Genomic DNA, 121,896 nt, shown 5'->3' on the forward strand with positions numbered 1-121,896 from the left:
TTGCCTTATATCTACTTTACTACTGTTACCACCAACCTAACAGGTTATGTATGTGTAGCCTTGTTTGATTTTGTATTGTCTGGTCTTGCAGCTTTGACAGGTTGTAAAACTACATAATTCTGCTGGAGATCCCATTAAGCATGTGATATTTGGAAACATACACAAGCTGTAAGTCTTACCTTTTTGTACTTTTCATTTTGTTTCTTTATGGATTTTTTAAAGAGATAAGGGCTGCTTAGGAGATAACAGTTAAGCAGAAGTGGGCCCATAATTCATATATCCTTGCCTAAGAAGAAACTGATATGGGACACTTGGGACCTGACCAAAGCCCATTGAAGTCAGTGGAAAAACTATTATTGACTTTGGATGAGGTCCACGATTGGAGTCCAGACAATCAGAAGAGACCATAACCTCAGCAATCCATTTTCTGCCTTAGATTTAGTATGGGCTCAGTGTTCTATTGAAGGACGAGCTTTGCACAGAGCATGAATTTGGAAAGCAAGGGCACTTGGCTTATCGGAAGCCAGATATAGCAACAAAACAGGATGAATGGACTAAGGCCTGGCACTTTTACAAGTCAGTCAGTACCAGACTGAAGAGAAGGATTCTCTCTCCATGAAGTTGGTAGCATCCTTCACCTAGTGAAAGGACAATTTCACTAGTTCACAAAGAAAAGGTAGGTCTGCATGCTGTTAGTCTGCATTCTTAGCTAGGAGTAGCTAAGAATGCAGAGTTCAGAGACCCTCTTGTGATGTTGACAATGGACGATTTACTGAGCTGTTGGCATAGTATCACTCACATTATACTTGTCAATGTAGAACAAGTAGAGTCATAATCTAAGGCAAGATCTATCATCATTGTGCCTGGCACAGAGCCTGTTTTAAATGTTTATGATGAGCAAATGGGGAAAGCAGAGCCCTCATTCCGACTCCTCTTTCTGAAAAGCTGTCAGTAAATAAGTAGTTTGCGAAATATATGAACAATGACAAGCACTAATGCTGGGAAAGCTGAAGTGCTTTTAGTAGACAGGATGCTGGGACGCTTATATGGAGTCGTGTCACTTTTGCTTTTTTCCAGTTGAGAACTAATGAGCTGAAACTTTTCAGCTATTCTAATAAACTTTCCTTTTCCCAGATTGACAGACCACACAAAGATCTACGTTATGCATCACTCATTTGCTTTCCACTGATCACAGTTCTTATTCTAAAGAGTAGAGGCCAGCTCCTCAGCTAGCATAAGACCATATTATGCTCAGCTGATTTATACCAGCGGAGGATGTGGCCCCAGGTGAAAAATTGCCATGACAGCTGTGAATTTACTTTGCATTTCAGCGCAAACTCTAAGTTGCTTTGAAAAATAAAGTGTTGCCAATCCTGAGCTATATCAACTATTTGAGTTTGGGCACTCTAGCTTGAAAAAACAGTTCTTTTCACAGCTGTAACACTTTGCATCTGAGAACCTCAAACTGCCTAACAAACAATGATTTAACCCTCAGACTTCACTGTGAAAGAAATATCATTCTTTCTCCATCTTTAAAATGGGGAAAGAGGTCAAATGAGTTCTCCCAAATTTACAACAGAAGTTTATAGCAGAGCTGGGAATAGAACTGGGCTCTTCTAACTCTGAGTCCTGGCTGCAACCACAAAACAATACTTCTTATTGAAAGACCAGTTTAACACATTCAATGAATTAATCAAGCCAGATTGTGACTAGAATTTACAGAGTTGCATGGAGGCTGTGGCAAGAAGAATCTTTCTCCACATCTTACTTGAGCACATACAAGACAGACATAATTATAGTCTCTGGTATCAAGAAAGTATGGATTCCTCAGAGTGCAGTGTACTCCAAAGAGGACAGGGAAGAGGTGCCTGTCAGGTCAGAAATACTGTGCAAATGGCCAGTCACTATATTTATCTAACTTCCTTCCCATCCAAAAGCAGAAAAAGGAAGACGCATGAATAAAAGTTAAAGAACAAAGCAAGCATTTCTGCGATGGAATTCACCATTTTGCTACAGCCAGGTGCCTGGCATTTTGATCTTGTTCTCTCTGCCGTGCTAGGACTTGCAGCTGTGTCTTGCTCTGCAGATTCTCACAGGGTGAATTAATTGGATTACAGGGTTTGCTGCCTGCACTATTCCATGGAACTAGATGGCAGGAGGTCAGGGAGTGAAAACTGGAATCCAGGAAACAAGAGAGACAGACAGACTGGCAAACTAGGCCCTCTGGAGAACAGAGCAGCAGCTGAGGACAAGAAAGATTCTTGCCCTAGCATCCATGTTCATAAGTGATAGGATTTGTAAAGGCGCAACTCATTTGGAGTCCATCACCTGAAAGTGGAGGTGTCAGTAGGGCTAAAAATTGCTTTCTTTAAAAATTAAATCAATCACATTTTGAAGGACAGGCTATGATACAGCCTAATTTTTTTCAATAGCCTGTTGAGCAATTTTGAGCCTCTCTCTTGTAAGAGCTCACTGGATGATTTATCTATTGTCAAGTTCAAAACATAATTAAAAAGTCCATCTACTTAATTTAGAGGTAGATTGGGCAGTAGTCAAATGAGCCGTACCTTTAAAATAAAAGTTGCAGGGATTTTTGTTCAGTGAATAGATAGGGCCAGATTGTGTCTGGCCACTGCACATGCAGACACAACTATCCCGCTACACCTGTCTGTCCCCATGGACACACAGAAGTAGAGGCTAATTGTACCAGAACAATTGCTGTCTGTTGTCCTAGGTTGATGCATTTTTGCCCCTAATGAACTAAACTAAAGTAATGGTGGTGATTACTGTAGTTCGAATAAGCAGACAGTCCTAGGTAAGGGCTTCTCTACTTTCCTCAAGGTGCATCTTGCTTTTTAGGGTTCTAACACTATGAAAATATTCCTCTGAAAACATAACTTTCAAAGGTAGTTGGCCACCTACCTGCCCTTTGCAAATCTCCCCAAATAGTCCTGGAGCCTACCCTACTGCCTCATTCCTCAAGTTGGTCTAGCACACTGGTGGGGTAGCATAGGAGAGGTTGCACTGCAGCTGCTGCCGCCCGCTATACCATTTCTGTTGCTATCACGAAGACAACATTCTCCAGGTTGTGAATCTTCACCAGTGTTAAATTCACTTTAAGAAGCACCCTGGCATTATATAAATAAGCAATACATGAATTTGCCTTACATTTTCCTGTGTTAAATAAATGTCCTTCCTACCCCATTTCAGACACTTCTTCCTCTTCTCCTGGCTTGTTTGGGAAGGATATCAAAGGAACTGAAAGCAAAAGAGCATGTTAAAAAAAAACAGGGTTTGAACTAAATTTTCTAAATGATATTATTCTGCTCCTAGGCAATGCACATTATTCCCAGAGCTGGTCCAGGAGCTCAGCCTGCAGAACAGAAAGCCTGGCTGAACCTGAGCAGAAGGAAGATTAAACACAACACACTCACAGAGGAATGCAAATGTGCTGAACATGGAGAAAAATACAGCTACCTTGGACAGCTGCCCTGGAACACGAGAGGAGACAAAAAGAAAATCCATTTGGTCTCAGGATCATGAGACGAAATAAAAAGTTATGATGGACAATCTTCCAGTCAGATGAGGAGTGTCTGTCCCTCACTGTCTAGTCTTATTTAGCCAATAGCTATGAGTAATTATCTAGCCCCGGTCATCTATATTCCCAAACGGAGAGAAATGTTGAGGGCTGATTCAAGCATAGTGTCTAGCTATTGTGCCTAGATCATTAATTGCCTAAAAGTTTCTTTTTACATACCAAATTGAACTGCAATACCTATATAAAAATTCATACCTCTGTCATGGATTGTTTGCCATCTTCAGCTTATTATAGAACTAGGCATGGTGGGGTTCTGGGATCTTGTTAGCTATTGGTATTATTGGCTGCAATTCAGGCCACCAACTCCTCCTACCTAGCCAAGAAAGTGCCTTAATCTTTCTTGTTTTAAGGACATGACTATGTCTTTAATCCATTGACCATTTAGGGAGCTCCAGATCAGAATAGGCTATTCACCAGCAGCTACAGCTTTTTGAATTTCTTTTTCTTGCAAAAAAAGAGTTGACAAAAAGAAAAATAGTTTTCAGAGTTTTTCCAAAGAAAAGTTATAGGTTTTTGATGACAAAAAATTTAAAACAAATATTTCAGCCAAAATTTCAATCCTGACGTGCCACCACAGTGCTGCATGGGCATTGCAGTTTTGATGCCACATGCCCCCATGCTTCCCTATGGGCTGGGCTCCCTGGTCAAACTGTATCTCCCTTGATGCACTACAATCTCCATTCTTGGTGAGGAGAGGCCTTGTATCATGGTAGTTGCACGACCATAGTGTTCCATGGGATAAACAAGCCCACAGAGGGAAATGGGAGTATGAGGCTCCCAAACGACAACTCCCATGAGGCACTATGTTTGAGTTTTGACTGAAATATTCCAGATGTCAGCTGAAAACTAAAGGTTTGGTTTCTGTTTTTCCTTCCCTCCTGTCCCCAGGCATTTCTCCACAACAACAAAATCAAAGATTCCCGTAGAAAGCACTCACTTTCCACCAAAAACAATAATTTAATCAAATATCCAATTTTTCTGTCAAAAAGTGTTTGATAGAAAGTTTTCAATGAGCCCTACCAGCAGTCACTCTCCCAGAGGCACTGAGCTGGAGTCAGGAGCAAGCCACTGAGGCGGCTGGAGATTATAAGTCTGAGCAGCTTTGTTACAGAATGCCTCCAACCTGCACTGGCACAGCGCTGCTGGTCAGGTGGAAAGGTTTGGCTCGACTCCTTCCCAGTCTCCTTAGAGGATCAACAGCCATTCTTGGGATTAGAACAGTGGTCGGCAACCTTTCAGGAATGGTGTGCTGAGTCTTCATTTATTCACTTTAATTTAAGGTTTCGCGTGCCAGTAATATATTTTAACATTTTTAGAAGGTCTCTTTCTATAAGTCTATAATATATAACTAAAATATTGTTGTATGTAAAGTAAATAAGGTTTTTAAAATGTTTGAGAAACTTAATTTAAAATTAAATGAAAATGCAGAGCCCTCCAGACTGGTGGCCAGAACCTGGGTAGTGTGAGTGCCACTGAAAATCAGCTCATGTGCCACCTTCGGCACATAGGTTGCCTACCCCTGGATTAGAATCTCTCAGCTCTTGTGCACCAGAAGCTGAAGAGGTAGGACTAGGTCCAACCCCTTCAGGTACACAAAGGTGGAAGGAAATGGTTTTTATATCTTCCTCCTCCTTGCACACCCACAAAATCCAGTGTCTAATATATGATGCTTCCCATAATGCCTCATACCATAGCTAGCAGTGTGCATCATGTAAATGCACTGATAACTTGTATCTTAACCACTTAAGTCACTATAGACGTTCAGGAAAAGAGTGTCTGAATGTCCTACTTGACAGATGATTCAATAGGTCTTCATCCTCCGCCTTCACTAATTTCTACTGTATAGTACTAAGATTCCAGTAGAATTTCATGCAGTGCACTACCATATGGCCCTTGAGTGAGCGCTGGATCTAGTTTTCCCAGGAAATGTTAATCTCGGCTATGAAATTTTATATTGGAAGGACATCAAAAGTTCTTGAAAATTCTATTTATATTTTGGGTCTTTATTGATGCTGGGTAGCAGATCAGGTCCAGACTCAGTGGGTAGCACCTCACTCCACTGGAATCAATGGTATTATCTCAGAAGTAAGTTACTACTCAACTTGAATAAGGGTTGCAACATTGGGACTTTAACTATTATTGATACACCAAATGAGTGACTAGTTTAAAGTCCCACAGAGAATCCTCAGCAGAGCTGGGATTAAAACCCAGGAGCCCTGATACCTGGTGCCCAGTCATGTGCAGTAACCACACTTGCCCTGATAGAAAAATAAACTATTAAAATGTAGCAAAATTCTTTTTATAACCTTAATGTTATGAAGTTGAGGAGACTAGAGTAATGCTTTATGTTAAGGTTCCATTTATAAATAGCTTATAAATAATTAGTAGATGATATAAACATGTTACAGTGATTATTAGTTTATTTTAGAGATGACTTTAAGCACATCAGTAGAAGGTGTTTTATATTTGTTACAAGAAGAGAAAGACACTCCTGTCTTCATGGACATGGGGGCAATGCATCCTCAAGATCAAATTGTTAAAATTAAGAAACTGCTGAGATAGTTTGGCAAAGATCCATCATTTATAGGAAAACCATGAGGGTTTCTTGATGCTAGAATACTCTAAAATAATATTTTCATGGAATAAATTGTTTAAACTGAGGTCAAATAGATTATCTAATGAATCCTTCTGGCCTGAAAATCTATGAACCAAAAAAAAAGAGAGAGAGAGAGAGAGAGAGAGAGAGAGAGTGTCCATCTGAACTGATGTTAAATAAATAACACATTAGAACGCTACAGGAAACAATATAAATGAATGGAATTGTACAGTGGATTAGAAAGAGTATTCTCAATTAGGGTTTTGAACAGTGATGCTGTCATCTCATATTGTTCTAACAGGCTAAGATGTTAACATTTCAATGCATTTCTAACAGTATACAGCAGCACCAATTAAAAATGAACTGGCAGATAATACTCAGGATATTGGAAGTAACATTCTGTCTGAACATAGTGGTTCAATTGACCCTTTACATAGATTCCTGTGAAAAAGCAGAAGCCATCAGACAAAACAAAGACTAAAAATAAAAGATATAACTTAAATTAAATACACAAAAAATGGTAATTTTCTGTTGAACTCAGGCAGTCCATTCAGCACATAAGGCCCTCCCTTTAAAGTGACACAGTCACTCACTTTCTACTCCACAACTGATAATTTCAGTGTTCTTGTAGCCACGTTGGTCCCAAGATATCAGAAACACAAGGTGGATCAGGTACTATAATATATTGGACCAACTTCTGTTGGTGGAAGAGACAAATTTTTGAGCTTCACAGAACTCTTCCTCAGGTCTGGGAAAGGCAAGCAGATAACAAATTGTGCCATCTGAACTGGAAACTCCATAATATGAAGAAAAAGGAAGCCAGACTTAACAGCGACAGCTATTCTAGACCCACATGCTCAGGGTCTAACTGATTGTCATATTTGGGGTTGGGAAGGAATTTTCCCCCACATCAGACTGGCAGGGACCCTGGGGGTGTCACTTTCCTCTGTAGCATGGAGCATAAATCACTTGCTAGTTTGAACTAGAGTAAATGGTGGAAACTCTGGGGGATAAATGCTGACTTTTTAAAGAGCTAGAATGGCAGTGTGTGTAAACTAGACTAGCCACTTCACTATTATGGTTCTAGTCCAGGGGTAGCAACCTATGGCTTGTGTGCCGAAGGTGACACATGAGCTGATTTTCAGTGGCACTCACACTACCCGGGTCCTGGCCACCGGTCCAGGGGGCTCTGCATTTTATTTAATTTTAAATGAAGCTTCTTAAACATTTTAAAAACCTTATTTACTTTACATGCAACAATAGTTTAGTTATATATTATAGAATATATAAAAACGTTAAAATGTATTACTGGCACGCAAAACCTTAGAGTGAATAAATGAAGACTTGGCACACCACTTCTGAAAGGCTGCTGACCCCTGTTCTAGTCCAACATGGTCTCTAACGAGCAGAGACCAAAGTGGAATTATTAGTTATGGAAATACAAGAGCTGACTGAGCACTAGCTAGGAAACCAGGACTAAAGTACTTTTCTTGTTAACAGAAAGCATGCATTGAGCTTTTAGATAGACATTTTAAGGAGACTTTGTTGCTACAAGTACTGCTTTGGTGTTTCAAATACATGATTGCTTGCCAAGTACAGTGTGTCCTTTGTTAGGCATGAATTGGGTCCTTTTATATTTTTTGCTTTGTATTTTTTCTTTGGTTGTTCAGATAATGAACAAAGTTACAGTTCTTATAATAATCTCAAACAGAAACATTGATGAATCATTCCCCAAAAGAAAGAGAACAAGTATTATATACAAAGCTTTTGCAAACTTGCCGTCATTCCAATAATTTAGTAGCTGCCTCATCTACGCACAAACAGAGAGAGAGAAATTACAACAACACAGCAATCCATCTTAAAGTTATGAAGACTGAAGGTCATAGAGTAAAATTTTCAGAACAGACAAAAGGTATGTCTACACAGCAAGCAGAAATTTGCAGCAGCAAGTCTCATAGCCTGGGTCTACAGGAATTAGCTGTGCAGATGTTCAGGCTCTGGCTGAAGCCCACCCTACGACCCAGGTTTTAGACCCTGAGCTCAGAGCTCAGGGTATGGCTACACTTGCAGCTGTACAGCACTGGGGGTTACAGCTGTCTTCATACAGCTGTGTAGGGAAGGCGCTGCAGTGTGGCCACACTGACAGCTACCAGCGCTGCAGTGTGGCCACATTTGCAGCGCTGTTGGGAGTGGTGCATTGTGGGCAGCTATCCCACAGAGCTCCTCGTCTCATTTTGGCACCGTGGGTTGTGGGAAGGGATGGAAGGGTGCGGGTCATTCCGCTTCCTTTCCCAATGCCCCTGTGATGAACTAGGAATGTTCTTAATGTTTTCTCTGAATACTGTCTTGGTGCCTCAGTGTCCCCATGGCAGTTCTTAAGTATCTGGCAGAGCAAAGGGCCAGTGCACCTAAATGCCTGACACTTTGTCTCCTAGCAACTGATGGCCTGGGCCCCTCCTCTGCAAAGGTGCCAGCTGAAGGTGTTGGAGACAAAGAGATCAGGTGACCTCCTGGCCTGGGAAAGGAACAGAGCAGAGGAGCTGGGGCTGGAGGGGTTGTTAGTCTGGAGCTGGCTGGGGTCGAGGAGTGAAGTGCAGACATGGGGGGGTCTGGTTCACTGCCCCCCAGAATGGACCCGGCCGAGGGGTCCGGTTCGCTGTATCTACAAGCTCTGTTTTAGACCCTGTTCCTGTCATCGAATAAACCTCTGTTTTACTGGATGGCTGAGAGTCACGTCTGACTGCGAAGTGGGGGTGCAGGACCCTGTGGCTTCCCCAGGACCCCACTGAGGCGGGCTCGCTGTGGGAAGCGCATGGAGGGGCAGAGGATGCTGAATGCTCCAAGGAGAGACCCAGGAGGTGAAGACGTGTGAGCTTCTTGCCCTGAACAAATCTGCTCCAAGGGAGAGGAGGCTCCCCAAAGTCCTGACTGGCTTTGTGGGGAGCAGTTCCAGAGCATCGCCCGATGACTCCGTGACAGCCCCGTGATGCATCGCTTCACATCCCAGCAGTCACTGTTTTTCCGTCCACGTTTGGCGCCATTGTGACTCTCCCAACAGTTTCTGTGCAGCGCGATTTCTGTGGGAAATGAAGCCCGAACTGCTGAAGACTTTGCTGATGAGTCTCGCCAGCACATCATGTTTTGCAGTTGAGCTATTCCTTCAGCTCCAAAGTGACAGTGAGGAGTCCGACGATGATATCGAATAGCCTGACACATATGACACTAATTTGCTTGTGGCATTCACGGAAATGCTCAGCACCATGGAACGCCGCTTTTGGGCTCGGGAAACAAGCACTGAGTGGTGGGATCACATCGTCATGGAAGTCTGGGATGACAAGCAGTGGCTGCAGAACTTTCGGATGAGAAAAGCCACTTTCATGGGACTGTGTGCTGAGTTCACCCCCAACCTGCTTCGCAAGAACACGAGATTGAGAGCTGCCCTGCCAGTAGAGAAGCGGGTGGCTATTGCAATCTGCAAGCTGGCAACTCCAGACAGCTACCGATCGGTCGCGAACCAGTTTGGAGTGGGAAAGTCGACCGTTGGAATCGTGTTGATGCAAGTTTGCAGGGCCATTAATCGCATCCTGCTAAGAAGAACGGTGACTCTGGGGAACGTGCAGGACATTGTGGATGGCTTTGCACAAATGGGTTTCCCTAACTGTGGAGGGGCGATAGATGGGACGCATATTCCTATTCTAGCACCACCCCACCTAGCATCCGAGTACATTAATAGGAAGGGGTATTTCTCTATGGTTCTCCAGGTGCTTGTGGATCACCGTGGGCGTTTCATTGACATTAACACAGGCTAGCCTGGAGAGGTGCATGATGCACGGATCTTTCGGAACAGTGGCCTGTTCAGAAAGATGCAGGCCAGGACTTTTTTCCCAGACCGGAAGATCACAGTAGGGGATGTCAAAATGCCCATTGTGATCCTTGGAGACCCCACTTACCCGTTAATGCCTTGGCTCATGAAACCATAAACAGGGAAGCTTGACAGGAGCAAGGACCAGTTCAACTACAGGCTGAGCCGGTGCCGAATGACTGTGGAGTGTGCTTTTGGCCTTTTAAAAGGGTGCTGGTGATCTCTGTATGGGAAGCTAGACTTGGGGGAAAGCAGCATCCCTGCTGTTATATCCGCGTGCTGTACTCTCCATAATATTTGTGAAGGGAAGGGTGAAACATTCAGTCAGGCATGGACCTCCGAGGTTCAAAGCCTGGAGGCTGAATTTGCACAGCCAGAGAGCAGGGCTACTAGAAAGGCCCAGCACAGGGCTACAAGGATTAGAGATGCCTTGAGGGAGGAATCTGAGGCTGAAAACCAACAGTAATGTTTGGTGCCTTGCGCAGGAGTGAAGTGCAGTGGTTACAATGTTAGTAGGAATCTGTTTTTCCTAAAATGATTTGCAGTGCCTGTTTCTTTCCTGGGCTACGGTATCTTTCACTTTCTGCAATAATAAAGACTATTTTCAAAGCCAATAATTCATTAATTGAAAAGAAAATAACTTTCTTGACAGACACACAACAGTTTGGGAACCTAAAAGAGCAGGGGGGTGGGGTGGTGAACTGTACAGTCACAGGTTTGGATATGTCCTGTCTGGAGTGCTGTGCAATGACTGCTGCACTTCAGGATGCCTATACTGCATGGTGATGGGGGTTGAGTGCAGAGGGTAAGGGTCTTAGTTCTTAGGGCTGGTTGGTGAATGTACAGGTGATGGGGGCAGCTGCTGGTGGTAAGAACCTGGATGCTGGGGAAGGGGGTTTTGAGCTGACATTGGGGCACAAGGGAAAGAGCTTTGGGACGTGGGGGGGGGCCGGCACAATAGTGATCTGCCTGCATGGCTACGAGTGACTGGATAGAGTCCACTTGGCTAGCCAGGATGCTTATCAGCTGCTTTGTGCTTTTCTTCTTAGCCGCTGCATTTCTCTGGCGGATCCTGCTTTCCCTCTCCCTCCAGTCCTGCAGTTTTTTACTCCAGTCCTGCAGTTTTTTACTCTCTCTGGCAGAGTGATCCATAACTGCTTTCAGCATGTCTTCTTTGCTTTTTCGCGGCTTCTTCCTGAGGTTTTGTAGCCTCTGAGCAGTCAATGATACGGGCAGTCGAGTAGTCAGGGACACTTTTTGAAAGGCAGCATTGTTTATAATCTCACCCAGACAGTTATTCCCACACAGTGAAGGAGTTTACAGTCTTCACTTTAGCATACTTTTCCCATACCAAACAAAGCACACATAACCCACAGGAGCCACAAAATGGTGAGTAAGGGAGACTGATTGCTTCAAGGATGTGCAGCGGTTTCTGCGCGTTGGTGAAAGCAAACTGCTGCAGGGGGCATTTACACTGAACAGTCTCCCAACATTTTCCACAGAAGTTAATCCTGGAAGATATCTCACTGCTCCGGGTCACCTGGGAAGAGCGGGAGGGTCTTCTACAGCAATACAGATTCCGCCCTGGCCCCTGTGCAGCTTGCCTGTGTGCCGCAATGGTCCCCCCACCCCTCGCGGCACAGTGGCGCGGACGCGTTAGCCTGACTGGGACAAGGACCACAGCGGCTCTCCCTATAAATTTGCGCAAGCGCATTGCCCATGCTCTGGCTGAAACTTTTGAAGAGATTACCAAAGCCGATTACCGCAAAGTAATAGACCACATCAATGGGCTATTCCACATCTAGGCGTGCATGCATGCAGCCCTAACCCTGCCTCCTCTCCAAAACATTTCCATCCTGAAAATAAAAGCCGCTTACCGGTAACTCGCTCCTCTGCTTGTCCTTCACCAAGTACCGGCTGCTGCGACTGGCTACCTTCCTCCTGGCTTGAGAAGAGCTCCTGGCTGCATGCCTCCTGGGACTCCGGGGTGTCTCCCCTCACCCCAGTACCCTCAGTCTCGGTTTCTTCCCCCCTCCTCTTCCTCCTCCTCTCCCCCACCTTCCCCCCCCCCCGCTCTGAAGTGTCCATCAGGGTCATCGGATTGGCAGTGGGGTCACCCCCAAGTATCGCGTCCAGCTCCTTGTAAAAACAGCAGTTCAGGGGGGGTAGCGTCAGAGTGGCAATTTCCCTCGCAGTCTTTGCAATAGGCACTCCGCAGCTCCTTCACTTTAACCCTGCACTGCACTGCATCTTGGTCATGGCCCCTTTCCAGCATGGCCCTTGATATCTGCCCATAGGTATCGTAATTCCTAAAGCTGGAGCGCAGCTGTGACTGCACAGCTTCCTCCCCGCAAACACTGATGAGGTCCAGCAACTCACCATTGCTCCATGCTGGGGCTCGTTTCGCGGGTGGAGGCATGGTCACCTGGAAAGATTCACTGATTGCACTCCACACCTGGCTGAGCAAACAGGAAGGGGATTTTTAAAATTCCCGAAGCATTTAAAGGGTGGGTCACCTGAGGCCAGGGCAGTAGAGTGAGAACTGATGAGCAGAGTGGCTGAACAGGCATTCTGGGATACCTCCGAATACCTCTGGAGGCCAATTACAGCGCTTTTGGTGGCCGCACTGGCGGAGCAGCGCTGCATCACCAGCGCTGCAATCGTTATATCCCAGGCAGAGCAGGAGTATGGCCAGCGCTGCAGCCAGGGAGATGCAGTGCTGTATGTGCCTTGCAAGTGTGAACAGTGAGTAAGTTGCACTGCTGTAAACCCACCAGCGCTGCAACTCTCCAGTGTAGCCAAGCCCTCAGAGTCTGTAGATCCAGGCTCTGAGGGCTTGTCTACATCAGAAAGTTGCAGCGCTGGTGAGGGAGTTACAGCGCTGCAACTTTGAAGGTGTACACATCTGCAGGGCATCACCAGCGCTGCAACTCCCTGTTTGCAGCGCTGGCCGTACTCCCGTTTTGTCTCGGGTGTAGAGGATCCAGCGCTGGTGATCCAGCGCTGGTAATCCAATGTAGACACTTACCAGCGCTTTTCTTGACCTCCGTGGAAGGAGGAAGCCTCTGGTAATCAAGCTGGTCTCCTTTCCCGGTTTGCTCTCTCGTTTCCCGAACCGCCGAGCAAGCGGTTCTCCTTCCCTGCGGTTTGCAGGGTGGCTCCGGGAACGCGAGAGCAAACCGCGGCGAAGCTGGTCTCCTTCCCCGGCTTGCTCTCTTGTTCCCGGAACCCCGAGCAAGCAGGTCTCCTTCCCTGCGGTTTGCAGGGTGGCTCCGGGAACGCGAGAGCAAACCGCGGCGAAGCTGGTCTCCTTTCCCAGTTTGCTCTCTCGTTCCCGGAACCCCGAGCAAGCAGGTCTCCTTCCCTGCGGTTTTCAGGGTGGCTCCGGGAACGCGAGAGCAAACCGCGGCGAAGCTGGTCTCCTTCCCCGGCTTGCTCTCTCGTTCCCGGAACCCCCCTTGAAGCCGCCCAACAGCGCTGCAGTGTGGCCACATCTAACACCACTTGCAGCACTGGTTGCTGTAAGTGTGGCCACTCTGCAGCGCTGGCCCTATACAGCTGTACTAATACAGCTGTAACAACCAGCGCTGCAAAATTTTAGATGTAGACATGGCCTGAGACTTGTTGATGCGGATTTCTGCCTACTGTTCAGACATACCATAAGTGATTTAGAAGCCTACAGCCCATTTTCAAGTCTCCCAAGAGTCTACATTTCACTGACTTTCAATGAGACCTAGGAACCTAAGTAACTTAGGCACTTTTGAAAATGTTACGCGTAGACTCTAGATCCTGCAGCTTATAACAGTTAGTGTTCCATTTCCATTGCTGCTTCAGGGCAGCCACATTCCTATCTAAGAACTCAGCAGCCGGGCACATGTGTTTGTGCCAAGACTTAAGCAGTGCTCTGTGTTCCTTCACTACTCAGCTGGAGAAGAGCATGTTCCAGTGGTAGCAGATGACAGTGAAAGACAGGGGACCAGAAAACAGCAAAGAGGAAGGTCTGAGCTGAAAGCAACCCCATTTATTTAAAAGGATCTGTCAGCAACTCTTGTATCATCCCTCTGCCCCTCCAATCTTCTGCCGTGGGTCTTCAGTGCCTATTTCAATACAGGTCTCCAGACAAAGTCCTGCAGTTATGTGTCTGTCCCATGTCAGATGCTGGAAATATGCCTGGACGTCAACATATTTTACAGGCAGCAACTTGAGCCTTTATAATGACGTCTTGGACTAAGTCATTCCTAACCCAGGCTGAGCCCTGGTACGCAAAGGTACTGTATGTACAGCCCTGCCTAGCCTGCACAATGCAAGTTTGAAAAAAATGTATTTTTTTAAAACTACCTTTTCAATGATTTGAAACCATCAGGCTGTGCAGCAGCTAACCTACAACATGGAATCACACGAACTTGTCGCTCTGCTCCCTCCTTCACATCTATTGCTCATCACATACATCTTGTTTTAAATCTGAGTGTAAGCTCTTCAGAGCCAGGACCCTATCTACTCATCTCTTTGTACAGCACCCAGCACAATGGAGGCCCTGATCTTGACCACAGCCTTTGGGCACTACCACAATACAAATAGGCTCATCCTTAGTGTCTTGTTTAAAGATAGGAATCACATTTGTCACCCTTCAGTATAGTACCTTCAACCTGAGTTTCCATTCAAAACAGGCCTGGGGAATAATGTCAGCCCAGACAGAGCAACCCTTTGGGAAAGGCCTTTCTCCCAGGCACAGCCTTTTAAAAAGCACATGTGCTAACCTGTAGCACGTTATTTTGATGGGACATGCTGCAGTGATGGACTGCTGATTTTTTAAACAAGGGGATCCCGCTAAAGGTTCTCCCTCCAGCAAGTTACGTGCATTACCAGGGTGCACATACTTGCAAAGAGGAGGGGAAGGACACAGCGGTTCAATTCACAAAACCTCCACAACCATTCGGGGAGGAGGAAACAGCAGCTGGAAAACAAGCAGACATCAAGCTGCACTTTTAATAAAAAGTATTTAGGGCCAAATTTGCAAAGGAAGATGCAAATAGGTGCCTAGTGGGATTTACAATCATGCCAAAGCATGTTCAGTGCCTAACATACCTAGGTAATTTTGAAAATCCCACTAAGCACCTACATCTTTAGGTACCTAAATACCTTTGAACCCACAGCAAAATCAATACACTGCAATAGGGATTTCAGTACCCTGTGCCAGGGCAAAGCAGTTCTTTCAAGCAGCCTTTGTGGGCCTCTGTGCTTGAAAAATATACTGGGCAATGGGATAGGACAGTGCAGTATTCAGCTTGCATTACTTGAAATGGGCAGCAGGGGAGCTCTGGACCTGATCCACCACTGCCTTGCACAAATGATACCATTCTGATTCAAGCGCATTTTGCACCCACTGTGCAGTGATTTCGATGATTATACTAGGCGCAGGCCCTTAGTAGGAAAGTGCAGCAGTATCCTCCCTCACAAGCATTTTTTTAAGTACCTGATATCTGATGCAATCTGATACATGCCAGTGGCAAAAACAATTGCTTGAAAATACTTTAATGAGCCCTAAGCTAGGCCATCTCTGGCAAGGAGGATTTAACAGTATCCGCCGATGAGCTGTAAGGGACTCTCTCAGGCACCTTCTTGCCAGAGCTGACGAGTGCCATATGAAGGAAAAATTCAGCTTTCATATATTTTAAAACATTTTCCTTGTACTTATCCTTGCAAAAAAAGTCAGCCTTGAAAATCTAAGCCAATCACTAAGGACCAAGAGGCTAGATGCACTCCAACTCTGCCTCAGGAAGCTGGGGGAGGAGCTTAAAGATAAAAGCATGGGTCTTCTTTATATAAAATGGGTCAGTTAAGTGCAAGGTGTGCCTCAAAGAATCATCTCCCAGCCATCCCCCAAATCCTTAGGCCTGACTTCAGCACAGCAGTGTAATAATGATGGTCAGGAATCTATAACGTAGTAGCAGGAAATTGCTTGACAGGTCTGCCCAAAAGTTCTGAGGTTACCACTGCTTGTTAAAAGTTTCAGGCCAATCTGAGCCTGGCACTCTCCCAAGGTTGCTGACTCAGACAGATGCTGCACTGTGAGTGTTCTCGCTATTACTACAACCGATCAAGAAATCATTTTGATGAAAAATGATGTTTAGTTGGGAAAAAAATATATTCAACATGGAAAACAGACCCCCCAAAAAAATCAGTAAAAAAGTTAGGTTTCCAGTAAAAATTTTCAAAAAATGTTTTTGGTCAAAATTTGGGGGGTTTGAAACAATTTTTAACAAAACCTGACTTTTTTTAAAATGCCAAAAACATTTTCTGAAATTTTGGTTTTAGTCAGGAAAGTGAAGAGTTTTCACAAGAAGAGTTGACCAAAAAAAAAACCCACAAAAACAGTCTCACGCACACACAACAACTCAAACCAAACCAAATCCAGAAACATCATTTTTTCAAAGTTTCCCATGAAAAATAAATAATCAGTATTTTCTGTCCAGCTCTAGCTTCACCCCATTTATACCTACTGCTGTGAGGAGCACTCACATCTTGCATCAGCCACCAGCTCTCCTAGGGGGATCCACCACATAAATCTCCCAACTACACACAGCCTCCCACCAACTGCTCCAGCAGCTCATGAGGAGACTAAGCTACACTGAGTGAAAGTCCTGCACCTTCTGGAGCTCACTGCCAACCCTGCCAGTCCCTGTCCAGCCCCAGTCGGCAGTCTGAAAAGTTGGTACTGAGAGGAATCCCAAAAATCTATGCTAATCCCACTGCCAGGAGATACCCAGTCACCACACCAACCCTTCCATTCAGCTTGAGGAAACCCACTCCCCTATTCTAGCTAGAGGAGACCGCCAGAAGTTAGGGGATCCCTTTCCCACATTAGGAACCTCAATTAACCTATTTCCCACCCTACTTACCACCACATAGCCAGAGACAACAGGGGAATCAGCCTGCTACCACTGCGGCTGCGGCTGTGAGACAAGGTAAGGGACCCAGTGAGGTATATTGCAGAGAAGGGATGTGTGGTGGCTTGCGAGGTATGTTGTGGCCGAGTGTGGAGGCACTGATTGATTTAGTGTGGAGGGGATGATCATGGAATTGATAAACTCCCTTTACCTCCCCAGCTCACAGAATCTTCCTCCGAGAATATCACATGGATCGAATACCAGCTGAGGCAGAAAAGTTGAGAAATCCACTTGATAACATTTTTTCAGCGCATTAAGGGCAGTATCAGAAAGGGGACAAGCCACATCAGAGGCAGATGTGTCAGCCCAGTCCTCCCTTCCTTCAATTTAGGGGCAAAAGAATAAGAGGCCCACATAAGACCCCAACCCTACACCCTGGTGTCCCTGTAGCACAGCACTGGCTCACGCTGCTTCAGTAAACTCTCTTCTGGTACCACCATCTTAAGAATCCAAGCAGCATAGCTTTAGAAAGTCTAATAAGCCAAGTATATACTTTATAGGTACTACAATAAACCTATCCCCACCAAAAAACAGGGAAATGGCCCAAAGGACATCAAACTTGCCTCAGGTAGTCAGTTCTGCAAAGGAGATGGGTACACACAGGCCCATCAGTCACTGTTTCCAAATGGTTCTAGGAACCACTGCACTAAGATGCACATTGCAAGAGCAGGAATCAGCAGCAAAGACAATCCTTGAAGAAAACAGGAGCCATGCTAGAATAATAACAAGACTCCCAACTGTCAGTTATACAGCTTCTCCTAGCAGAGTGAGAGGGGTTTCTTTAGCAAACTCTTCAGATGCACTGAAGTTGAAGTGCTTCTCCTGCCACAGAGCTAAATCTGTCCACTTGTACCATTGCTCATCTGCCTCACTAAGGCATGCACTTTACCTTCAGCTGCAGAGACAAATATCACTAGTGGCTTTGGGGGTTATTCCTTTTCCCCCCTAAGCGGGCTAGTATGTTTTTGAACAACAGACAAGCCAGACACTATGAAAGGCCAGATTCTGTTACAACTTAGAGGGAACAACTTTTACCTCTCACTCCTCAACCCACTCCACACCCCATAGCTGAGTTTGGCTTCTGGTAACACGAGGCAAACTGGCAGCTCCGAAAGGAGTGCCCCAAGGGTGTACTATGAAATAACTCCACATTCAACCACTTGTGGCCGAACAGGAGCAAGTATCAGTACATCAGCAAGCAGGACACTGGGTAAAGGGATCATTCCAAACAACAAAGGAATAAAGGTGATGGCTAGTTCCCCCCCGGTGGCATAGTGCCCGCATTATGTACCTGCTCACACTGTATAGTGTGATCTCAAAGTTAGTCTGGCCAGCTGAAAGTAACAAAGAAGGATGTTTCAAAGTAAATTAACTGTGCCTTTCCTGGAGGTCTCATGCTAAATATAGCCTCTGCCCAGATTGAGACTCCCTCATTTCTTGCTTTTCTAATGGTTGTACTGAGGAAGGCCACTGCCTGCTAATTTAGAAACTACTGCATTATTTACATGAGTCATTACACTACTGCAGACCTCTCCCTCCCATCAGACTGAAATATTTGTCATCCATGTTTTCACTAAGTGAATTTAGTTTTTCTGACATCCCTGGAGCATAGAGTCGCAGGCAGCAGGGCTGGCGCTTCCACTAGGTGACCCTAGGCAGTCGCCTAGGGCAGCAGGATTTGGGGGGTGGCATTCTGCCACCCTCCATGGAAATTCAGCTGCAGGGGGTCCTTCCGCTCTGGGTCTTCGTCGGAAATTTGGTGGCGGGTCCTTCACTCGCTCTGGGACCCACCGCCGAAGTGCCCGGAAGACACAAGTGGAAGGACCCCTGCCGTCGAATGCTCAGAGAAGAAGCGCTGCCGCCCAGGGCGCAAAAACCCTGGTGCCACTCCTGGCAGGCAGTAACAGGGTTTCACCTATATGCTTCTGCTTTGAACTGGATGGCTCACCTCAATGGTGGACAGATTAACTCAGGCCTGGCCTATATCAGAGAAGTTACACACTGATAAGATTAAAATGATTTTAAATCTGGTCCAGCCGCACTAGCACAACCTCACAATGTAAACACACTTAAATCAGCTTCAGAGCAGTTTAAATTATTCTTGTAATCTAAACCAAATTAAGTGCCTCTTGAAATAATTTGTGAGTCTGCATTAGGGATTTGCACCTGTGTAACTAAACATATTTAAAATCATTTTAGTCACAATAGTGCATCCTTCCAAAAATAGACTAGCCTTCAGTTTCCGATACCTCTGGTGGTAGGTTTTGTGTTCTTCCCAAAGCCAGATTCTCCACTGCCCTGCACCTATACCTTGGCAAAGTGGGTATGAAATGCTATCACCTGAGAAAAACAATGTCTTATACACAGGTGTAAACAACTTCCAAAAAAATGTAATGCTAAGAATTAAAACCTAGAACATCAGTCCAAGACCAAAAGCTCTGTTCAAATACATCACTTTTGATAGCTATAGGACTGAATGGATTTGTACTGGTGACCTAGAGGTGAAAAACTCCATAGATCATCAGCAATTTCCAAACCACTCAGTCACACCTGTCAGGGTTATTTTTAAGTGATTTCCTCGAGACACTTGTTTAAACAACATATTGTGTGATGCTTAGAGGTTTTTCACCTTCACAGTCCATTTGCTCCTGCTGCTTGAACCTATATTTAAATAATAAAGGTGAGTTTATGACATCAAAATCATTTCCTGGGCAACAGTGTGACAGTACGAGCAAAGTCTGTGGCTTGACTGCAGGACTAAGCAGAAAGATTAAATAATTAATAATACAGTAGTGCCCAAGATGCTAGCATGGACACTGAGGTTAAAAAAAAAGGCCTTATTCTATTTATACACATTTGTAATACCTAAAGAAACCCTCCACAAAATGACTTGTTACATCTAAAAGTTCCTCTCATCCCACAAAAGCAGCAAAGAATCCTGTGGCACCTTATAGACTAACAGACGTTTTGGAGCATGAGCTTTCGTGGGTGAATACCCACTTCCTCAGATGCATGCTCATGCTCCAAAACGTCTGTTAGTCTATAAGGTGCCATAGGATTCTTTGCTGCTTTTACAGATCCAGACTAACACGGCTACCCTCTGATACTCTCATCCCACACTTATTTTCTGAGTGTGAAAGTCTCTCTCAAAGAAGCTATCCTTTTTCTGACTACCAAAATCTATAAAACATAGGCCAGATCATCAACTGGTGTAAAATGGCATAGTTCTGTAACGGAGCTATATTGATGTATACCAGGTAATGATTTAGCTCATAGTATGTAATGTTTTAGTGTTTTTGTCTCAGTACTTACATACATAATTATCTCTATGCATGTGATCTACCATATTAGAGGCAGATTTCACAATGGAAACAGAAAATAAACTGAAAATTCATTCCCTTCCACAAAATTCAATGATAAAAAGACATTATTTTTTTTCCTTGTGGCAATGCAAAAAAACAGACACACTTTGCAAAATACTTCTAAATGTTTCCATGAGGCCACTGAGGGTCAGATTCTACAAATACTTACACACCCAAGTAACCGTGGCCAGGAGTATTCTCCATTTGGAGTCAATGAGTCTACTCATCTAGTAAAGCTACTCATGTGAGCAAGTGTTTACCGGTTCTGGCCAAAATGCAGATGTTCCAATCAGCCATAAAGAGCTTTTTGCCCAATTCTTCCCATACTTGGCTTTAGCAAACCTTTTGCCTCAATCTCAAAAGAATTAGCAATTTCAAAATAAATCATAAGTCAACACATAAACTAATGTCATTACTGAACAATGATTACAAAAACTCAGAGATTAGAAAGGGGCACAACGCAATTACTTAGGGTTCAGTTCAGTGGTGTGATCTCTATCTGTTATCAGCTCCTTCCTGTCAGTCACTGCTAATGAGATGCTCATCTGTTGTTGATGACTAACTCATGAGAGTCTGTTACTGGAAATGTAGAGTCTTACTGATGTGTAGGGTAATATAGTTTGGCTTCTAGCCTAATTATTCCAAATCTGAAGCTGTCATAAACCTAGTCCCAGATTTGGACCTTAGCGTCCAAAATATGGGGGTTAGCATGAAAACCTCCAAGCTTAATTACCAGCTTGGACCTGGTAAAGCTGCCACCACCCAAAAAATTAGAGTGTTTTGGGGCACTCTGGTCCCCCCAAAAACCTTCCCTGGGGACCCCAAGACCCAAATTCCTTGAGTCTCACAACAAAGGGGAATAAACCATTTCCCTTCCCTTCTCCCTTCCAGGTATTCCCTCCCTGGGTTCCTGGAGAGATAAACAGAAGCAAACTCCGTGAATCTAAACAGAGGGATTCCACCCTCCCCGTTTCCAGCCTTGGAAAACAGAAGTACCGAGAGCTAATTTCTTTTCCCCCCTCACCCAGAGGGAATGCAAAGTCAGGCTAGTAAATCTAACACACACAGATTTCCCCCTGACTTCTTCCTCCCACCAATTCCCTGGTGAGCACAGACTCAATTCCCTGGAGTTCTCCACTAAAGAAAAACTCCAACAGGTCTTAAAAAGAAAGCTTTATGTAAAAAGAAAGAAAAATACATAAAAATGGTCTCTCTGTATTAAGGTGACAAATACAGGGTCAATTGCTTAAAAGAAATATGAATAAACAGCCTTATTTAAAAAGAATACAATTCAAAACACTCCAACAACTACACACATGTAAAATACAAAAAAACATATAAATCACTATCTGATCTTTTGTACTTACAACTGGAAAACAGAAGATTAGAAAGCAGGAAATAGAGAAATCCTTCCCATAGCCGAGAGGGAGATAGGCACAAGACAAAGAACTCAGACACAAACTTCCCTCCACCCAGACCTGAAAAAGTCTGGTTTCCTGATTGGTCCTCTGGTCAGGTGCTTCAGGTTACCTCTTTCCAGGTGTAAGAGACATTAACCCTTAGCTATCTGTTTATGACAGAAGCAATACCAACTGCAAAATTAAAGCTTATTAAACTTTTCTGCTCTTTTATTTTATTTCCCTCCTTCCTTTCATCATTTCTTGCCTGGGTGATTTTATTTATTAGAATCTGATCTGATGATTCTGGAAATATCTCAGCTGTTCTAAGTTTTAATATTTCACCTCTAATTGGATCCAGAGATATTTAAAGCAGTGGAGTTGTTATAACCTACCTTGTGGGGTGGCAAACAATTTTCCTGGAGAGTTGAAAAATTGCACCAGTCACTCCCCTTGCTGACTAGTGAGAAGTTCTGATATAGCTCCCGGACATCATTTTTAGTTATTTCTTACTCCCTTATTCATTATACTCCAGTACTCTAGATAGCAGCTAATGGGCCAATTCAGGAAAGCATCCCTGTTCAGAAAAACACTTAAGGATGTGGAGAATGCTACATTCAGCTAGGCAGAATGTCGTTACTCCAGTTGGAATTTAACCAATAAAATAGGGTTGACCCTACTCTTGCTAAAAGCATCATAGGATCTTGAATGACCACAAGGAGTTAGAACCTCCATTCTGTGTTTCATTGAAAATGAAAAGTACAGCAAAACAGCTCTTTCTCACATCATAGAGTGGAATTGGTATAGTACTCTCTCAGAAGGAAGATGGCCACTTTCTCAATCACTAGCACCTATGTCCTTGGTGATCTCCTGCTCAAGTAATGAGCCCAGCCCAAGACAACTTAGCCTGCAAGAGCCTGAGGTGTGGTGGCCCTATGTAAACAAATGTCAATTCTACACATACATAAGGCAATTAGCCACAAGAGGAAGGATGTTGCAATGATTAAGACACTACTCTGGGATGTGGCAGATCAGGCTTTGATTCCTTGCTTCATTTCAGGCTTAGTTTCTCTGTACCTCAGTTTCCTATCTGTAAAATGGGGATAATAATGTGAAGTATGGCAGTATCCTGGATAAACCTTACTGAATGTAGTTTACTATCTTTGGTGCCCATTGTATTAAATGACTAGTTTATGTATCCTGGTGGATCAGGGATTGTATGTAGTTCCATGAGGAACAGGAACTGAGATCAGTGGGATTTGTTTAGGCAAATTCACTCAGGTTGTAACACCTCTAGAGAACCTCCACCACCTGCAGAGGCTCACATATAATACTGGTTCAAACTGCATTCTCTAAACACCAGACAAAGAAAGGACTTCTGGGTAAATAGCCTGAGTGAAAACTGACTTGGAGTTTTCTTTCTGATCAAACAGACAGGATCTTCTGTTCAAGGGAGGCCTCATCTTTCCTGGGAAGGGTTGGAGGGACTTAGCCCTGTCTGTGTGCCCATTCTGAGTGACAGCTATTATGAACTTGTGATCAGAGAAAAAACCCTGGGTGGGTTTGAAGGACCATTCACAAGCCAGAGCATTTGTTGGAGTTGGGGTGATCTCTGGTAAGCTTATTAGTATGCACATAGGTTCTTTCATTGTTTTTAAGTATGGTTTCTCTGTAATGCTTTTACCTTAGAACAGTGGTCTCCAAACTTTTTTGATCGCGCACCCCATCAGTAAAAAATTTTGAGCGCGCACCCCCTGTTCCCGGCCAAACCGTCGAAATGAGGGAAAAAAAAGCTGCTTGGCCTCCCAGCCAAACTGCTAAAGAGAAAAAAAAAGTGGTGCTACTCCAGCCGCGCTCCTGCCGCGCACCCCAAAGGATCCTTTTGCGCACCCCACTTTGGACACCACTGCCTTAGAATCATAGAAGATTAGGGTTGGAAGAGACCTCAGGAGGGCAACTAGTCCAACTCCCTGCTCAAAGCAGGACCAACACCAACTAAATCATCCCAGCCAGGGCTTTGTAAGCCAGGCCTTAAAAACCTCTAAGGATGGAGATTCCATCACCTTTTTAGGTAACCCATTCCAGTGCTTCACCACCCTCCTAGTGAAATAGTTTTTCCTAATATCCAGACTCGACCTCCCCCACTGCAACTTGAGACCATTGCTTCTTATTCTGTCATCTGTCACCAATGAGAACAGCCAAGCTCCATTCTCTTTGGAACCTCTCTTCAAGTAGCTGAAGGCTGCTATCAAATCCCCCCGACTCTTCTCTTCTGCAGACTAATAAGCCCAGTTCCCTCAGACTCTCCTCCTAAGTCATGTGTCCCAGCCCCCTAATCATTTTCGTTGCCCTCCGTTGGACTGTCTCCAATTTGTCCACACCCTTTCTGTAGTGATGGGACCAAAACTGGACACAATACTCCAGATGTGGCCTCACCAGTGCTGAATAGATGGGAATAATCACTTCCCTCCATCTGTTGGCAATGATCCTACTAATGCAGCCCAATCTGCCATTAGCCTTCTTGGCAACAAGGGCACACTGCTGACTCATATCCAGCTTCTAACCCACTGTAATACCCAGGTCCTTTTCTGCAGAACTTCTGCTTAGCCAGTCGTTCCCCAGCCTGTAGCGGTACATGGGATTCTTTCATCCTAAGTGCAGAACTCTATACTTGACCTTGTTGAACCTCATCAGATTTCTTTTGGCCCAACCCTCCAATTTGTCTAGGTCACTCTGGACCCTGTCCATATCCTCCAGTGTTTCTCCCTCTCCCACCAGTTTAGTGTCATCTGCGAACTTGCTTAGGGTGCAATCCATCCCATCATCTAGATCATTAATAAAGATATTGAACAAAACCGGCCCCAGGACTGACCCCTGGGGTACTTCGCTTGATACTGGCTGCCAACTAGACATAGAGCCATTGATCACTACCTGTTGAGCCTGACAATCTAGCCAGCTTTCTATTTACCTTATAGTCCATTCATCCAATCCATACTTTTTTAACTTGCTGGCAAGAATACTGTGGGAGACCATATCAAAAGCTTTGCTAAAGTCAAGATAGATCACATTCACTGCTTTCCCCATATCCACAGAGTCAGTTATCTCATCATAGAAGGCAATCAGGTTGGTCAGGTGTGACTTTCCCTGGGTGAATCCATGTTGACTCTTCCTGATCACCTTCCTCTCCTCCAAGTGCTTCAAAATGGTTTCCTTGAGGACCTGCTCCATGATTTTTCCAGGGACCAGGGGTGAAATTAACTTAAAGGACTTACCAGTACTCTCGAGTCCTCGGGAGGGGGAGGAGCCTCAACCGGAAGAGGCAGGCACTTTAAATCACCATCAGAGGGGCCCCGGCCTCTAGCAGAGCTTTAAAGGGCCCGGGGCTCTGCTGCAGTAGTGGCAGCTGGGAGCCCCAGGCCCTTTAAATCACCTCCAGAGCCCTGCCACCACTACTCCAGGGCTCCAGCAGTGGGGTCGGGTGGCAATTTAACGGGCCATGGAGAGTAGTGGCAGTGTGACCCCTGGGCCTTTTAAATCACCACTCGAGCCACGCTGCCAGAGCCCAGGGGTAGCAGCAGCAGCCAGAGGCTGGGGTGGTGATTTAAAGAACCCGGGGCACCTGCTGCCACTACCATCCTGGGCCCTTTAAATTGTCCCTGGAGCCCTACTGCCAGAGCCCCAGTGACTATTTTAAGGGCCGAGGTGGTAGCGACTGCTGCAGCCCTGGACCCTTTAAATAGCTGAGCCCCGCCGCTGCTACTCCAGGACTCCAGCAGGCTCCGGGGATGAATTAAAGGGTCTGGGGCGGTAGCTGCGGCAGACGCCCTAGCCCTTTAAATTGCCACCCGAGGCTCACCGCCGCTTCCCCAGGGGTCCAGCAGAAAGGCTCTAGCAGCAATTTAAAGGGCCTGGGGCTCCAGCCCACTGTTGGGAGCCCCAGGCCCTTTAAATTGCTGCCAGAGGAAGCTGATCCACCCTGGTACGGCACATTGACTCTTGCCCATATGCCATACTGGGGTGTACCAGCTTACTTTCACCTCTACCAGGGACTGAGGTGAGGCTGACTGGTCTGTAGTTCCCTGGGTTCTCCTTCCCTTATTTAAAGAAGGGCACTATATTTGCCTTTTGCTAATCATCTGGGACCTCCCCTGATCACCACAAGTTTTCAAAGATAATGGCCAATGGCTTTGCAATCACATCAGCCAGTTCCCTCAGATGTATTAGATCTGGACCCATGGACCTTAAGAATAAATATTCTGGCTTAGAAATGCTTTGTGGTAACTTAACTGTGGCACTCAGACTATGTACTGTCTCTGAGAAGAGAAGCAAACCAAGCTTGCTTAGACAGAATGGTCTTGTTCTAAAGATATCACAGCATAGGCAGTGAACTGTGCATATCTCAGCTTCAGGGGTGGCTCCAGGCCCCAGCAAGCCAAGCGCGTGCTTGGGGCGGCAAGCTGCGGGGGGCGCTCTGCCGGTCGCCGGGAGGGCAACAGGCAGGCAGCCTTCAGCGGTTTGCCTGCGGAGGGTCCGCTGGTCCCACAGCTTCGGTGGACCTCCCGCAGGCATGTCTGCAGAGGGTCTGCTGGTCCCGTGGCTTCGGTGGAGCCGCGGGACCAGCGGACCCTCCACAGGCACGCCTGTGGGAGGTCCACCGGAGCTGCGGGACCGGCGACCGGCAGAGTGCCCCCCCACGGCATGCCGCCGTGCTTGGGGCAGCAAAATGTCTAGAGCTGCCCCTGCTCAGCCTGGAAATATGCTGGTGAGAAGGGAGAAAGATGCGGGTCTTTGCTCAAGAGAGGTGACAGCTGAGGAGGCGGGAGCCTAGCGTGAGTGCCCTTGCTGGACCAGAGCGGGGGAATATAGTTGCTGTTGCCCTGAATTGTGACAAATAACACTTCCCACATTACAGGAGTGTTGTGGGGAGAAATACATTAAAGATTGTGAGGTGCTCAGATGGTACAGTGATGGGGCTATAGGAATATCCAAGATAAATGTGCAATCTATAATTTGTCTACAAAACAAACTTAAAAACAGACAAAATTTCTTTTGATTTTTTTTTTAATTTTACAAGTTATGGCTCATGCCACCTCTTCTTCAGTGCTTTTGCTGCCATGTTTTCTCTTTGGAAGAAACTTCTGCAACAGGAGTAGCAGTTATGGAAAAGGAACAGCACTGATAGATGCCTTATATTATATTTCTTCCCTAAACCCATATTTAATTTTAGCATGGGCCACTAACTGTCTACAGTTTGATATGCAAATGTCACTTAGCAGTTCCGCATTATTACAGTATCGAACTTCAATTGTACAGATCAGCGCTCTGGTGGAAACCCAGAGAGACTATTCCATTTCCTGGAAGTCCTAGTACGTACCCAAGTTTTCTTCCCTGCCTCTGTTGGAGCCACCAAGGAGCATAATAAGCACTTGTCCAATTTGTTCTCTTCTTCCTTCTCTTCTGGGTCCTATTCCTAGCTCTGCCACTGACTCAGTCTATGGGCTTGGTCAAATTACTTAACACTGTGCCTCAGTTTTCACAGCGGTAACAGACTACTACTACTCCCCTACTTTTGGAAAGAGATGAGCTCTACAACTGAGAAGCACTACATAAATTTTAAGAATTATGTTAACACTCTTCCAAGGTAGATAGGCCATGGCACAAAATTACCTTCAGATCTGACCCAGGGTGATCACTCTATAGTGGATAGAGTTAGACACAGATCCAGCCGTGTGTTGATTGAGCACCAAATGCTGAACAAAACACAACTGGCCTATGGAAGCATGTTATTACAAGTAGGAGGAAGATTGCACACCACAGTGTCTGTATGCCTACATCCATAAAGGCACCAGTGCTTCTTAGTAGAATCATTGGTTTCCCAAATCTTAGCCTGTGCAATAACAAATCAATATGGAGACGGAAAGCAGCACCAGCCACAGGGGAGCACCACAAAACCAAGACAGGTCAAAGAGAACTGTGGGATTTTAGAGATTCTTTCAATCACTCCAGGTTCTCTTAAAGTTCTGAACTAACATTGTGAGAATTCATCATCTAACAGAGCTTTACCCTTCATAACCATTGAATAGTTATCAAAATCAGTCTAAGGATAAATATGCCTTTGTTACAGAGCTCTCTAGGGATTTGTGGGAGAGCAGGAAGGAATAATGATAATAAGGAAGCGCAACACTATCTCGAGCACTGAATTTCAATGAAGGATTTGCTCAGAAGGACAAAAATCCAAGAGAGGCTCCCCATGTGAAACAGAGTTTAGACAAACTTGCCATTAGAGCAGTAATTAAACATCTGGATGCATACTTACTCCTGGAGCATGTGCTCCTGCGAGCACAGACTGCAATTGGCTTGCTGAAAGAGCACCTGTGTCTAAAGGGTATGGTATTATTAATATTAATTTATTAATAAGTATCCCTTTATGAACTCTCTAGATCTGAAACATTAGACTTCCAGGTGCACACTAAAGACAATCAGATTTACACGGGCAACAACTTTGTATTGCTGGCTGATGTCCCCTGCAATTTAGGAAACTGGGTCTTTTACTATGTTCATTTTGTTTATTTTCATACTCCTTTGAAGTCAAAACCTAAAGTACCTTCACAATTAAGATCTCCTGCAGCTCTTAGAAAGATAGTTTCCCAGAATCTCACTTAAATGCACACACAAGAGCGTTCTGCTTAAGCGTTAACTTCTCTTTTTAAAGCACACTAGAAGTGGGAAATTGTACAGGGAGCCACTTCGCTACCTGGTGGCTGAATCTGTCTCCATGATTCAATAATGCCTACGTGATTAAGGCAAGTGGTTTCATGAGGAATTTATCCCATCCTCAGCTGCATCAGAGTCAATGCAGGGAAAGTTACCCCACTAATTGGGCCAATGTGAGGGATCTATCCCTTCTGGGAATTTAACCAAGGACCCTCATGTCCAAAAGCAGCAGCTCTTCCACTTGAAATGATCGAAGAATATCCATTAGCTGTTATTTGTAATAATACCGATATCCTCTTTCCAAGTCTCCAACTCCATAGTGATGTATATATATAGAGAGAGAGATACACCACGGTTGTTTGCTAGCTACAGACATCTTTCACTGGGAATAGAACACCTGACCTTTGGCTGCAGAAACAAGAAACTGCCCAGCAAGATAAGGAACAGCTCCATTAAATCATTTCCTTCTGCCAGATGAGCAGCAACCAGAAGGGATGGTTTGGGAGATTTAAACATTAGATTTGAAGTAACTGCACTGGCTAAAGCCAGAGGTTTGTGTCCCAGCTGGCCTCACTCCTGAGCCAAATAGAGTTCGTTGCATTGACCTGCATGGGGGTCTTGCAGATGTAACCCTTCTGCCCCTCTGAGTTGGCAGCAACAAGGGCAGGGTTCAGTATCTAGTGGTTCCATTTCAATAACGCAATGCAAAACCTATTCAAGCCCCCACCCAGTGACCTGGGACAATTACATACCACCTTCCCCCCCCCGGGCGCCTCTAGGAGGCAATACTTTCCATCTCACAAACACGGAGTCTGAGTGTAGCAAAATCCTTTTAATAAAGGAGGGAAACAATGCGGCATTACTTTGCTGAAACACCACAAATAGGATTCATAACGCAAACCATGAGCAAAAGACCCACCTCCAAGTAAGTTTGGCAAAGTCCTTTTCCCCTCAGCATCTTAAGTCCAAATTACCTCAAAGACCAACAACCCAAACGTGTCTGTCCCTGGTCAGTGCCACCCTAGAGTTCAAAAGTTTATCTGCAGAGTATTAACTCCGCCACCAGCCTGGGTGGAATGGGGGGGCACACGAGGTGTCAAGGGGCACCTTACGTGGGCCAGGGCTGACTGCCCTGCCTCTCCATGGAGTTCTGCTGCAGCCTTCACCACGAATGTCTCTGCTCCACCAGCTGCTCTGCTCCGCTCCTCCAGCCATCCCATGAACTACTCCAGCTGTCCCTGCAAACTGCTCTGCTCTGCCAGCCACTTAGCAATATATCTTCAAGCTCCCCCACTAGTTAACACAGCACTGAGTGATTTCAGCTCAGTAAGTTAGGCTCTTTTAGTGATTTCAGCTTGTAGTAGGGGAGCCCCAGTGCTGGTGCACCATTGGCCCAAACTGAATTCAGCTCAGCAGCCTCTAGCTAGATTCCTAGTGGAATCAAAATTAGCTCTGCTGTTCAACAGTGGTGAGGGAGGGAGAAGGAGGTGCAATTGGCGTGCCAGGCCCTCAAAAGGGGCCCATACCATCAGATACACATACCTGTCTCCAACCTCTCTCAATTCACTGGGTTTTAGAACCCATGTCCCTTGTCTAGCGAGTGATACTTAGTTGATGGTGAGACCCTCTGTCATAAAATATCAGAGGGGTAGCCGTGTTAGTCTGGATCTGTAAAAGCAGCAAAGAATCCTGTGACACCTTATAGACTAACAGACATTTTAGAGCATGAGCTTTTGTGGGTGAATACCTAATGGCAATATACAAAAACCTGTAGGAGAACACTTCAACCTCCCTGGCCACACTATAGCAGACCTTAAGGTGGCCCTCCTGCAGCAAAAAAACTTCAGGACCAGACTTCAAAGAGAAACTGCTAAGCTTCAGTTCATCTGCAAATTTGACACCATCAGCTCAGGATTAAACAAAGACTGTGAATGGCTTGCCAGCTACAGAACCAGTTTCTCCTCCCTTGGTTTCCACACCTCAACTGCTAGAACAGGGCCTCATCCTCCCTGATTGAACTAACCTCATTATCTCTAGCTTGCTTGCATATATATACCTGCCCCTGGAAATTTCCACTACATGCATCTGATGAAGAAGTGGGTATTCACCCATGAAAGCTCATGCTCCAAAACGTCTGTTAGTCTATAAGGTGCCACAGGATTCTCTGTCATAAAACAGTCTCATAGTCTTTCATTCACATAATCAGGGTAACAACACTTTATTCCTCCTACTCCAATAACCGAGAAATTGGGGATCCCACAGCTGTCAAAGTGACCATTTGGGGCTGCCCTGGGCTCATCCTAGGCAGAGTGGGTGTGCCTATGCAAACAAGATCAGCCCCCTAAGTTCTTTTCCACACTCGCCATAATTCACCACCAGATGTCAGGGCAGAGCTCATCCTGACTCTGCTTACACAGATAAAGCCAAGATTGTGTCTGCTCTCTGCGTACATTAAAATTCTTGCCACATTTTTCATTAGAGCTTTTGCCGTGGTGTCTTAGGAAAAATATCTCCTCTCCCCTTAGTGGTGCTCAGTCTACTAGTTGGTTGCTCTCCTCAACCCCATAAGTGGACATATTGCAGTACAGTAACAAGTATTTGAGTAAAATTTTCTAAAGCACCCAAGTGACTTAGGTGCCTAAGTCCCATTTCAAAAGTGACAACCTGTGGAAGGGTTCAGCAGGGCTCATCCCCCTCCAGGATGGCTGGGAACCAGGCCACCTTACTACTTAAGTCCAGTGAATTGGGTATTTAGCCTGGCTGGGCTAAATACATTCAGGAGCTCAGGCAGGGGCTGAGCAAACAAGTAAGTTTAGGAGGCCCAGGTCCTAGTCCGAAGGACCAGTAAGAGGGGGAGACAGCCACCCGCACATTGGGTGGCAGGGGGGATGCAGGCCCACCCACTCCACTGCGTCCCAGCCCAGGGCCCCAGCAGCAGCAGACAGCCCGCAACACACTGACATCGGCTCTGGGTGTGGTGCAGCAGGACTAGGGTTGGCTGCCCCCGGGCTACTTCCCACCTCCCCCTTTAGAGGTACCTGCGCCTGGACGGTGTCTTCCAAGGAATCCAGCAGCATGGGCTCCTTGGGGTACTCCGCGAGCGGTAAGCTTGGCAGCTCCTCTGGGTAGCTTGCCACTGGCAGGCTTAACAGCTTCTCCGGGGCCTGGTCAGCATCAGGCCTCGGCTGGTCTGGCCAGCCCTCAGGTGAGTCGCAGACTGCAGAAGTCTCCCCACTGGGAGCTAGGCCACAAGTGTCTGGCTTCTCCGGCAGCCAAGGCTCCAGTGAGCTCTGGGGTTGGGCTTTTGTACTTCCTGTCCTGCGCCCTGACCTCTGGGGGGGGCGGGTGCAAGCTCCACTGGCTCCTCCCACTTTGGCATCTGGAGGGGCTCGTCCCCCTCCGGGGCAGCTGGGAACCAGGCCACCTTACTACTCAGCCATTGACTTTTACCATGTACCCAAGTCACATAGGAGCTTTTGGAATTGTTACTTCTAGCTCTGCTCTCCTTCCTATCTATATAAATCTGCTCATGAATTATTAGGTTGAAGTCAGTGGAGTTTCTGGTGTAAATGAGAGGAAAATTGGGCCCATAGGTCCAAATTCTGAAGCCCTTACTCACCCAAGTGTAAGAGCATTGGTTCCACGATTTTCAGAGCATTTGAGATTAAAGATGCTATGTAAAACTATTTTATGTTTCACACGTCAGCAGGTGTGACATTTCATCTGGTAGAGAATAATCAGAGTTATACACAGAATAGCACATTACAACTGGTTCTTATTGAGTCAGCCACAAAGAGGTCAATTCTTATCTAGCAAGTCAGACAGACAGAAGAAAAACAGATAACAGCCAAAGGATTTTTAAATGTTATATTTGACTCTTTTATTTTTAAAAAAATAGAACAAGAAATAAAAGAAACCGGATGAGAAGTTTAACTTCAGGTGCTTTTCCAAACAGGACCAAATAACCTCAGAGCTCAGCATTTAAAACCTACATAACCCTCAGGCGGTCTATAATTTCAAGATGAACCAAATTATCATTTTTTGTTCCATTCAAGGCAAGACAGGTGCAAGCCTGAATCCAAATAGGTAGATAATAAAGATTGCTATAGTCAAGTGTTTTCTGAACCAGAGCAATAGGTTGATTTCCTGGTAGCACTGAGGTGTCCTACCAACCTTTTTCAAGACAGTTTATAAATACAAATTAAAGTCTTAATCCTGCAGTCCTTACTGAGTAGTCCTGATTTCTGTGAGCACTGTCTTCCCAAACTGTGTCCCAAAATGCTGTTCTGATATTTGTATTTCATCGTTGTAGAGAGAAATTATTACATATAGGCCAGAGAGTAAAGATACGTTTTCAGCAGAGACCTGAAATGAAATAGGAATCCTCCATATAGAAAGCACAACAAGGAGAAGACAGTGCTCAGATTGTATGAATGGCCAGAAATGAAGCTGGTGTTAGATGAGCAGAAAGTTTGGTATTTATGTTTGCCAAGTCTGTTTTATGTTCTACAGAATGTAACACAACTATAGTAAAGAAGCTCAAAAATATTTATTTTCTTCTAGCAGAGCACTTTGTTACAATTGTTTTTAGAATCATAGAATGTCAGGAAGTCAAAGAGTCCAACCCCCTGCTCCAAAGGGGACCAATGCCCAGACAGATTTTTGACCCAGATCCCTAAATGGCCCCTCTCAGGGATTGAACTCACAATGGTGGGTTTAGCAGGCCAATGTGCAAACCACAGAGCTATCCCTCAGCCCCTGCCTTGTGCCAATGTTGCCACAGAGAGCAGAAACTAGTCCCTTCCCTCCTTCTCCATCTTTGCTGCTTCTTAAGGTTTTTCCTGCATGCCTTCCTTTCCTCACACCACTTAACAGTGGCACATGGGAGTACATGCCCCAAATATGTACAGCGCTTTCTTGCAATTCTAGTGGAAACGAGCTGCTGGTTGTTAATTTCTCAGACCTCAGAGTATGCCCGAGTTGAAAATTCTGTTATGTTCTCTTTTTGACTTCCATATACGCTACAATAAGGAAAGCAGTATTATCCCTAAAGTTCCTGCCTTCTCTTCATTGCAGAGCTTATGCCTGCCCTCCCACCTATGGGGTTTTCTGTTACAGTTTTAAAGGAACCATGCATATGTCTTCACAGAAGATGCATTTGGAGAGCTGTTCAATGTTTTGAACTCCTAACAGAACTGCCCACCCACTTCCTGTCTCTGGGAAACTGCCTGCTCAGCCCTCTTAAAGAGACTTGTCTAAATACTGTAAAAGCAGTAAAGAGTCCTGTGGCACCTTATAGACTAACAGACGTTTTGGAGCATGAGCTTTCGTGGTTGAATATCCACTTCATCAGTTGCATGTAGTGGAAATTTCCAGGGGCAGGTATATATATGCAAGCAAGAAGCAGGCTAGAGATAACGAGGTTAGTTCAATCAGGGAGGATGAGGCCCTCTTCTAGTAGCTGAGGTGTGAAAACCAAGGGAGGAGAAACTGGTTTTGTAGTTGGCAAGCCATTCACAGTCTTTGTTTAATCCTGAGCTGATGGTGTCAAATTTGCAGATGAACTGAAGCTCAGCAGTTTCTCTTTGAAGTCTGATCCTGAAGTTTTTTTGCTGCAGGATGGCCACCTTAAGATCTGCTATTGTGTGGCCAGGGAGGTTGAAGTGTTCTCCTACAGGTTTTTGTATATTGCCATTCCTAATATTTGATTTGTGTCCATTTATCCTTTTCCATAGAGACTGTCCAGTTTGGCCGATATACATAGCAGAGGGGCATTGCTGGCATATGATGGTGCATATTACATTGGTGGACGTGCAGATGAATGAACCAGTGATGATGTGGCTGATCTGGTTAGGTCCTATGATGGTGTCACTGGTGTAGATATGTGGGCAGAGTTGGCATTGAGATTTGTTGCATGGATTGGTTCCTGAGTTAGAGTTACTATGGTGCAGAGTGCAGTTACTGGTGAGAATATGCTTCAGGTTGCAGGTTGTCTGTGGGCGAGGACTGGCCTGCCACCCAAGGCCTGTGAAAGTGTGGGATCATTGTCCAGGATGGGTTGTAGATCCCTGATGATGCGTTGGAGGGGTTTTAGCTGGGGACTGTCTGTGATGGCTTGTGGAGTCCTGTTGGTTTCTTTCTTGGGTTTGTCTAGCAATAGGAGGCTTTTGGGTACACGTCTGGCTCTGTTGATCTGTTTCCTTATTTCCTCATGCGGGTATTGTAGTTTTGAGAATGCTTGGTGGAGATTTTGTAGGTGTTGGTCTCTGTCTGAGGGGTTAGAGCAGTTGCGGTTGTACCTCAGTCCTTGGCTGTAGACAATGGATTGTGTGGTGTGCCCGGGATGGAAGCTAGAGGCATGAAGGTAGGCATAGCATTTGATAGGTTTTCGGTATAGGGTGGTGTTAATGTGACCATCGCTTATTTGCATCATAGAGTCTAGGAAGTGGACCTCCAGTGTAGATTGGTCCAGGCTCTGGTTGATGGTGGGGTGGAAGCTGTTGAAATCATGTTGGAATTTTTCCAGTCTCCTTCCCATGGGTCCAGATGATGAAGATGTCATCAATGTAGCGTAGGTAGAGAAGGGGTGTGAGTGGACGAGAGCTGAGGAAGCATTGTTCCAGGTCAGCCATAAAGTCAGTCAAATACCACTGCAAATGGTGCAAGTATGAACAACCTTTAAATGTACACCATAGACGGCTGCTGCCATGAAACATGGGGATTAGCAACACATATTCTTTGTGAGGAAGAAGGCCAATAATCTATTTAAATTGGTGCAATTATCCAGTCAGGTCAGGACAACAAAACATTTCTTATCTAGGAGAATAGTGGTGGGTACTCCAAGCTACATATTTTAAGGGGACATCTAGACATTGAAATACTATTTTAGGGGTGATTATACCCTTCTTGCCATAATTATATTCATAATTTAGATCCGGTACATCTCAATCAGTGCCTAGACATTGACCTAATGCATTCAGCATTAGCGAGGCATGACTGTGTTCTAACTGAGGCAGCAGGACAGCATAAATCCACGGCTTAGAAAATCAGTTGTAGATGCTTGGGACTGTTAGACAGCAAATTACCCAACAGATAATTGAAGAAGCCAAGTGAGGAATGTGGTACACAATTATTTCATTAGTCAAAATAAAACTAGCAGAAATCCTAGTTTTAATGTGAAAGGAGAGGTGATCAGCATTCAAGCACTGATTGCTATAGTGGCTAAAAAGAATAAAGAGTGGTTTAAAGACTAATTCTATACAGGGGCGGCTCCAGGCCCCAGCACGCCAAGCACGTGCTTAGGGCGGCAAGCCACTGGGGGCGTTCTGCCGGTCTCCCTCAGACATGCCAAAGGCAGCCTGCCTCCCGTGGGCAAAATACCTAGAGCCACCCCTGATTCTATAGGATGGTGTGTATGTGCAGGGGTTGGAGTTTTTTGGGGAATTTTGGGGCAGGAGGTTAAAGTGTAATGGGCTAGTTCAGTGCTTCTCAACCTTTTCTTTACTGAGACTCCCTTATTCAGTAATGCGGAAAGGGCAGGGTGGTCACAATCCCAACACCCCTTTATGACCCTGGATTGAGAACTCATGAGATATTTAGGTTGCATTGTATCACTGCCCTTTACAGAAGAGAGTCAGAACTGTTCAGCTGTGTGTCATAGACCTTTTAGTGGTATGAGTTAATGAAGTGGTAGAGGCCACTGCTTTCAGAGCAGGCGGCAGTGAGGTCTGTCCCCTCTGCTACAGTAAAGTTCTGATTATGCTACACATCGTAGCCAATGATAACTATGACATTCCTAGGGAACCACAGATTTGTTACAACAGGAAATAATATAATGTTCATAAAGGCTTTTTTCTATGCTATAGTACAGTTGTTCTGGAAGCTACAGTAGGTATGATCCAGAAGTAGAAATGATCCCAGTTACTTACCATGCTTTCCTCTCTGCCTGATTTGACTGGAATATTGTGCTTCTCACCCCACAGCTCTTTATAAGCCCTGAATTGTAGCACTTTTTTCGTGCTCAAACAAAGCAGTGCTATAGCTCCAGCAATAGGAAAGTCCAGTTTGAAGCAAAAACACAGAGGCCGGGATCCTCAAAGGCCCCATCACCCATTGATTTCTGGCCCAAAGAGACACACCCCCGCACACACACACGTTTATGTAGCAAGTAGCAAGATAAAATGAGCAAAAACATCCAATATTGTAACATATATTTAGTTATTTTGAACACTTAACTTTTATTTTGCAATACATTTGTTGCAGGCGTTGTTGTGCAGCCAAACAACTTCCTATTCACTTTTGACTTTCTGTAAATCCATCAAATGACAAAGCAGCTCTTCTATGTAACTCGTATATAGGTGCAATTGAGACTTTGCATTCCTGCCTCTGAAGGAAAGCAGTATCCATCACCTGGGAACGTTTGCAAGTAGTCTGATGTCAAATTATCCACCTTGGTTTCTCAGATGTTTGGCACCTCAAACTACGTCCACAATTCTCAGAAGCTTATGCAGCCAACACTGGAAGCTTGAGTGACTACAAATATACACTTATGGAGTGTTTTACAAGTTTTCTTCTTTGCCCTGTTGCAGAGGATGTGAGTCTGTTATCAAGTGATACATCTAGATCTTCTCGATGAAAATATGTTTTAAAAGGGATGAGGGGAAATATCCAGATGTGAGTATATGAAAAAATGGTGTTGTTCAGGGCATAGCTACTCAGCTGGGATTCTCATGAGCCACACCAGGGCTTTCATGGACCCATTTTAGACATTTTCAGGCACAACTAACTCAGCATGCCCCAGCTAATAATCTGAATTTACAAGCACTCATTGGCTGAGGCAAATGCTGTATGCTGTTGGCCCTAGTACACAGGGATTAAAAGACCACCAAACACACAGCATAGATTAGAGAGACAGAGCATACTAGAATCTAGTCTTTGTTTGTGGGTTTGCACTTGGCAGAAGGAGGCTGGCAGGAAGAGAAGTGAAGAGAGGCAGGCATGGGGATTGAAGGCTGCTGCCCAACTATACGTGTTTCCAGACATGATTCCTTTCTATATGCAGAGGCAGGTGAGGGAGAGGAGGGAGACCAGGCTGGCACAGCAATGGAGAAGGCAGTAGCAGCAACACTACCTGCTTAATCAGTGTTTGAGCACTGCAGAATCTTCTTCAACCTCATGGAGACATGTCATCTGGCGGTACCCCTGAAGCCCTCGTGAGACGTGACCTGGCCAGACGGACCCAGAGGAGTCAGTTTGGAGGTGGTTTTTAGCCTTCATTGGAGAGGCGGGGTTTCCTACCACTCAAAACAGGAAAACAACAACATGTTCTACTGAAACTGCCGGGTCACGCAAAATACAATTACCTGATTTGGCACTGGGCTGGGACAGCAGGTTTAATGTACCCTTAAGTCTATCAAAATCACTAGAAAAGTTCAAGTGTTCACTTTGTCATCCCCACCAGAAGCCAGCACCTCTGGCATCTCTGTGAACAGTGCTGGCATGAAGTACTGGATAGGTTCTTACTCGGAGGAAAGTGTGCCACCTATTGATTCACAGTAGGGAACAGAAACGAGGACCATAGTTAAACCCAGATATATTTTAACAGCAGAATCCCTATACACTCAAATTATTTATTGTATACAAACCTGACTTACAAGACCCTCAGCTGCTCACCTCTGATCTGGACCCACTATCCTTAGTGTCTGAAGGCTCCTGCTGGCAAATTGCTAACTGTGCTGTTTGCCTTTGTAAACAAGACAGATAATATTCTAGCAAGTTAAAAGCAAAACAAGACAAAAAATGCTAAAGCCTTTTCAATACAAAAAGGGTGGTACTGTTTTATATGAATCATTTATATGGTTTGGGCTCTATTATAGGTCCCAAGTGTGCTCCTGCACTGCCTGAGAAGGAATTTAAAAAATATGTACTTGATCTGGTCACATTGAAACCAATGGGAATTTTACTCTTGATTTCTATGGGAGCAGAATCAGAGCCGAAATCTACAACTAGTCCAAGCACTAGCTGTTGTTCACGATATGTTGTTGAATCTCAAAAGACAAGATACATTAGTGACATAGATATATACAACTCCATTGACATCCATGTTGATTGGAATGGAACTGTGCTCAATTGCACCAGTGGGAGAACTCTACTCTGATCTAACAAGAGGAGAACACAAACTCCCCTTTGCAGAGTCTATCTGGAGTGAGTAGAAGAAAAGAAAATCTCTCTAGTAGAAGAGGACAGAGAAGATATATTTGACATTTCTCCCACAATGAAAATCCAGAACCGAGCCATTACTTTTATTTTTATTTTTTAATCCTTAACTCTGTTAGTGTTTTTAAAGCAATGATGTAACCATCCAAGGGTCAAGTATGAACACTACCATGATAGTGCTATATACCAACCATGTTCTAAACCTGAGGTCAGCAATAGTTTTATGTAAAACTGCTCTCTTCCCATGGAAACACTTTTATATAGAGAAATTTTGTGTAACTGCTTTATCTGGATTAGTTTCAAAGCAAAGGGACTTTTGTGCATTCTGAATAAAAACAACTGTTTGTGGCAGACTCCATTTCAAAATTAATGTTGTTCCAGTAAAAACAAAAACTTTAAACAAACCAAAGAAGGTACATACTGTGATGGTCAAGATTTGCTATCATTTTTGTGCTGAGATCACCACCTGGTGGTCATTACTTGAAAATGATGTTTTCGCAGTGTATTAGAAGACCAAGGGATGAAACTATTTTAAGGAGAGGACAAATCAGAAACAGGTTCTGTGAGAATTGAGTTGACATTAAGAGTTTATTGGATTGGCTGAATTTAGAGCAATTATCATTAAGACAGAAGTGAATGAAAGCCATTGTTGTGTGACAACAATTCAGTGCCTATATGAAAGGAGTTGGTAGTCTCTATACTTGACTGCAAAAAGAACGGGAGTACTTGTGGCACCTTAGAGACTAACAATGCTGAAATAAATTTGTTAGTCTCTAAGGTGCCACAAGTACTCTTGTTCTTTTACCGGATACAGACTAACACGGCTGCTACTCTGACACCTATACTTTTGACTGGTTTTTGTTTTGATTTACTAAATGCTCAGTAAAATGTTACTGCAGTGGCTGCTTGAAGAAGCATTACCCCTGAAAAGAAGTAACAAACATTCCTGACAAACATCTCCTTAACAATTGTTCTCAGATAAGAAAATTATTCGTGTTCCAGATTCTTTAGGTTTTCCAGAGTAACACTGTCATTCAATGGCCTATCAAATTTCAGTACTTTCCATCTTAAAACTAACACAGCAGACATTGTTTAATCTCATACGATAGTATTGGGTTCCTTCATAAGTAATCAAATTTCAGGAATTCATATTGGTTTGGCTTGGCTTATCTTCTAGGCAGCCTTCCCTATCGCTCACCACTAAGTCCCAGGCCTTGTCTACACTAGCAGTTTTCTGCACAGTGAAGCAGCTTTCTGTGATGTAACACCCAAAGTGTACACACTGCCAAGCCACTTAGTGCACAGAAACTGAGCAGTTGCAGCGCTGTAAAAACACCACCCCGATGAGAGGTGTACAGCTTTCTGCGCCAGTGCTACAGCACCACGGTGCCAGTGTAGACACTCGAACTGATTACTACAGGACTGCGATTGGCCTCCGGGAGGTGTCCCACAATGCCTGTTCTCACCTCTCTGGTCATCGGTCTGAATTCTACTGCCCTTCCCTCAGGTGACCAACCGTGAGTCCCGCCCCTTAAATTCCTTGGGAATTTTGAAAATCCCCTTCCTGTTTGTTTGGTGACATGCCAGTGGTCTCAGCGCATCTTTCCAAGTGGCCAAGCCCGCTTCACGCACCAGAGGCAATCCCTCGCTTGGGGAAATGCCAAGCTGCTGGACCTCATCAGCATTTGGGGAGAGGACGCTGTCCAGGCCCAGCTGCACTCCAGCCGTAGGAATTAGGATACCTATGGACAGATTTCACAATTCATGACAGAAAGGGGCCATGAACAGGACACACTGCTGACATAACCTTATTCCCAGATTCTGGACCTTAGCGTCCAAAATTTGGGGGTTAGCATGAAAACCTCCAAGCTTAGTTACCAGCTTGGACCTGGTACTGCTGCCACCACCCAAAAAATTAGAGTGTTTTGGGGCACTCTGGTCCCCCTGAAAAACCTTCCCTGGGGACCACAAGACCCAAATCCCTTGAGTCTCACAACAAAGGGAGATAATCCTGATTCCCTTCCCCCCTCCAGGTGCTCCTGGAGAGATACACAGACACAAGCTCTGTGAAACTACGCAGAGTGAGTCCCCCTCTCCGTTCCCAATCCTGGAACAAAAGCACTTTCCTCTTCACCCAGAGGAAATGCCAAATCAGGCTAGCAATCCAACACACAGCTCTCCCCTGATTTCTTCCTCCCACCAATTCCCTGGTGAGTACAGACTTAATTTCCCTGAAGTAAAGAAAAACTCCAACAGGTCTTAAAAGAAAGCTTTATATAAAAAGAAAGAAAAAATACAAATGTTCTCTCTGTATTAAGATGATACAACACAGGGTCAATTGCTTAAAAGAATATTGAATAAACAGCCTTATTCAAAAAGAATACAAATCAAAGCACTTCAGCACTTACATTCATGCAAATACCAAAGAAAAGAAGCCATAGAACTTACTATCTGATCTCTTTGTCCTTACACTTAGAAACAGAAGACTAGAAAATAGAACTACTTCTCCAAAGCTCAGAGACAGCAGGCAAGCAGACAAAAGACTCAGAGACACAATTCCCTCCACCCCAAGTTGAAAAAATCCAGTTTCCTGATTGGTTCTCTGGTCAGGTGTTTCAGGTGAAAGAGACATTAACCCTTAGCTATCTGTTTATGACACGCCCCCCAAATTGCAGACAGTGGGGAAGCTCACTGGCGGCAATTTCCTTCTAGAACTTGAAAATAAACAGATTAATACAACACATGCACCTTTACATATACTACTAAGTATATAACTAACAGACTTTTACATTTTAAGAACACTTTTTAACTACTGGATTCTGGGAAACTCTCACGGGAGAGTGCATCAGCAACTTTGTTAGAAGCTCCTGTGATGTGTTGAATTTCAAAATCAAAATCTTGGAGAGCTAAACTCCAACGAAGAAGTTTTTTGTTGTTCCCCTTGGCAGTATGAAGCCACTTTAGTGCAGCATGGTCAGTTTGTAGTTGGAACCGCCGTCCCCAAACATATGGGCGTAGCTTTTCCAGGGCGTACACAATGGCATAGCATTCCTTTTCACTGACTGACCAGTGACTTTCCCTCTCAGACAGTTTCTTGCTGAGAAACACGACAGGATGGAAGTTGTGATCTGTTGCTTCCTGCATGAGTACTGCTCCTATACCACGCTCAGATGCATCCGTGGTTACTAGGAATGGCTTGTCAAAGTCCGGGGCCCTGAGCACAGGGTCCGACATGAGCGTTGCCTTAAGCTGGGTAAAGGCTTTTTGACACTCATCAGTCCACTTAACGGCATTTGGCTGGGTCTTTTTGGTTAGGTCGGTCAATGGGGCAGCGATTTGGCTGTAGTGTGGTACAAATCGCCTGTAGTATCCGGCCAAGCCTAAGAAGGATTGGACCTGTTTCTTTGACCTTGGGACAGGCCACTTTTGGATAGCATCCACTTTGGCCTGTAGGGGGTTTATGGTTCCTCGACCCACCTGGTGCCCCAGGTAAGTCACTCTGTTTTGGCCTATTTGACACTTTTTGGCCTTAACAGTTAGTCCTGCCTGCCTGATGCGCTCAAAGACCTTTTCCAGGTGGAGTAGGTGTTCGGGCCAGGAGTCTGAAAAAATGGCCACATCATCGAGGTAGGCAACTGCAAATTCTCCCAGTCCAGCTAGTAGACCGTCTACCAGCCTCTGGAAGGTGGCGGGTGCATTTCGAAGGCCGAAAGGAAGGACATTGAATTCATACACCCCCGTATGGGTGACGAATGCTGACCTCTCCTTGGCAGGTTCATCTAGCGGTACTTGCCAGTACCCCTTGGTTAAGTCTATTGTAGAGATGAACTGGGCACGTCCCAACTTCTCCAATAGCTCATCGGTACGTGGCATTGGATAGTTGTCCGGACGAGTTACAGCATTTAGCTTACGGTAGTCCACGCAGAAGCGTATTTCCCCATCTGGTTTGGGTACCAGAACCACTGGAGATGCCCATGCACTGGTAGATGAGCGGATTATACCCATCTGTAGCATGTTCTGGATCTCCCGTTCTATAGCAGCTTGGGCATGAGGAGACACCCGGTAGGGTGGGGTTCTGATTGGGTGAGCATTACCTGTATCAATGGAGTGGTATGCTCGTTCAGTCCGTCCTGGGGTGGCTGAGAACAATGGGGCGAAGCTAGTGCACAGCTCCTTGATTTGTTGCCGCTGCAGACGTTCCAGGGTGGTTGAGAGGTTCACCTCTTCCACGCCACCGTCTTTTTTTCCGTCGTAGTAGACACCGTCAGGCCACTCAGCATCATCTCCCTGGACTGTAAACTGACAAACCTGTAAGTCTCTGGAATAGAAAGGCTTGAGAGAATTAACATGGTACACTTTAGGCTTTAGTGAGGAATTGGGAAATGCTATGAGGTAGTTTACAGCTCCCAGGCGCTCTTGGACCGTGAATGGCCCTTCCCATGATGCTTCCATCTTATGGGCCTGTTGCGCCTTCAAGACCATAACCTGGTCTCCTACCTTGAAGGAACGTTCTCTGGCATGTCTGTCATACCAGGCCTTTTGCTCTTCTTGAGCATCCTTTAGGTTCTCTCTAGCAAGGGCTAAAGAGTGTCGGAGGGTGCTTTGTAGGTTGCTTACAAAGTCCAGAATGTTAGTTCCTGGAGAAGGCGTAAACCCCTCCCATTGCTGCTTCACCAACTGTAATGGCCCCTTAACCTCGTGACCATACACAAGTTCAAATGGTGAAAACCCTAAACTGGGATGTGGTACAGCCCTGTAGGCAAACAGCAACTGCTGCAACACTAGGTCCCAATTATTGGAGAATTCGTTGATGAATTTTCTTATCATGGCCCCCAAAGTTCCATTGAACCTTTCCACCAGGCCATTGGTTTGATGGTGGTACGGGGTGGCAACCAAGTGGTTCACCCCATGAGTTTCCCACAGTTCCTTCATGGTCTCTGCCAGGAAATTAGATCCTGAATCTGTAAGGATGTCGGAGGGCCAACCTACCCTGGCAAAAATGTCTGTTAGGGCCAGGCACACAGTGTTAGCCCTGGTGTTGCCTAGAGCTACTGCTTCTGGCCATCGGGTAGCAAAGTCCACTAAAGTCAGTACGTACTGCTTTCCTCTGGGCGTCTTTTTTGGGAAAGGGCCCAGAATATCCACAGCTACTCGCTGAAATGGGACCTCAATTATGGGGAGTGGCTGGAGAGGGGCCTTGACCTGGTCTTGAGGCTTTCCCACTCTTTGGCATACCTCACAAGACCGGACATACTTGGCAACGTCCTTGCCCATCCCCTCCCAGTGGAAGGACTTCCCCAACCGGTCCTTGGTTCGGTTCACCCCAGCATGGCCACTGGGATGATCATGGGCTAAGCTTAAGAGCTTCTCCCGGTACTTAGTTGGAACCACCAACTGTTTTTGCGGCTGCCATTCTTCCCGGTGTCCACCAGAAAGAATTTCCTTGTATAAAAGTCCTTGGTCTATAACAAACCGGGATCGATTAGAAGAGCTGAGAGGCGGTGGGGTGCTCCGTGCCGCCGCCCACGCTTTCTGAAGGCTGTCATCTGCTTCCTGCTCAGCCTGGAACTGTTCCCTTGAGGCTGGGGTCACCAGTTCTTCCTCAGACTGTGGACTTGGGCTTGGTCCCTCTGGAAGCGATGTAGGTGATGGGGTTGTTTCCGTTGCTGGTGAACCGCTCTCCGCTGGTGCACCTGAGGGTATTTCAGGCTCTGGCTGAGCCTTTTGGGTATGGCTGTTTTTTGCTTCTGCCAGTTCTGGCTCGCTGATGCCCTCTGGCGTTGAGTTTGAAGATGTGGTTGCACTTGCTGGTGCTGGTTGCTGTTCCAGTTCCGGGCCTGGGACTGGAGGTGCTGTGGCTGTTTCAGTGGTAGGCATGGAATCCGGGTCCACTACCTCTGTTTGGGTCTCTGGTAACACAGACGGGGCCTCTGTGGACGGCTCAGGAACAGGAATGGGTCTGGAAGCTTGCCTGGTTTGGCTACGGGTAACCATTCCCACTCTCTTGGCCCGCCTCACCTGGTTGGCCAAGTCTTCCCCCAGTAGCATGGGGATAGGATAATTGTCATAGACTGCAAAAGTCCACATTCCTGACCAGCCTTTGTACTGGACAGGCAGTTGAGCTGTAGGCAAGTCTACAGCTTGTGACATGAAGGGGTAAATTGTAACTTTGGCCTTTGGGTTGATGAATTTGGGGTCAACGAAGGATTGGTGGATAGCTGACACTTGTGCCCCCGTGTCTCTCCACGCAGTAACCTTCTTTCCGCCCACTCTCAAATTTTCCCTTCGCTCCAAGGGTATTTGAGAGGCATCCGGGCCTGGGGATCTTTGGTGTGATGGTGGTGTAATGAATTGCACTCGCATGGTGTTCTTGGGACAGTTGGCCTTGATATGTCCCGGTTCATTACACTTAAAGCATCTTCCATCTGATGGGTCACTGGGCCGAGGTGAGTTACTGGAGACTGGTGAGGTTGAAGAGTAGGGTATCTGTGGCTTTACTTGGGTGGTATGGAGGGTCTTTGGCTGTCCTCGGTTGTAGGGTTTATGGTCTGTGTGCCCCCTGGGGTAATCGTTCCCCTTGACAGTAGCTTTTTTGCTTTCTGCCAGTTCCATCCATTTGGCTCCAATCTCCCCCGCCTCAGCGATAGTTTTGGGATTTCTATCTTGTATGTACCGTGTGATGTCTTCAGGAACACCATCCAAGAACTGCTCCATTTGTATGAGGAGGTTCACTTCTTCCAAGGTTTGAATGTTGTTTCCTGTTAACCAGGCCTCATAGTTTTTTGCAATGTAGTAGGCGTGTTTGGGAAATGACACCTCTGGTTTCCACTTTTGGGTTCTGAAGCGCCGACGGGCATGATCTGGGGTTATCCCCATCCTGTATCTGGCCTTGGTTTGAAAAAGTTTATAGTCATTCATTTGCTGCTTAGGCATTTCAGCTGCCACCTCTGCTAAAGGTCCACTGAGGTGTGGCCTTAATTCTACCATGTACTGGTCTTCGGGGATGCTGTACCCAAGACAGGCTCTTTCAAAATTTTCCAAGAAGGCCTCGGTGTCATCACCTGCCTTGTAGGTGGGAAATTTCCTGTGCTGTGGAGCAATAATTGGCGCCGGGTTGTTAGGGTTGGCTGGCACATGCAGCCCAGCTTTTGCCATCTCCAGTTCATGTTTTCTCTGTTTTTCCTTCTCTTCATTCTCTTTTTGTTGTTTTTCCATTTCTTTTTGTTGTTTTTCCATTTCTTTTTGGTGCTTTTCCATTTCTTTTTGGTGCTTTTCCATTTCTCGGCGGTGGGCCACCTCTTCTTCTTCTAGTTTTCTTTTGTGTGCTGCCTCTTGGGCTGCCTGTTCTCTTTGGAAGGCTGCCAGTTTGAGGCTTTCTTCCTTTTCTTTTATCTCCATCTCTTTTTGTTTTATTTCTAGTTCCTGTTTGTGTTTTTCCATCTCTCGCCTGTGTTCAGCTTCTTTGATTTGGTCTTCGGCCTCCATTTTTGTCCTGGTAGACATGGTTCCTGTTTTCTTGTGTTGGGGTGCCCTCCGGTGTTTCTCTTTTGAACTGCAGGCTCTGTTGCCTCCTGAAGTCTGCCTAGCAACAGTGCTTTTTTCCCTTTCTCTCTCTAGCTAATGTTCAATGAAGGGAAACCAGAAAAACCACTTTATTTGCATGCATATAAGTGCTGGTACTTGCCTGCTAATGGGAGGGCTATTGCATGACAAAAGACCCTTAACAGTCTTCTCGCTTAATATGCAAACCACAAACTGCTAGAATTCATGACAGAAAGGGGCCATGAACAGGACACACTGCAGTGCAGGGTCAAAGTGAAGGAGCTGCAGAACGCCTACCACAAGGCCTGAGTGGCAAACCACTGCTCCAGTGCTGTACCCACGAGCTGCTAGTTCTACTAAGAGCTGGACATGATACTCGGTGGCAACCCCACTTCCACTGTGAAGGCCACTGTGGATATTTTGGTGGCTCGTGTGCCAGTCAAGAGTGGACCGAGCCAGGAGGAGGAAATCTTGGATGAGGATGTGGAGGGGAAGGATGACCCAAAGGCAGAGGACAACTCGGAGGTCAGAGATGCCTGCAGCCAGGAGCTCTTCTCTACCCTGGAGGAGGTTAGCCAGTCACAACTGTTGGAGCTTGGTGAAGCGCAAACAGGAGAGGAGGCCCCTGGTAAGTGGCTTTGATTTTGGGAATTGCTGAAGTGAGTTGTTGGGGGCAGGAGGGTTGCAGAAAGCAGGCTTGTGTCTGTATAATGCGTGTACCACCATATGCCTAGTCTGAGCAGTGGAACAGGGTGTTGATTGACTCTGTCACTTCATGGGAATCTGCTTTAGGGATGTCCAGGAAACTCTCAAGGACATACTGGGCAATCTGCTGCTGCAGGTTCTTGCCTCATTCAGGGCAACTTTCCCGCGTCACTCTGCCATCACTGGGTGGGGATCATTGCTGCACACAGACGAGCTGCATAAGGGCCTGGACAGAAGCCACAGTCTTGAAGAAAACCCTCCCTTGATTCCCTGCTCACCCTCAGCAGTGAGATATCTTCCATAATGAACACAGCCTGTGGAAAATGTGGGGACAGTAATGATTATAAGCCCACCCCACGAGCCTTGTGCCCAGTGTACAGTAGGGCAGTTACTCACCATTTTGGGGGGTCTTGTGGCTCATGTGTGCTTGCCTGGGGTCAGCCAGTTAGTGACAGGTGTGTGAATAATGACTGTGTTTTAAATCACTGAATCAGTGGTCTGTGGGTTGCAAACAACACTGCTTCTGTAAAATGTTGCATTTTGACTTCACAGATATGACCTTGAGATCCCAGCCTCCCTCTTTGTTACCCCTGGCTGAACAGCTGCACAGAATTAGAAAGCAGCCACAAAGAACTAAAGAGGACTTCCTGCGTGATGTTATGATGCACTCTGCAGCCAAAAGACAAGAATTGAAGGAGTGGCAGGACAGTGAGAAGAGGGACAGAAAGGAGAATGTGGCGTGCGAGAATGAAGCCAAGGAGCGACTCTTAAACATTATGGAGTGCCAAGCGGACACACTCCAGGCGCTACTAGCACTGCAAACCAAGCAACTTCACACCCACCCTCCCCTGCAGCCACAAAACTCTTTCCCATGCGCCCCCCCCAGACACCGCCAACACACTCTTATCAACCTCCTGGATCCAGTCTGTACCTGCTGCATTCCACTCCTGCCCCGTCATGGTCCAGCCCTGTGGACTCCCAGTAGTCACTGCACTCAATATCCATCCCTCTGCAGTTTAGCCCGGCTGAAGTACAGTACCCGCTGCACTGTACTCCAAAGGACAAAGTTGCATATGATACCCGGACAGACACAAAACTTTAACCGTCCTGGGACCAGACCTCTCCTGGGACCCTACCTTTCCCCAATTCCCCACAGCGCTGATGTGTTTTTTCGTTTGTCTCTCTCCTCCGGTGGTTGTTTTGTAATAAAAGAATTGTTTTGATTTGAAAGCAATATTTATTCCATTAATTGAAAGCAAACAGAGCCTTGCAAAGCAACAGGCAATTTTCTTAAACCTTCATAGTGCATCATCTGCACCAATCACAATCACCTCCTAGTATTACGAGCACTGCACTCCTGAGCATAGCAACAAATATTAGTGGCTTTCAGATTCAGATTGCTGTCTCAAGACATCCCTGATCTTTATGGCTGCGCCCCTCTAATAGCCCTGGTCTCTAGCTGTTCATATTCAGACTCCAGGCGCTGAGCCTCAGCGGTCCAGCCCTGAGTGAAGCTTTCACTCTTCTCTTCACAAATATGGAGCGTACAGCACGCAGCTATAAGCATAGGAATATTGTCATTGGCCAGGTCCAGCTTCCCATATAGGCAGGACCATCCCTAGCTATTTTGGTGCCCTACGTAGCCTCCACGGGGGTAGATGCTGGCCATTTCCTGTGGGGAGTGCAGTGACCCAGCCCCAGCCTGCTCTGCTACCCTGGCTCCCAGGCTTGGGGGGACGGGGGAACCATCCCCCAGCACTCGCCGGCAGTGCAGCTGGGAGTCAGGAGAGCGGAGCAGGCTAGGGCCAGGTCGCTCTACTTACCAGTGAGGGCAGGCCTAACCGCTTCTGGAGTCCTCAGGGGAAGGGCTGGTGTGGGGGCAGAGCAGGGGCGGGAAGAGGCAGGTGGGGCAAAGCAGGGATGGGGCTTTGGGGAAGGGGTGAAGTGGGGGTGGGGCAGGGGTGGAGCAGGGGTGGGAAGAGGTGGGGCTGGGCAGGGCAGGGGCAGGGTTTTGGGGGAAGGGGTGGAATGGGGATGGAGCAGAGCAGGGGCAGGAATAGGCGGGGCTGGGCAGGGCAGGGGCCATGGGGAAGAGGTGGGGCAGCACGCAGCTGCATTGGGCACCAGATTGGTGTCCCAAATTTCCTGGTGCCCTATGCAGCTGCGTACTTTGTGTATGGGTAAGGATGACCCTGCATATAGGCAGTGCCAGCAAGCCTTTAAATGGCCAAAAGCACACTCATCAGTCATTCTACACTTGCTCAGCCTGTTGTTGAACTGCTCCTTGCTGCTGTCAAGGTTCTCCACGTATGGCTTCCTAAGCCACAGCATTAAAGGGTAGGCAGGGCTCCCAGGATCGCAATGGGCATTTCAACTTCCTCTACAGTGACCTTCTGGTCTGGGAAGAAAGTCCTGGCTTGCAGCATCCTGAACAGGCCAGTGTTCCGAAAGATGCTTGCGTCATGCACCTGTCCAGGCCAGCCTGTGTTAATGTGAAACGGCCATGGTGGTCCATGAGCTCCTGGAGAACCATTGAGAAATACCCCTTGTGATTAATGTACTCGGTGGCTAGGTGGTCTGGAATATGTATGCCATCTATTGTCCTCTGCAGTTAGGGAAGCCCATTTGTGCAAAGCCAGCCACAATGTCACACACGTTGCCCAGAGTTACAGTCTTTTGGAGCAGGATGTGATTAATGGTCCTGCACGCTTCCGTCAACATGCGTTCAGAGGTCAATTTTCCCACTCCAAACTGCCTAGCAACCGATCGGTAGCAGTCTGGAATAGCCAGCTTCCACAGTGCAATCACCACGTGCTTCTCCAGTGACAGGGCAGTTCTCATTCTCATGTCCTTGCGCTGCAGGGCTGGGACAAGTTCATTACACAATCCCATGAATGTGGCTTTCCTCATCCAAAAGTTCTGCAGCCACTGCTCATCATCCTAGATGTGTATGACGATGTGATCCCACCACTCAGTGTTTGTTTCCTGAACCAAAAGCAGCATTCCACTGTGGTCAGTACCTCCGTGAATGCCACAAGCAATCTTGTGTCGTAGCTACTACACATGGCAAGATCAGTGTCGAACTCCTCTTGCCTTTGTAGTTTAAGGAATAACTCCACTGCCACTCATGATGTGTTAGTGAGAGCGAGCAGCATATTGGTCAACAATGAGGGATCCATTCCTGCAGACCGAAGAGGCAGAGCATGCAACCGTTGAAAGATGGCACCAAATGCAGACAGAAGCACAGGGATTGCTGGGATGTGAAACAATGCATTGGGATAGAATCATAGAATATCAGAGTTGGAAGGGACCTCAGAAGGTCATCTAGTCCAACCCCCTGCTCAAAGCAGGACCAACACCAACTAAATCATCCCAGCCAGGGCTTTGTCAAGCCTGACCTTAAAAACCTCTAAGGAAACAGATTCCACCATCTCCCTAGGTAACCCATTCCAGTGCTTCATCACCCTCTTAATGAAATAGTTTTTCCTAATATCCAGCCTAAACCTCCCGCACTGCAACTTGAGACCATTACTCCTTGTTCTGACATCTGGTACCACTGAGAACTGTCTAGATCCATCCTCTTTGGAACCCCCTTTCAGGTAGTTGAAAGAAGCTATCAGATCTCCCCTCATTCTTCTCTTCTGCAGACTAAACAATCCCAGTTCACTCAGCTTCTCCTCATAAGTCATAGGACCCAGGATGCTCCGCAACCCCCTCTGCCTTCCCACAACTCTTAGCGGCAGAAGAGGAAGAGATGCTGTGTGGGATAGCTGCCCAGAGTGCACTGCTCCAAATACCACTGCAAATGCTGCAAGTATGAACACGCTATTGCACAGGCAGCTGATAGTGTGAACACACAACAGCAGTTTCCCTTCAGTGCTCTCTGGGTGGCACTGTAACTGCCAGTGATGTGACTCTGCCAGTGTAGACATACCCCGAGTCACAGCTATATTGCAGTACTGCCTACAGGACCTCCGTCGGGCTAGATATTGTATAAACCCATTAGAGCCAATGGTCCCCTGCCCCAAAGAGCTCACATCTAAAATCCCAATCCTGCAACCAGATCTTCATCCACAGACCCCTCTCAAATCCCACTGAAGACCCTCATGTGGATCTAATTGCAGAATCGGGCCTAACAGACAAAAACAAAGGGGAGAGGAGAAAGAAGGGTTAAAACATTCCAAGCCAGTCACCAGGGTGATGACTGATAGATGCACATTTTATTTACCACATTTTTAAAGATATTTAAAATACAGTTTTTTACTCCAAACTTTCTCTTTTAACTTTACATATTTATCCTTATCCCCATTCAGTGTTTTATTTAACCCTGGCCGTACTGAGGGTTAAGGTTTTAAAACACTGTATATTTAACTCTTTTTCCTCCTTCTTGCAGTGACAATCAATCCTTACCTACTTTAAAGTATTTTTAATTTATTTTAACCTTGGGAACCCACAGTTCGGCTGCAACATTACTTCCCTTTTTCACTCATTTCCCCCAGAGGCCAGCCCTTCCCATTCTCCACCTGACCAGTGTTAGTGATAACAAGCCCCCTTCCCTTTGCAATAGGGATCATTCCATTGATGGCATCAGCATTCTTCATCTACCTGCTTCTCCCAGCATAGCGGGGAGGAAGAACTCCCTGGAGCTCCCGTTGCACCTAGCTCGGAAATTGAGGGAAGGTGTTCCAGTCTCTGCTCCCTGCTGGCTTTTAGGGAGTGTAGCAGTGACAGAAGCTTGGACTACTCATAGTCACTACCCTGCCTTTGAGCTTCTCTTACTCCTCTCAAGGGGAAGGAGCATTTAAAATTCATTGTGGGAGGAGGAAGTTACCATAATTCATTACAGATATTACAGTAGTGGTTAGAGATACTAACTGAGGTTGGGCCCCAGCAGTACTAGCACTGTACATACCCACTGTCCCTACCCAAACGATTATCATCTCAATGGACCAGCCAGACAAAGGGGTGGGAAGGAAAACAAAAGCACAGAGAATTGACTTAACTAAGGTCACACAGCAGGTCTGTGGCAGAGTCAGGAATAGAACAGAGGTCTCTTGCCTCTTACCATGCTGCCTTAGCCACTAGACCATGTTACTCCACTGAGGCTTCAGACTTCTTGCTCACTGTGACCAGGGACTCACACCTTCCTCTTCATTTGCAATTATTTATGTGCTGCATTCAGGCTTCAGCTAGTGTTTCACAGTCCTCGGTCTCCCTTGAGTACAAAAAATAAAGAACTTGCTCCTGTAGGGTCTATCTGTGTGTTCTTGAGCTATCAGCTGCAGAAATACATTAAATAATTCAAAGTGAGCTAGGGGAGACATCCTTGTGGGAAATAATTTATCTAAGTATATGATTGTTTAACAGAAATCTTAACAAGGAGAAATGTGCATGTCAATTGAAAAAAAAAAAAAAAAAGAACATCTCTCTTTAACAGAAAACTCCCACTAGCTCTACCTGGTTAACTGATGAGCAAAGATAAAGAAAACTGTGACATGTTAAATATAAAACACAACTTTGGGATATTTTCATAGGAATGGAATGAATCTGAAGGGGAATCCCAATCAGTGTATGAACAGCTGCTCCACTGAGTGGTGTGATCACGGTTGGAGAGGAAGACCTGGGGGAAAAATTCAAACAGAAGTCCCATGGGGAGCCAAAAATCTCCCAGGAAGCTGGTCCACTCCATCCTTTAAACCCTTTTCCATCTTGGAAGCCAGCAAGCTCACTCCTCCGCAGGCTCAGGACCTCATTTAGCTAGTAAGTTACCTGCAATGGAGCAAATCCCTGCCAGAAACATAACCACTAAAGAGAAAAAAGCCCACACAGAGATAATTTGGGAGCAAATTACCTACATTTAATTTCCTCAGAGATCCAAGAAAGAATCGCAGACCACTGGGAACAGCATATGCAGATTGACAATACAATACAACCCTAGGTGGGCAGTACAGGGTCATATGACGCTTTGGTATGTAATGCTGGATTCACAGATTGGTAGAAACATAACATCAGAGGTCAAATATCCTCTTTAATTCTCCCTCTCGCTTCCTCATCTCCATTCTCATTTTCTTCCCTTAGGGCTTGTATCCTCTGTAGATGGATTAAAGATGGCAGGATGTGCATTCATAGACGTGATACATTATGTTGATGTGTGGTAAACACATGTATCACATGCCAGTGCAGTTTATCTCACGCCTCTCCAGTTTATCAAATGGCTATCACCTTTACATAAATACATTGCAATCTTTTAGCCAACAGGAACATAATGTTAAAGTTCCAGAGGGAGGATCTTTTTCATTTATAACATCAGCACTTGCTGAAAGAGCCTTAAATTGAAGAAATGATGCTTACTGGTGATATGAGCTGACCATTTGAATTATATGAATCTTCGGTAGAACAGACATCAAGTTTCAGCCACAGTTATCAAGTGGGACTGAATCTGGGCATTTTCGCCTCAAAAGCCTCCACTATTTGAGCTAAAGGATAATGCCTTCACCTGTGAATTAAATTGCAGGCTACATAGTTGATGGGACCAGCCACTAGAGGGATATTCACATACCCTGTGTATATTATATTCACATTCATGTCAGTATCTCAAAGCAATCTCATGTTTTCGTTTCCTAAAAAATTTCTAAAGCCCAATTTTACACAATGCAATTAAAAAGGTAAACACATTCCATTTCAATGGTTACATCACTATTATTCCAGCATATGTTTTTCCCAGCTGTCAACCACCATAGATCCTGTCTTACAAATTTTACCATGGTAGATGCTAAATGAGGGAGACCCTAAAGCTATCTATCTCATTTTAAATTCTTCTGGGAAGTTGATTGGTTTGTTTAAAAAACCTGTGTGAGTCATTTATATGATTATAGGAAATTAGTGATCTCTAAAGTGATCTCTGTTTTAAAAACAAGATATTACTTGTCTTTTTGTTGACATAAATTATATTAATGTCACAATATGTAAAGCAGTAATTTTCTTTTATGCTACCATGGCTTTCCTAATAGCAGTCCTTCCTAAACATATTCTTTCATTATGTCATATTTACAAGATGCACTTGGCAATGTGAAACTTGTCAGATTGAATGTACAACCACCTCTATTTTTTAATGGCATGTTTACAGGTTCTATCATGAAAAAACAGTTTACCTGCAGCAGCAGAATGAATATGATATGCTGCTCACTTTCAGTATGAATTTTCAAATCATAAACCTGCCTTACATTTTTTGGTATTTATGTCTCTGGAGAACAAAACTAGGAGTCTTCAGTTTGTAAGCTGTCATTTACTATGTTTGTACAACTCCAAGCAATCGGAGTCCAATCTGGTTGGCGTCTAGGTGCTATCACAATATTAACACTGAATAAATAATAATGTTTATTTTTTTAAAAGACCTGACAACCAATTTCCCTGATTTTTTCCCACACTGTTACACTAGGAGTCAGGAACCAGGGTTCAACTCCCAACTTTATCACAGACTTGCTTTGGACTTTGGGCAAATCACTTAATCTCTCTATGCCTCATTTTCCCAGTCTGCAACGTTGGAATTATCATACTTATTCATCTAAGAAAAACGCTTTGAGATTCTCAGATAACATTGCCATAAAAGTGCTAATACCAGAGAGTATTGTTCCCCAATGCAGATGCCTCAAGCTGCTTTTTAGAATGCCCCATGCTGCTCTGCAGTGTGATGTAAGATAGGAGCAGCACAAAGAAAAGATCCATTCAGGTCAGTAAGCTTCAACCTTGAAATTACATCTACCTTAACTCTGGTGATGTAATAGGAAATGTCAATCCTGTCAGGTGGCTGATTCCATAATGCCCTAGAAAACTCCCATAAGCCCACATGTGCTTGCTTACCCATCTGAGGTAGCAACCTGGACACCTGATTGCAGTGAAGCTGTAGCTATGTCAGTCTCAGGATATTAGAGAGACAAGGTGGATGAGGTAATCCATGGTCCAATAAAAGATATTACCTCACACACCTGATTGTCATTTGTAATACTGTAGAGTACAGAGTTCAGCTGACCATGGATCTCCACATCTCCCCCAGATGGCCACCAGTGCCTGTATATTGTTTAGAGCTGTGGCAAAGCACAGCACTACATATGTTGAGTGCTATCTACTGGCACTTTATCTATTAACTCATGATTTACATCTATAGAGAGCTCTCAGCCTCAAGCCAGCTGATAGTACACTTGTATGATGGATTTCTTCTGCAATACATAAAAGAGAGCATATATTTTTTTCTTATAATGTAGGCCCAAATGACCAGTACAGAATCCCAGGGCTTTCACTTTCAGACAATGCACCCTCTCACTGTCCCCTCTCACTGTCCCCTTCCCTTGGTACTAGCTCTCTCTAACTATCCTTGCTACATGCAAGTGTAAAAATATAATTAGCCAGGCCAAAAGAGAATGTGAAGACCAACTAGCAAAAGACACAAAAACAAACAGCAAAAAATAAAAAATTAAAACATCACAAGCAGGAAACCTGCCAGACAACCAGTGTGGCCACTAGATGATCAAGGTGCTAAAGGAGCATTCAAGGCAGACAAGGCCATTGCTACTCCTGGGGGAATTCTGCACCAAAAATTAAAAATCCTGCACACAATATTTTAAAATTCTGAATATTTTATTAGTCAAAATAACAATATAATCATGCCAGTGTCAATTATTTTGGTAATGTATTGTCAACAACTATGTCTGTAATAATACAGATAACAAAAATGATTCAGGTAACATGTTTTTTGACAAATAGATTCCTTACTAGGCATATTAATATAGAACTTTGAATAATAATTCATTTAAACTACAATACAGAAATGTATTTCCCCCACCCCTTAGAAGCAGTGCAAAGGCTTGAGGGAGTCAGGGGTAACGGAGGAGCTGAGGGAGAGGGAAGCAATTGCTAAGAAGAAGCGTGGGAGTGAACCTGAGGATTATTGGTGAAAGTATGAAACAGATTATTTGGGGGGGAAGGGATTGTCAGGGAGTTGAGGAGCCTCACTCATGCAGACCCTGGCTGATCCCTAGCCTCTTTCATTCAGTCAGGCACATCTGTCCCAGTCCCCATGTGTACCTACATCTCCATTCTCCATTCAGCCAAGCACATCTGTACATATTGCCATGTGGCCTTGCACCCCCACTCTCCCCTATCCCTCATGTGTCCCTGCACCCTCACTCAGTCGGGCATAGCTGCCCCATCTCCATGTAACTGCACACTCCTCCCTCCATCTTTATGAATCCCTTCACCCCTATTCTTCCCATGTGGTCCTGCACCCCTACTCCCATTCAGCCCCTGGCTCAATACTGTCACCCGACTAGCCCCTGTGCCCATCCCAATCTGTTCCGCCCACTAGCCTTTCTGAACCCCAGCCTGTGTGACCCTGCCCAGCATCCCTGTGTGCCTCAATCTGTTCTCCCGCACCCCCCATAGCCTGTGCCTCCTCACCTGGCCCTGCAGGCAAGGGGCTGTGAGGAAGGCAACCTCTCCCTGTCTGCTCCAGCCCATGAGCCCACTGTCCTCTCTTCTGACACAACCTGGTGGGCAAAAGGTGTAATTAGAGCTTCCCTTTGCCTCCACATCAGAATCAATTATTCTGAAGGGGGTGGAATCTGTGGGGGACATTAATGCTGTGCTTGTGCAGTGGTGCTGAATTCCCACAGGAGTGCATTGTGGAGAAGCTAAATGAATTATCTGCATCAGTCTTCACTGCAGAGGAAGTGAGGGAGATTCCCACATCTGAGCCATTCTTTTTACATGACAAATCTGAGGAACTGTCCCAGACTGAGGTTTTGGAACAAATTGATAAATTAAGCAGTAATAAGTCTCCAGCACCAGATGGCATTCACCCAAGAATTCTGAAGGAACTCCAGTATGAAATTGCAGAGCTAACTGTGGCATGTAACCTATCGCTTAAAGAAGCCTCTGTACCAGATGACTGCAAGATAGCTAATGTAACATAGATTTTTTTAAAACGCTCCAAAGATCCTAGCAATTACAGGCCCTTAACTCTAATGTCAGTACCAGGCAAATTGGTTGAAAATATAGTAAAGAACAGAATTATCAGACATATAGATGAACACGATACATTGGAGAAGAGTCAGCATGACTTTTGTAAAGGGAAATCATGCATTACCAATCTATTAGAATTTTTTGAGGGTGTCAACAAGCATGTGGACAAGGGTGATCCAGTTGATATAATGTATTTGGACTTTCAGACAATATTTGTCAAGGTCCAACACCAAAGGCTCTTAAACAAAGTAAGCAGTCATGGGAGAAGAGGGAAGGTCCTCTCATCAATAGGTATATGGTTAAAACATAGGAAACAAAGGGTAGGAATAAATGGTCTGTTTTCACCTTGGAAAACAGTAAATAGCAGGGTCCCCACAAGGATCTGAACTGGAACCAGTGCTGTTTAATATATTCATAAATGATGTGGAAAAGGAGATAAATACTAAGGTGACCCAGTTTGTAGCTGATACTAACGTATTCAAGATAGTTAAGACCAGAGCAGACTGTGAAGAGTTACAAAGGGATTGCATAAAACTGGGTGACTGGGCAACAAAATGGCAATTGAAATTCAATAGTGATAAATGCAAAGTAATGCATACTGGAAAACATAATCCCAACTATACATACAAAATGATGGAGTCTAAGTTAGCTGTTCCCACTCAAGAAAGAGATCTTGGAGACATCATGGATAGTTTTCTGAAAACATTCGCTCAGTGTGCAGCGGCAGTCAAAAAAGCAAACAGATTGTTATGAACCATTAAGAAGAGGATAGATAATAAGACAGAAAATATCATAATGCTGCTATATAAATCCATAGTGTGCCCACACCTTGAATACTGCACGCAGTTCTGGTCACCCCATCTCTATACTAGAACAGGAAAAGGTACAGAGCAGGGCAACCAAAATTAGTAGGGGCATGGAACAGTTTTCATATGAGAGATTAAAAGACTAGGACTGTTGAGATGACTAAGAGGAGATATGATAGAATCAGGGGGTCACTCATTCAAATTGATAGGCAGCAGGTTTAAAACAAACATAAGGAAGTACTTGAGTGATCCATCCTATGATCCAGTCCCAGCTTCTGGCAGTCAGAGTTTTAGGGACATCCAGAACACGGGGTTGCATCCTATGTTCTAAAGGTGTGTGTCTGCATAGCCACACAGGACACCAAGAGCTGTGCACATAATGCTCATTAAGTGCACAGCTCTTGGTGTCGTGTGCGGCATCCACATAGCACTCAGGGGTGTGGCCACAGGTGGGCCTGGAAGATGGCAGTGGGGGGAGGTGGGGGCTGTGGGGTCAGGTGGGGGTGGTGATGGGGAAGCTTGGAGCTGTGGTGAGGTGAGATGCCTCTTCCTCCCAACCCTGGAGCTGCTATGGCAGGGAGAGATGCTCTCCCCAAGTCCAGGTGCTGCTGCAGGGAGCGATGGCTGGGGAGGAGTAATCTAGCTTCACTGCAGCCCCAGGGTAGCCTGCACCCCAAAACCCTTCATTCCCAGCCCCACCTCAGAGCCCACACCCCCAGCCAAGCCCTCCCCAACCTCACACCTCAACCCTCTGCCCCAGCCCTGAGAACCTTCCCGCACCCTGAACCCCTCATCCCCAGCCCCACCCCAGAGCCCTCACCTCCTACACTGTAACTGTCTGCCCCAAACCTGAGACCTCTCCCACACTCCAAACCCCTGGGCCACACCCCCACCACACATCACTTTCATATTGGTTCACATAACAAAATCCATTCTGCACATTAATAGGAAAAATTAGAGGGAACATTGGTTGCATCTCTGACCATCTTGGTTTATAGCCATTGATGGGCCTATCCTCCAGGAACTTCTTTAATCCTTTTTGAACCGTTATACTTTTGGCCTTCATAATATCCCATGGCAGTAAATGCCACAGTTTGACTGTGCATTGTGTTAAGTGCTTCCTTTTGTTTGTTTTAAAACTTTGCCACCTCGCTGTTTACCCCTTTTTCCAGACATTTACCAACATGTTGAACAGCACTGGTCTCAGTACAGATCCTTGGCATTCAAACTCCTTAGCTGGCCTAGAAGATGTCATCCTAATTGTTTAAAGAATGTCATTGCATAAAAGCAGGATCAGCTATATAATGGTGTGACTGTTAAAAAAAAAAGAAATCAGATTCATTCTCTTGCCTTCAGTGGTTTTGTGTATATAGCTTTGTTCAAATTTTCTCATTTCCTGCATCCCTTCCAAAGCTCAGCACATTTTTCTTTTACAACCTTCCCACCCCTTTTCCATAAACTTGTGTTTTTTGTCTTTCTTGAGGGGTTGTTGTTATATTTTAGTGCTCTTAAGTGTGGCCTGAGAGAGTTATGAAGACATTTACAATTAAATTTCAATGAAATCCTTACTTGGTTGAATCATTATTCAGACTTATTTACATGATGGAGAGGTTTCAGTTTTATTTATTTTTTAGGACTCCCTCTCAACCCCCAGTTCTGTTATTCAGGAGTGATGACGCAGATGGGAGGATATTGGGGATGCTATGGTACATACTCAAAACCACTTTTTCCTAGACATACGTAGAAATAACTGGGAAACAATCACTGGAATGTTACACATACTGAAAACATTTTTTATTTTACTCAAAGATTCCTTCGCCTCATTTACATCATTGATTTATTTCAAGAAAATTAAGACATCTTAGAAAAAGAAAAGAGTTTCTTTGCATTTTCAACCTTTGTGCTTGCCTGTCTTGATGTTCTCCTATTCTTTTGCTTAGCTGTTACTTCACAAGGGCCACCATTTTAAAAATAGGTGCAAGGTGTAACCCAACAGGGTTACTGCATATCTGTTGAGTTTCTACATGTGCAACATGCATGCGTTTTTGTAGGTATACCATTGCTTCTGTGTTTGAAAGTTGGCCCACAATGTTTCCTACACTCATCAGTATGTAGACATTAGCATATCCTATTAGGTTCTGCTTCCAGTATCAGCCAATATCAGATGATACAGAAGACAAACAATAACAACGCACCTGGCCAGTTCAGTGCCATACATAAAGTGGGTGCAAGGGTGGGTTTTATCTGAGTCCAGCAGGTGATAAGCTTATGCTCTGAAGTTAATTAGTTGTCAACATCTCAAGCCCTGTATCCACAAATGTTTATGGTCACAAAATTATACCTTCCTTTTAACAATCCAGTAACAGAATTTACTTGATAATGGGCTGCTGTAATGAATTCCACAGACTGCTGATCCACTCTGTAATTACAAGTCTCTCTAGAAAAACTGTCTTCGTTACTGAAACCTTTGAGATTAAATATTTTTTGTAAAGTTCTGTGCTGCAATTTTTCCAGAGACACGCCTTCTGAAGGGACACCGACAATCGTATTCTAAGAGGCATCATTGCCTCACAGAGCAATAATAATACGACCATCTTTCATTTAAGGCATGAAACTCTTCCAGCAATCAAACCTAGCATCCAATAGACCCTATTCACTACAGCTATCAACAAAGGATTTAGGAAATAGTTTGTAATGGATCCTAAATGTTTCTCCCAAGCAATATAGTACGGTTGTATTTTTCCATTGGGCAGATATTCCCATTACTTTACTGCAGAAGCACTTATTTCTAAATTAAGCTGCACTGATCTAATTTAGTATTTAGAGATAAAGTTAATGCTCCAGATCTTAGTTCTTTACTTACATCACTAATCAGCCCTGATGGCAGCACACAATGTTTTTTTCCTGTTCTGAACCATTTCCCTTTTAATGATTAAAATTAACTTTCTGCACTATCCAAGCAGTTTCTGAAGTGCCAACGCAGGTTTTATTTGCATGTAAATAAAATCTCTGCTTATAATGCAAGGCTGGTACAGTGAATGAGTAGACTGGATGTTACAAGAAATCACCTCTTCCCTTCCCAACAAATAGCATCTGGTTGTGACAATTTTAAAAGCATATTTCAGTAAAATATTGCCAGATCGTGACTTTATTAGGAACACAGGAAACATAACTATATCCAGCTGTTAAGATCAAAGCATTAAATCACAGTCTTAATTAGCCCTCTGTACATACCACTAAAATGCAATGCGGCATTGTTATAAATTAGAGTGATGACTATAAAAAGGCCGGTATTTGATAACAGATACCACACAGTTATTTCTAGTTGAATAGTAGGGAAGCTGTGGTATCGTAGGTAGCATGTTACGGTAAATGTGGACACATACTGATTTTAAATGGCAACCACTTTATCACAGGCATCCACCAGCTATAGAGAAAGCCTTTGACTTCTGTAACTTCTTAATATGCCATCAATATATTATATACATTTCTATTTATGCTATTTCAGGTACAAGAGTATTGATGCTGAAGACCTATAGGAAAATAGTACTTTTCAATGTCAGAACTGAAATATACATGAACTGCTGAAAAAATGAGTCCTTTTGAAGAAGTAGCTTCTGTAATAATTGTCAATTTTACTTATAATTGCTTGTTTTCTCAAGCAAAGTAAATCCACTTTTAAATAAATAAATTAGCATTTTAAAAAATGAATATATTTGACATTTCAATGCATTGCTATGTACATGTAGTTTTAATGGAAATAGCTTCAATTGTCATGCGTGCTTGCTGGAACAAAATGTTCAATGGACATGATTAGTTGTGACACTGAAATAAGAATCTTACTGGAACTAATTTATGCCCCATCCTGAAAATATGTACATATCTGCTTTGCTTCACTACTGTGAGTAGACTCCATTGAAATCAATGAAGTGATTGTAGTTTGAAGTTAGGCATGTGTGTGTTTGTATGACTGAGGCCTTAGAATGGGTTTTTTCCAGTGAAAATGAAGATACACATTACATCCAGACTGTGCCAGCATCAGACTTTTTAAACACGTTTCCAAAACTGATAAAATGTAAATTGTTAGAAAACCATACACTTACAGCCTGTACTCCTAATATAGTAAATTAGAAAATATGATATACAGTGTTCACATGCAGAAGTTTATATCCCAATGTCAGTTGGAATAATGGTACAATTCCATCCTACCTGTAAATTGGTCTTATTATAGGACCAACAGTACCAATACAGATGCCAAATCATTGTGATGGCCCATACTCCTCTGAGACGCTCATGACACAATCTTGTAGAATTCTACTCCTGGACTTGCATAGGACAGAACCTTGACACCAAAAGAAATTTCAGGAGAAATCTAGGAGGCAAAAGAAAGGAAATCTAGGAAGGAGAGAAGGAAGTAAATTGGTGGATTCATGCCTTTGAGAAGATCAATTTACAGACAGAATAAACTTGTCACAATCCCAGGCAGACTGCATCTACCAGTCTGAATTCTGGACACTGGGAAAAGGCAAGCTGTAGACAATCTTTCCTTCCCAGTAGAACCATCAGTCAGACCAGAGTTTGGAGGGTGATGCTCCATAAATCCTTACATTACCTTGCAACCAAATGTTACCTCAGCAGAGGGGTGGAAAAGCTACCTCATAATGTCTGATGAAGGAGTATACCAAGGACCAGCTGGTGGCTTTCAAGATTTCTGATTATGACTCTGTTCTGAGCCACCCATAAAGTAGCTATATATCAAATAGCACTCACATGAGGAAAGATAACACAATGGTGAGGGCATTAGCCTACGAATTAGGAGAGTTAGGTTCAAGTCCCTGTTGTGCTGCAGACTTCCTGTGGGGCCCTGTACAAAACAATTAGGACTAGATTTTTAAAGTTATTTAGGTGCTTAACTCCACTGATTTCAAGTTAGTCAGTTGTTTAGGCACTGTCCTGCTAGGTTCCTATCTGCATCTTCAGTCTCTCTGGGCCTCAGTTCCCCATCTGTAAATACAGATAACTATACTTCCCTAGCTCGAAGGTTGTTGTGAGGATAAATACATTGAAGATTGTGAGGTAATGAGATATTACAGTAATGGAGACATGTAAATATAGATAGATGAGAGGATTAGGACCCAAGTAAGGCAATAGTATGTTTTTGTTAAGGTGGAAAGGGGATTGCCCTTTGTGCACAAAGAGAGGAGGCGGTTTGAGGGAAACTTCATTAAGTAAGAATTTAATCAGCGAGGAGAATTGTACTAATGAAGAGAGTTGCGAGTTTATGGGTCATGGTAACTGCCACCAAAAGTAAAGTTTGGATTTAGCCTTCAACATCATAGTTTATGAAGTGAGAAAAATGCAGTATTAACCACAGGAAAGAAACATACTTTTGCTTGTCGTCCTCTTGAATTTGATAAAATATCTAGCAAACCCCATTACTTGATTTTTTTTTCTTTTTAGGGAGATGCCATTGATTTCCACAGCATCTGGAATACAGAATCCTATTTTACCCTTTTCTTTTCTTTTTAAAAGGGTCTTTCCTGGATTTTTCCTTTTTAATGTTCAGAATCATAAGGACACTGGTAATTAATTTTAATATTTATTCTAATGGAATAGTGTGGCAGTATGAGCAGAGGAAGACAAGGAGGAAAGAAATTTCACTCTCCTCAGGAGGATGAAGAGGAAAAGTGAGAACAAGATCTCAATGCGGGCTTTAGTCTTCTCTTGCTTTTGGCTATTTTCCTATGTGGTTTGGGGTTTGTTTGTTTTTTGTTTGGTTGGTTTGGGGATTTTTTGCTTTGCTTTGTTGAGGCAACAAAACTGGCTCATGATGGTCCAAATCTAAGGGGAAGGTGACTCAGTCTCAGGGAACCATAGGAGGGAGAAGGGGTGATCAGAGAAGATTGCTGAAGGGGGAGGAAGAGTAAAAAAAAAAAAAAAAAAAAAAGACAGTTGCAAGTGGGGAAAAGCTCCCTCCAATGAACATATCCATGTAGAAGAAAATTTGGGCTCTATGCACCATAAAGACTGGGTCTGGGTTGGAAGGTCTTGGAAAAGGAAGGGAAGAGGAGAGAGGGAAGAGGAAGAGAAGAGATAGTATTAGATGGGAGGAGGGTTGCGAGCCCTCACGACTGAGGTGCTTTCACAGATTCCCTGCCTTTGCTAGCTTTCTTTGGCTGAATCCTCCTCCATCTTGTTAAATGTCAGCATGAGCACGGGATCTTTGGTGGTACTGGGCAAGCAAAACATTTTGGCCTCCTGCAGATTCATTGCTTCAGGTTCTTGGATTAGACCGCTCCAGGACTCTGAATCCACAGAACTGGCGAGTGTACAGCTGCAGAGACTGGGCCCTGGAAATAGAGGAAGAAAAGAAAAGAACAGAATAGCTAAAAGGGAAGGGAAAGAACGAGGTGAAAGCCCCAAGGAGGAGCACTGAAATGCTTCCTAAACATCCCAATTGAGGCAGATGATTGGAATCCGTCGCTGAGTGTCTCCTTTTGTCCTGTGCAAGACCAATGGTAAAATTCTTCAGTGCTTCCTTCATAGTTTAGTGTATTAGCATTCCCTTCCATAACTGCATAGTCCAGGGCCAGGACTGTGTGCAATGACATTAGGCAGTATAGGCTGCGTTTAGTCAGTCTAGGACTTAGAGAGCCAGAGAGAATGACAAGAACCTGTCTTTTTAGCAGCAGAAATAAGAATCCCTTTTATATTAATCACTAGTGCATCCTGTCTCTTCTGTACCATAAAGCTGTTACACACACTCACAATTTCTTAAAGGTGATTGGACAACCCTGTAGTCTGAAATCCAGACTGTCAGATTCACTGCACCTAAAAATGTCACTTCAAGCTTATTCTTGTATGAAAATATCAAGTAAATTAAGAGAACTGCAATATCTGATATTGCAAGTTAGAAGCTGTGTTTTACAATAGTTTCCTGTCAAAGAATTAACAAGTTTACAGAGGGAAAATTATTACTTACACACAATTATCACACAAGGCCTCCAGAATACTGGAGCTCTTTAGGGCCCTGACTCAGGAAGGCACTTACACACATGCTTAAACCCATCCATGTTCAGGAAAGCACTTGAGCCCATGCTTTACTTCTTTCCTGAAAAGGGATGCTTTCCTTCATCAAGGCCAAGACACAAATGTACAGAATATCAATTAAATATAATTACTGGCATAGTTTAATTTAAAGGTCTGAGAGTTCTGACTAGTAGTTGAATTCCACAGCAACCTTTAATTCAGTAAGTATTAAACATAAGCCAGTTCAACCTGATCATAAATATTGAAGGTGCATTTCTTCTGTACGGCCACTTATAAGATCTCAATTCTGATATTTTATTCTTGCTGCAGAACGCTTTGTTAGAACAGACACATGGTACAACACCTTTCATTTTCCTGGCAGTCCCATCAGTTTAAACTTTAAACTTAAAAAAATATTCTAGTCCTTATGGTTACTAAAATATCCTTCTGATTATGAAACAATACAACATTGTTTTATTGTATCTACAGACAAAAATACTGAAACAATAGCTCTTGAGTTTGCCCCCTTGATATCAATGAGCTATTAAATCAAAGCTAGTATTAATAAACATTTTAAATGTCAATATTGTTAACTACCACATGTGAGCTGTTGGACAATTTTACCAGAAACAGACAACAAATGTGCTTGTTAATTTTGGTTGGATAACAAATTTAACTCGGGATACAAAAGATATATTAGGTCAGACTCATTCTCTGGACCAGATTTTTCCTGAAAGATTTTTTTTTTTAACACTTTATCCTGTCCAGTTTTAAATAATTAAAGAACTGAAGATTTTTCCATTTCTCTTGGCAGACTTTCCTATAGAATAATAAGAACTATTTTCCTGATTTTAGTTTTTATTTAATTTCATCCCATTATTCATACTTGTAGATTAGCCACATAAAACACCAGGGAAGGGGGGCATAAGCCACCAGGAGAAGGTGGCAAGCGGAAGGAGCCCAGCAACAGACACCAGAAGAATCAAAAGATGATTAAGCAGAGGAGGGAGGCGGAAGAGGGAAATTATTAAGTTGAGAGAAGGAAAACAATCAGAGAAGGGGCTAAGGAGAGCTTTAAAAAGTCCCACAACATTTTTCCCTCCTGCAGCACATAAGAATACTGGAATCCAGAACCACCAGTGTGGATCCGAGAGGAGAAATCTGATCTTCAAAAAACAGAGTAACTATTCTCCACACTCTGCCTCATAAAAGAGAGACAGAGTTCCCACAGAAATTGCTCACCCTCCCAGACTTTTCTTTCCCAGAGAAGGAAAAAAGAGACTCTTCAGCAGCACATAACAAAATGTTACAACAGTCTTGCACAGCTGCCATGAAAAATTACCAGCCATGACATCCTTCCTCTCTCTCAAGAATCAATATAGAAACATAGGAATTGCATACCGTAACAGACCAATGGTCCACTCTACTGCTCTGTCTCTGAAAATGACTAAGGATGGACATTTCCTAATACCTAACACCACAAAATAGCTAATTAGGTAACTAATTTTGGGAGTAAGACTGCAAGGATTTTTATTCCCTCATACATACTTAGGTGTTCACATGATAAGTCAAATCTCGGAGGTCTGAGTTGACCTCGAAATATAGAATCCCACTGCTGAAAGAAGAGGGGTTCAAAGTTTTCTCTACCTGGATCAACTTACCACTATTTATATTGAATACACGTAGCTTGCCTCATATTTAATGTAACCTATAGCTGAAGGATATATTCCTTTATATTTTGTTTACTTATCAGTTCTGTCACTAACAGTAACTGGTATAAAGGCTCGGTCTAGAAGTTAAGTGCAGGGTGTCTACATACATATTTCCAAAACAAGATGCCATAAACACAAAACTTCTGGCAGCTACCATAAAAATAAGTACAGAAAATACTCTGTAATCATTACTGACGTTAACTGCAAAAGCAAAAACTTTTAATCTATAAAAGAGAAACAGTTTGTAATATAAAGACTCAGTTCAGTGTTTAAAAAAAAAAAAAAGGACACATGTAGACCTATCCAGTGCCCACTGAAGTCAGTGGAAAGATTCAGTCACTTCGGTGGATGCTGGACCAGGCCTTGGAATTCCAAAACTTTCCCAGATTCTCAAAATCTAAAAAAGGTCAAGCAACAACAACAAGCAGCTATGGGCCCAATTCGCTTAGGAAAGGAAAAAACAAAGAGGACTAGATTAACAAGAAGCGGTTTCATGTGTCGTCATCTACAACTCCCTTCCTGCGCTGGCTCCGAAAGTGGCGCTCGATATTCATTGTCACTTCCCTCTGTAGGTTTCTGCTGTTGGTTTTTCCAGCTGTTCTGATCCAGGGGTGCTGAAGAACTTGTTGAGCTGTGTAGCGCTTTTGAGGATCTATCACCAACAGCCTGGTTATCAGATCTTTCGCAGCTATTTCATGCCAAAAAAAAATAGGAGAAGGGGAAAAAAAGTACAGTGTGATGATGCTGATGGCCTGATGTCCAGCGATAACCAAATAAAACATCATCTCCATTTTCTTACTACTTTTGCCATAACAATATGTATGACTATCACTGAGGTAGTGCAGTGACTGGAATCAGAATTTAATGCCATGAGGTTGTTATGCTTATAAAAAGGACACGAGATTTTTTTTTAATAGGGAAAAGGCAACACACTGCATTTATTGAGAATACAGCAGTTAGCATATGCTTTTAGTCAGTCTCACACACACACTCACACCATGCGCACAGTCTCGCCAGTTGATGTTTATAGTTATTAGTTTAGAGTTTGGATTAATTTAGTGGCCACCCAAATTGGTTGCAGAGGGGAGCCGGGCTCTGTTGGTTGTGATTTGATGCTTTTGGAGTTGTTGGCAAGACGAACCCAAAGTCCCATGGCAAAGCACTTTGTTATTATAGTTGAGGGGGGGCTTGTTGAAATTTATAGATTCTGCTGTGTTAGTTTATGACCGGTTACTTTTTAGTGGGTGCTGTTTTTTGATGGCTCGAAACACCTTTGGGAGGGTTATTTTGTTTGGTTTTGATTTAATTAATTAATTTGTTTTAAGGATGCTAGCCTTTATCTTAGGGTTGTTAATTTGCCCCTTTTTAACTACGGATGAGCGTTGATGGGTTGCTGTTTTTTGGCGTTTTTGTGGGGGTTTTAGGGTTGGGGGTTTCTTTGTTGGTTTTTCTTCTTTTTGGCCATTTGGCTTTAATAATGGTCTTTACATTTTTTTATGCATACATTTTTTATTTACACAGTTTTTTGTAGAGACCTTTAAAAGGTAACAAATAGCAGTGTCTTATGTTGAACAAGAAAGGCATTGTAAATTAGATCTTACTAAATATTGTAATTATTTTTTCCACATTGGGGCCTGGGCTTCCGAAATTCCTCTAATTTAATTAACAGACACAGACAAGATTTTGTCTGTTACTTGCAAGGCATAAATAAAAAGAAAATGGCTAATACTAGTAATTTATTTATTTTATTACCTTAATTCTTCTATAAACCATACACTGTATATAGCCAAAACATAATCAATTATATAGCACAGTACCAATGGTACAACATAATCTCCCTTTTGACCCCTTGAGAACAATTTTTGAGTGGGTCATATTTTATATACCATATATACTCGTTCATTAGCCTGTTCATTTATAAGCCGACCCCTCAAGATGGTTAGGTAAAAATAGCAAAAACTATATGACCCTTTCATAAGCCAACCCTATATTCAGGGGTTGGCAAACTTTGGCTCCCGGACATCAGGATAAGCCACTGGCGGGTCGGGACCTTTTGTTTACTTGGAGCATCTGCAGGCATGGAGCCCCTCTGCTCCCTATGGCCGCAGTTCGCCATTCCCAGCCAATGGGAGCTGCAGGAAGTGGGGCTTCCCACAGCTCCCATTGGCTGGGAACAGCGAACCGCAGTCACAGGGAGCTGAGGGGCTCCATGCCTGCAGATGCCCCAAGTAAACAAAACAATAATGTATTAGATATTCAATTAAATAATTCCATAGAGTTTAAAATCATCAAATTTTGGTGTAGACCTGCTTATAAGCCGACCTCCGCTCTTTGATGTGTCACTTTTTTACCAAAAAAAAATTCAAGCTTATGAATGAGTACATATGGTAATTGTTTTATAGCAACATATTGGGAGGGAATTTGAGTATGTGGTTGTAATTTGACAAACATTATTTTTAATTAGGCAAATACAGGATAGTACCAATACAATTAACAATGGATGAAGCATGATTGATAATATACCTTTGGAAGTGGGAGACCAGTTTGTAAAAAACGTTATACCAATGATATGCAGTAAGGTTGTTTTTTTTAGAATCAGCGATTTTAATTATATTTTTATTTGTATGTGTTTTTTGGAGAATTTGCTTTTTTATATTTTTTTTTAGTTTATTGTAAAAACTGAGTGACTTTTGCTTTTAGAAGCAAATGATTAGCTAATTTTTGCCAATTCAAACTGAGGGAAATGGAGAAGTTAACTAAGGGGGTGATTATGGTACTTTGGGCTTTTTTTAGGTTAGGAAGGTAATAAGTGTGATTATTAATGTATAAAATGTTTGCATTGCATTTACACTCATTTATTGGTGACTAGCTAATGCTGTTTTTTTTTAATATTGTTTTTTAGGATACAATACATACATATTCTATATTATATACAACATGGATTATATTTTATAGTTTATTTTAGATGCATGTGCCTAGAGATATATTTTTACTGCATGGTTTTATGATGGCAGGCAGGGCGAGGCATACCCATTTGCACGGGTTTTATTTTGTACACTGACTCATAATGCGAGGTAACCAGACAGATTTTATAGTCAATTTTGGTAGTGGTCTGGTTTTGATTTAATTAATTATTTTAATGTTTTAAGGATGCTAGTCTTTACCTCAGGGTCGTTAATCTGCCCCTTCTCAACCATGGATGCCAGTTGATGGTTCTCTGGTGTCTTTGAATTTTTTCAGTTTTTTTAATTCTCCCCCCTTGGCCATCTGGCTTCAACAATGGCCTTCACACCTTATCTTTCCCTGATGCATACATTCCTCATTCACACAAACCGTTCTTTGCAGAGGCCTTCAAAAAATAACAAATAGCAGTGTTTTATGTTGAATGAGAAAGGCATTGTAAATTAGACCTTACTAAATTTTGTAACTATTTTTTTCCACATTTGGGGGCCGGGCCTCCAAAATGCCTCTAATTTAATTAATATAAACACAGACAAAATTCTATTACTTGCAAAAGATAAATTTAAAAACATGGCTAACACTAGTATTCACTATTCTATTTATTTTATTACCTTAATTCTTACTATAAAACATACTCTATATATAGCCAAAACATAATCAATTGTATAGCACAGTACCCTAGTACAACAAGGTGACATATTCCTAATGTGTCTTTTGGCATCACCATTATCACCCATAAGAAGGCAGAAGAGCAGAGATAAAGGGTAAATTTACAAGATAAAGGATTTCATCCGCAAGGCACCAGAGGAGGACAAGCAATTAAGGGAGCTTTTGGCTGCTGTGTTTGGTTACTTAGTGCTAGGCCTGTGGAAGAACAGAGTTCTATGTGCATGCTTAAGACTTAAGTGCTGCTGAACAAGGGTTTTCAAAAGAGGTACCACAGACAGATAAAGTATTAAACTGATGAGGAATCCCATTGCCTTCAATGGGGTCACGGTGTCACCCTTGGACATTATCCTTGTGTGTCTTTTTGCACAGACGTTCACACTCTAACATCACCAAATGTACTGCTTCGATGCCTTAATTGTAGACAAATTTATAGCCAGACTGCAGAAAAAAACTCTTGCTCTTCAGAAAGGGAATTATATCCAATTTAAATGTATCAGATCTGATGTTTATACACAAAGCTGTTGACATGAACTGAGGACTAAAGTCATGTTTTAAAAAATATTGCGACAGTTTGTAAGATCCTGAGGTAGGTTATATGTAATGAATCTTACCACTCGAAATACTATCCCAGTATGGTGAAAGGAATTCATAGTGACCCAGCTGTATGATTTGAAACAGTTCTTCCTGATCTCGCTCCTGACTTCGGAAAGGAGGGAAGCCACACAGCAGAATATAGAGTATCACACCGGTAGCCCACATGTCTACTTCCAGTCCATAGCCTAGGGAAAAGAAAGGAAAATATCATTTTTCATATCACAGGTTAAATGCCTCTTACCAAAAATACCTTTTAGAGATGAAACTCAGACTTGCAATGAACTGCCCGGCTTCATATTACATTCTTTAAGAAACACCATAGATCCACAGCTTTGCCTGCTGCTAAGAAACTCAGTTTTCTGACCAAGAGTGGTGAATGGAAGAAGTGGTGACCAAGGCCAAGGCACCTCTTGACAAACTGTGTACTACACTATAATATCATTTTATAATAATAGTGCTTCCATAGCATCTTTCCTCTTCAAACATTGTCAGCATCACACCACCAGTGTCTATTATAGCTTAATTGAAAAATGCAGCAAACATTTAAAAAATATCCTTGTAAACCAGTTATTTTTAGGTTCACATTCCCTTCCACAAGCAGTAAACAGATCCCGAGTTTCCTTTGTAATTCTGTATGATTACAGATGGATGAGTCTGCTCTACAAACAAGAACCACAAGCAGCACACTCATGCCCTGAGCCAAATTGAACCCCAAATCTTTTCCAGGTTTGAATATATTTGGAAAAGAAACTCCTCAATTCTTCCTTCTCTCTCTTGATCTTCCAGTATGTTGGGTTGTTGCTTAGTGTGACCATTCAGGTTCACTGCCTCCTCTTGCACTGATAAGACTTTAAGGTTGTAGGGGCTTGGACCATGAGGTAGAAGAAAACATGAATCATCAGTGAGTAACACCAAAATGATTCTTCTTTCTTTACACAATTTTAATAAGAATAATCTATTCTAGTTTGATTCTTGTCAGCTGAGAAGAATATACATTTTAGTATTTATATATTAATAATAGGAACGTTAGTTAGGTTTCTTTAGTGACAAGCAATGCACAGAAATATTTTATGAATAGAAAAGGCAGAGTAATTGATTTTTTAAAAACTGATATTATATTCACCCTTCTCCGCAAGTATTTCAGGGGAAACATATGTTGGTGTTCCACACACAGTAAATATGGGTTTCGTAACCTTCTTTGCAAGGCCAAAATCTGCTAGTTTCAATGTAGTAGATTTATCTGCATTATGCTGAACCTGTACCAAAACAAAAACAAAAACAACACAAAACAGATTTTTAATCCAAAGGCGTTTGAGAAGCAAATGAACAGATGAAATTCAGGATGGGGATAAACAGAGAAGATAAAATCTTTAGACCAAGGGTAACAAATTCAAGTTAGACAAAATGAAGTAAAATCAACATACCAATAAGCAAAAACAGTCTGTACATTCAGAAAGTCAAAATGACATGAACATTTTCAGAAGGAAAAGCTATAAATGAAAAAGAAAAAACTTACTCTCCTGTAATCCTATAAACTGTGTTACTCAGCAATTTCCAAGGAAAAAACAGGCAGTGTGGCAGGTATGAATGAAGAAGAAATTGTTCTTGTTTCAGACCAAGATTTCAATGTTAATTTACCCACCATCACTGCCTCTGGAAACTAAATGCTTCACAAAGAAAAAAGCTGTGGGGTTCTTTCACACTACTAGTAACATTTCTGGTCACATCAATTTCAGATAAGATATCAACTTTGTAGTAGCACTGCAGACTGATTCCCCTCAACTTGATTCATTTATATGGCACTATTAAGGGTTTTCAAACCCTGGAAATTTGCACATTATTCTGCCCAAATCTGTACTCTACATTCTTTATGGAAATGGATATTGGTGGGGTTGAACATAGGAATAATATAGAAAGGATAGGAGGGGGGACCCTGACTCTGGAGCATTCTTCTCATCACTATACATCATTGGCAGATTACATTTCTGATATCCCTCTGGAAAATATTCAAAAATCTACCTTCCATCCTAGTTTTGTTAGTACAGATATTTAATATTAATTTTTTTAAACCATAATTAATGAAACATGATATTTGAGAAACCAAAGTACTAGAAAGTCCAGCAATGCAGAAATGCTATTGAGTATATTAATATTCTTAATATTAGTACAGTACTTAGTATTCATACTAAATTTTTAAAAGAAAACTATCATGTCTTTGCTTTGAAAGAGAAAGTGTTAACCTCTATCAAAATAGAAAACAAAGAAATGTGGCTAACTTTTCTGCAAGAAATCCAGCAAAATCCAGAGAAATCTGGACTTCTCAGGTTTTGAAGGGATAAGTTAGAATGTGAGATGCCAAGCACACCCCACATTCCGTAATCATAGCTTGAGATGGCCAAAATTTCAAGATGGTCCTTGTAACAAAACAACTGAGGGCACAGATGGGAGAGTTCTGCTATCCCATATGCACTACCCAGTCAAAGTACATTTGTATTCATTGCAAAAATTACAAACATATTAATGCTCCCAAATCCATTAAGCAACATTTTTTAAAAGACATTTTCAATTCAAAAAAGAAAATAAGGTATGTATTAATAATATAGTTAATAAAAAAAATCCATGCCACTTTTTAGTAACGCACACTCAAACCTGCTGGGTTTTTTTACGAATTAGTCAAATTCCCCGATGATATTTTGTATTCTAATTTCTCAGCAGCACAGCTGACAAAATGCAAAAAACATTATTATTTATACAAAGGTAACCAACCACAGTTTTCCAGAGCATTGTCTATACATACAGCAGTGGTGGGCAACCTGAGGCCTGCATCCACTGGTGAGCCGCCAGACCATTTGTTTATATTTGCGTGGCTGCCCGCAGCTCCCAGTGGCCGCAGTTCGCCATTCCCAGCCAATGGGAGCTGCAGGAAGTGGCGCGAGCCTGGCTGTCACTTCCCGCAGCTCCCGTTGGCCGGGAACAGAAAACCGCAGCCACTGGGAACTGCAGGCAGTTGCACAGATGTAAACAAACAGTCTGGCAGCGGATTACCCTGACAGGCCGCAGGCGGCCCAAGAGCCGCAGGTTGCCCACCACTGACAGAGGGAAACTCAGTCCAGGTTATCTAGTAGAGCTCACACTCTAAGAATACAAGCACCAGATCAAGGAGCATACAAGAATACAATCGAAATACATAAAGTCTTTATGTACACAGCGTATGTATGTGCTTCCTGTATGTAGATGTCTATGTACACCTACAAACATATACACAGAACGTTTTTCAAGTATTTAATAAATGCATATCAAATATACCCAACTCAAATCCTGCAAATTATCTTCTTAAGAGATAAATAAAAGTGAAATTCTCACATCCTCATTTACAAACTTGGGGACATTGGCCCCAGTCCTGCAATGAGTTCCATGCAGGCAGACTGCTGGTCCTGTGCAAAACCCCATTCAACTGAATGTGATATTGTATTTTCTCTTTTATCAACCGATCTTCAACTCTACTCTCTCATTCCAACACAAGGTGGCGATGGTGCATCACCTGTTATTTCAGAACACCACCGATTTGTTTTCCTTTCACATAGCAGCAAAATAGGTAGGAATACTAAACATCTTTGATATATTTTATGGCTGTGTAAAAAACACACCTTTCAAAGAAAAGTGCTGTAAATTGTTGGGATACTTGGAGGCCCTAACCACATAGTGATCTGCTAGCTCATTATGCCTGGAAACAATTTAAAAGCCAGTCCAGGTGGGGTGGCTATCATTGCTCCACACAGTTCTTTTATCCCTGTCCTTATCATCAGGAGCGGTGCCAGGATTTTTGGCACCCTAGGCGGGGGTCCTTCCGCACCCCCGGTCGTTGGCGGCAATTCTGCGGCGGAGGGGTCCTTCCGTGGCTCCCAGTCTTCAGGGCACTTTGCCGGCGGGTCCCAGAGCGATTGAAGGATCCGCCGCAGAATTGCCACCGAAGACCCGGAGTGCAGAAGGACCCCTCTCCACCGAATTGCCGCCGAGGGTAGCAAATGCTGCCCCCTCAAATCCAAGCGCCCTAGGCGGCCACCTAGGTTGCCTAAATGGAAGCGCTGGCCATGCTTATCATCTCTCTCTCTCTCTGCTATAGAGCCTTTCATCAGGCAGCAGAAAAGGAAGTAGACTTTCCCTACCCAAATGTTTATACATTCTGACAGAATAAATTACTTGTCCATCTCTTTTTCCTTCTGAGATCAAAGTATATAGTCTGAATGATGTGATCGAGATCCACAGCTCCACAGCCTACTGAGCTGAAAACAGACTGCCTCTCCCAAGCCTACAATATATGTTCCATGGGACAGAGTACAATCTTGCCAACAAAACATGGCGATTACTGCTGTCACCATCATAGTTAGGGGTTTCTAATGCATCCATCACTGTGCATCCATATGATTTCTATTACCAAGCCACTATTTGACTTGGAAGGAAGGGCCATTGCAGCAGTGGATTCTCTTTTCCCCTCTCCATTAGCCTGACCACAGCTACTCCTGCTCCTTTTCTCTGGCCATGTCTACACTATGAAGCTGAGCCATGTTTAACAAGAGGTGTTAAATCCTCCTACACCTCTTCAACTGGCATTAAATAGGTGTCTTGTTTTTGCGGGACAGAGTCAACCACACATCTGTGGTAGCAAAGCTTGCTTGCTCGACAGCAGTGATTTCCCTACATCCCCCCTGAATTTCCCCAACACCCCCCCTAGTTTTGTGAGCTAGTTACATACCAATTTAGTGATTGTTCGGAAATCTGAATTTAAACTGAAACAATACACACTTTAAAAGCTTATACAGTGTATGATACCCATATTTTATCTGAAAAAGTATAATAGATTTGAGAAGTCTGAACATAGACTAGCTTCCTTGCTTCCTTATACAGCTTTTTTTTTTATGATGTCAGTGCATTCATTTCGGTGATGTTGGTCAACCTAATAATTTCAAATGATGATCTGTAAGCAAAGTCTAAATGAGCTCTCCCTGACAGCTAGTGATGAGCTGGGGTGTGGGGAAAGGCTTCAGGGCCAGATTATATTTACATTCACACTTAATCTTCCTAGGTGTCCAGCAAACAGAGCTGCATTGTCCAAGTGATAGATTTTGGCTGGAGTTGGGTTACAAACCACTTGAATGTGGGGGAAATGGTGGATGAAATGTTGTTCTTATTGTATGAGTAAAGGGCAGTAGAACTGTACTTAGTCTGTGATGATTTGAAGGCATCGAGAGAGGGTGGAGACCTGTCCCTCTCCACTGTTTAAAGACAGAGGAGAGCTGATTAGGCTCCATAGATAGTCTTTTGTTCTGTTAAGTGACCACTGCAGCTGAAATCACTGACAATCAGATCTAAGTGCTTAGTCCTGTTGTGGGGACAGTGTTCCTGTGGGTACAATGTTTTTGTGTAAGAAACAGCCCAGACTGCACTAGCAGGGAGCGAGGTTCCCACACTGACAGCTCATCTGAAATCACTGAGAGCTGGTGGAACCTCAAGAGACCAATTCGCAGAGGTCAGAGTGGCAGGTGGCAGCAGAAGGTGACTGTGCAGGGCCATTGGCAACAGAGCGGTGGACTGAACGGTGGCACAACGAACAGACGTGGCCAGAGCGAACAGTGAGCAGCTGGAGGAACAAGCAAAGTGCCTTCTTGTCCTCCACCTGGAAGGTGTACTCATGTGAAAGCACCTCTGAACTCTGAGTCTCCACTGACCAAAGACAACACCGGTGAGCGGGGTGCAGTGGAGGGAAAAGTGAGGGGCACGTTAAATAAACATTTGTTTGTTGGACTATATTTTAGTCACTTTGCTCCAGAATGCTAGATTTGTGACTGGGAATAGAAACTTATATACATATGTTTCCTAGTAGGCCAAGATTTTTAAAATGCATTATTTGCCAAGGTTGTTATCTCACATTGTTGCTATCTTGAGATGTCATTATGTTGGCATTTCTGTACTAAACATTTTTATTATTATAATTAATTTTTACATAAGAATGGTCATACTGGGTCAGACCAATGGCCCATATAGCCCAGTATCCTGTCTTCTGACAGTGGTCAAGACCAGGTGCTTCAGAGGGAATGAACAGAACAAGTAATCATCAAGTGACCATCCCCTGTTACCCATTCCCAGTTTCTGGCAAACAGGCTAGGGACACTCAGAGCATGCTGTTGCATCCCTCCCATCCTGGCTAATAGCCACTGATGGACCTATTCTCCAGGAATTTATCTAGTTTTTTTTTAATCCTGTTATACTTTTGGTCTTCACACCATCCCCTGGCAAAGAGTTCCCTGGGTTGACTTTATATTGTGTGACGAAGTACTCTTTTTGTTTTTTTAAAATCTGCTGCCTATTAATTTAATTGGGTGACTGCTAGTTCTTGTGTTATGTGAAGGATTAAATAACATTTCCTTATTCACTTTCTTCACACCAGTCAAGATTTTATAGACCTCTATCATATCCCCCTTAGTCACCTCTTTTCTAAGCTGAAAATTTTAGTTGCCCATCTCTGTACCTTTTCCAATTTCAATCTCTCTCTTTTGGGATGGGGTGACCAGATCTGCACACATTATTCAAGGTGTACACATACCATGGATTTATACAGAGGCAATATGATACTTTCTTGTTATCTATCCCTTTCTTAATGATTCCCAACATTCTGTTTGCTTTTTTGATTGCTGCTGCACATTGAGTGAATGTTTTCAGAGAACTATCCACAATGACTCCAAGATCTCTTTCCTGAGCGGTAACAGCTAATTCAGATGCCATCATTTTGTATGTATAGTTGAGATTGTTTTCCAATGTGCATTACTTTGCATTTATCAACATTGAATTTAGTTTGCCATTTTGTTGCCCAGTCACCCAGTTTTGTGAGATCCCTTTGTAGCTCTTCACAGTCTGCCTGAGACTTAACTATCTTGAATAGTTTTGTATCATCTGCAAATTTTGCCACCTCACTGTTTACCCATTTTTCCAGATGAATATGTTGAACAGTACTGGTCCCAGTACTGACCCCTCAAGGATACCACTATTTATCTCTCTCCATTCTGAAAACTGATAATTTATTCCTATCCTTTGCTTCCCATCTTTTAACCAGTTACTGATCCATGAGAAGACTTCCCCCTTATCCCATGATGGTTTACTTTTCAAAAGTCACTTTAAATTAATTTTGTTTTAATTTATATTTTTTTAGAAATCTAGACCTGTTATGTGTTTTGGTGTAACTTGCATTATTGGTCTGTTAAATTTGCATCATCCTAACAAAACATTTACTTTATTGATATCTCTTTTATATATCTCATTGGTCCTGACACCCCCCCCCCGTAAATTCGAACACCCTCCCTAATTTCAGTTCCTGGGGAAACCACTGCTTGACAGCAAAGTTTAGCTCAGCGGGAGACGGAACAGCTGCATTCACCTGTTGTTGGGCATATTTTCTTTCTGTAGTGCATCCACAGCCCTTATGCCTCCCAGTTCTGCTGCACTGAGTGTGGAAGGAGGTGACAGACAGAGAAGTAAAAAACAAAAACAATGAGAGCAAATGACTGCTTCAGAAGTTGCCCCTGATAGGTGGAGGGCAACACTACACGGAGGAAAAAAAATTAGTTTTCCTCTCATCGTAGAATCATAGAAGATTAGAGCTGGAAGAGCTCTCAGAAGGTCATCTAGTCCAAGCCCCTGCTCCAAACAGGACCAACCCCAACTAAATCATCCCAGCCAGGACTTTGCCAAGACAGGCCTTAAAAACTCTAAGGAAGGAGATTTCACCACCTCCCTCGGTAACCCATTCCAGTGCTTCACCACTGTCCTAGTGAAATACTTTTTCCTAATATCCAACCTAGACCTCTCCCACTGCAACTTGAGATCATTGCTCCTTGTTCTGTCATCTGCCACCACCGAGAACAGCCTAGCTGCATCCTCTTTGGAACCCCACTTCAAATCGCTTAAGGCTGCTATCAAATCCCTCCTGACTCTTCTCTTCTGCAGACTAAATAAGCCCAGTTCCCTCAGCCTCTCCTCCTAAGTCATGTGCCCCAGCCCCCTAATCATTTTCATTGCCCTCCGCTGGATTCTCTCCAATTTGTGGACATCCTTTCTGTAGTGAGGGGCCCAAAACTAGACACAATATGCCAGATGTGGCCTCACCAATGTCAAATAGAGGGGAATGATCATTTCCCTCCATCTGCTGGCAATGCTCCTACTAATGGAGCCCAACATGCCATTAGCCTTCTTGGCAATAAGAGCACACCGTTGACTCATATTCAGCTTCTCATCCACTGTAATCCCCAGGTCCTTTTCTGCAGAATTGCCTCTTAGCCAGTCGGTCCCCAGCCTGTAGCAGTGCCTGGGATCCTTCCATCCTAAGTGCAGGACTCTGCACTTTTCCTTTTTGAACCTCATTAGATTTCTTTTGGCCCAATCCTCCAATTTGATTATGTCACTCTGGACTATATCCCTACCCTCCAGTATATCTACTTCTCCCCTAAGCTTAGTGTCATCCGCAAACTTGCTGAGGGTGTGATCCATCCCATCATCCAGATCATTAACAAAGATGCCGAACAAAACCAGCCCTAGGACCAACCCCTGGGGCACTCCGCTTGATATCGGCTGCCTTCTAGACATCGCGCCATTGATCACTACCCGTTGAGCCCGACAATCTAGCCAGCTTTCTATCCATCTTATAGTCCATTCATCCAATCCATACTACTTTAACTTGCTTGCAAGAATACTGTGGAAGACCATACCAAAAGCTTTGCTACAGTATATCATGGTATATCACGCCCACCACTTTCCCCATATCCACAGAACAGGGTATCATAGAAGCAATCAGGTTGGTCAGGCATGACTTGCTCTTGGTGAATCCATGTTGACCCTTCCTGATCACCTTCCTCTCCTCCAAGTGCTTCAGAATGGATTAGTTGAAGACCTGCTCCATGATTTTTCCGGGGACTGAGGGGAAGCTGATCGATCTGTGTTCCCTAGAGTCTCCTTCTTCCCTTTTTTTTAAAGATGGGCACATGTTTTCAAAGATAATGGCCAATGGCTCTGCAATCAGCCATGTCTCTCAGCACCCACAGATACACTGTATCTGGCCCCATGGACAGGGCCGGCTTTAGGCCGATTTGCCCGATTCCCCCGAATCGGGCCCGGCCCCTGAAGGGGGCCCCGCGCTGGCCGGCTGTCTCCCGGAAGCAAAGTTCTGCATCTCCCGGAAGCAGCAGCTGTTGCTGCTAGGCAATGAGAGATGCTGGCCAGTAGAAGGCTGAGGCAGAGACAGCCGCTGGGTATTGCAGGTCAGGAGGGGGGAGGGAGGAGAAAGCATATGTGCTTGCAGCCTTCCTCCCATCCCCTCCCTTCACCCCAGCAGTCACCTGGAACCTGGAGGAGACGCCAAGGGAGCTTCTGGTCTGGTGGGAGACACAGGAATCTCTGCAGTGGACCTCACTCACCTGAACAGCTGCTGGGGCTTCCAACAGTGAATGTTTGACCCTGCCATTCCCCCTAGGTTTGTAATATTGGGTTGGTGTTGTGGTTTTCAGGGTGTTGCTGTTTGAGGGTGAGTTTGTGCCTGCCTGTGTCTGTTTCAGAACTAAAGTTGGGATCATGTCATGTAACCCAGGAAAAAAGCCCCCAGCCGGTACTTAGTGCTGTGAACTCCAGGTGAGAGAGATGGAGGTTTGGAGGAGGAAATCAAATACATCAAGAGGAGAGAATGTGAAAGGTCTGCAACATGGCACGGCAGGCTGAGACTTTTATCTCCCCCTCATCTCCCTGCAGAAGGGGAAACTGAGGCACAGCGTGATCTGATTCCCTTTCCAAATTATTTTGCAAAGGAAGGGGACTGGGACTCCTATCCAAACCAGTTCCCTTCCCATCAACTCTGTTTTCCCTGCTGCAAGACCACTGTAGGAGCTGAATATTTCCATTAAACTATGGCTCCTTCATTTGCCCTGCAACAATAAAACAGACCAGCTGGGGGGGGAGAATAGCCCCCCCAAAGCTGTGTGGATATTGTTTTTTTTTGGGGGGGGGGGCTGATAATATTCTAGATCAATCAAATGCCCAGCTCAGCTTTCTAGCCATCCAGCAGGTCTAGGGCAGGGAAGGAAGGTGCTCTTGGCGCAGAGTGGTCGCAAAACGGGTGAATTTAGCGGGGGGTTGAAGGGTCCGCTTGAAATCCCACCTGATGCAGCCACACAGATTCACTGGCAGTGCTGGGAGAGGCCAGGAGTGGAAGCAGGTGGCCTGGGGGTGAGGGGACATTGCCCTCAGTCCTGGGCTCTGGGATGGACTAGGCTGGGTGGTGGGTTCAGTCTAGTCTTCCAGCCTGTTGCTCTCACTGGAGTTTGTGGTTTTCATCTGGCTCCACCGAAAAGATCAAACAAGCCGAGTAGAAAAGGAGAGTGAGAGAGGCAGGAAGGAGTTTGTAAGGGGTTTAAGTGACCCATCAGCAAAAGAGTAAAACCAGAGTTTGACTGGGTTTCCCCCCAGCCACCACTCCTGCAAACACTGGTGAAGGGGCAGCTCCATCTCCCACTGAGGCTATGGTGAGGGGCATCAGGGGAGGAAGGAAGCCACATGGCAGTCCCTTCCCCCCAGCACCACCCTCCAGCCCCCAAACTCTGTCCCAAAGCCTGCACCCACCCCTCCGCACACCCTCCCAGAGCCTGCACCCCTCCATCCTTCCTGAACCCCACCCCGTGCCCCTGCATGGAGCCTGCACCCAGCACCCAAATTCCATCCCACTCAGCTCTGGGCAAAGCTCCTTGGTCTGGCTCCCAGCCCCTCTCCAAGGGTTGCAGCTGTCTGGAGGTGCCTGCCTTCCACACCTTCCTCATTCACACCTCATTCATTCAATAGGGCAATTGATTACAAAGAGGAGGAAAGATCTTATTCTACTTCTAGCAAAAGGACATTTTTCTTTTACCTTATATACTACCTTAGGGGCTCGCTATAACATATTACCAAGGTTCAATACAAAGTCATGTAAAAGTTATACAAAAATGCGTAATGCAGAGATTTATCTACAACTGCATTGACTGCTGTGTGCAGTAATATAGTGACCCCTGGGTCTCTGAATGAGGCTATATACTCGGGGAAGGGGGGGGCAGTGCAGCCGCGAGTCGGGGACAAGCGGGTGGGCAAGCAGCAGGTGGGCAAAGAAGCAAGCAGTGAGCCGGCAGAGGTTCTAGGGGCAGGCACGGGGGTTTCTGGCAGGGGAGGGAGAAAGTGAAAGAGATGAGTGGTGGGTGGGGTACTGACTAGGGCCTGGTCCACACTACGCAGTTAAATCGATTTTAACAGCGTTAAATCAATTTAACGCTGTACCTGTCCACACTACAATGCACTTTAAATCGATTTAAAGGGCTCTTAAAATCGATTTCTGTACTCCTCCCCAATGAGAGGAGTAACACTAAAATCGATATTAGCATATCGATTTAGGGTTAGTGTGGCCGCAAATCGAAGTTATTGGCCTCCGAGCGGTATCCCACAGTGCACCAGTGGCCGCTCTGGACAGGTAGCTGAACTCTAATGCACTGCCCAGGTATACAGGAAAAGCCCCACGAACTTTTGAATTGCATTTCCTGTTTGGCCAGCGTGGAGCTCTCATCAGCACAGGTGACCATGCAGAGCTCCTCAGCACAGGTAACAATGCAGTCTCCTGAGAATAGAAAAAGAGCACCAACATGGACCGCACGAGAGGTACTGGATCTGATTGCTATATGGGGAGAGGATTCAGTGCTAACAGAACTGCGTTCCAAAAGACAAAATGAAAAAACTTTTGAAAAAATTTCCAATACCATGAGGGAGAGAGGCCACACCAGGGACTCAGTGCAGTGCAGAGTGAAAGTGAAGGAGCTCAGACAAGCCTAGCAGAAAACCAAAGCAGCAAATGGCAGATCCGGATCAGGGCCAAAAACATGCCGCTTCTACGCTGAGCTGCATGCAATTTTAGGGGGCTACGCCACCACTACCCCCCCCCTTGTCCGTGGATTCCGAGATGGGGGTTATAATCTCAGTCATGGATGAGGATTCAGCGGAGGGGGAAGATGACGAGGAGGAAGAGGAGGATGAGCTTGCAGAGAGCACACAGCACTCCATTCTCCCCAACAGCCAGGAGCTTTTTGTGACCCAGACGGAATTACCGTCCCTGCCCTCCCAAGCCACTAGCCCAGACAGTGAAGCCACGGAAGCGACCTCTGGTGAGTGTACCTTTGTAAATACAAAACATAGTTTAAAAGCAAGCATTTTTTAATGATTGATTTGCCATGAGTGTTTGGCATGCATTAGCAGGCATTAAAGTTACTGGAACAGTTTGTTAACATGTCTGGGGATGGAGTGGAAATCCTCCAGTGACATCTCCATGAAGCACTCCTGGAGGTACTCCAAAAGCCTTTGCAGAAGGTTTCTGGGCAAGGCAGCCTTGTTCCGTCCACTATGGTAGGACACTTTACCACGCCATGCATGTAGCAAGTAATCTGGTATCATTGCATGACAAAGCCTAGCTGCGTATGGTCCCGGTGATTGCAGGCATTCAAGAAACATCCATTCTTTATCTCGCTCTGTTATCCTCAGCAGAGTGATATCGTTCATGGTAACCTGGTTGAAATTAAGGAATTTTATTAAGGGGACAGAGCTGGCCATTCCTACTGGGCTGCTTGCCTGTTGCTTAAAAGAAATCCTTTTAATGGCGCTGAGCTTTTTAGCGTTTGGCCAGCAGGAATCTTCCCAGCTACCAGCCACGCGGTGGGGGGGTGGGGGGAGTGGGAGGAGAAAGTGGGAGTGATTAGCAGTGATCTGCCATTATACCAGCCATGCGGTGGGGGGAGGGGTAAAGCAATTCCAGTGTTAGGGTTAGGGTTTGGCGTCTGCTGCTCCTTGTAAAAGAAGCAGCACAGGGAGACGCTGTATGCCTGAAGCTGAATTGTGATGCCCGGACCTGCGTCTGTGTTGATCTGTTACACCACAGCCGCAGGCACTCAATACTAAAAGAATCCAAATGCGACCATGTGCTATGTAAAGTGAATAGTGTTGTTCACTGTGAAAGAGTATAACCATTGTTCTGTGAAATGTATCTTTTATAATCCTTCTATCACTATTTTCCCCCACTCATGCAGCTGCAAATTTTTCAAGCCTCCCTACTCCATCCCGAAGGCTAGCTCAGATAAGGCGGAGGAAGAAGAGGACACGAGATGAAATGTTCACAGAAATCATGGCAGTAACCCACAATGAAAGAGCTCATCTGGGGGAGTGGAAGGACGTGGTAGCAAAGTACAGGAAAGATGCCAGTGAACGTGAGGATAGGCGAGACGCTCGAGATGAGAGGTGGCGGCAGGAAGATCAGCGGTGGCGGGATGCAACACTGGAGCTGCTGCGTGATCAAACTGACATCCTCCAAAGTCTGGTGGAAGAGCTGCGGGGTCACAGAGTGCCGCTCCAGCCCATGTTTAACCACCCTCAGTACTCACCATGTTCCATATCTTCCACACCCAGACGTGTAAGAACATGTGGGGGAAGGCTTTCTGCACCCACCCACTCCACCCCCGTGGACAGTCCAACCAAAAGGCTGCCATTACATTGAAATGTCCTTAATGGCCTTTTTCTTCCCTCCTATCCTCCTCCCAAACCACACCCGGGATACCTTGTTAATTCTCTGCCTCTTTTTATAATTACATGCTTCTTAAACGATAGTAACTTTATTTCCAGAAGCAAGCTGTAATCAAAGGGGGAGGGTGGGTTGCTTACAAGAGGAGTCAATAAAGCGGGGGAGGTTCATGAAGGGGAAACAAACACAACAGTCACACCGTACCCTGGCCCGTGATGAAACTCATTTTCAAGGCTTCTCTGATGCGCACCGCTTCCTGGTGAGCTCTTCTAATCGCCCTGGTGTCTGGCTGCGCGTAATCAGCGGCCAGGTGATTTGCCTCAGCCTCCCACCCCGCCATAAAGGTCTCCCCCTTACTTTCACAGAGATTGTGGAGCACATAGCAAGCAGCAATAACAAAGGGGACATTGGTTTGGCTGAGGTCTGAGCGAGTGAGTAACGTTCGCCAGCGGGCTTTTAAACGGCCAAATGCACATTCTACCACCATTCTGCACTTGCTAAGCCTGTAGTTGAACAGCTCCTGACCACTGTCCAGGCTGCCTGTGTATGGCTTCATGAGCCATGGCATCAAGGGGTAGGCTGGATCCCCCAGAATAACGACAGGCATTTCAACATCCCCATCTGTTATTTTCTGGTCTGGGAAATAAGTCCCTTGCTGCAGTCGTTTAAAGAGAGCAGTGCTTCTGAAGACGCGAGCCTCATGAACCCTTCCTGGCCATCCCACGTGGATGTTGGTGAAACGTCCCTTGTGATCCACCATTGCTTGCAGCACCATTGAAAAGTAACCCTTGCGGTTTATGTACTGGGTGCCCTGGTGCTCCGGTGCCAAGATAGGGATATGAGTTCCATCTATCGCCCCCTCCCCCACAGTTAGGGAATCCCATTGCAGCAAAGCCATCCACTATGACCTGCACGTTTCCCAGAGTCACAGCCTTTCGTAGCAGCAGCTTAATGATTGCTTTGGCTACTTGCAACACAGCAGCCCCCACAGTAGATTTTCCCACTCCAAATTGATTCCCGACTGATCGGTAGCTGTCTGGGGTTGCAAGCTTCCAGAGGTCTATTGCCACTCGCTTCTCCACTGTGAGGGCTGCTCTGATCCTGATATTATGGTGTTTCAGGGCAGGGGAAAGCAAGTCACAAAGTTCAAAGGAAGTGCTCTTACGCATGCGAAAGTTCCGCAGCCACTGCAAATCGTCCCACACCTGCAAAACTATGCAATCCCACCAGTCTGTGCTTGTTTCCATCGGCGTTCAATGGGTAGAACCTCCCCCATTACCAGCAGGAGCTCCAAAGCGCGGAGGCCCGCGGTTAGGTAATGTCATAAACAGATAAGTAAGAGTTAATAGAACAAAACTGCTTCATATCTCTTTTGCGTGGAAAGGGTTAACAAGAACAGTGAGCCTGGCTGTCACCTGACCAGAGGACCAATCAGGGGACAGGATACTTTCAAATCTTGAGGGAGGGAAGTTTTTGTGCTGTGCTGTTAGTTCTGGTTGTTGTTCACTCTGGGGGCTCAGAGGGAGCAGATTCGCAACCAGGTTTCTCTCCAATCTCTCCAATACAGGCTCTTATAAGTGCAGACTAGTGAGTACTGGGTAGATAAAGCGAGTTAGGCTTATGTTTGTTTTCTTTATTTGCAAATGTGTATTTGGTTGGAAGAAGTTCAAATGTGCATTTGGCTGAAAGGAGTTTAATTGTGTATTTGGCTGAAAGGAGTTCAAATTTGTATTTTTGCTGAAAGGATTTTAATTTGTACTTGTATACTTAGGCTGGGAGGGTGTTCCCAGTGTCTACAGCTGAAAGACCCTGTACCTATTCCTTTTTTTTAAAATTTACAAAGATAATTTTTACTGTTTTTTTCTTTCTTTAATTAAAAACTTTTCTTGTTTAAGAACCTGATTGTTCTTTTATTCTGGTGAGACCCCAGGGGACTGGGTCTGGATTCACCAGGGAATTGGTGGGAGAAAGGAGGGAAGAGGGAGAGAGAGGCTGATTTCTCTCTGTGCCAGGATTACTTTCTCTCAGGAAGAGTCTGGGAGGGGGAAAGAGAAGGAGGGAGGAAGGTGAATTGTCCTCTCTGTTTTGTGATTCAAGGAGTTTGAATCACACAGTGATCTTCCAGGGTAACCCAGGGAGGGGAAGCCTGGGAGAGGCAACGGTGGGGGAAAGGGTTTACTTTCCTTGTGTTGAGATCCAGGGGGTCTGGGTCTTGGGGGTCCCCGGGCAAGGTTTTGGGGGGACCAGAGTGTACCAGGCACTGGAATTCCTGGTTGGTAGCAGCGCTACAGGTTCTAAGCTGGGATTGAGCTTAGAGGAATTCATGCTGGTACCCCATCTTTTGGAGGCTAAGGTTCAGAGTGGGGAATTGTACCATGACAGGGAGAAATCAGTGTCCATGTCCTCATCACTCTCGTCGCTGCGCTGCCGTAGCTGCCTCTTCCTCTCCTGCATTTGCAGTTCATGGTTCACCATAGACAGCACGAGAATGCGTGAGGTGTTTACAACGTCCACGATCACACTACTGAGCTGAGCAGGGTCCATGCTTGCTGTGCTATGGCGATTGCTCAGTTCACCCAGGAAAAAAGGCGCGAAATGGTTGTCTGCTGCTTTCAGGAAGGGAGGGGTGAGGCTGTACCCAGAACCACCGGCGACAATGATTTCTGCCCCATCAGGCACTGGGGTAGTAACCCAGAATTCCAAGGGTCAGGGAAGACTGCGGGAACTATGGGATAGCTACGGGATAGCTACCCACAGTGCAACGCTCCGGAAATCGATGGTAGCCTAGGACCATGGACGCACACCGCCGAATTAATATGCCTAGTGTGGACGCATAAAATCAACTTTATAATATCTGTTTTATAAAACCAGTTTAAGTTAATTTGAAATTATGCTGTAGTGTAGACATACCCTAGAAGGAAAGCAGCAAGTCAGCGGGGGACTAGGGGGTGAAGAGGGGTGTGATGGTGGGGCCAAGTAGGGAGGGGGTGGGTCCTATTTTACTGCCGTGATCTGGTCACCCTATGTGTGCCAGGTTTCAGAGCAGCAGCCGTGTTAGTCTGTATCTGCAAAAAGAACAGGAGTAATTGTGGCACCTTAGAGACTAACAAATTTATTTCAACAAAAGCTTTCATGGGCTACAGCCCACTTCTTTGGATGAATAGAATGGAATACTTCTTTTTGCCTGTGTGTGCCGTTTCTCCCCCCGCCCCCCCCCCCAAACCTTCCTCTTTGGCCCACAGCTGTTTCGACAGGGTGGTGCTGAGGAAGGAGGGTTTGTTTCTGCGAGGCGGGCGGCGCTGGGGGGATAGAGGGGGCATAAAATAAACATTATTGAAAAAAATCAGTTGTACAACTATTGAAACAAATTATTTTCCTAATATGAAAGTGAAAATCTATAATTAATATTCTTTTAGAACGTGGTGACTTCTATCAATATGGGCAAGAAATCAAGAGATATTGGTAGAAAGTACCCAAGTGGGAGTAAGAAAAGAGCCATATACAATATGAAATAATTTATGTAATATATAATTTTGTTATTATGTATACAGTCATGGAAAGTAAATACATGGAAGAAATGAAAGGTGTTTTTTTTTTTAGTCATCCCTGCCGGGGCCCCATCGAAACTGTTCGAATTGGGCCCCGCACTTGCTAAAGCCGGCCCTGCCCATGGACTTTTAAGAACTATTTAGAAAAGCTGGATATGCACCTGTCCTTTCACCACTGAGGGCTGCTCACTCCTCCCCATACTGTGCTGCCCAATGCAGCAGTCTGGAAGCTGACCTTGTCTGTGAAGACTGGGGCAAAAAAAGCATTGAGTACTTCAGCTTTTTCCACATCATCTGTCACTAGGTTGCCTCCCCCATTCAGTAAGGGTCCCACACTTTCCCTGACCTCCTTCTTCTTGCTAATATATCTGCAGAAACCCTTCTTTTTAACCTTCACATCCCCTGCTAGCTGCAACTCCAATTGTGCTTTGGCCTTCCTGATTAAACCCCTGCATGCTCAAACAATATCTTTATACTCCTCCCTAGTCATCTGTCCAAGTTTCCACTTCTTGTAAGCTTCTTTTTTGTGTTTAAGCTCACCAAAGATTCCCCTGTTAAGCCAAGCTGGTCACCTGCCATATTTGCTATTCTTTCTGTACATCAGGATGGTTTGTTCCTGCACCTTCAATAAGGCTTCTTTAAATTTAGCAAGGTCTCCTGGACTTAGGGTGACCAGATCACCCAGGTCAAATATCAGGATGCGGGGGGGCGAGGCGGGGGCACAGGGGAAAAAAGTGGTGGCAGAGCAAAAAACAATTAAAAAAAACACAATCCCCCACCCCCAATTCCTCCACAAGTGCTGAAGGGAGGCGCAGGAGACTCAGGGGAGCGCGGGGCCAGTATGAGTGTGAGTCCGGCCTGGCCCCAAGCAGGCAGGACTCGGACGCGGTACCTGGAGGGAGAGTAGGGGGTGGCCTGCGGGGCCAGGCGGCGGCTGTTCTCCCCACCTGGGCAGTGGGACTTAGGAGCAGCCGCTGCTGCAGCTCCCGCTGCCGTAGCTCCCACTGCCATGTGCAACTTCCACAATTCGATGATCCCTACCTGGGCCTTTTCCTTCAACAGAGAGGATGGACGAGAACATGACTTGCACCTCAAACTCCTTTATCCTTCTTCTCAGAGCCGCATACTCTGCAGTGATCTGCTCAAGGTCATTCTTGGCAGTATCATTCATGCCCATATGGAGAAGTAGGAAGGATAGCAGTCTGAGGGCATGATCAGTCTTGGCAGACACACCATCACATCCTGAATTCTAAGTCTGGGCAAGCAGCACACTTCTCAAGTTTCCTGGTCTGGACAGCAGATGGATGACTCCATCCTTCCTCTTGGGAGTGGTGGTCATGGAACCCCTATCCCTAGGACAATGCATCCCATGCCTTCCGGTTGATGGGGTCTCCTTCTGATCCCTTCCCTCAGATGACTTTTCCAAACCATTCTCCACCATAGTACCTGTGCAGAGAGTCTGAAGACATTTTCTTACCTCTATCTGCATTGTGGGCACATGCGTTCTCCTCTTTCTTCTTCTGGAGGTCATATGCTGCCAATTTTCTTCCCCATTCTGCACTGCCCTCTCTGATTCTTCAGCATGCTGTGCCTGCAGTAGTAAACGCTGACTTCTATCCAGAAAGTCTTCATTTTCTCTGATGCAATGCCGGGTTGATACTTGGGTCTCTAGTCCTTTAACCTTCTCTTCCAATATTGAGACCAGCTTGCACTCCATACAGATGAAGTCACTTCTATCCTCTGGGAGAAAGACAAATGTGACACATCTAGTAAGGTCACAACTGCTGATCACTCGCTATCCATATTGTTCCAAGAGCCTCTTCAGATGTTCTATTTACTGCTCACAGAAGCCTGAAAGGCAAAAACTCTGTGGGAACTCCCCACAGCCAAACTCCTCTATTTGCTTCTCCTCAGTTCACAGCTCACTCACTTCATAGCTGGCTGCTTTTTTATAAAGCTGATGGCTCAAAGCAGTTGCCCCTGCTCAAAGCCTTCCCTCCAATCAACGACACAAGGCCCACCTGGAAAAAATTCACACTTTTCAAACAACCACACCGCCCATTCCTCTGGTCCTGGAAGTTGTCAGGGAATCCAGTATGAGGACAGGATCTGATAGTCAAGGAGAAAACGGAAACACTGTAGGGTTCCAACACCCATAAACTCTTTGTTTAAACTGATGACACCCCCCTCCACAGGGCCCATTCCATACTCCCATTACCTGCCAAATGCATACGACAACGGGATGAGACTATTAGCTTGTGTTTGACATTTGTCATTGCTAGTCTTCAATTGACAGCACTTTAAGATTACTGGGAGCAGCTCCTCCTAGTCCTATGCCATTTTTTCAGTCTGTCCGAAGACTCAGAGAAACAGTACTACAATGGGTCACATTAAAAAGGTCAGAAAGCTAAAAGCTATTTCTTGAATGTATTGTGTTTATAAAGGTGCTTACTGGACAGCACATAAGTGCCTTACAAAAACCACCACCAACAACCATTATAATTAGAAATAAAGATCAATTAGCTCAAATACAATATCAATCAAGCCCTAAGATTCTATAGGACAAATGCAAGACCCCAGTCACAAGCAAGCCACCAAAGAAACGAACACAGTTCCTGGTTCACATGAAGAATGGGGAAAGAAAGGGGTTTGACAACTAAAGAAAAAGGAAAACAAAAACAAAATGACAGCTGACATTCTGCAGAACCTGATAGGTTGATAAAGTTTAAACTCCCTGGCTAAGCTCAGCAATATTATAGTTCCAGATGTTTATGCGTGAAAGGACAGATCAGCTCCTATGCTCATTCAGACTTTGCCAACAAGGGGCCTAATCAGTGCCAGTTGTGCTTGCAGTTTTTGAGATGTTGAGCATATATTCATTTCCCACAGACTGACAAGCAGCCATCACTGTAACCGTAAAAGAATTTTATACATTTAAAAAATAGCGTTGACCTCAATTTCAGCTCCTTCCATAATACCTCTATGTGTAATATTTCTTTTAACACTAAGTTTTAAAATATTGTGGGCATTGTGGATTTGTTCGTTCACTCGTTTAAAAGGAATTTTTCCTTGCAAGGCTTTCATAAATATGAGAATTTCAAACAGTGTTTCACAGCAGTATCTACAAATACACAAAACAATACTGGAGGTTCCTAAACTCATTTGTATTAATAGCCCATTCAACCTCTTAAATATGATATGATTGATATATATAATTACAACCAGTTGAAATGTTTTTCTATAAACGGTATCTATTATAGGAAGTCAGCCAAACAACAGTAGGAGGCCTATAAACACACAAATTTATAAACAGCTATTTCTCATTAGCTTTAAATATCCATGCTCTAATATGAGCAAATATCTGCTGAACATTAGGTACGTTTCTCTTCATAAAATCTTCTGTATCCCATTGTACCTTATCTGTATGCAGCAGGGTGGCCAATATGAACATATTAATCCTGTAAATGTTCACAAGGAGACAGATTCTCCATTACTTTGCACCTTGTGTAGTCATTTATACCAGTACAAAGTGGGTGTAAAGTGCCAGAAAATCTTTGCACTGGGATAAATATCTACACACATGCAGGGAAATGGAGAATCAAGCCCCAAGTATTTTTACCAGCATTGATTTAATTTTGGTAGTCTGGAAGAAGAGGCCTGGTTCATAATGGAAAACTAGCTTCAGAAAGAGTGCACTTGAATTCTGAGCTTTTCATGCCAAAATAATAGGGTGTGCAGGCCCTGCTCAAGGCATAGCATAGAAATACACTTCTCCCCATACTCAACTGCTTCGATACAAACCATGTCCTCCCTCTTTTCTCATACAGATCAGATCCCAAGGAATCCTTCTGAGACTGACCAGCACTCACCAGGAGCCAGTCCTCACATTGTCAGCAAGGCAGACACATCCATCTGGGTTCCAAAGCAAGCTCTCCATATCTATCCCTGTTCATTCTGTATCTGCCCACAGGGTACTTTGTCCTTTGTCACACTGGACTTACTCCAGATATTCATGAGAAGCATATGTTCCTTTAGGGATTTGGCTTGCAAAGAGTCCAGTTTTTTTCCTATGTCCCATTGCTAGCAGATGGAATTAGAATTGTTCAAGACATGCAAATACAGCCATTCGCAGTTCTCCATCTGGTCAGAATTTTGGAATACTGGTGAAGAGTAAAAAATGCATGACCAGCAAGACAGAATAACTCACTTTTACCACCTTGTACGGGCATAATCCAAAGCCCCAATCATGGCAACACTTATGCACATGATCACATGTAACAACGAGTCGTCCCATCGACTTCAGTGGGACTGCTCATATGCTTAAAGTTAAGAAAGTGTGTGAATGTTTTTGGCATTGGGAGCCAAGTTAGAATTTTGCTCTTTGGGAGAAGATTAATACGTCAGCTGACTTCAGTACCATACTTCACTGGATCTGACATGCATCTGACGAACTGGGTATTCACCCACGAAAGCTCATGCTCCAAAACGTCTGTTAGTCTATAAGGTGCCACAGGATTCTTTGCTGCTTTTACAGATCCAGACTAACACGGCTACCCCTCTGATACTTCACTGGGACATGTATGTTTTCATTTCAGGAGATTTATCAATCAGTGAGTAAATTCCAGGTGCATGAAGTAAACAATTGCATCATGCTCTTATCATCAGTAATAGACATAATCCTTACAATGTTAGAAATCACCATACAATCTCCAGTAGAGGACTGGAGCGCTGGACTGAGTGCTACAGCTGCAATGGAAAAAGTGAACTTCAAATTAACAGGTTGAATGGGCATTATTTAATAATTTTTGGTTCACATGTGATATGTTTTATGATTCAGAGTATACGTTAGACAAAACATTTGCACTTCTGAGCCTAAAAATAGGTCCCTAAATCAGAGGCCTGATTTTCAGAAGAACTGCAAACACTCAGCATCTCTGAAAGTCAGGGCACTTACTTAAGTGCACAATTGCAGGCACTTATACTATATGGTAGGCCTCTCTGTATTTATGCTAAGGAAACTAAGACTGATTTCTCTTCACCTTCGTACATTTATTTATTTTAAAATAACAGTACAGTGTGTATCTTTTCCCTACTACTGGATATTTTCTGTACTGTATTTATGTAAAAGCAAAAAACAAACAAAAAAGTACATATCCACAACTCTCCACCCACCCCCAAAAAAACCCAATAATTTCTGGACAGATGCAACATAACTAAACTTCAGTACTTACCAGAAGATTTTCTGGTTTCAGATCTCGGTGGACAATGTTCTTGCCATGAATATAAACAAGAGCCTCACACAGATCAGTTATCATGAGAGCAGCATCGTGCTCAGTGAACTTTACGCTCTCTATGATTGCATCAAATAGGTCCCCTCCTGGGACATACTCCAGGATTAGGTAGATCTCAGCCTCAGTTTCATACACCTCAATCAAACTCACTATGTTGGGATGAGAAAGGCTCTTAATGATCAAAATTTCATTTTCCATCATGTCCTCCTTCCCCTTCAGCTTGGACTTATCAACAATTTTCATGGCATAGTTCTGACTGGTGTTGCAGCGCCGGCACTCCTTCACAATAGCAAAGTTTCCATCCCCAATGGTTCTGCCTATCTCATAATAGCTCTCCACATCAGCTCTAGTACAGATATTTTGCCTCAGCCTCGTGCTTTCAAATTCTTGCGGCTTGTTTTCATCTTTGTTGGCTTTATGTTCTCCCATCTTTTTCATCCTTGTCGATTCATTCTCTCCACACGCTACATTCTCTTCCCCTACAGCACTTTCTTCTTTTCCCTTCCGCACCTCTTTGCCCTCTCCCTTTGCTTTTATGGGTTTCCCTGTATCTCCTTGACAGTCCTTCATTAACCAACAACTTTGATTAATTCTGGAACTGCTTCTATTCTCTTTCTTTGCTTCAGGAGCCACCTGCAGAGCTTCCACAGTAGTTTTCTTTATCTTTACTAACTCTTTGTCATGATTCTCATGCCTTTCCGGATTCCTTTCCTTCTCAAGACTCCTTTTTTGGTTTTCTAGCTCTTCATTAACATTCCTTTGTAAAGGTTTCCAGCTCCTTCTACAGCCAGTATACTTCCATTCAACTTCCTCACCTTCTATAGAGTTTTCTGAAGACTTCCTGCAATTCCTCATTTTTACATTCCTTTCTAAATTATATCTCTGACACATTCCCACATTCAGGTCTCTGCTCTCAAATGAGACATCAGCCTGCCTTTCCCTTTGTAGTTTTTGCCTGAGCTGTCTCTCCCTTTGACATTTCTCACATCTCATTATCTCATCTGAACTCTTTTCTGTTTCATTCTCAAGACTTTTCTCTTGACTAAAGTACCTTTCTGCTTCTCTGGTTTTTCTAGGTGGCTTCGTATCTTGCTCTCTGCCCCAACTATCTCTGCCCCATTTTTTTTTGGCCTTCACCTTTTCTTCTTGCCTGGTCTTAGGTTGAATTTTTCCTTCATGCCTGGCTCCGAGCTGGGAAGATATGGCATCATTGCAGTTCTTGGCCATCTCCATCTCATCAAAGTCACTATACACAGCTTTGTCACACAGCCTGCTCTTAAGTTTTTGGGACTGTTCCAAGTTTTGTTGAATTATACCGACAGCATATGGGCTACCTGGAAAAAGTTCTTGCATTACCACTTCAAGGTTCTTCAATGTCAACTGCTCCCTTCCCATAGCAATGAATGCATCACCGTCTCTGAAGAAATCAGAAACACTTCTTATTTCTCTGCCTTTCAAGTTGTAAAGTTTTCTCACACGATCATTTTTCCAACGTGGAAATCCCAGAGCTTCTGATATATCAGCCATCAGCTGTTCAAAAGTCTGTACAGATCGCCTGTTCAGAAGCAATGTGATCTTCCTGAGTGTGTGTCCACTTGGTTTCACCACAGTAACAATCCTCGGCTTTACAGGGCTATTCTCTGAATGAATAGTGTGAAAACCATTCCTGGGGTTTAAAAATGGGGAACTATAACTGTTTGCACCCAAGAAAGGTTTTCCAAAATGTCCACGACTGACGGATGGACAAGTCCCTTGTAGCCTCCTTTGTGTTATCCTTGAGCTTATGCTGTTTAAAGTGTGGTCAAACAAGCCTCGGTGTCCTGCAACAAATAAAGAGACTCCAGATTATTCATTTTCCATCAGAGGAAATTTCCAATTAACAATTTTCTACACATCAATATACATAACTTCTGGAAGTAAAGCTAAATTCATTAAATATTGTTGAAGTGCTTTGAAATCCTTTGACAGAAGGCAGTATATTTTTATTTGCATGGTAAGGGTTTCACCACACACACACACACACACACACACTCTCTCTCTCTCTCTCGCTCTCTCTCTCTCACACACACACACACATAATTCTAACAAGAATGGCAAACTGGAATTTTCCTATGTAATATATTGAAACAAACTGGAATTTTCATTCTACTCTTCTATAAACAGAGTTTTGCACTAATTGCTTGTAAAACTACAATAATATAAAATTATTATTTTGTGGTTCTAAATAATATCAAATGCTAACAAAAATAGTTACATTTTATCATTTAAATGCAACATACCATTTAATATTTATACTCCATCATGATATATCTCTGAGAAATATATAGTCAAAATTCATAAAAATATATCTTTAAGAATTCAGAATAATCACAACCTATCATCTTCTGAAATATTTGCCTGTGTTTTATATTTGTCTGTTTCAACTGGAATGTAAACTTTTCAGTGCAAATATCTTATTTTATGTGGTTGTAAAGTGCTACATACACTCATGCAGATATCACAGTAATGCAGAACCTATAAATACCTACATAGATTTGATGTAGGGGACTCCATAAAAAATAAAATCAACAGTGATTTTTTTTTAGACAAGCAACCATAACTCACTATTTCCTTGGTTTCTAATATTTGGTTACTGAATATTTACTGGTTTCAGAGTAGCGGCCGTGTTAGTCTGAATCTGCAAAAAGAACAGGAGTACTTGTGGCACCTTAGTGCCATTCTAGGCATCCGAAGAAGTGAGCTGTAGCCCACAAAAGCTTATGCTGAAATAAATTTGTTAGTCTCTAAGGTGCCACAAGTACTCCTGTTCTTCTCGTGAATATTTACTGAAATCACTGTGACCATACTTGAAAGTTTTCCACGTAGGATTTCAGCATAGAATGAGAATACCCTTGCCTGGAAGAGGCCTTCAGAACCATACCAGATGCCAACCAACAGAGGAAACATTCCACTCATGTTAAAAAAATTGTTATCTTTTTATATCATTTCCTGAAGACACGAATGAATAAACACTATGTTTATATGTGGTGATGGCTGACCCATGTTAAAATATGATTTATTCTTATGTGTGTAGATGGCAAAATAATATAACCATTTTAGAGAACCATGTTTTAGTTTCCATATCTAAGAGGATTTAAATATGGTTCCCTTACATTATTATAATGCAGATCTTTCTATTCATAAAGACACAAACAAAACTTTTTAAATATGGTTATATCATGTTACCAACTCTGTTTAAATAGGTCTAGTTTAAAAGTGTACTTGTATCCTGTGATGGGGTATACAAACCCCACACTGGGCCCTAAGGGGTTAAAAAGCAATACGGGGCCTAGGTAGCCCTGCCCCTCTGGGCCCACCAAGCAAGCTCCGACTGGAGGAGTAGATTAAAAGGAGCTCAGAAGCCAAGACAAAAGGATGGTGGACAGGCTGCAGGAGAGAGGAATCCTTCTTCAGGAAGCCAGACAGAAGGTTGAGCCTGAGAAGGGACCACAGAGCGGGTAAGGCCCCGGTAATGCCTTCTCCAGCCACCACCTCCTTTGAGAACCTCCTGCAGGGCCCTGTTCCTTTGGACAGTTTTTCATTAAGCGATTAATAGTCTGGACTATAGGGACCAAGTCCTTAATTGAAGGGATACATAGGTAGGAAGTAGCCCAGGGCAGCAGACTTAGAATCTCTGCAAGGAGGACCCAGCTAGTGTGGTTTCCCACAAGGTCCTGGCTTGGATCCCCATACCAAGCCCAGTAAGGGCTGAGACCTAGATGCAGATAGAGAACAGAAGATTCCCAGCTTAGGGTCAGAAACAGGCACCTCTATCACCCTGACAGAGAGGGGCCAGAAGTTGGGTGCACCACCCAGCCCTCTGAGCACCCTATCACATGGCCAAACATTCAATATATTTGTAGCCAAAAGGATAAGACGTGAAATGAGAGCTATAACAATTACTGGACAGTGAAGATGGAAAGTCCAGTACCCAATTTTTCAGCCATCCAGATGGTTCCATCCCTTTTGACAAAATGTTTCAAATATCCTTCTCAGTCTTTCTTTCAAATCTCCATCTTCTTCTGCAGCATTCAGGGCTTCAGTCTTCTAAGTGCTGAGCATTCTCACCCCAGCCAGCAAGGTACTTCAAGCTTTGTCTAACTGCACAGGAACAGTCCCAGTGACTTCAACGGGTCAAGGCCAGAGTGCTTAGCACCTTGCAGGGGTGGCCAAACTGTGGCTGGTGAGCCACATGCAGCTCTTTTACCATTAAAGTGTGGCTCGTGGCGCGCCCCCTGCCCCTGGCCCCCAATTCTCCACCTACCAGACTGTGGCTGGGGAGCTCAAAACCTCTGCCTTGCAGTGGAGTGGACGATAGGTGCTTCTGCCCAGCAGGGTGCGTGGGGCCTCAAGGCTTCAGTCCTGCAGGGCACCCTGGCCAGGGCTCGGGACTTCAGCAGGAGCATGGCTGAAGCCCCAAACCCCAGCTCCCGGCAGATGTGCCCTGGCCCTTGAACTTCTAAAGATTGTTGTATATGGCTCAGAGGCCCAGTAAGTTTGGCCACCCCTGCTATAGTGATTTGCTTTTTATCTTTGGGAACATTATCTTCAATATGTTAAACTATGTATCTTTGTTTGTTCGTTTCATTAACTCAGAGTAAGTGAAGGAGACCATGACTCCTTTCCTAGACCTTGGGTAAAAGGGAAAGCCATTCTTAAATGGAAAGTATTTCAGCATCCTCCATTTTCCCTAAAACAGCCCATCCGAGAGGCACTGTGAAAAAAGGAGAGAAAAAGAAAAAAGTTCCTCAGCTGTAATTGTGGCTCAGCAATGATGGCTGTGTATCCTTCAGCAAGTCACTTAGCTTCCTGGCTCATCATCTTCTCCATCTGTAAAATGAGAGGATATTTCTCCTCGACAGGAGTGTTGTGAAGAAGTATTAGACACTGGCTGTGCTGGAGAGTTGCGCAGTGCTGGTGGTGGCTTTACAGAGCTGCAATTTACTCAGCGTCCACACTTGCAAGGCACATACAGCGCTGTATCTCCCTGGATACAGCGCTGGCTGTACTCCTCCTCTGCCTGGCAAATAACAACTGCAGCACTGTTATTGGTCTCCAGAGGTATTCGGAGGTATCCGAGAATGCCTGCTCAGCCACTCTGCTCATCAGTTCAAACTCTACTGCCCTGGCCTCAGGTGACCAGCCCTTTAAATGACCCGGAAATTTTAAAAATCCCCTTCCTGTTTGCTCAGCCAGGTGTGGAGTGCAATAAGTGAATCTTTCCAGGTGACCATGCCTCCACGCGCCAAATGAGCCCCAGCATGGAGCAATGGCAAGTTGCTGGACCTCATCAGTGTTTGGGGGGAGGAAGCTGTGCAGTCCCAGCTGCGCTCCAGCCATAGGAATTACGATACCTATGGGCAGATATCAAGGGCCATGCTGGAAAGGGGCCAGGACCAGGATGCAATGCAGTGCAGGATTAAAGTGAAGGAGCTGCAGAGTGCCTACTGCAAAGCCCGTGAGGGAAACTGCTGCTCTGGTGCTGCCCCCACGATGTGCCATTTTTACAAAGAACTGGATGCGATACTTGGGGGTGACCCCACCGCCAATCCGAGGACCACGATGGACACTTCAGAGCTGGGGGGGGGAGGTGAAGGCGGAGAGGGAGGGAGGAGGAAACCGAGAGTGAGGGTACTGGGGTGGGGAGAGACACCCCAGAGTCCCAGGAGGCATGCAGCCAGGAGCTCTTGTCAAGCCAGGAGGAAGGCAGCCAGTCGCAGCAGCCGGTACTTGGTGAAGGACAAGCAGAGGAGCGGGTTCCCAGTAAGCGGCTTTTATTTTCAGGATGGAAATGTTTTGGGAGAGGAGGGAGGGTTAAGGCTGCATGCATGCATGCCTAGATGTGGAACAGCCCATTGATGTGGTCTATCACGTCACGGTAATCGGCCTGGGTAATCTCTTCAAAAGTTTCAGCCAGAGCGTGGGCAATGCGCTTACGCAAATTTATAGGGAGAGCCACTGTGGTCCTTGTCCCAGTCAGGCTAATGCATCCACGCCACTGCGCTGCGAGGGGTGGGGAGACCATTACTGCACACAAGCAAGCTGCACAGGGTCCAGGGCGGTATCCGCATTGCTGCAGAAGACCCTCTCGCTCTTCCCAGGTGACCCGCAGCAGCGAGATTATCTTCCAGGATTAACTCCTATGGAAAATGTTGGGAGAGCGTTCACTGTAGGTGCTCCCTGCAGCAGTTTGCTTTCCCCAACACACAGAAACCCCAGCACAGCCCTGAAGCAATCAGTCTCCCTTACTCACCATTCCGGGGCTCCTGTGGGTTATGTGCGCTCTCTTTGGTATGGGAAAATTATGCTAAAGTGAAGACTGTAAACTCCTTCACTGTCTGGGCATAACTGTCTTAGATATAAACAATGCTGCCTCTGTTAACTGTTGCCTTTTTTTCCTTTCCACAAGTGACCTTGAGTTCTCAGCTGCCCGTGTTAACAGCAGCTCAAAGACTGCAAAACCTGCGGAAAAAGCCACGAAAAAGCAGACGACCTGCTGCAAACAGTTATGGATCACTCTGCCAGAGAGAAAAAAAACTGCAGGACTGGAGGGAAAGGGAAAGCAGGATCCTCCAGAGAAACGCAGCGGCCAGGAAGAAAAGCACAAAGCAGCTGATAAGCATCCTGGCGCGCCAAGCAGACTCTATCCAGGCGCTCGTAGCCATGCAGGCAGAGCACTACCGCACCGCCCCTGCCCCCCCATCCCAAAGCTCTTTCCCTTGTGCCCCAATGTCAGCTCAAAACCTCCTTCCCCAGCATCCAGGTTCTTACCTCCATCAGCTGCCTCCAACACCTGTACGTTCACCAACCAGCCCTGAGAACTACGACCCTTACCGTCTGCACTCAACCCCCATCACCATGCAGTATAGGCATCCTGAAGTGCAGCAGTCATTGCACAGCACTCCAGATAGGACATATTCAAACCTGTGACTGTACAGTTCACCACCCCACCCCTCTGCCCTTTTAGGTTCCCAAAAAGTTGTGTGTCTGTCAAGAAAGTTATTTTCTTTTCAATAAATGAATTCTTGGCTTTGAAAACAGTCTTTATTAATGCAGAAAGTTAAAGATACCTTAGCCCAGGAAAGAAACAGGCACTGCAAATCAGCTTAGGAAAAACAGATTCCTACTAACATTGTAACCACTGCACTTCACTCCCATGCAAGGCACCAAACATTACTGTTGGTTTTCAGCCTCAAATTCCTCCCTCAAGGCATCCCTGACCCTTGAAGCCCTGTGCTGGGCCTCTCTAGTAGCCCTGCTCTCTGGCTGTGCAAATTCAGCCTCCAGGCGTTGAACCTCGGAGGTCCATGCCTGACAGAATGTTTCACCCTTCCCTTCACCAATATTATGGAGGGTACAGCATGCGGATATAACCGCAGAGATGCCGCTTTCCCCCAAGTCTAGCTTCTCATACAGAGATCACCAGCGCCCTTTTAAACGGCCAAAAGCACCCTCCACAGTCCTTTGGCACCGGCTCAGCCTGTAGTTGAACCAGTCCTTGCTCCTGTCAAGCTTCCCTGTATACGGTTACATGAGCCAAGGCATTAACGGGTAAGTGGGGTCTCCAAGGATCACAATGGGCATTTCAACGTCCCCTACTGTGATCTTCCGGTCTGGGAAAAAGGTCCCTGCTTGCAGCTTCCTGAACAGGCCAGTGTTCCGAAAGATGCGTGCATCATGCACCTTTCCAGGCCAGCCTGTGTTAATGTCAATGAAACGCCCACAGTGATCCACAAGCACCTGGAGAACCATAGAGAAATACCCCTTCCGATTAACGTACTCGGATGCTAGGTGGGGTGGTGCTATAATAGGAATATGCGTCCCATCTATCGCTCCTCCACAGTTAGGGAAACCCATTTGTGCAGAGCCATCCACAATGTCCTGCACGTTCCCCAGAGTCACGCTTCTTCTTAGCAGGATGCGATTAATGGCCCTGCAAACTTCCATCAAAATGACTCCAACGGTCGACTTTCCCACTCCAAACTGGTTCCCGACCGATCGGTAGCTGTCTGGAGTTGCCAGCTTCCAGACTGCAATAGCCACCCGCTTGTCCACCGTCAGGGCAGCTCTCAAATCGCATGTCCTTGCGCTGCAGGGTGGGGGCAAGCTCAGCACACAGTCCCATGAAAGTGGCTTTTCTCATCTGAAAGTTCTGCAGCCACTGCTTGTCATCCCAGACTTCCATGATGATGTGATCCCACCACTCAGTGCTTGTTTCCCAAGCCCAAAAGTGGCGTTCTATGGTGCTGAGCATTTCCATGAAAGCCACAAGCAATGTCATGTTGCACGCGTGAGGTGACTTGCAATCATCGTCAGACTCCTCATCACTTTGGAGCTTAAGGAACAGCTCAACTGCCAAACGTGATGTGCTGGCAACACTCATCAGCGTACTCCTCAGCAGTTCGGGCTCCATTTCCCACAGAAATCGTGCTGCACAGAAACCGTTGGGAGAGTCACAATGGCGCCAAACGTGGACGGAAAAACAGGGACTGCTGGGATGCAAAGCGATGCATCAAGGAGCGTTGGGACAGGAAGCAGAATGACCTGCACCCTTCCGTCCCCTTCCCACAACCCACGGTGCCAAAATGGGATGAGGTGCTCTGTGGGATAGCTGCCCATAATGCACCACTCCCAACAGCGCTGCAAATGTGGCCACACAGCAGCGCTGGTAGCTGTCAGTGTGGCCACACTCCAGCATTGTCCCTGCACAGCTGTATAAAGACAGCTGTAACTCCCACCGCTGCAGACCTCCAAGTTAGCCAAGGCCTTAGTGTCTTTTCAGGTTGCTGTAAAGTGTTATGTAAGTGCTTTGCATTACTAATGCCCAGTGGTATACTGGAGGGAGTTATTTTTGTCTTTATTTTATAAGCATGATGTCCTGGTTCTTGAAAGGTCAATGTGCTCTACAAATTCTTCAGCCATATGATTTATATTTTACCCAGAACGGAAGCCTACTGTGAATGTATGTAACTCAGATAATATATTTATTCTCTGAAATAAAAGACAGAAAAAGAACTGAAGCTCTCCTATAAATGAAGTCTAAACCATGCTGGTTTCTAGGAAATGATAAAGTTCTGACTTTCATGCACATCTGTATGTCCACATTTCCTACATGCACAGGCATCCGCCACTGTCAAAATGTTACTTCACTGTATTGAAACAACGTGAGACGAAGTGATACAGCACATTATCCTGTTGCAGTAGGAACACAATGCTGCTGTGAGAATTAACTTCTCTACAGATCATCATTCTCTGGCTTCCCACCTGTACTGCTATGAGTGTCTGCAAAAATACCCATTTATTAAAAAATCCTTGGTTAGGTTGTTGACTGATTGTTATTTTAACAAAAACGTTCCAGTATAAACTCCCACCAAGCTGAAGCCAGGCATTTAGGGGATAATTTAAAGATACGATATTTTTAAATGGAAGTTTCCAAGTTATGCCAAACATATTTGCTAACATTAATGTTACATATCAACATCAGGACAACTCCATAGCATAGAGAGCCCTTATCCTCTTCCTCCCTCTCTGTTGGTAACTTCACCATCCTTACTTGTCCCTCAGACTACAACTTCAGTGCTGCATTTTACTCCTCTCTTCCTCTTCAATTGATATTATTCCTAAAACCTGCTGTTTTTTCCCTTCGCAACATCCAGCCATTCCTTATGGCTAAACTCTTGTGCAGACCTGGTTCCACCTACCTTGACTACTGTAAACTCCCCTTTTTTGGCCTCCCTGACTCTTTTCTTACTCCCCCACATTCCAACCAGAACGCAGCTGTGAAACTTTTCTAGCATCCCCATCAACTTCTTGTTCTCACTTTCAAGACCCTGCACAAATTAGCTCTCCTACCTCTCCGCTCGATTTTTTTTCTCCCCCACTACCTCCCTCACCACCCTTCATTCCTTCCCAGCAGCTTGCCTGACCACCACCACCACTCTTTTATCTTTTCCCACGTTCTAGACCTTCTTCAAGGCAATCACCCATATCCGTAACCCTCTTCTTGACTCCACCTAGCATGCTTTCACCCTCTCCTCCATCATGCTTCTTACCCTAATCTTCCCTCAAAGTCAATGTATTTAAAATAACAACATAAAACCTTCAAGAGGCATGCATCACTAAAACACCCATAAAGTGTGTCCCCTCATCCCTCTACCCTCCCTCCATATATTCTTGCAAGTTCCTCAAGTCAAAGGACGCTGGATTTTTGTCTGTAGAGTGCTATGCACATTTATGGCACCATACAAATAATACTAATGATAGAGCTGGAATGAATGGTTCACCTGGGCTGGGAACTCTGTCAAACAAACCCATCAAAACCTTAGGAGTCTACATGTGCTATTTCAGTTTGTGATGAAACCAACATAAAAGCATGTAACTGGGTAAATGCAAAATGTAAGCAGCTTTCAGCATGGAAGTACCTGAAACTGGCAACACTAAAAGAAATGTTCTGAGCATAGCATGTATGCACTCTAGTGTGTGTGTGCGGAAGAGAACAGAGAGCCAAACAATATTCAAAGAGCAAAAATCACAAAATCCAGAATTTAAACTCATTCTTGTCCCTTTTCTTGAACAAGATGCAAAGAAATAAAGTATGGATTAAGCACCCACACTGCTTTTGTGGGAAATATGTTGAAGTCATGGAAAGTCAATGGAGAGGAAATGCATTTCTTCTTTCCATACTTCTTGTGACCTATAATTGGTTCGGGGGGGTGGGAGCTACAAGGTCTTTGTAAATGCTGATATGAATCTATCTTTATATGTATCACCATGGACATATACAAATGTCAATACATACCCACATGTAAAATCTGAATGTGACAGGGATCATGAGGATTTGGTAGGATGTTGAGGATTGATGCTGTTGGTAAACATGGAAGGGAGCAAAGCAGGAGAGAGTCAGTACTGGGGTAAGCCACGCTGAGCACAGAGGGCCATGAGGCTTTGCAAAAAGACATGTAGAAGGTATGCAATTCGGGGCTGGTGGGGAGATGTAGACACATATATATATATAAACAGTGGTGACTATCCAAATAAATAAATAACTAACAACATAAACAACTATCTACAAGGAGATAGTCAGGATGCATGGATTACAATCAAAGTGATTTAAATCACCAATTTTAATCATGATTTAAATTAGCAAACAGGAAACCTTAATTTATATTTTGGTTTCCATTTGTACTTTTTAGTTATTTTCTTAAAGAAAAGTTTATTCTTGGTAATCATTAAACCACGCTGATTTGCATCTAAATATAGGCTTTACACTATATTTGGTACTACTTTTTGATAACCAGGAGGACACTATATCTGTTCACGTGTATTTAAGCAATTACATAGCTTAACATACAGATTTTTAATTTTTACATTTTTATGTTAGAAAATGGTGAATGATGCGTTTTTCTTGTTTACAAGATGATTACTTTTTTACTTAAGATTTGTGTTGAATTCTATTTGGATGGAAACTGACATTCAAAAGAAAAAGCACAAAATTATTGTTTCGGTATTCCTCCCCTCAGCCAAGTGATTCCCAATCTCCTCACCAGTTTTCTTCACCAGCTCCTTGTCCCCATCACCTCCTTGGTTCCCAGTTTCCATCCCTAACTATTTCCAGCTTCTCTCCCTGCCCCCTACCTGCCAGTGTCAGCCTCCCCACCGAATCCACTCCCAGCCTCCACCCAGCTCCTGGGACCAGCTTCCCCTCTCTTCCCGTCCCAACCTGTAATCAATATCTGGCTTTTAAGAATAATCTTTGCACCTGACATGCTATACATTTGAATAAAACTTTTCCGAGACTAATAGGCTAGTGTTTCCAGTTGTAGTGACTGTGTAAACAATACCTATGTAAAATTTACTTACTGTAAAAGGATGCCTGTGATCACATTTTATTTCCATCTGACTAATTTAATACGTTCAGGAGACATGTTATATTGTGCCTTCCCTCTTCACTCCCCTTTCCTACTTTCTCGTACACACACAGTATATACTAGCCTTGCAAGTTGCAAGAGTTAATAATTTACAATAAGGAACAGGAGATCAAGGCAGTACAGTTCTGCAAGATTCAGATTACATCCTACAGATAACAGCTGATGCACACTGGTAACCTGTGTGAATTACCTAAGGAAACCATGACATTTAAAGGACTGCTCTGAATTGAGTGCGGCTCAAGTATGCATACTTAAGAGAGAATTTCTGCCATCAATTGCTTTCAGATAACTATATAGGCAATGATTTGTGTCATCCCTGGAGCAATACAGCCCTTCAAATACTGTCGTTCGAGTACTGATGGCACTACTGATCTTCTATCTTTAGAAATAAAAGAATTGAAGTTCTTTATTTTTAGAGTCCTCTTCGGATATATAAACTGACCATACATCCCTCACATGACAGTGTAGCAGGGCCATTGATTATTTGCATTCAGATATCAATTTGGTAGCTCTGCTTTAAATAAGAGTTGAACAACAGCAAAATCTTTCTCCTTGTTGAGATTCAGTCAGTAAAGGAAGTGAATACTCAAATTCCTAGCTCCTTTATTTGATCCGGCAGAAAAAAAAAACATATACTCTGATGCCACAGTCCCCATCACCAGAAACTGAAAGGACAAAAAATGTTGAGAACTAGTGGATTTCACTCTTTTTAAAACTTTTTCGATGAAATGTTTTGGATTCAAGTTAAGATTATTTTTACTCTAATGTTCTCCGTTGTTTCACTTGCTTTGAAATAGAAACTGGGGATGCTTTGATAAATGGAGCAAAAGATTGTGTAATTTTAGACTGCCTCCATAGGTCCCTCTCTATCCTTTGCTAAAGTGATATTTTATTGTCTAACAGGAATGCTCTTTGTATGAGGTACTACTTCTACAATAAAACTGTTGTTTGTGCTGTGATGAAAGCAAATCAATATCTCATAGGGTGCCAGTTCAACAAAGGCTTAAGCATGTGTGTAACTTTACTTGTGCGAGTAGTTCCACTGACTTTAAGGCGACTTCTTGTATGCATGTGTGTGTGTATGTCAGATCAGGGCCTTAGATTGTAATATATGTTATGATTATTCTTTATAATTATTCCAAGGGGCTCTGTACTTGAAGTGTAGACCTAATAAAAATTATATTGACAAACAGTGAAGCCATGGCTAACTATTATATTGCTTCATACTATTTAAAGTCACTTTGTAATACTGCCTTTAAAATATTCATCCCAGTGAAACCTGTGACATGATACTTCATTTGGCTGCAGGGAAAAGCACTGCAAAGGCATAAATACTGAAACCATGATCTTGCAAGGAAGAGCCAAGAAGGAATGCAAGACACTGAGTGGAAACATTTTTCCATTGTTTTTGACAATCCGCTCTGCACTTGCTCAGCCAAGGTGGCTCTGCAAAAACTCTGACAGGTCGCCTCCTATGTCATCCACAAGAGGCCATACTCATTGACAACAGACTGCGTGAGCAATGCGAAGAAATGAAGGTGTCAGTGCCACACCCCAGGCAATACTTGGTCCCGCACCCATTCCCAGAGCCTATGCAACTCAATGTAGCCCGCTGTCATCTGACTCCCTAGGAAAGAGAAAGCCGTCACTGCCACGAATTTTGTTCCTACTGTGGGGAACTGGCCACACAGCTGCCAGTTACCCGTCAAGGGCCACAGTCAGGCAAAATTCAGGAAACAACCAAAGAGGGCTGGTCTGCATGGGCCCCGAGCCATTCATCCCCTTACTGAAACATGCCCAAGGCATGTCAAGCCCTCATTACACCTCCAAATTCAGGTCTGCTTCCTCATCCTAAGGTCTCGATAAGTTCCCCTGCAAATGGGTACTCAGACTCCAGGACTGTGGACAACTTTACAAATACCGATGCTGCACGTGCCAGTGCAACCAAAGGCAATACCCAGCCTTGTAGACAGAACAGATGTCCTTGGGCCCTGTGACATAGGACACTATGCCACTGGAAGTTGTTATCCAGAACCACTGAGAAACCATAAGTCTGCTTACCACACTTTCCCATAATCCTCGGCATCTCATGGTTGTTGATCCATGACCAACATATCCTGTGGCAGGAATGGAAAATCAGCTGTCATTCCAAATTCTGCCAGCAAGGCTGCCTGAATGCACCGCCTGATGGAGCCCAGCCACAGACCAGGTCACTGCTTAGGAATTCCCCAGACCAGGGATCGGCAACCTCTAGCATGTGGCCCACCAGAGTAAGCCCTTTAGCAGGCCAGGCAGGTTTACCTGCGGCACCCGCAGGTTCAGACGATCACAGCTCCCACTGGCTGCAGTTCGCCATTCCAAGCCAATGTGGGCTGCGGGAAGCGGCGGCCAGCACATTGGCCTGGAGCGGCGAACCGCGGCCAGTGGGAGCTGCGATCAGCCAAACCTGCAGATGTAGCAGGTAAACAAACCAGCCCAGCCCACCAGGGGGCTTACCCTGGCAGGCCGTGGGCCAAAGGTTGCCGCTCCCTGCCCCAGACCCTGGCTGTGGGCCAGATGAGACCATCTCTAGAATCAACCTCAGCTCTTCCTACTAAGAAGAATCACTAATACACAGAAGTCTGAAGAAAAACTGTGGATGTTCTACCACCACACTGGGACTATGACTGTCTGACTGAGCTACAGCTTGGGGCCAAAATACCCTTTGTCCATCTCTTTGCAATGTCAGAACCAGAACTGGTCACCCTGTGCTTCTACCTCCAGGACAATCTGGCCAAATGCCTCCACCACTTTCCAGCATTTAATGAATGAGATATACCATGACCTCTTAGACCAGCACATTGTAGTTTACCTTGATGATGTACTTGTCTTCTCCAAAAGTTCAGAGCAACATACCCATCATATCTGATTGATCCTGGATCTGCTCTGCCAACATGTTTTGTATGTGAAACTCCAAGTACAGCTTCAACCAATGTTCTATGGAGTTCTTGAGCTATACCTTGTCAGCTGAGGACCTCCAAACGTACCTCAAGAAAGTGGACATTGTTTGGACCTGGGTAGACCCTCAAAGCATCAGGGAGCTGCAATGCTCCCTGGGGTTTGCTAACTTTTATAGACATTTCATTCCTGTTTTTTCAGGCCAAATAATCCTATTGACAGCACTTCTACACAAGAATACCTCCTTCACCTAGTTCCTGGTGGTACAACAGGTTTTCCACCTACTCAACATGGCCTTCACCCACGAACCACCCCCGACACACCCCAATCCAATGCAGTTCTTTGTCATTGAGACTGAAGCCTCTAACACTGCCATTTGGGCCATACTATCCTAAAGATATGACAGAATTATGAATCCTAAATAAAGAACTTATAGCAATCAAGATCGCCTTCAGAGACTGGCACCACTATCTGGAAGGTGTCTGACACCCAATACGGGTATACATGGATCATATAAATCCAGAATACCTTCAGAAGGGTAAGGTGCTAAACCAAAGTCAGCTGTATTGGGCCTTGTTCTTCACACATTTTAATTTCACCATTACCTACCTCCCTAGAGCCCAGAACAAGGCCACTGACACCTTCTTCCAAAAAGGGGAGTAGTTCACCAGCCAGGACCCATCTTGCATGGAGCCACCCTGCATCCTCAGTTGCTGTGATTTCTTGGATACCGCCATTTCCCAAGACCTCATGTCTTTGATCCACTCAGTGAAGAGGGTGGAGTCCCTTCCCAAGGAACTCAGAGTAGGAAGCAAGGGGCAACATCAAATACAGGATGGCTTATTCTACATCAAGAGTTGTCCGTATGTCCGACTGGGACAGTACCAAGTGGAAGTACTGAGACTCAGCCATAGCAGCAAAGAATCCTGTGGCACCTTATAGAGTAACAGACGTTTTGGAACATGAGCTTTCGTGGGTGAATACCCACTTCATCGGATGCATGTAGTGGAAATTTCCAGGGGCAGGTATATATATGAAAGCAAGCTAGAGATAACGAGGTTAGTTCAATCAGGGAGGATGAGGCCCTGTTCTAGCAGTTGAGGTGTGGAAACCAAGGGAGGAGAAACTGGTTTTGTAGTTGGCAAACCATTCAGTCTTTGTTTAATCCTGAGCTGACGGTGTCAAATTTGCAGATGAACTGAAGCTCAGCAGCTTCTCTTTGAAGTCTGGTCCTGAAGTCTTTTTTGCTGCAAGATGGCCACCTTAAGATCCGCTATAGTGTGGCCAGGGAGGTTGAAGTGTTCTCCTACAGGTTTTTGTATATTGCCATTCCTAATATCTGATTTGTGTCCATTTATCCTTTTCCGTACAGACTGTCCAGCTTGGCCGATGTACATACCAGAGGGGCATTGCTGGCATATGATGGCGTATATTACATTGGTGGATGTGCAGGTGAATGAACCGGTGATGGTGTGGCTGATCTGGTTAGATCCTGCGATGGTGTCGCTGGTGTAGATATGTGGGCAGAGTTGGCATCGAGGTTGTTGCATGGATTGGTTCCTGAGCTAGAGTTGCTATGGTGCGGTGTGCAGTTACTGGTGAGAATATGTTTCAGGCTAGCAGGTTGTCTGTGGACGAGGACTGGCCTGCCACCCAAGGCCTGTGATAGTGTGGGATCATTGTCCAGGATGGGTTGTAGATCCCTGATGATGCGTTGTAGGGGTTTTAGCTGGGGACTGTATGTGATGGCCAGTGGAGTCCTGTTGGTTTCTTTCTTGGGTTTGTCTTGCAGTAGGAGGCTTCTGGGTACACGTCTGGCTCTGTTGATCTGTTTCCTTATTTCCTCGTGCGGTATTGTAGTTTTGAGAATGCTTGGTGGAGATTTTGTAGGTGTTGGTCTCTGTCTGAGGGGTCAGAGCAGATGCGGTTGTACCTCAGTGCTTGGCTGTAAACAATGGATCATGTGGTGTGCCTGGGATGGAAGCTGGAGGCATGAAGGTAGGCATAGCGGTCAGTAGGTTTTCGGTACAGGATGATGTTAATGTGACCATCACTTATTTGCACCATGGTGTCTAGGAAGTGGACCTTCCGTCTAGATTGGTCCAGGCTGAGGTTGATGGTGGAGTGGAAGCTGTTGAAATCGTGGTAGAATTTTTCCAGAGTCTCCTTCCCATGGGTCCAGATGATGAAGATGTCATCAATGTAGCGTAGGTAGAGAAGGGGCGTGAGTGGACGAGAGCTGAGGAAGTGTTGTTCCAGGTCGGCCGTAAAAATATTGGCATATTGTGGGGCCATGCGGGTGCCCATAGCGGTGCCACTGATCTGGAGATATATATATTGTCATCAAATTTGAAATAGTTGTGTGTGAGGATAAAGGCACAGAGTTCAGCAGCCAGTTATGCTGTGGCATCATCAGGGATACTGTTCCTGACAGCTTGTATTCCATCTGTGTGTGGGATTTTTGTGTAGAGAGCCTCTATATTCATGGTGGCTAGGATGGTGTTTTCTGGAAGGTCACCAATGCACTGCAGTTTCTTCAGGAAATCAGTGGCAATATACAAAAACCTGTAGGAGAACACTTCAACCTCCCTGGCCACACTATAGCAGATCTTAAGGTGACCATCCTGCAACAAAAAGCTTCAGGATCAGACTTCAAAGAGAAACTGCTGAGCTTCAGTTCATCTGCAAATTTGACACCATCAGCTCAGGATTAAACAAAGACTGTGAATGGCTTGCCAACTATAAAACCAGTTTCTTCCCCCTTGGTTTTCACACCTAACAGCTAGAACAGGGTCTCATCGTCCCCGACTGAACTAACCTCGTTATCTCTAGTTTGCTTTCATATATATACCTGCCCCTGGAAATTTCCACTACACACATCCGACAAAGTGGGTATTCACCCACGAAAGCTCATGCTCCAAAATGTCTGTTAGTCTATAAAGTGCCACAGGAGTCTTTGCTGCTTTTATAGATCTAGACTAACACGGCTACCCCTCTGAGACTCAGCCATGACTCCCCACCAGCAGGTTACTTCTGCCCTTGCCTGATTCCCTGCTCTTTCTAATGGCCTCAAATGCCCTCTTCTGTAGATTTTTGTGAGGTTTGTGTTTGCATTAAGAGGCCACCCTAGAGAACCTTGGACACTCCAATACCTACAGAAATCCCGGCTAGCCTTTGAGCAGCCATCAACCCCGATTTCGTAGTGGAGCTTCCCATGTCTGATAGATATACCATCATCCTCACTGTGGTTGATCAGTTAACCAAAATGGCCCACTTCGCTCCCATTACACACTTGCCTGCTGCAGAAGAAATGACTCAACTCCTGAGGCCGCACATTGTCTGGCTCAGGGACTCCCCAAATAGGTCACATCTGACTTAGGTCTACTATGTGTGTCACTATTCTGGAGTGAAACCAGGTGATCGCTTGGGGTTCACACCTATACATCCTGCACCCATCACCCATAGAGAGATGACCAGTCCGAGAGAGTGATTCAGGTGTTAGAACACTATCTTTGGTGCTTTACAAGTGATCACCTGAATGACGAGTCAGCTCTCCTGCCCCAGACAGAATTCACCTACAATAACACTGGCTATGTTTCCACTGGGAAAAGTCCATTCTACAAAAACTTCAGGTTTCATCCCTGTCTCCATCCGGATGTACCTGCTGTATCCACAAACCCCACTGCCACCAACTGGTACAGCAGATTCATAAAGTCCACAAGGAGCTTAAGACGCATTTTGAAAACACGCAGAGGGACTATAAATGATACACTGAATGCCGGCACCAGAAAGGCCCAACATTTGCAGTTGGACAAAAGATCCAGCTCTCAGCACAACCTCAGCTGGAGTATTGTGTCCAGTTCTGGGCACCGCACTTCAAGAAAGATGTGGAGAAATTGGAGAGGGTCCAGAGAAGAGCAACAAGAATGATTAAAGGTCTAGAGAACATGATCTATGAAGGAAGGCTGAAAGAATTGGGTTTGTTTAGTTTGGAAAAAAGAAGACTGAGAGGGGACATGATTGCAGTTTTCAGGTATCTAAAAGGGTGTCATAAGGAGGTGGGAGAAAACTTGTTCATCCTAGCCTCTAAGGATAGAATAAGAAGCAATGGGCTTAAACTGCAGCAGGGAGGTTTAGGTTGGACGTTAGGAAAAAGTTCCTAACTGTCAGGGTGGTTAAACATTGGAACAAACTGCCTAGGGAGGTTGTGGAATCTCCATCTCTGGAGATATTTAAGAGTAGGTTAGATAAACGTCTATCAGGGATGGTCTAGACAGTATTTGCTCCTGCAATGAGGGCAGGGGACTGGACTCGATGACCTCTCAAGGTCCCTTCCAGTCCTAGAGTCTATGAATCTCCACAGAGAATGGCCTTGTCGAAAATCGGGCTACCAATACCTTGCCCATACACAATCAGCCAGGTGATCAATCCAGCAATGGTCAGGCTCTGGCTCCCCAGATCTGTCAGGGTATACCCAGTGTTCCATGCGTTGCTGCTGAAGCCACAAGGTGACAACTCCTTTGCTCACTGACAGCAACCACCACCCCTTCCAGTACAGGACCAGGGTCATGATGAATGTGAGGTCCATGAGGTTTCAGATTCTAAAATCAAATGTTGTTGCCTCATTGACTGGGAAGGTTATGGCCCCAAAATGCACTCCTGGGAACAGATCCATGAGCCTGACCTTGAAGCAGCCTCCCGGGCAGCCCACCCAGACGAACGTTGAACTAGGGGGATGATGTAAGGATCGGCAGGACTCAAACCTGGGTTGGCAGAGCCACCAGGCAACAGACACCTTCACACCATCACCAACAGCTGTAATCCAGCCCCTCCCTGCAATCTACAAACCACAGCAGATGTACACTATTCGGACATCCCATCCAAGAGTCCCAATTGTCAGCCACCTCTAAGGCTCCTCTTTGGCCCCTTAGCCCCATATAACTCCATGGGACATACCAGGAAGAGTCCAGACAACAACACGGAGCCCAGTGAGCTGCCATGACCAACTATGCTTCTCTGCTCCCCAATTCCCAGCATTGACTTTGGCTCTGACTCGGATTCTGACCCTCGCTCCAGACCCAGAACCCTGACACAAGTTCTGACCTCTGGTACTGACCTTAGCCCAGAAATCTGATCTTAAGTTCCGACCCCCATCCCAGAACTCTCACACTGTGACTCAGTGTCTCCATCTGTAAAATAACCTACCTGCCTCCCTCAATTAAAAAAAAATAGTTAAAAAACAGTTTAGATTGCTTAGTTGAACATTCCACAATACAACAATTAAAGAGTCAGAAAATTCCTAACTAAATCCTCAGTCATTTCTTGCAGTCTACAGCCATGACTTTACTATCTTCTCATTATCTCATCTTCATATATCACCCATGTACCTACATTCTTCCATCTACCTCCTCACAAAAGATGCAACTTTTGACTCTAATTATGTGAATGTTTCCTTGTTGTTCAGAAAGTTAAACGTGTTTCATGTTGAAGTAGTGTGTGTTGTGTAGATTTTTAGTTTATGGTCATGTTTAAATTTGTTGTATTGATTGGCAGTTTATCTCCACTTTAAAAAACAATTTGTAATAGTGTTATTTTGGGGAAGATAATCATAGAATGTTTCTATCACTTATTTAGGTGAGGTAAGGGAGTTAATGTTCTGTGGTTTGCGTGGAGGTGGAAGGAAGAGACAAGTGTGCAATGTCTGAAATAATGTGGAGAAAGTGAATTAATGGTTACAGGTTGCAAGAGGTGACTGAGGTCTTAGCTAGGGATTTCCTGACATTTTAATAATTATGTTGGTAGAATATTCACTTAACCAGTTTTACTAAAGTATTTTGTTTAGGAAAATTTCCCAGAAAACTGTATCCAGGGGGATAAAAATCAGATTTTTTTAAAAATTAAGTTAAATACATTTTGTTATTAAAAATAAACCTATTTAAAATTAAGTTTTAAATTCAAGCAATGTATGTTAAGGGCTAAATTTACTAAAACCAATTATTATTTAAATTAAATACACATATTAATATTACGCAGTACATGTTCACTGCCAAAGTGTTAAAGCACTGAACTGGTGGAAGTCACTGGCTAAGCACCTGGAGCCAACTTTTGTTGACATGTTAAACCAGCTTTTGACAGCAGTAGCCTCTTTTGCAGGTGCTGAGAAAATATTTTCTTCATTTCAGTTTATTCAGCTAGTTTCAGTTCGATGACTAGGTCATTCAAAGTTAAAAAATTGACTGGGATTTGAAAAAGCGGGAAAGCTTCAAATAAAAAGTAGGTGTGAGAGGATGAGATCTACTACTTCTAAAATCTTGCAGGACATGGTGAGCAGAACTATCAGTTTAATTCACTGAAACTGAATACCCAGGGCAAATGGAGGGTCCAAGGCTCCCCACAGTGCTCCAAGGCTCCCTCTTACTATGGCTTGGCTCTAGCTTCTGGCCTGGGCAGTAGGCGGGGCCTCATGGGGGAAGAGGAGGAACAAGAGCAAGGAGTGGGACCACAAAAGGGGCAGGGCTCCTGCATGTGTGCCGCTTTTGCCTTTTGAAAAGGTGGTCACCCTACTCTCATTGGAGGAGCTGAGGACAGAGAGGGCACTGATGAACTGGACAGGGACAGAGGTACATGAATTTTCAGCCACCTTGCCAAAAGCCTGAGATCAGCAGTGGAGGGACAGAAATCTGGAGGTCTGCTTCCTGACCTCTCTCTACTCCCTACCCAGGCCACTATTCACTGGTTGCTGGTAGGCATCCTCCTGGCTGCTCCTCCGTTCCTATACAGGCCCAAGTTTTGCATAATAATTACTCTTAATCATCTATAACTCTATAAATCTCTTTCCCTTTTTGTAATATTAAGTGCCTGAGGATCGGCTACAGGATGTTCATGGTGGAAGGCCAATGAACTCACGCTCCCAGTAGGTCAAGCAGAGCCCAAGTCTGTCAAATCTACAGGGAACAATGTTGGTGTTGCATGACCTCACAGTTTCTTGACTGTAGCATTTATTGGTGGGTTAACACAAGCAGGTATACTCCCCAAAATGATGACAGGCAAGAGCTCAAATAAAAGAACATCTATTTATTGCTGGAAGTGATTACAGAGAAAACTCTTCTCCTGCTGCTGGCGCTGCTGACTCATAAGCATGTTCGCCTTCTACTTCCCGAAACATGGGTCCTTTCCATCTGGGAGGGGCACACCCTCAAGGGGCTCTCTGTGATGTGCCACACACGTTGGAGGCCCAGCCAGCACAGTAACTGCTATAGTACCATAACCCCATTTATTTATTCAGGCTTTTGCCCCAATTAGGGTGACCAGATGTCCTGATTTTATAGGGACAGTCCCGATATCTGGGGCTTTTTCTTAGATAGGTGCCAATTACCCCCAAACCCCTGTCCCAATTTTTCACACTTGCTATCTGGTCACCCTAGCCCTAATGGTGGTGAGACAATTGATGGGAGGGAGTCTGTTTAGTTTCACAGTGTTTGATTTCCTGTTTTGTTTTCTGAACTCAACGTTTTTACTGAGTTTAGGTAAATGGAGAATTATGCAAACAATCCACAGTCCATTAGGCAATTCCACTCCCCGGTTATTTAAAAAACAATGAACAATGCCAGACTGTAGATGCACTTAGAGCTTGCCAGGCAAGTGCATCATAAAATATACAAGTTACCATTTAAAATAAAAACACAAAAATAAGTGAGCAGTTGCAGAATTTTCTTTTTAATCTTTTATGCAAAGTCATAACTTAATAGCTTTGAACTACACTCCAAATAACTGTTTTATTTATGTGCACGGTGCATCACATCTTTACAAAATGTAAGTCAGTACAATTTTTAGAGAAATTTCCTAATGCCTCTTTTTTAAGCTATATCACCTCAAAATGTCAAAAATGAATTAAAGTAAAGTTCTGCTCTAAAACAAGGTTTAAAAAATGGCACTTCTGAATCATCAGATCTGCTCCCTAAATGTATTTCAAAATCAGATCATCACACTTCATATTTTTTTTTATACTTCTGGTATAACGAAAGGAGCTGGATTCCATTTCTTCCACCTAGAGAACGATTCAGTTACTCTTGAGCAAATTCAGTGAAAACAAAGAACATGCACAGATGCCAACTGAGGGCATAATTAGGCCTGCAGAACCTTTAACAACTTGTGATGATGTTGCATAAGGAAATAAAGGCCCCACTTGACTGTCACATCCCATGTTTAGTTTGCAGAATTGGCAATTAGATAAACGATCATTTTACTTGTAAACTGAGCAAACCTGATATAGAGGCACTCAGAGCTAATGTATAGTATACAGGCTTTGCTGATACTGCTATACCAGTACAGCAATATCAGCAGAGCCACCTACTGTATATGCAACGTATGCCAACAAAAGGAGATTTTTTGCCAACATTAGCTAAGTCGATAAAAGCACTCTTCTGACAGCAGAGTTGCACCTACACAGAATAGCTATCTTGGTGAGGAGGGGTATTTTTTTCAAACCCTGACCAATATAGCTATGCCAACAAACTTCTGTAGTGGATACCTGGCCTCAGACACAAACATGGAATGTCCTCAAAGTCATTATTATACAATCTCTTTTTAAGAGTAGAACCACATCAATGATGACATGACCTTTTAAACAAAGAAAGTTGCTTTGGAACAGTTGTGAAAGACCGTGTCTTCTGCAAGGTGAACTGCCAGCCAGCGCTAATTATATTTAAAAGTATAATGATAGCTTAAAAATCAAGATGTTCAATCCATTAATTGCTAAACATTTCTATTAACTTCATTGTTTAGGATGGCACAAATGATAAATTTCAATTTTTTTTTCAATCAGGCAAATACTAATTGAGTGGGAGATCATGTTTTCAAAATGATTACTGAAAGCTTCCTCTAGGACTACTTAACACAGGTAATTGTTCTGCATTCTTGTAATAATTAGACTGCATAAATTACACTAGAAACAGAGAGAAGCTGGGATATGTACCTGATTTTCATTTGCAATGAAAGCAAATTACCTCTAGCTAAGTTAACAACTTCCAAGTGTTATGGAAACCTCAAGAGCATACTAGAATCAATTAAATAAGTAATTTCCTTTTTTTATATTTTCTTAAGTGTGTATAAGATATTTTCCCACCTATCTATTTTTCTGGGAGCAATACACTTAGAAGAACAGCAGTGGCAGACTTGCATCTTGCCCTCGCTAAACCTTCAGATCTTCAATAGACTGATTCAACTCACTTTGCCTACAAGAGGAGCACAATAATATCCTAAATGAGATGCTAAATTCACAGTAGTGCCCAGACGCCAAATACATTTTTGAGACTATATAAACGGACTTCAAAAGTTGTCAAATAGTTTAGTGACAATCAAGGTGAAGACCAGGTGTGATAACAGTAGCAGAATCCTATCCAATTAGACCTAAACTGTTGGAAGATAAGGAAAGAGAGCCACTGAAGTATCATTATTCATCTTTTTCCGTATGTATGCTTGTCCCTGTGGAAAGCCAGACAGCGAGGATTCAGAGTGTTGGACTAATCAGAATGAGGACAGAACAAGGGAATTTGCCCATCCGCCTCCCCTAGCAATCAAATGTGGGAATTCCCATGGATTCCCTGGAGCATGTGAAGAAGCAGTGGTAGAATACAGATAAAGGAAGCAATACTGAAGAAAAGGAACAGTCCACTGATGACACAGGGAGACTTCAAGAATATTCTAACCCTCTGTACCTTTTTTCCCTCCCTCAGGAAACCTATGCCACTTATCCCATCAGCAGATCCAAACACTGCCCCATCCAGTCTACTACAAGGGACATCAGCCAGGAATTTGCCAGAGTTTCCTGACAAGAAAAGGAAAAGACAGCTTCAACTGACAGCTTCAACTGATAAAAAATGCAGCGGTTGAACGATGTAACAGCTGGTGAGCAAGTGACAGATGCATCTTACAAGTTAGACCAGGAAGATTTTTTGCGCATTTTACATCACTCGAAGGCTATTTTCATACATTCTCATAAGTGTATTGCTCCCAATATTTCAAGGAATTGCATTCTGAGTGAGAGAAAAGGGAAATAACTGAAAAACGGAAAGGATGGCTAGAGAAAAAGGCAGAGGAGTTGGGAGGGCGGGGACATTGTGCTTTGATGTCCAGGTCACTGACATCAGAAAGGGAATATTACCCGAATATTTTTCATTTGTTCTAGGAAATTCACTATTCATGCTTAATTTTTTCCAACTGAGCCTTCCTTTTTTTTTTCCCCTCACCCCCTTCCTTTGCTGCCAGGAAGTATTTCCTTGGAAACCATCAGAGCAAAGGAATTTTTTAATTTGTAAATGCTTCTCCTTGGTTCCCACTTTTCCAGCTCCAGAAATATTTTAGGTTTTTCTCTGACTTACCTACTTCTCAATTCCTTTGTTTATATTTATTTTATGAATAATTTAATTCCTTTGAATTTTTTTCCCAGACCAGTCTCCAAAGAAAAAGAATGCATCAAACATACAATCAAAAATTGCAGCCAAGCAGACAGAAACGCAAGTCAGAGCAGAAGCTGCAGTACAGCAAAACAATCATGCATTGGACTAACATCTAAGTAGGTTTTTAAAATATTTTATGTTAATAGCAAAAATACTCCAAAAAAACAATTAGTTTTTGGTTCTAAATGATATTGTAAACTCTGAGATAACCCACAATACAGTTTTTGCAAATTAGAAAGAAAAGATTTTTTCCAAGAGACGGTTTTATTGTTTTGTTTTTTAAGAAACCTTTTAGTATATTATATGGCAAAAAATATCATTAGCATCTGGGGAGTTTTCCATGTGTTGTGACCAGAGAAGTAGAAAATTGCCCCACCAGAACAGACCAATGATCTATCTATTCTCTCACTCTTTCTCTGTGCTTATTGCCACATTTTCTTGAGGAAATCTCAAGAAGCCCCATAACGGAAAAGTATGGAATACCTTATCCATAAATATCTATTCCATTTGTTTATAATGTACAAAATTAACTCTGTTTTTTAAAGCTGAAATAATCGGCAAAGTCAGAGGGGTTCAATGCTAGAGTAGAATCTTGAACTCTGTCCACATGTTTATTCATGTAGCTGCACTCCCTATGTCCAAGAATCTGCTTTTGACATGCAAGGCACATGACAATCTTCGCCAGCCTTTGAAATGCATGTACATTATGCACGTATGCATGTACAACTACAAGGTGCAGTTCTAGTTACTTCCAAGACAACTTAAAACTGAAGGCTAATACACAATCCTTAAACTTGTTTTAACACACAGTTGTGCAATACCTAAATCTCTGCACAGCAAGACCTATTAATTTCCCAAAGCTTGTTTGCTCTTTATCGGTCCACTGGATTGCATTCATTTTATGTATATAGCGCAAATCCTACAAGAGGTTGAATGTTTCCAGAACCCCGGTAACTTCTACTCTTTGGCTCTTACTGTAATATAAAGGAACCCTGCCCATGTCTGTCTGAACAATAAACCATGAATTTTACCTTGTGAATTTAAAACCATCATTTATTACTTTTTTTAAATGGTCTTACAGCCTGGGAAAAGATAAGTTTACCCAACCTCTAATACTTCTGCAAGAAACAGCAAAAAAATTATTCAAGTTTTAGTAGTCTTTTTCATCATTTCCCCAAAGGCCTTGCACTTAAACCCCTCACTGGCTTTTTATTGTTTATCACATCACATAAGGGCACTTTTCTTTCCTCAAAATGAATTAAAAAATCCCATGTTCAAGATACTTCAGTAATGAGCACAGTATAAATGCGAAGATGAAAAGAGATCCAACTTCAGACAAAATATGTAATCACATTTTAAAAATTAAAACTATAATCATAGTTTGATCAGCTGGGTATTCATAAGTTTACCCCAATGTGAGAACTCACTTATCTTTAATACAATTTGCTATTACATAGTTCCAAGTTTAAAAAGTTCCAAGTTTAAAATGTAACAAAGATTTCTCTTCTTTCCCCCTTGACACACCAAGAGTGAATACCATACCCCAAGTTTGTACTAGGAGAACAATATTGTGCCTGTTCTTGTAAAACATCATTTATTGAGCTGCTTATCCCACCATACATGGTACAACTGCTACCTTAATAATATATAACAAAACTTTCATAAGCAACAATACTAGCTTTACGGCTACTCTGAGATATCATCCAGTTATAAATCTTAGAAGCACTGTTTTATCCCAACCCTCACAACCAGAAGAGAGTATCAGAGGGGTAGCTGTGTTAGCCTGGATCTGTAAAAAGTGACAAAGAGTCCTGTGGTACCTTACAGACTAACGGACGTATTGGAGCATAAGCTTTCGTGGGTGAGTACCCACTTCATGTGTATTCACCCACAAAAGCTTAAACTTATGCTCCAATACGTCTGTTAGTCTATAAGGTGCCACAGGACTCTTTGTTGTTTTTAACCAGAAGAGAGACTCATAGATAAAGTACTGTATGTATTAAGGGAGATCATCCATAAAATATTCTTCAAGACTTGGGGAAAGAGAGAAGCAGCTGCAGCAATAACCAGGAGAATAGTCAAAGAGGATAGGGAGGGGAAGAACATAAGAATGGCCTTAATGGGCCAGACAAACCATCCATCTAGCCCAGTAACCAATGCAAGGTGGTTCAGAGGAAATGAACTGAACAGGATGATTATCAAGTGATCCATTCCCTGTAGCCCATTCCCAGCTTCTGACAGTCAGAGGCTTAGGGACATCTAGAGCCTGGGTTGTGTCCCTGACCAAACAATTACATCCTCTCCAAGGCAGACACTCCCCTGAAACTGCCCTGCAGGGCGTGGCTCCCCTGTCACAGCAGGGCAGGCATCAGGCACAACATGGATTTTCACACAGCAACACAGGAACTGATGCACACAAACTGCATTTTGGTTCATCCAGTCCAGTAGCCTCTCTCTGAAGGTGGATAGTCCCAACTGCTTCAGAGGAGAAAACTCTGCAATAGGCAGCAATGGCCAGGGAAAGTTTCCTCCTAAAGCCCCAATAATCAGGGCTTGGCTTCTGCCCCAAAGCTTGGGAAAGGGGGTATTTACATCCATTCCAAAGCTCTTATTTACCGGTAATATTTACTCTTATTAGATAACAAGAATATCCAGCTATCAAGGTCCAATCTCTTTTGAAACCTGTCCAACTAAGCCCTGGCCTCAGTGCTATAACCTGCCACCACCACACCCACTCACTCTCTTGCCCCGGCGCAGTCACACTGATAAACATCAGAACTGCTCCCCCCCCCCCATGGGCTGGGGAAGCTGCAAATGGCTCGACAGCCTGGCGGTCTGAGCCCTTGGCCAGGATGGGGGTGATCCAGGACCCAGCCCCCCAGCTCCAATAGGCGGGGGAGGTCCAGTACCTGACATCTTGTTCCGCTTTGCAGAACAGACGCCCACAGTTGCCTGTGGGACCTGCTGGGAGCTACTGCACCAGAGCGGTGGCGAAAGGGGCAGGACCCAGCGCCCCGGAGCAGGAGTTCACTGCCTGGGCTCTGGCGGGGTCACTTACCCGGGTGGTGGGCGTAGGGGCAGCAGGAGCCCGCGGGCCCCGCCGGGGGGTGCAGCGGGGGAGGCGCCGCAGCGGGCATCGTCCCAGGGGTCGCTCCGGCAGCTGCTGCGGTGGCGGCTGCTCTAGCCGGCTGGGCTCTCTGCAGCAGCAGCGGCGGCACCGCCTCCCGCTCGGGGAGGGGCCGAGGCTGGCCCCGGGGAGGCGGCGCGAGAGACACAGCCCAGCCGGGTGGGGCGCGGCCCCCACTGCTCTCTCCCCGCTACCCTCCGCCCCCTACACTGCTGCCTCTCCCCCA

At 44.3% G+C, this 121,896-nt stretch overlaps 1 protein-coding gene across 1 annotated transcript; it reads right to left on the reverse strand.

Annotated features, from left to right (window-relative positions):
- Nucleotides 1–59,542: 59,542 nt before the first annotated feature.
- On the reverse strand, nucleotides 59,543–121,629 carry DCLK3 (doublecortin like kinase 3). The gene is made up of 5 exons (XM_030551276.1): nucleotides 121,602–121,629; nucleotides 93,124–95,003; nucleotides 71,850–71,982; nucleotides 70,744–70,911; nucleotides 59,543–67,190 (listed from the first exon to the last, which is right to left on the reverse strand). The coding sequence occupies exons 2-5, from the start codon at nucleotides 94,708–94,710 to the stop codon at nucleotides 66,994–66,996; spliced, it is 2,085 nt and encodes a 694-aa protein (XP_030407136.1). The 5' UTR covers nucleotides 94,711–95,003; nucleotides 121,602–121,629; the 3' UTR covers nucleotides 59,543–66,993.
- Between the last annotated feature and the right edge of the window lie 267 nt (nucleotides 121,630–121,896).

The sequence above is a fragment of the Gopherus evgoodei genome, chromosome 2, assembly GCF_007399415.2.
Source record: "Gopherus evgoodei ecotype Sinaloan lineage chromosome 2, rGopEvg1_v1.p, whole genome shotgun sequence".
Classification (NCBI taxonomy): domain Eukaryota; kingdom Metazoa; phylum Chordata; order Testudines; family Testudinidae; genus Gopherus; species Gopherus evgoodei.

Excerpts from the sequence above, each read along its gene's own strand:
- DCLK3 (XM_030551276.1), bottom strand. The coding sequence starts at position 94,710 with ATGGCTGATATATCAGAAGCTCTGGGATTTCCACGTTGGAAAAATGAT. Across the intron at positions 71,983-93,123 it reads TGAAACCAGAAAATCTTCTG|GTTCAGCATAATGCAGATAA; the intron begins GTAAGTACTGAA and ends GTTTTGGTACAG. Across the intron at positions 67,191-70,743 it reads CTGGGATAGTATTTCGAGTG|CTGCGAAAGATCTGATAACC; the intron begins GTAAGATTCATT and ends GGCATGAAATAG.